Source organism: Esox lucius, chromosome 13, assembly GCF_011004845.1.
Source record: "Esox lucius isolate fEsoLuc1 chromosome 13, fEsoLuc1.pri, whole genome shotgun sequence".
Taxonomy (NCBI): Eukaryota; Metazoa; Chordata; class Actinopteri; order Esociformes; family Esocidae; genus Esox; species Esox lucius.
The window spans coordinates 18,237,891-18,382,069 of NC_047581.1; the positions used below are offsets into that span (position 1 = coordinate 18,237,891).

Below are 144,179 nucleotides of genomic sequence, written 5' to 3' on the forward strand. Positions count from 1 at the left end.
ATACACATTCCTATTGCAATGAACCTCTGGCGGTCTCTGTGGAAAGAGTGTACTACATTACTGTTAGAAGGGGATGGTTGACAATTTACATTTTCACCTGTTTACATAAAGAAAAAGAAAATAGCCAATGCAAATCTAACAACAATTCTTCTTTATCTAAATAAAATGATCGTAGTGTAAATAGGCCCAGAGACTTAAAATGAAATGAGGAGTGACCGAACCAAATCCTCTCTATGTTGATATTAAACCAATCACATGGAGACTTGGAGCATGTGTCTGTTTGTCTGTCTTGACTGTCTGTCTGTTTATTTAAGGCTGTCAAAGTTTCATATGGAGAAGTGATTTTATAACACTGCATTGTAATAAGTACTCACCTTAGGTCTGTGGAACAATCACAGCCTAAGCATTAATGAATGCTTTTAGTTGTGTGAGTTCTGATGACATATTGAGGTTTTCCCATTTTGCCAAGCTTCCTTGAGAAACAAAGGAGGGATTTCCTCTCAAACAGAACGACAGTGGCAGTGATGTAAACTGTTGTCTACTACCTGAACCAACCCAGCCATGTGATAATGATGGAAAACAGTAGTAAAAACAACTCAGCCATGTGAAATGACACCACAGAGGTGCTCAGGCAGTTTCGAACTGGGAAGACAGAACATGTTCATTTAACTGTCTGTTTATTGACACCATGCTGTCACTCCCATTTTTCATTCCAAAAAAGAAAAACTGTTTCTGAATACTACTGACATCCAAGTGTGGAATTTAGAAGCTTTTATTTAGTTCTTTGCTTGTATTTCCTATAATGCATAAACATATAGTTATAATAAATTGCCCTTTACTTTAATCAACTAATTTAAAGTACTTGTATCTCAAAAAGAAGATTCTCAATTAGATGTATCCTATATAAACCAAGGGGTTTGGTAAGGAAAGACACAAAAGAGCTTCCCTCCTCATTGACAGTGTCCTTGAAACCAAGAATAGACAGAAAGCTTTTTATGCTTTATTGAATATAAACAACAAAAGATGGAGAAGGTCCATTTACTTCATGAGTTAACTACAACAAAAGGGAAGTCAAGCCACAAAACAAGGCAAAAGGCAGGCAAAAAAGAGAAGACAACAAGACTCCTTAAATTTGTTTAGAGGATGTACTCTGATTGATGCAATATTTTGTGATCACAGAGAAACACACACACACAAACACACACATTTCAGGAATTTTTATATATTTTGAATACCCTAATCATGACCCCCCTAAATTTTATTTTGTTTTCCTGGTGGGGGCTGGTCAAATGTCCATAAGGTCAAATGTTCCTTGTTTTACTATTCTTGTAAAAAAAAATTGGTCACCAACAGGTGTGTACAATGTGATTACACAAACATGTACACATTAACACACACACTACGCACTAGGACTGTGTCACAGCTATCCATCTCCCACCCCCAACCCTCTCCTTACCAGGAAGCAAAGATAACCAGGCACAGAAGCCCACAGAAAAGTGATGGTTACACTCTGATTCTATCTTACAATAGCCCATAAAAACATTACAAGGTAATCTATGCCAAATTTCCAAACAGCAGGTTTTGAGGACTTTCTGCCCATCTGACATGATTCAGCTGGACCTTTTCTTGCATTTTAGGAACTAACATGAGACATGTGTGAGTGTGTATGTCTGTGTGGTTGTGTGTGTCTGTGTGTGTGTGAAAGAGAATGAGTGGGAGATGGAGGGCCCTGTCCATCCCATCACACAATAAACAGTTTGTTTCCCAGGAGCAACCCTCATGTTCCTGTTGTTGGCTACGTCGCTCCTCACTGGGAAATGTCCTGGCCTCTATTGTTCAGGGGTCAGAGGTCACAGGATGCTCCTAAAGGCCCAAAGGGGGAGGTGAGAGGTTGGATTTGAAGCATGACAAAGAGCTTTCTCTCTCTAGAAAAAAAGAAAACATTAAAATGTATTATTTTTATCTTTTGTCTTTTCTTTCTCTTAGTTAGAAAATAAAGTTATTTCAAGAGTTGTAAGGAAGCAGGGTTTCCAGCTACAATTGCCTGTAGTCAATTCTTCATCTGAGTAGACCACTGTCCCCTCTTTATTTTCTTTGTATGTCTTTATTAGGTCCTTTAATAAAGTGATTTCCGCCAAATGGCAACATAGCATACATGCTTTCCCACAGAAGAATGGGTATTGCATTTTACCCAATTCAATTTTGTGGTAATGCAGATCATTAAAGAGATCAAAACAACTAAGAAAGGACTACTTGTATCTTGGGTTCTCTAGCATGCAATGCTATACCCAGAGGTGGAAAGAGTAAACAAATATCAACACAAGAAGAAGAACTGATATTTTAATTACATTTTCTGAAGTAGAAGTCAAAAGAATTGGTGTAAAAAATAAATGACTCTGGGCAAAAGTAACAGGGTTTCTTAGTAAATACAAATAAAACCATTGACCTTGATAACGTGCAATTCCTTAAGTTACCTAACCATGTTTCACATGATTATTGAATTTTCCATGTAATAAATTGAAAAAGGTTTAAACCTGTCACAGTATTAACATAGATAATTTGGTTTCAGTGTAAGTCATTTGTATGTGAAAGGCATACAACATATACTCCCCTCATCCACTCACTCACCTACCGATACATAGCAAAATAAGCCATGGAACTCTGCACATACCTAATAAATTGGAGGGAACAACGGAACAGAATTAGAAATATGATGAGGAGACTAACGGAACCCCCGGAAATAAAGCAGGGTGCCTAAATGTTGCAATACAATGATGAACTACACGTACTAGCCACTATATTAGGTACAGTTGCTTGCTCACGCAAGTAGCCAAATAGTGAATAAAAACCAAACAAGTCAATCCTGGCTCGTCTTGCAGTGAATGGGCGTCCTGCATGGCTAATTTAAAAATAAATAAATCTTACTAGTGACAGAGGCACACAGGCTTTTGTTAAGATTCAGGGAGAGCTTTTTTATGTGTGGAAAGAAATGACGTAACTCCATCTTGACTCAGACAATGTGCCAATCCAGCTCCTCTGTACCATGTGGACATTCGGGCATCAGCGATGTGTAGAAATCAGAATTACTCTGTCATGCCCTCTGTCATGGTATCAAGCCAATGCTAGACCAAAGCTCTATTTAGTTTGTATTTTCCCTCTTTTTAATCATACAAGTCAAATTAGCAAGAAATTCTTATTTACCGTAATCTTTGCAATTTGAGTACTGACTAAACAACACATACACATTAAATACAGTGGGGAGAACAAGTATTTGATACACTGCAGATTTTGCAGGTTTTCCTACTTACAAAGCATATAGAGGTCTGTCATATTTATCATAGGTACACTTCAACTGTGAGAGACGGAATCTAAAACAAATATCCAGAAAATCACATTGTATGTTTTTTTGTTTATTAATTTGCATTTTATTGCATGACTTAAGTATTTGATCACCTACCAACCAGTAAGAATTCCGGCTCTCACAGACCTGTTAGTTTTTCTTTAAGAAGCCCTCCTGTTCTCTACTCATTACCTGTATTAACTGCAACTGTTTGAACTCATTACCTGTATAAAAGACACCTGTCCACACACTCAAACGGACTCCAACCTCTCCACAATGGCCAAGTCCAGAGAGCTGTGTAAGGACATCAGGGATAAAATTGTAGACCTGCACAAGGCTGGGATGGGCTAAAGGACAATAGGCAAGCAGCTTGGTGAGAAGGCAACAACTGTTGGTGCAATTATTAGAAAATGGAAGAAGTTCAAGATGATGGTCAATCTCCCTCGGTCTGGGGCTCCATGCAAGATCTCACATCGTGGGGCATCAATGATCACGAGGAAGGTGAGGGATCAGCCCAGAACTACACGACAGGACCTGGTCAATGACCTGAAGAGAGCTGGGACCACAGTCTCAAAGAAAACCATCAGAAACACACTAAGCCGTCATGGATTAAAATCCTGCAGTGCACGCAAGGTCCCCCTGCTCAATCCAGTGGAAGTCCAGGCCCGTCTGAAGTTTGCCAATGACCATCTGGATGATCCAGAGGAGGAATGGGAGAAGGTAATGTGGTCTGATGAGACAAAAATAGAGCTTTTTGGTCTAAACTCCACTCGCCGTGTTTGGAGGAAGAAGAAGGATTAGTACAACACCAAGAACACCATCCCAACCGTGAAGCATGGAGGTGGAAACATCATTCTTTGGGGATGCTTTTCTGCAAAGGGGACAGGACGACTGCACCATATTGAGGCGAGGATGGATGGGGCCATGTATCGTGAGATCTTGGCCAACAACCTCCTTCCCTCGGTAAGAGCATTGAAGATGGGTTGTGGCTTGATCTTCTAGCATGACAACGACCAGAAACACACAGCCAGGGCAACTAAGGAGTGGCTCCGTAAGAAGCATTTCAAAGTCCTGGAGTGGCCTAGCCAGTCTCCAGACCTGAACCCAGTAGAAAATCTTTGGAGGGAGCTGAAAGTCCTGAAACCTGAAGGATATTGGAGAATTGCAAACAAAGGTTTCTGTACCAAATATTAAGTTCTGCTTTTCTGATGTTTCACATACTTGTAATGCATTAAAATGCAAATTAATTACTTCAAAGATCATACAATGTGATTTTCTAGATTTTTGTTTTAGATTCCGTCACTCACAGTTGAAGAGTACCTATGATAAAAATTACAGACTTCTACATGCTTTGTAAGTGGGAAAACCTGCAAAATCGGCAGTGTATCAAACACTTGTTCTCCCCACTGTACCTGATCTGCTCATGGACTCATCTGCCCATGTGCAGAAACTTTGACATTATTATTCAGGAGAATGTAAATTTCAGGTTGGGCAGCCATTCTCTTTTGCTAAAGCCAACTGATAGTTCACTGTAGTTGTATCTTTTGGAAGGCTTATGAGTTTGACTTTCATCCAACAACAGTTTTCAGAGTGATACTTACATCTTGTATTTTGTATTTTGTATCTTGTATTTTCCTTGAGGCTCAACTCCAATCCTGCCTTGCCCTAATGATATCAGTTTGTTTTAATATCAGGATCTAGGAAATTGATCTAAGAGACATAACTGAGTAGAATTTGAATTATGACTAGAGACTTAGACCTAGCTTTTTGTTTTTACTTAAAAGTATTTGGGTACAACATCCCATTCTAAATCAGCTCATGTGGTAGATAATATTTACCATTATCATAACATCGTGCCACTAACACCAATGAGACATTTAAGAAGAAATTTGGATGTTCTTAAGTGTAGCCCACAACTACAAAATTCTAAGGTCTTGATACCTCTAAAGAATAATGTATTGAAGTGATATGATAATAATTTTGCTCAATGTAATTTCCTTGATTTAAAGATTCTCACTGGACCCCTCAAATGTATGGTTTTGAACATACATTTAGTCAATATGGACCTTTTCGCCTGGATGAATCAACATGAAACACACATTTGTATGTTAATAGCCTTCTTTGTTTATGTTCATCTAATAAAATATATTAAGTACTTTTGTTCACTCCATTGGGATTCATAATAATAGATACAGCCAACTCAAGATGTATTGTGGCCCTTCAGGAATGCGAAAAACAACAACACAAATAGTCAAATCTTGGGCTCAAACATAAGGGGAAGCTCTATACACTATAAAAGAAATTGCATTTAATTGTGCTCAATTTCATGAAGGGTAGTTTACTTACCAGTACATATGTTGCCTTGTTAAATAACAGTTGAATGAAACTGAAAAATGACCAAACCTGTATTGCTGCTTATAATTTGTTTTAGACTGATAATAAACCCAGAGGTCATCCCCATTAGTGTTTCTATCTGCTTAAAGTCTCCAGGTATGTTAGTAATGTGCTATTATCTGATCTGACTAGTCTCTGTGTGGTTTAAATACTCAGGGTGCACTTTGACCCCTGAGTATTAATTTCCTGGCCAGTTGTGTTTCTTCATCTATAACTTGGTCTGGCATTGCTTCGTTTCCCACTTCCCCAGCCCCTGTGCTTTTCCTCTTTTTACGACCAAATAAATCTGGACGGTGCCAAAGAACAAAAAACAACAACATGGGATTAAAATTCCCCTTTCTCTATGTCTTGAAGAGCCCAGCTGCATGGCGCTGTTGGTTTTTCAGAGCACAGTGCAGCTGCACAGCCAAGCATTAGAAAGTAAGTACGCCAGTGCTAAAAAATTACTTATTTTATTGGCACAAGCTGTTTCACTAAGTGATAATGGTGTTTCAGATTTAGTGGGGAAAAAACTGCTTTTTAAAGTACACAAATCATGTTTTCTATTGGCCTGTTTTTGTTATCAGCCTTTTGTTGTTTTTAATGTTTGTAATTATTATGATATACATATATATACATATTTTTACAGTGTGACTTCAACAAAATTCTGGATTCCCAGAAATCCAGGGTCCCAATTCACTGCTTCTTAATCTCTGATATATTTCAACTTGAATTTCTGGAAATCATGGGAATTCTAGGAGCTTTCCTGAATTTGCAAACCTGTTCACTGTAACTAAGCATTACAGAGTAATTGGTAATAATTGGTAGTAATCTGTTCGTCATCATAAAAAAAACAGGATGTGGTGAAATATTGGGAGGTAATTTGATGTATGTGTGATTTCTAAACACACAGAAGGAATGTGGAGCGACTGGAAGGATGTGTGTGTGCAGTGTCTTCCATGTGATTAGTGAAACGGCTCACACAGGTTGAATGTGAATGAGCATGAACGCTCAACAGGTTTATAAGTATATTAACCTCTATAGGTCACTTGACCATTTTTATGAAAATACTGATTTGCACTTAACTAAAGCAGAAAATACAAATGACAGCCCTTAAAACAGATTGAAAATGCTGTAACAGGCTTATAAAAATGTAGATAGAAGTAAATACAAAATAGACGATTTTTTCATGACATACTAATAAAACTTTGCACAAAATAAACTTCAACTGAGTCCACAGATGACTGAATAATACAATTAACATTAATGATTTGATTATTATTTAGATTTCTTAATTTATCTACACCCCGGTTTTCAAAAAAGTTGAGATGCTGCGTAAAATGCAAATAAAAACAGAATGCAATGATGTACTAATCACTTAAACCCTATATTCAATAGAAAACAGTATGAAGACAACATATCAATTGTTGAAACTGATACATTTTATTGTTTCTTGAAAAATTACAAAAATTGGCACAGAGGCAACAAAAGACTGGAAAATTTGTGTAATGCTAAAAAACAGGAATATCACACAACTAATTAGGTCAATTGGCAACAGGTCAGGAACTTGATTGGGTATTAAAAGATCATTACAGAGAGAATGGGTCTGTTAGAAATGAAGAAGGGGAAGGGTTCACTACTCTGTGAAAGAGTGCGCGGGCAAATAGTGCAATCATTTAAGAAGAACGTTTCTCAATGTAAAATTGCAAAGAGTTTGGGGATCTCATCATCTACAGTACATAATATCATTAAAAGATTCAGAGAATCTGAAAAAAAATCTTTGTATGCAAAGGACTAGGCCGTAAATCTAAATTGGATGGTTGTGTTAAACAGACAAGATGCTGTAGTAGACATCACTGCATGGGCTCAGGAACTCTTCCGAAACCATTGTCTGTGAACACAATACATCGTAGCATCCAGAAATGCAAGTTAAAATTCTACCAGGCAAAGAAGCAACCATATATAAACAAGATCCAGAACTGCCGCTGCCTTCTTCGGGCCCCAAGCTAATTTAAGATGGACTGTGGCGAAGTGGAAAACTGTCATATGGTCTGACAAATCAAAATCAGAAATTATTTTGGGGAATCATGGACGACGCGTGAAGAGACGAGGGACCATCTGGCTTGTTATCGGCGCCCATTTCAAAAGCCAGCATCCGTGATGGTATGGGGCTGCATCTTGTACATCTGTGAAGGCACCATGAATGCTGAACAATATATACAGGTTTTGGAGCAACATATGCTGCCATCCAGACAATATCTTTTTCAGGGAAGGCCTTGCTTACATCAACAAGAAAATGCCAAACCACATTCTGCACATATAACAGCAGCATGGCTCCGTAGCCAGCAGTCCAGACCTGTCACCCATTGAAAATGTTTGGCGCATTATGAAGTATAAAATAGGAAAAAGGAGACCCCAAACTTTTGAGCAGCTGCAATCCTATATCAATCAAGAATGGGAATACATTTCAGCAATTGGGCTTCTCAGTTCCCAAACACTTACAGAGTATTGTTAATAGATGAGGTGATGCAACACAGTGGTATACATGCCCCTGTCCCAACTTGTTTTGAAATGTATTGCTAGCGTCAAATTCTAAATGTATTTTTCCAAAAACAATAAATCTTTAGTTTTTGTACTATTTTCAATTAAATATAGGGATAAATTATCATTGCATTCAGTTTTTATTTGCATTTAAGGCAGCGGCCCAACTATTTGGAAACAGGGTTTTGTATCAGTGATGTAGTGGTAAGAAATATGGACATTTGAGGAAAGACAAACAACTACTTATTGAAATGAAAACAAGTGACATTTTCACCAATGTGTAGTTTGCTTCTCCTATTCATTTTGAAGGTGGCCATGGGAATGATAGTGATGATAGGCCATGGGAAGACATTCGTATTTTAAAATATATAAATTTTCAGGTTTTTCTCATGGGGCACGTTTCAATGTTTGGGAACTGGTGTGTTACTCTTTCTTTCTTTTTGCTTCCTGTCTCCTCTAAACCAGGCACGAAGATAGTGACTCCCCACAGAGGGGGTAAAATAGTTTTATAAAATAAAATGTAATAGCTGGTATGATATATCAATAAACGTTTGAATGGTGTCAATTATCACAAGGCTATCCCTTTGCCAATTAGCTAATTGATTTGTAAAAAAAAAGACTACCACACAAATATGTACCTTTGAGTATTGTTCTTTAGAATACTTGGAAAAAGTAAGCAAAATTAAATTAAATTAATCATGCCAGATCAGTATGACTTTAATTGAATTGTTATGTGCTTGAGTGTATAGAAATAATAGTTATAGTTATTGTAACTGTAACTGTCCCAATACTTATGGATGGCACTGTATGCTTAATCCTAATGTCAACTGTTTCTGGCTTTCTCTATCATATAAATTGTCTGTGTTAGGGTAAAGGAGGGCGATAAACCAGAGACAGAGCAAAGAGCAGCAGCATAATAGTGTTTGAAACAGGCAGACAGGAAAGAACTACAGGTGAGTTTGAAACAGGCAGACAGGGAAGATGTACAGGTGAGTATGAAACAGGCAGACAGGGAAGATGTACAGGTGAGTATGAAACAGGCAGACAGGGAAGATGTACAGGTGAGTTTGAAACAGGCAGGCAGGGAAGAAGTACAGGTGAGTTTGAAACAGGCAGACAGGGAAAATGTACAGGTGAGTTTGAAACAGGCAGACAGGGAAGATGTACAGGTGAGTTTGAAACAGACAGACAGAGAAGAAGTACAGGTGTGTTTGAAACAGGCAGACAGGGAAAATGTACAGGTGAGTTTGAAACAGGCAGACAGGGAAGATGTACAGGTGAGTTTGAAACAGACAGACAGAGAAGAAGTACAGGTGTGTTTGAAACAGGCAGACAGGGAAGAAGTACAGGTGAGTTTGAAACAGGCAGACAGCCAAGAAGTACAGGTGAGTTTGAAACAGGCAGACAGGGAAGATGAACAGGTCAGGTTGAAACAGGCAGACAGGGAAGAAGTACAGGTGAGTTTGAAACAGGCAGACAGGGAAGATGAACAGGTCAGGTTGAAACAGGTTACAGTATTAGGAGATGTGAACTACAGGTTCATCAAACCCAGACTCACCCTACAACATGGCTCTTTCAGATTGTTAATCAGATTGGCAACTAAAATATGTATTCATGTTTTTATTGAATAATTTGCTCTCACCAAAGCGATTATTTTTAATGATAGGTAATTTAAAAATGAACAGGACAGTTAGTGGCTGTTCATTGAAAGTCTTATCTTTAAACTTAGATTAACAATGATTTACTATAAATACTAAAAACATAAAACATAAAAAAGTAACAGCTCTTGTTACCATAAAAAGTCATATTATTACTGTAACATGTAACTTTGTTTCACTGTGGTGCGGCAGGATGGAGCAACATCCATTGTCCTGAATACATGTAGAAAAACTGCTGTGTTCGTGTATAATGGTTCAAATGATAAATTCGGTTTTAACTCATTTAATAAAAAACATTGGAACATCAAAACCTGAGGCTGGAAGCGTAGCCTTAATGAGACCACTACATTTGATGAATATTTGTCAGTCTTCTTTAACACTTGAGGCTTGAGGATAAAAGCTTTGCTGGGGCCTGTCAATACAGACATGGCCATGCCTGCCATGTACTAGTAAAATGAATAGTTTGTAGCTTGGGTGGCTGGAATAATTTCCAGGGAACTTTAACACTGAAATAGGAAAACAGGTTGTCCTTTCCAACATGATGACGCCTACGTTAAAAGAGAGCTTTCTGTATAATTCCACATCACCAGAAAATAATCCCTTAATTTATTTTTCACCAAGTGTTTTCTCTTCTAGGGAATAAAGATACGATCTCATATCAGTGTATTATTTCCTATTGCCATTTGTCTAGTTTCACAGAAGGGGGACAGAAAAGTCTAGAAATAACAAAAATGTTCCACAATTGCACTCCTTCAACGCTCAAATCACAGAGATACAAGGTTTGTTCACAGGAGGAGGAGGAAAATACCTTAGAATGTTGTGTAGTCATTTTATGGTCCAATCTTACACACTAATACATCAATTATGTCCTTCAGGCACAGTAAATTATATTAACTGTTGAAAATGATCTTATGTCATAAAGGGAAAGAAAATACAAAAAAATAAAAAAATCCATGTGACAATCAAATATTCTATTAACTAGGAATAACTTGATCTTCTATGGATTCATACTGAGAAAAACAGCTTGGACATGAAAAATGTACAAAGGACTAGTGGTGCAGTTTCCCAAGGCCAGAGAAAGGAAATAGACTGACAGTTTCTCTGTGACCTCTTTACGACCCGGCTGTAACCTCTAAACAACCCCCGCGGGGGATCCTGTCTATGTGTAAAACAGTCAAAAACCATCCAGGAAACTCCAACCCCTCAAAAAACAAGTGGACACGAGGAAGGCCAGTAAGCCTGTACATAGCATTCCATGGATAATCTGGGGCCCACACAGACCAGGCGCCCAGTTTATTCTGTGGTAGTATGGCCCTGACTTTTCCACAGCACTTCAGAGTGCCACAGTTATTGTTGTCTTTGGAAAGTAAGCAGCTGTAGTAAGGCCAGTGGTGTGAAAACAACCTCTCCACTTGAGTGTCTGACCGGACCCCTTGTGTTGACATATAGGGCAGGTGCAGCTGCTCTGTCTAACCCAAGCAGATAACCCCCCACAATACACACATACACACACACACAGTTTGGATGTCACAAGACTTGGGTTTTTGTAGACAAATCTGCCATTTTCCTAAATATCTTTGGAACAATCAGCAGGGCATTAGTGGGTTAACACTGGTCCCACAGAGAGAAAAACAATGAGTGGATTCTTCTTGGTTGAGGATGGCTATGGGAAATGGCAGGGATGCCAGTACTGATAAGTGACTGAGGGGCTCGAGTTACTTCCAGCTGTCTACAGCGATGCATGCCTTTGCTCAACGTATGGTTCATGCATAATGCAAACCATCCCATGCACGTAAAACTCATAAAATCTGGCGGACATATTAAATAAAGTCAACAGCCTCTCACTTGTATAGGGTTTACATCACAGGAAAAGACCTCCAATCCTCCAAGGATCACTGCATCCTCAGCTGAAAAAACACCAGACCTTTAAAAAAGGCGTTCCTTGTAACTGATCATGTTAACCGGATCAATGAAATGTGTGAAGGCAGAATGGGAGTGACGTATCTGGATGGGCCTGACGTTATTTTCCACAATGCACTGCAGGGGACATTTGTGGGTGGGGTACATTATGTTTTTAACAGTGATGTAGGTGAATTAAAGCAAATGTGTCAGCTGAACAAACAGCGAATAACCTGACCAGAGTGAATAGTTGATATTAATGTAACTTTACATTTTGTGCTGGATTGTACAAATTCATATTTAGCCCCAGATATTTAGTATCTTTCAGTTTAGGTGGAGACCATCCAATCACTTTTCACAGGGTAGTTAGTAAAATAATGTTGTCATTCGTGGCAATCTTCCTGCTTCATTAGAGTGTAACCAGGGTTAATCTAAAGTTGTATATAAATGATCTCAATAGGGCTTTGTACACTGCTGGCTTAGTCACTGGGGACAAACAGGGTTGTGTGGAAAAACAAGCGCTGCACTGCATTAACATCACCTCAATACCAGTGAGTGCCTCTTTTGGAAAACATAAGGACATTTTCAAGAGGCCACACACTCACAAGGAGAGTGCATTTGGCAGGCTTTGAAGTTCTCGGAATAATGCTTCTTAAAAGCATCCTCTGCATTACACAAACAAGAATTTCAATCAAAGGCCCTGTCTAGGCAGACTTGTAGGAAGCTGCATAAACCGCAAACCCAAAAATGAAGCATGCATGTTTTTTTGGTGTCTTATACAGCAGAACTGTATGATGTCTGACAGGGTTATTCAGTACGATACTTACAATGCACTCCTCAGAGCTTCAAAACTGGATAAATTGGGGTTATATTCAGTGTTATGATTTACTGAATTTATAGAATTGTTTTATCTTGAGTGTGAGCAAAACAGTGTTTGAATCAAATTAGAAATTAGTGTGGATACCATATCTTCACCACTAGGCTACCCCGCCATCTATTTCATTTTGTATCAATCTGGGCTGAATATAATCATGGCAATGTGACATCCATTAATGAATTTGGAAAATGCTTTTGTACAGCATGTACGTAACATGGGAGCACCTCAAAACGTTGTCTGTTTGGCAAGGTCTCACTTACAGTATATGTCTATGTTTGTGTGAGTATCCTCTTTACTTTCATGATAGCCATAGCATGTAGATTATAATGTATCATAGCTTAGCTTTTTTACTGAAATTTTTACTGAAGATATCTATAAAATCGAATTATCTTGGAAAATATACAGGTGCTGGTCATAAAATTAGAATATCATCAAAAAGTTGATTTATTTCAGTAATCCCAGTCAAAAAGTGAAACCTGTATATTATTTTAATTCATTCCACACAGACTGATATATTTCAAGTGTATATTTATTTTAATTGTGATGAATATAACTGACTACTAATGAAAATCCCAAATTCAGTATCTCCGAAGATTTGAATATTACTTAAGACCAATACAAAAAAATGATTTTTAGAAATGTTGGCCAACTGAAAAGTATGAACAAGAAAAGTTTGAGCATGTACAACACTCAATACTTGGTTGCGGCTCCCTTTGCCTGAATTACTGCAGCAATGCGGCGTGGCATGGAGTTGATCAGTCTGTGGCACTGCTCAGGTGTTATGAGAGCTCAGGTTGCTCTGATAGTGGCCTTCAGCTCTTCTGCATTGTTGGGTCTGATGTATCGCATCTTCCTCTTCACAATACCCCGTAGACTTTCTATAGGGTTACGGTCAGGCAAGTTTGCAGGCCAATTAAGAACAAGGATACCATGGTCCTTAAACCAGGTACTGGTAGCTTTGGCACTGTGTGCAGGTGCCAAGTCCTGTTGGAAAATGAAATCTGCATCTCCATAAAGTTGGTCAGCAGCAGGAAGCATGAAGTGCTCTAAAACTTCCTGGTAGACGGCTGCGTTGACCTTGGACCTCAGAAAACACAGTGGACCAACACCAGCAGATGACTTGGCACACCAAACCATCCCTGACTATGGAAACTTTACACTGGACTTCAAGCAACTTGGATTCTGTGCCTCTCCTCTCTTCCTCCAGACTCTGGGAACTTGATTTCCAAAGGAAATGCAAAATTTACTTTCATCAGAGAACATAACTCAGCAGCAGTCCAGTCCTTTTTGTCTTTAGCCCAGGCGAGACGCTTCTGACACTGTGTCTTGATCAAGAGTGGCTTGACACAAGGAATGCGACAGCTGAAACCCATGTCTTGCATATGTCTGTGCGTGGTGGTTCTTGAAGCACTGACTCCAGCTGCAGTCCACCCTTTGTGAATTTCCCACACATTTTTGAATGGGTTTTGTTTCACAATCCTCTCCAGGGTGCGGTTATCCCTATTGCTTGTACACTTTTTTCTACCACATCTTTTCCTTCCTTTCGCCTCTCTATTAATGTGCTTGGACACAGAGCTCTGTGAACAGCCAGCCTCTTTAACTATGACCTTTTGTGTCTTGCCCTCCTTGTGCAAGGTATCAATGGTCGTCTTTTGGACATGTCAAGTCAGCAGTCTTCCCCATGATTGTGTTGCCTACAGAATTAGACTGAGAGACCATTTAAAGGCCTTTGCAGGTGTTTTGGGTTAATTAGCTGATTAGAGTGTGGCACCAGGTGTCTTCAATATTGAACCTTTTCACAATATTAAAATTTTCTGAGATACTGAATATGGGTTTTTCATTAGTTGTCAGTTATAATAATCAAAATTAACACTTGAAATATATCAGTCTGTGTGGAATGAATGTATACATTATATAAGTTTTACTTTTCGAATGGAACTACTGAAATAAATAAACTTTTTGATGATATTCAAATTTTATGACCAGCACCTGTACATACTATACTGTATGCTGAGATATATTTCTCATAAATGGGAGTACTTTTAAAAAAAAAAAACTTTTAATTCAGCTACTTAAGTCTACTTTTCATGTAATTATGCAATTCTATATATATTTCCTTCTCCTAACTATTCCAAAGGCTCACACTATATGTTTTATTAAGGTACCTGCAATATCTGGACGTCTATTTCAGACTCTGTAACATCAATAATGGATGGTGAAACATCAAATTCCTTACACTTCCTTCTCTTAACCCTTTGACGCGTACAAAATTACGTAACAACGGTCAATGGAAACCAAAATCACCAACTGATTGAGGGCTGTATTCAGACTCACACCAAAAATCAAAGAAAACAACTGAGGTCACAAGCTGTTCCAGTTTGCGTGAATTTCACCAAGGCAACTCATAATGTGACTAAGTAGTGTGTATGGCTCCCACGTGCCTGTGTGCACTCCAACAACGTCTGGTCCTGATGAGACGGCGGATGGTATCCTTGGGGATCTCCTCCCAGACCTGGATCAGGGCATCAGTGAGCTCCAGGAAAGTCTGTGGCACTACTTGGCGGTGTCAGATGCACTGATACATAACGTCCCAGAGGTTCTCAATTGGATTCAGACCAGTCAATGGCATCAGTGCCTTCATCATCCAGGAACTGCCTACACACTCTGGCCAAATGAGGCCGGGGAATTGTCCTGCACCAGGAGGAACCCAGGGCCCACTGCTCCAGCATTAGGTCTGATGATGGGTCTGAGGATTTCATCCCGGTACTTAAAGGTCCCATGACATGCTACTTTTTGTAGGCTTTAATATAGGCCATAGTGGTCCCTAGTACTGTATCTGAAATCTTTTTTCAAAAATTCAGCCTTGCTGCAGAATTATAGCCACTACAATACAGTCACAGAATGAGCTTCCTTCAAACGGCCCGTATTGGTGTCTGTGACTTTAAATTTTAATGAGGATGAAAAAGGCGGGGCAAGGTGGTGGGTGGGCGTGGCCTTTACTATCTTGCGGCAAAGGTAACGTGCATGTTTACCGGTATGTCTGGATCATATTGCAATGGCACGAAGACACATTGAAGCATTTCAGTTTGACCCAGAATCTGATCCAGATGGAGAAGCAACGGATGAAGAAGTTGCAACTCAGCGCCTCCAGAAGGATGTTTCCGAATGGTTAGTTAAAAATATTATGTCTATATGATACTTTGTTAGGATGTCTGATTATCATGTAAGTTAAAGCTAAAGCTAATCTGCTTTTGCCTTTTCATGTTTCTCTGATTTGTGATGATTTTAAAGCTATGTTAGCATCTATATCAGTAAATATTCTAGTTTAGAGAAGAGGGTTTTTTTTAAATGTAAAAATTCTCCCTTCATATCATGAAGTCACGTTACACAAGATATATAAAGCCTATATATTTATGTGCGCGCAGGAGTAAATCATTTTGTTGTGTAACATTATGTACATAGTCGTCGGTGAAATGTTTGCCACAGACATGCAAAACTTTGGGAAGCTGTGTCGGCGCTTTTCCGGAGAAAATGAAATCATTCCACTGGTTCTTCTGTGGCATGTACGAAGGAAGTAAAAAAAAGGCTTCGTTGCTCATCTCTACATCCTATTACTGAGCAATTATTGTGTTTCCTTCGCTCAAAAGCCATGATGCCCCTCCTCGTCGCGTAGACAAATTGAAGTCGCGCTCACACACATGTGTGCCTCACACCTGGCTCTATTTAAATTATTTCTCTGGGCGGGCAAAGCAGAAAAAGGGGAGTTACCATGGGAGTTAACAATTTCTCCTTGTGACGTCACAAAGAGACGGGTCCAGATCAGCCTGTTTGATTCTCCGTTTTCTCCAAGTCAGAGAAAGATAGAAAATGCTCAATTTACACCGAATGGAATTTTTAGAAAATTTGGGACCATATATAGGCTAGGTGAACTCATATTAATGTTAAAAAACCTCACAAAATGAAAATTTCATGTCAGGGGACCTTTAACAGCCGTCAGGGTACCATTGTGTGACCCTCCAAGGATATGCCTTCCCAGACCATCACAGACCCACCCCCAAACTGGTCATGCTGAATGATGTTGCAGGCAGCATAACATTCACCACGGCGTCTCCAGACTCTTTCACGTCTGTCACGTGCTCAGTGTGAACCTTCTCTCATCTGTAAAGAGAACGGGGCGCCAATGGCCCTCACCTGCCAATTCTGGTGTTCTCTGGCGAATGCAAATTGAGCTGCATGGTGCTGGGATGTGAGCACAGGTCTGACTGAAAGATGTCGGGCCCTCATGGCACGCTCATGGAGTCTGTTTCTGACAGTTTGGTCAGAAACATGCACAGCAATATATATATATATATATATATTTTTTTTTTTAAACAGTAATTTATTTTTTAAAAGCATGGGAGCCAGAAAATGTCAGATGAAAAACAGAAAAGCACTGTCAGATGGAAAACATAGATAAACTATAAAAAGAAAACCAGTAATTATCTTTACCATATCTTTACCATATGGTCTACGGTTTTTTTTTTTTACAGTTTTTTACAGTGTATTTTTGCATCAGTTATTACTATTTTGATAAAGTCTACCAGGCACAAGTTGGCAAAAATAAGCAAGAGTCAGAGCTCTACTTTGTCAGACATCATGAAACAGTTTCTATAGCAGCAAAGAACAGCAAACAGAATTTTCTATATTTCTATGGTTGGCACACAAACACGACCATAATCCTCAAAAACATTACAAAGGTTAACACAGTACATAAATAACAAGATGGCACACAAAAAAAGCTCTGCCACCTTCTTATCAACTACAACACGCATAAACATTAACAACATGAAGAGCTGTAAAGCATGCTTGGATATTGATAATAAAAAATAAATACAGTTGGGTTTTGTAAACAACAAATCAAAGTCTAACTTTTCCAGTTATTTTACAGGACAAATATTACATGTTTTAGGTTTTAAATGTAAAATGGGCTGTACCTAAATGGGCTGTACCGCCTTATGCTGCCAGTAGTGACAAGGAAACTAGCAAAACTAGAGAATATTCAGTCAGGAAGGATAAGGAGAGAGCAACTGTCTATGGCCACTACCTGCAAACCATTCCCTTTTTGTGGGTTGTCCTGCTGTTGCCTCTCCAGTGCACCTGTTATCACTTTCATTTGCACCAGAACAGGTGTCACTGATGCTCAATGGCTTATGCTTCCTAACTGGACAGATTGATACCCCTGAAGTTTAATTGACTTGGTTTTATACTGTGATGATTACATGTTCCCTTAATTTATTTGAGCAGTGTAGTATACAATTAACTTAGAATTATGAAAATATTTTGATATAATATTTTATTCAACTGTATATAGAATGTTTTTTTCAGGGGGCCACAAAACCCGGTGTAGTGTAGATCCTGGACATTCCACCATCTTGCACCTCTGTTGAAGAGAGAATTAACATAATATCCTTAACCAAACCTTATAACCCAATAACAACCCAATCTTGCTATATTAACTGGAAGCATTACCTGTATTTCTATGCAATGCCTGTGGTATAACAATCAAGTCAACCTAAAAATCAATACAGCTGTAGAGATTTTGCATCCCTACTGTAAGACACATGATGACTTGCAAAGGGATGGGTAATTTCACCCGTAATTGGAGTCCAGCAAGAGTAACAATATGAAACATTTTAACTTGCATCCTGCATTCAGTAATGGCGAAGATGGAAAGATTGTGAGGAAACTATGTGATACAGGGTTCCATTGTTGACAAATGTATTTATTAACAAACCATTGCCCTAAATCAACCATTTTAAATATGTGGTCATGATATTATTACATACATGACACAGTGACTAGGCTGAGTTTGCGTGCCATAACATGCTCAAGATATTCTGCAGAATAGAACAAAGAGAAAGGAACACCTTTCACACCTTAGAAATAGTTGGGCAAATTCGTGACTAGGGGGCAGAAATTAGCTGCGAATTAAGCATTACTTTGATGGGAAACTGATTGAGCTAGCCTTGGCAAAAGATGAAAGAATGACCTTGAATTTGCTAAAGCAACGATGGATAGACACAGAGTATCCCTTTCCTCGCTCCCCCTCTCTCGCGCAAACACACACATGCTCGCACTCTCTTTCTCTCCACTTACTCTCTCTCGGGCACGTACGTACGACAAGCCAGAGTTGAGAGAGTAACTTCAAAGTAAGGCAGATGCAGGGACAGCACCCTCTGAATAAATTTTCTGGCCACCAGTCGATCTGCCCTGAGGCTAAGATTGTGGCTGTTCGCATGTCTTCTGACCCCTCATCAGCTCCCAGTTAAATGAATCCCTCACTAACAAGAAAGGCACAGAGAAAATTTGAGATAAATAAGATAGTGGTGGTTGTTTAGAAAAGATAAGCTGTAATGGGTTAAACAGCCTTGAATTTGTACATATTGCGAAACCACAAATGTTTTAGTCATCATGTAAAGTGAGTTTTTTTTCAAATAAATATATCGGGACATTTGGACATTTGTCCAAAATCTCTGAAAAACGTTCAAAAACTGGAATTAACATTTCGGTTTGACTATGTAGATTTGACAACAGCAATTCTATAATCTGAATTTTCTTATAATCATTTTCACTTAATCGTATAATAGTCATCTTGCAGTGTTGTTATTATATTTGAGGGTATTTCCTTTTTAATTCAACAGTAGTATGGCCATTCCTCCGTGGCACTGCTGCATGTGTGAGAAAATGGGCAGATCAAAGTGAATTCCCCTTATGATAACTCTAATGGTAGCTCTAAATACCTAACCTTAAGGGCCGCCAATGGTTCCAGATATCTTTTATTAAAACCGTTCATCAGGCAGTCAACCTCTCTCTTCACAGGCAGTGATGAGACAGACCAGGGTCCTGTCATCAGCATTTAAATTAAAGTAATTTTGGAGACAATATTTTCAATATTCTATTATTTTCTAGCTAGTTATGTACGTCAATAATAGCATACAGAAAATGTCATTTGACCTCCCAAGTCACCAATATATGACATATATATTCAAACAGTAACACATGGTCTGTTGGAGGTAACCTTGGAAGGTGATGTATAATTTAGATTTTCATCTGTTTATATTATGAAAAGATAGAAACCAAAATCTGGCAACAAGTCCTGTTAATCCTGTTAAAATACAGTAATGATGTCATGGTACGGTGAGCAGCAGCGCCACCGTGCCATACATCTTCAGTTTCCCATCATTCACGAACACATCCCGGACTGTCACGTGTTTTCAATCTTTCACACCAGGTCCCAATTGATATCGTTTGTATGTGTTTAAATGTTTCCCCTCTGCTCCCCACATTGTGGATCATTGAGGTTGTCATGTTTGGATGTCTTGTGTGTTGCTGTTCTATGTAAGTACTGTAAATCCGTTGCTTGCATTCGTTTTGCTGCTTTAGTCAGCTCTTTTCTTTCGTTGTGTTTTTTGTGCTCAGTGTTTGTTTGTTTTATTAAAAGAAATCACACTGACTACCTCTGCCTGCACCTGGTTCCTTGCTCCGCAACACTACACTCAATCGTTACAAATGATGTGTGACAAAAGGTTTTTCAGCTGCACAAATCAAGAATTGGCTATAATAAAATAGCTGACCATTTCCATTATCAAGGCAATAATTAAGAAATTTAAAGCAACTGGTGAAGTTAACCGTTGGTCTGGAAGTGGACTTTGGTCTGAATGGGGATCACTTGTGTGGCCAAAGTACCTCCAAGGATCATAACTGGAGAATTGCAGATGTCTCCAAAACCATGACCAGACGCAACCTACAAACCTACACTTTGTAAGGGTTGCCATGAAAAGAGCCTTTGCTGTTATCAAACAACAAACTCAAGTGCCTACAGTTTGCCAAACATTAATGGAACATTCAGTGGGGCTGGGTCTTATGGTCTGATGAGACCAAAATAGAGCTTTTTGGAAACAAACACCAGAAGTTGGTTTGTCGTAGAGAGAAAAATAGCTATGCAGAAAAGTACCTCATCCTGATTGTAAAGTACTATGGTGGATCTTTGATGTTATGGAGCAGTTGAACATGCTATCATGGACTCCAAGTAACAGCAGATATTAAATTAAAACCTAACTTCCTCTGCCAGGAAGCTTAAACTGGGCCGTGATTGAATTTTCTAGCAGGACAATGATCCAAACCACACCTCAAAATCAACATAAAAATCCTTCACTGACCACGGGATCAAGGTTTTGGCATGGCCATGCCCTGACCTTCCTCCTGATGGATTTGAAGAACTCTTTAGGGAGAATTGGTCTCAGATCTCTTGCCATGAGTTCCCCAACTTCATTACCCATTATAGGGGAAGACTTCGAACTGTTATCTTGACAAAGGGATGTAGCACAAAGTATTAAATGAAGGGGTGCCAATAATTGTGGCACACACACTGTATATTTCAGAAAGATATTTGTTTCATGATAAGTATTAATGTTTTCTTTCTATTGTTATACCTTCATTAAAGGTTACATTTTTGTTAATAATCTGAATGAAAGATCAAGAGGATAAACGATAAAGACATTGTTTTCAAAGCCTGTTTTGCTAATATTTATCAAGGGTACTAACATTAGTGGAGGGCACTGTACTTTATAGCCTACAATTCCCACTTAGGCAGTGTTCTGCCAATGTCATTATTTAATGGTAAGAGGGTCTTGCATGCTTGATTCTGGGGTCTCAGACCAAGAATGTCACCATCACACTGTACCACTCATACAAATTCTTCAATATTAAAAGTCTATTATAATGATCAGATAATCACTCAAATTTAAAAAGTCACTCTGACTGAAACACATGCTATTACGCTGATAAGCTCTGTCAAGTGTTCTCTGACTCCTAAAATATTTGTAGTCAGTTGGATGCAAAACAATATTCTCCCCCATAAAACATTGCAAAATGACATATTGTTTCAGTTAACTAGCTTTAGTTGTCATTATTTATATACCTTTTTTTATATCTAGTGTGTTATGACACAAAAAACATTATGATGGATTAAGTTTTTAGCTAGCTTGTTTAATTTTAGCTTGGGGTATTATTTCTATTATTCAAACTATCAATGGGTAATTACCAAATAATTTCAGCACTGTAAACTAAAGTCAGTGAAAAATGTGCTTACAAAAGTGAAATGTCTCTTTACGTATATATTGAGCAACAATTTCAACCAATTTAAAAAACATCAACTTCTCTCCTAAGTGGACCATTCAGCAGTGTAATAACATTCTCTATATGATGCCTCTGATGTTTATGTTCCTGCACTTTAACACAATTGGTAGAAGAATTTGGAGTTTTTGCAATAAGTTATGAAAATAGCCTAGATTTTTTGTTTCTCCTTATGCCAGTATGTGGAGGATGTAGTGTCTTGAGATTTTTATGTTAGGATGAAGGATCAAGGACAACATTTCCCAGCAATAACCAGTTAGAAGGCTTTTCAAATGCATTATAATCCCAGTTGTAGCATGGTAAATACCACCTTCCCACATGGTTATGAATGCAGGATAATCTATGCCATAAAAGTTATATACGTAAGCACAAACATTTTTTGTGAGTAAGTGGTTATGGTGGTTAGGTTAGGAAAATATTTTGTTTTGCACAGGGTGTTCAGTAGTGGAGGAGGACACAGACATGTAGCTATTAAGACAACCATTTACCTGTGTAATGCGTGTAAGGAACAATTTAGCTAGGGTTATTGTTTATTTTCACCATACCATTTTTTATAATTAGTAGTTATAATGTAACACAGCACAACACACACATAAGAGAGCAGGGCGACGATTGCCTTTGAGGCCATGCACGTGGTCAACAACATCAATGAGATTTTACCTCAAACAGGGAGAACGTTGTTGCTCATCATAATGCATCAGAGAAGGGATTCGTAGGTCCATAGGAGTTTCGGTCAGAGCATGAAGAGTGGAGAAAAGCAAAAGGAACGGGGACAGTAAGAAATGAATCAGACCTGGTTGTCGAAACTGTAAGTTTACTGTTACAACGCTTCTTTGAAAGTGTGATACTATACCATCATCCAATCCGGTGGCGGCTTGCCCATTGGTGGCCCTGGAGGCGGTGTCCCACTTGTGATATGTCCAAAAAATGTAAAATAAAAAGACATGACACCATAGAAGAATGCTAATTCCAACAATAATTTGTAATGAACTACTTTGGTCTCTGCTGGAGGAACCAGCTATCTAGTTCTTCTATGGGGTCACCACCCACTGTGCTTGAGGTGCATAAGAACCTATTTGAACTCCAATGATTGTTGTGACAGTTATTTTATTTAATAAATATTTACATAACACATACATAAAATGTACAATTCACACTAACAATGAGAAAGCTGCTACCTCAGAAGGTGACTTGAGACAATAACAATGTTCACCTGTTTACAGTATTAAAACAATCTGGGATGCAAACCTGGCAACTAGTCTTGTTCATTTAAGGAAAATTGTATTGTAGAGATATATTGTAAGATTGTGTTTGCAACAACTTTTAAGGATTTGAAAATACAAGAAGATACATAGGATAAAGGGGGACTGTATGTAAGAATTTGAATGCAAAGAAATACAAGTAATTTGCAATAATCTTTACTGATCTTTCAATCAGATGAAAATAGTTGAGGCCCAATTGGAATTTCTGATTGACCTTATTATAGTTTGTTGTGTGGCTGTCCTGCCCAGCTGTATGGGTGCACTAAAAGTCACTCTGGTTAACAGCAACTGCTAAATGACAAATATTTAAGAAATATAATTGTCTATTACAATCTGTATTATAGTACATGAAAACAGTTTGGAATATCCATTAAGTTTGCCTACAGATATAATGGCAATTCAAGTGATGACTGTGTTGTAAGCCCATTACAAGATTATACTTTTTAATTCCATTCTTATGACATTCGAACAGCATAAAACTATAGCAGGACATTTATATACTGGATGTTGTTGCAGAATCCTTGTGTCTTGGCTTCTTGGTGATCACTGCAGGGACAACACTCTAAAATAATTTCCTGCTAAACCAGGTGACAGTAAACAAGTAGTGGCTGAAGTTACCTCCTGGATGCCTACCAATTCTCTGTCTGCCTGGTCAAAACTGTGCTGTATGGATGCCGATTGCTCTGACAAGCACAGTACAGTCCTTACCACAGGTGGTTTCAGTAGAATGTTTTGTTGGCAGGGATTAGCAGAATGGAGGCGTGATCTCACTTACTGAAAAGACAGGGCTCAATCGCAAAAGAAGTCGGGACCTGTTTCTTAAAATCAATCAAATTCAAGGTTTTCAATAAATAGTTGCCAATGCTGTGATAGTATGCACAGTGTTTAAGTAACATTATTGATCATTTAATGCTGATCTGTTACTATTCAACAGCAAAAACTTGTTGAAGAAATCTATTAGATAGCTAGCTGTTCACCTCTACTAATGCTCACGAGTCATCAACTCAGTATCTCAACAGTATCCAGTTCAAGGCAGCAATTCATGATTGATTCATCTTAAAATTGCGGAACAACTACATGAACCAGAAATAACTTCAGACGTTTTCAGAAAAATGCGCAAGGACTCTGTTGTCGTAGCTTCAAGGACAAGCAGATTCCAACATTGGCTTTCCAGGACAGAGAAGAGATTAAACTGGGATGATCGGGAGCTGCCCATCAGTAGGGGTAAGACAACCCGGGGCCCAGAGGTGGCAGAATGCAGAGCTTGGGAAGGAACGTAGGGTTTGATCATAGTCTGAAGGTAGGGATGGGCAGTTCCTCTTGCTGCTCCATCGGTAAGCAACATGATCTTTTAGTGGATGCAAGTTTGAACTGAAAACCTGTGTGCGGAAGAGCAGGGTGACGTGGGAGAACTTTGGAATGTTGAACAACAGGCCATTTGCAGTGTTCTGGATATGCCCTGCCAACAGTCAGTTGTAAGAAGCACAGACATAAGATGACTGGGAAAACCAAGAGGATGAGGGCTTTGAGAACTAGAACTAGAATTCACAGTGGGCAGTAGTCTGGATGACCACACTGCTGTGTCCAGTGCCCAGCAGATGCTACCCCCAGTTCCATCTTGTGTGCCCAGAGACCCCCTCAGGTGGCCGAGCAGTTGTTGGTGAGCACAGTACATGTTTCTCTATTAAATCACAGTAACAGCATGGAGATAACCAGTTCAGTTTGGCCCTGAGTTAGGTACAACATCAAATCAGTAGTCCAATGCAATTGTATGTCTTCTGGACTATTTTTTCAATAGGTATCCTGCACTCATTTCAAATTGTACAATTTTTTATGCTGTGGATGAGCTGCACGGACCAGCGTAACCCTCAGTCACAAGCAGACCAAATTTTTTATTCTGTTCTATCTAGTCTAGAAAATGTACTTTTTTAATATTTGAAACTCTCATGACAGTCCGGATCTGAATTATGATTTATTTCTTCATGCCTCAAGTAACTAATTTGGGTTTAAGATGATCCTTTCCCTCTTAAGTCAGCAACATTGTCAGGCTGTGGCAGACCAGAAACATGTTTTCTTTTCCTCTGTTTAAGGAAGAGTGGATCTAAAGGTCATCTGTTTGAATCCCTCCTCAACAGGAATGATCTCTAAAAATCACTATAGTTTTAACTAGTTATTATTTACATGTCTGAATTAAAGGTTAGGTAAGTTAATAAAGACATTCTGGTAGATTAAATTAACATATATAAGAGATTTTGTGATGAGGTTGCCTTTGTATCTTTCTCATGTATTAATGATCTTAAAACAAACTATTTGCTTACAAATCACTGCTTGCATGCCGACAACTTTGTCATGGTAGGGCTAAAGGAGTAGCAAAAATTCTGAGCATGCAAAACTAACATGCGCCAGTATGCAGATTAAATTATTGCTTGAAAATATACAATGACAAGTTTGAAAAATTACATGTTTGACAATTTCTGTACAACTACAAATCAATTCTACACAATCAAAACATGACAGTATGTTAATGTTTTACCTTCATACATGGCACTCATATTTTTCTAACAATCATCTCTGTTTATGATCAAACAAGTATTACTATGACTTGAAGGTTTTGGAGTTATAACGAGGTTTGCATCAACCCAATAGCCATTTTATAGGAATGTTCACAGAACCAATTGTGGTTTGTTGGGCCTCTCTACTTAAGAAGCAAGCAATTCGGGCTGTCGCAATGTCAGTGGCTGGGGCAGAATTTAGCTTTCACTCCCTTGGGTCTGAGGCATAGCTGGGGCCCCGCTAACTGCAGATAAAATATTACTAACACTCCCTGATTTCCCACTACAAACATATACGCAGAGAATATTACTTTTTAAAACCATTTAAAGCCAATTGTTTAAGTTTAATCCAGCGTGATGGACAGACGTGTACCTGCAATTGCAAGGCCTTGGTCAGACCTAGATCATCAGTATCTTCCTGGTCAGAGGTTGAATATGGTTGGTATAGACAATACTTACTGGTCCCTAAGAAGGAAAGGAAGTTACAGCCCATTCTGGACTTAGATGCCCTCAACTGTTAGCTTAGAGCAGCCTTTCTCAAACCCATGTTTGCAGTCTAGTGCTGGTCCGTTGAGGAATGTCTCCCTGTTCATGGCATATTTCTTATGAAAAAGTCCCAGTAATCACTGATGCTCGCTATTTAGTGATTGGCACATACAGAAAATGTTTCTATTTCACAAGAAATGTGATTCTATCCTTCAAAGGGCTTAAGCTACTAGCTATTACGATCCCTGAAATGAACGGTATAACTCATTTTCTGTTTTACACTCTTAACTGTGTTGGACACGATTAAAGGGTGTGTAGCAGTGTTGCAATTTAAAGCGTATTTTTTACATTATCACAAGATTATGACATTATTGCAAGATCACTCTTAAGAATCAGAACTTTTACTATATTTGACTTGTTTCTACTGGTAAATATTATTCATTATACACACATTGGGGAGGTAATTAGGTACATTCATTCAGTCATGGTTTTGAAACAAATTGCCTCCAGAATACACTGATGTCTTCAGAGTATGGATTCAACAAGGTGTTTGAAACATTCCACAGCCATGATAGCCCATACTGACGTGGTGTCATGCAGTTGCTGTAAATTGGATGGCGTACATTGAAAAAACTAAACCCGGATAATTCAGACCAAGCAGTGTTTTTCCAGTACTCAGCTGTCCAGTGTTAGTGATTGTGTGGACCCTGGAGTGATTTCTTCTTGTTTTTAGCTTGTACTATTGCTGTGTTTGTCTGCTACAACTGCTCACCCATGACAAGGACCAAAAAGTTGTGTTTTGCAAGATGCCATTATGCACACAACTGCTGTACTGTTTGTTTTGCTGCACCATTCTTGGTAAACCCTAAACGCTGGCATGCATGAAAAGTCCAGAAGGGTGGCCATTTCTGAAATACTGGAACGTTTTTATCTAGCGTTGACGATCAAACCAAACTCCAAGTGGATTAGATCACTTGTTTCAGCCTGTTTTAAATTGTATTGAACTGAATGCCTTGATGCCTTTCAGCCATGACCAAGTGCCTCACTGTCTGTAGGAGTAAAAAAAAAATTGTGAATGGCCTGGAATATGTAATAAAGTGGCCACTGGATATTATTATATATATACAATTTGATATGTTGATGGGCGATTCCTACTCTGACAGCGCCGCCGCTACCAGAGCTGCCAACATGCTGGCTTAACAATAACAATGGCTTAAAATGGTATAAAGAGTGTCACTCTTTGCTTGCAGACAACAAATATGTTTGCTTTTAACTCCTTTAAATATTGCAGAATGATTTTGAGAGCATGTACTAAATAAAAAATCTTGGTCCGCTCATTTGGTTAAAGACCTTCAGCCTGCTAAACAGCGCTCAGAAATAAAAAAAAATTAAAAAAACATCTGACACTGGCTCCCAAATGTATTAATCCCCTTGGACTTTCTCAGATTGTCAAAACATTAAATCAAACAACACAATAAAAGTCCCTAGTGTCAAAGTGCAAAATAATAACAAAATAATCAATTGCAGATCCCCTTTAGTCAAAATCTGGTAGAGACACCTTTGGCAGCAATTACAGCCATGAATCTATTTGGATAAGTCTCAGGTTTGGGCTGTACACAGCAATTCATGCCCATTCTTCTTTGCAAAATAGCTCAACCTCCATCAAGTTGTATGGGGACCTTTAGTGAACAGCAATTTTCAAATCTTTCCACATATTGTCAATTGGCTTAAGGTTTGGGTATTAACTAGTCAACTCCAGGACACTGACCTTTGTATTTTAAAGCCACTCCAGTGTGGCTTTCGGGTGTTTGTCCCATAGGAATAGGAATCTTCTCCCAACTCCCATGGATATTGCAGACTTGAGGAAATGTTCTTCCAGGATTTGTCTGTACTTTGCTAAATCCATTTTGTTCAACATTTTCACAAGCTTTCCAGGCCCTGACTAAGAAAAGCATCCCAATAGCATGATGCTGCCACCATTAGACCATAGAATTCTCCCACATGCCCCCTGACAAACTCTTTTCATGAGTTGAAATTGCAAACTGTAACTATGTTACGTTTTTGTCATTAACGTTTTTTGACACCCTTCAATAAATGACTCTTTTGTGAAGCACCCGGCCTATTGTTGGTGGTATGCATGGTGTGTACCAGCTCTGTAGTGGAAGACTCACCTGTCTTTCTCAAAGTTTGACCAGAATTCTTCGTTGGGAATGGATATGCACCCTCATTTAAATCTTTGTGTGTTAAATAATTCATGCTGAACAGGGTTTGAATATCGGACTTGCTGTGGAACCTTGTGTCTTGTCATTGACCTGGGAAACAGTTTGCGGATGTCTGTTGTCTGTTGTGCAGGCACCCATGGTAGTTTCAGTATTTAAAGGACTGTTTTTCCCAGGCGCAGTCATCCATTCTCTAACAAGTCTCAAGGTAATTAACATTCTGTAAGCCTATGAAACACTCCACAACTAAAGATTAGCTAATATCTAGCTACATTAGTTGCAGTTGAAGCTACAATTTAGTATGACTCCTACGTGAAGAGTAGCCTAAGCAAGCTGTGAATTTTAGCTTTGGGTTATCCCCAATATATGTGGCACTCTTGAGATTATAAATAGGCCTAAATAAATGACTGTGTATTTATATGTATAATCTAATTAATGTGATAGACAAAGAAAAGTGTAGACATGGTACTCCAAATGCAAAGTCATGAAGCCACGAAGACACGATTTGATAAATGTGTCTTCATTGTATCCATTATAGGCTTGTTTTAAGCAATGCTAGGTCTACAGTGCCATTTATAATATGCTACGATCCTCACTGAAGGCAGTTGACGGATTGGAAAAAGAAAAAAGGCTACTGATTGCAGTGTTAATAACATTTCCCGTAGTTAGAGTTACTTTAAATGTGGCCTAATATACAGCATTCTAATGGATCAGCCCTGTAGATACTCATTAGTTAACTCCTAGAGCTAGGTAGTTCAAGTGGGGTACTCCTTAAAACATATTTTTATTGCAATTAAAGGAACAAATGAATATAGTGTGACATGTATACTGTTACCGTCCAAACATTTTAATATACCATGTCATCCATATTGCCCACCCTTAGCGGAGTAGACCTCATTTCAGTACCTATTTGGAAAACACATGCTATAACATAATATTTGTATAATATTTTTTATAAATAACAATTTTAGTAGCACATCTTTTTTGGACTTAGTCATCGAGCACGGCTCGATTAGACTGATCCGTTTTGATCTTCTCTGTGTATTCACCACATATTCACCACGTGAATACCCAGAGAAGAGTGCTGCGATGCAGTAGCCGCCAGAGACAAGTGGAAATCAGACAGGTGTTGCGTGGCGATATGATTGCTTGACAAAAAAAAACATCTTTGTTGAGCAACAAGGATTCAGCCCAAATTCCTGTGTTTCATAAGGCCCCTGGTGTCCACAGTGTTGGTGAGGGGCAGCGGTGCCCCACCATGGGACTGGGCCATGGTTCTGGATGACACTCTTCTCTTAGCCTTTAATGTGTGATTGTATAAATTGATCCGTGGATATTCTGGATGAGTAGAAAACTCACACCCTGTTTTTTCATCCCTAAGGGAATATATTCTACATAAATAAATGAATCTGATTTCAGTATGTTTTTGTCACCGAACCCCTGTGACAGCTATATTCATGATTCATAATAGGTGATGATAGAAGGGAGGAGGCACATTTTTATCTTAAATTAAATGTTTTTAAATTATTTAATCTTGTATCTTTGAGAACATAGCAAAAATCTTTGTAAATCAACACGTATTGCTATTTATTAAATGATCTGTAGTGAGTATGGTTTTTTACCCATATTTTACCAGGTACTGTAAATACAACTGAAAACCCTTCCTTTCTTTCACCAATGACCTGGTAGCGTTTAGTGTTTACAGCTTTGCTCAGTGGACAGAACAACTTATTTTCACCTTGCAGGCTTGGGAATCGATCTAGCAACTTTTTGGTTACTGGTCTGGTGCTCCAACCACTAAGCCATAGAGGTGCCCCTATATACATGTTGGCATCAGTCCTAATTATCAGTCCACATCACAGATGTAGATTCTTCTCCATGGTATCAGCAAAAGCTCTACAATACATCACTACAGGGCATCATTCACCCTGAGGTGGGGCTATGGCCAGGAGAGTCCTGTCTAGGTGGGAGGGCTGGGGCTGCAGCATCATGTAGTGAGAAGATCTCATTACCAAGACAAACGTAAAGCCCTGGCTGATAACAGACCCTGCTTATCCCCACGCTGCTTGGTCTTGCCTTTCCAAACGCATTGTTTCAAGAACACACACCAACACGCAGTTAGCATGGCAGTGTGTAATTAAGACTGTTTAACTGAGCCTGTCATTATCACAAAGCTTTAGGTAACATGGTTGCTGCTGCACAAAGTAAGGAAATAGCGTGTTGTTGGAGGATTAAGTATTTCTAAAGTTAGCCTGCTGTATACGCTATTATCATATTATACTATACTATATTATACCCTCCCAGACGTTCCTTAATCTGCTTGAAACTGGTTTTACTTTCTCAGTCAGACAGTGATACAGACAACATTTTCTATCAGTAAGCCCACTACAACAAACATAGAACAAATGTTAAAATATTACTAAATGTATCATATAGTTGACAAGTAGTTATGTCTACGACATTGAAATCGTCGTGGATCTTGGGAAGCATTAGTCAAAAGCATTATTTCTTACTGATGTTGAAACAACACGATACTACACACTTGCGAAAGATAACCTTGTAATGTACAGTATAAAATGATTAAACGGTTCCTTTAAGCATACCCGTCTACATGGTGAATGAAATTAAGTGTCGGTTTTCAGCGCTAACTCCTCCTCTGCATTCTGAACAAGCTGCGCTTTTTCTTCCACTTGAACAACCAGTTTTTGAGCGCATTCCCCTTCAGCGAATGTGGAGGGAAAGAGCTGTTTCGACCTATCCGAAAGGTTTTGCACCGGATATAATTTGACAGTTTAATGTAAGAACATACAAGGACAGTTATTAAAGGTAAACTTCATCAAAGTAGAATAAATTGTTTTTATCGAAACTTTTGAGTGAATGAGTGTCCTGCGAAGTTAAGCTTAAGGTCTCGTTCGATTTCCACGCTTATGTTAATACTCATCTTTTGTCTGTCGAATTTTAACTCACATGGATATTAGGATGTGAAATTGGACGTCATCCTTGCATTTTAATTGATTCGTGTCCAATTTGTTTGCCTTTGTGGAAGTCTCAGGAAGAATATCGCAATACTGTTCTTCAGCACACACAGTGGGCTACAACTAACTCACTGGGAAGAGTGAAGAAGAAACTTAGCGAAGTTGCTTTATCCGGCTATTGAAGCTGACATTTAAACAGTTGTATTTGGTGGAATATTATTGGAGAGTTAATAATGGAAAAGTGGGAGATTCTTCAATATATCAACATGGAGATGTGAAAACGTGGCATTTGTTTTCACGCTCAGTGCTGTGTTTATTTAGTGCGCGAACTGGACTAAGTTGTTTCCCTTTGCAAATAAGACAATTTATTTCGGATTGTTGGAGCCTTCGCGCATTCTTGTCAGGTTTACCAGGAAGAAACTTTTTAATCATCAAAATGCCACAACTTAATGGAGGCGGCGGCGATGATCTGGGGGCAAATGATGAAATGATATCATTCAAAGATGAAGGGGAGCAAGAGGAAAAAATATCCGAAAATGTGTCAGCCGAGAGGGATTTAGATGATCTGAAGTCTTCGTTAGTAAACGAATCAGAAAACAACAGCAGCTCGTCAGACTCCGAGGTAAGGACGTTGCACATAGCCTAAAGAAGCCTGACTATTTGCTAATCTTGATTATAGTGTTCTTTCGGTTTTAGCCACATATAAACAAGTATGTCTTGTACATCTAGCGTATTGTTGAAGTAGACAATGTGTTTTTTCCACCTTCTTCTTTTCTGTCTTTCTTAGCAAGCAGAAAGGCGCCCTCAACCAAGACCAGACTTGGACAGTTATGAGAAAACCAGGGATTACTTTAGTGAAGGTAGAAACTGTCACTTGCGAGAGTACATCGTTGCTTTACTAATGTTAAAATAATTTCATATGCATTACGCCCCTTCTCTTTTCTGATTTCTATACGTTTTCCCTACAGCACTCAGAAGACAGCAAGATGGTGGCTTTTTTAAGAGTCCCCATTACCCTGGGTATCCGTTTCTTATGATCCCAGATCTTACGAACCCCTACCTATCCAACGGGGCTCTGTCTCCCAGCGCCAGAACGGTGAGTTACCATAACAAAGTTCAGCTGAAGTCTACTCCTCATTGTTGTCGCTAATCAGCGCCTGCTGTCAACTGAGAGACATGCGTAAAAGCCCCGCTGTCCACTGAATGGCATATGCGTAAAAGTTGGTTTTGCACAACCAGACCGCCATATTCCCTTCGACTGGCCTCTGTGAGCTGGCTTAGTTCTTTGTTCTTGTAGGATTTTCCCCCTGTCAGCTTTCTGTAGGCTACTAACTGCCTATTTAAATGTTTGGTCTCTAGGCTAATTCACATGAAGTGCATATTTCTATTGGTGGCTGGCCTATGTAGAGCTGTCTATGGTTGGAATCTTAACGGAAGCTGTGGCATTGGCTTGATTGTCAGCTTACTAAGTAAATGCAACGTTAGGACCCTTACATTCCAAGCATCCAACTCTATGCATGAAGTAAAACTTTGAAATGGGGCAAATCCATTTTAATTCAATCCGTTTTTTTGTCTGCACCTCTTTTGCTTGGAACAAAACCTTCCATAGAATACCATATTCCCACTGTAGAAATACTCAGAATTGAACTTTTTGGACCTAAATGCCAAAACTTTCAACAGAATCCAAGTTTACCGGTTTTGTATACCACACCATATCGTTTGTAATCATGTCCCATTGCTGGAAAATATACAGATGAAATTGTATAATATGAAAGCTTACAAACATGGTTGTAAAATGAACTAATAATGTATGGAGAAATAGTTCATATATGTCATTATGGTTTACCATTAATAGCAATAGCAAGCTTAGATTCTTAGATCCTTGTTAACATGCTTCAGTTTCTGTGTTGTCTTGGTTGAGAAACAACATGCTGTTGAATGCAGGGTGTCATTTCAATCATAGAAATATTCAAATGAAGTTTAACTGGTATACCATTGAACGTTAAATGTAATTGACATCTTACCACAAAGGTGGTCGCCTTTCCACCAACTGTTGAATGTGAACTTGTATGGTCACGTATTCTCTATTGTCTACATTTATGTATATTTTCTATGGATGACTGACAGCATACTTTTAAACAATGTATATTTAAAAGTCAAAATTATCTTACGTTTGGACAATAATGGCAAAGTTCACTTTTTTTGGAATTATCCAAAGAACAGAATTATAATCCAGGATGTGATTTTGACGTAACATGCGTGTTTTATATTCTTTAGACATATTTTATTTAGGCATTGTTGTCAATGGCAAATGATGAGCAAAGTGTGACAACGAATGTTTTCTGTAAAAATACTTTGAGTTTTCCCTTTAATCAATCATAACATGACACCAACTTTGTATTAAAGAGTATGTCTGTCTCAATCGATGGCATACACAGCACCAAAACCCCAGATAGAAAATAGGGTCTAAGCTACAACGGGATGGCAGAGAGCCTAGTGGTCAAGCGTGTTGGGCCAAGTAAATAATCCTAAAGCCAACAAAGTAAAAAACAAATGTGTTGTTGTGCCCTTAAAGACAGCATTTAACCCTAATTGCTCCTGTAAATTGCTACTGTATGAGTGCTTAGTGACTAAAATGAAAGTGTCCACATGTAAATATGTATGAAGGAATGTAAGGAATATGTGATTGACTTTAAAGGTTTAACAACGATATAACTATTATATAATAACAATCATTAGATTGTTTATAAGATAGTCCTTGGACTCTGTTTCTAAGCTTATAAATTCTGGAAATCTCAACCGTTTATATTTTCCAGTGATGGTGTATGCAATATACCTCAGTTTTGAGCCCCTTTATTTCTTGAATGTTTTGGCATTCATGTCCTAAAGTCACATTGGGATTACTACAGTAAAAGATAATAGACTGAAGGTTTTGTTCAACTCAAAAGGTGTGCTGTCAAAAAGGGATTGAATTCAAATGGATTCACCCAATACATATGATGTGTTGGTAATAGTCTTACAGATACAGATGAACTTGGCAGCACATGTTTTGTGTTGAGAAGGATGCGGCAGGTCACAGTAGCTTCCCAAAATATCTTGCTGAATGGGTTTATTTCCAAGAGTTGATTGCCCAGTCAAAATTCATTTGAAAACCATTTTCTTTTTACCAAAACACCATGCCCATGTTTTAGAAAGTGTCAGTTGTACCTCAAGATAATGTGCACTGACCGTAATAATTGAATTAAAGCAAATATACACCAGGTTGTTTGGCATACCGTGCAGAAAAAAACCCATTGTGAGTCTTGCTTGTTCAGGCAACTAACAGGTTTCATCATAATATACAACGCTGCACATTTAATATACAGTATGCTTTTCATATAGATGATGTTCTCCATTGGATGTAATTCCCAATACATTTCTGTGCATCATTATCAACTTAAAGCAATGTGGATATGGTAAACCTTTTTGAAATTGCACCTAATGAAAAACTGTTGTTGAGAGCTTTTCCAACCCGCCAAGCATCACCCCAAAGAGGGAGTGATTTTTGGATGGGACCAGCGAAGCATTTCGGTGAAAAGCAAAGCACCCACCCCCCTTCTCTGCTTATTCCTGTCTCCTTGTCACTGTTCCAAACCAGCTTTCCCTGCCTCCCTGTACCTTCCATTCAATTAGAGAGGCGTTAGTTTACCATTGTTATTCTGAGCAGGTGCTTGATGGCTTCATTGGAGGTCTCCATTGGGGCTCATTAACTAAATGGCTACTCTCTACACACAAAGTGCATACCACTGTAGAGATCTCCTTTTGTTACTCAAACCATTTGTGGGGTTAGCCAATAAGTATAATTGTTGCATTTAGGTAGCATACCTGTGTTTTTCTTTATCTGAATCTAGTAAGACGTTTGCAGTAGTTTCTGTCATTTGGACCATGATTTAAATCAAGTATTGTTAGGTAGTTATTCACTCCCTGCTTTCATTTTGGGGATGGGTTGTTTCATGTTGCTTTTTTGCAAGCAATCAATTCTACCCTGTTACATCAAAAGATTCTAAATCTTGTGGTCAATAAAACAATATCTATTTTTATGACTCATTCTGAGTGTTTCCTTACAGCAAATGGCTTATTGAATATGGGAAATAATATGATTTTGGTTAACCCTGTCTTGACCTCATGTTGTTCATTCGTGACCCCTCACAAAGCCTTCTGGGACCCAGAGCTCCGCCTCTGCATAGTTTTGATTTGCACCAGAAAAGCAAACAAACTCCTAAACATGAAGTGAATTAGGAGGACTTCCATTTTTCTTTATAGATTTTTTTTATATGCTTTAGGGTGGGATCCAAATTCCTACTAAGCCTTTCAAATTTTCGCTACATCCCTTTTATGAAATTGAGAGGATAGAATCGGGTCAGTGTGCCCACTTTATCAGTCAGCACCACAATGGTAAAGAAACCAGTGAGACAATGGCTGGCTGGTATCCTCTAGATATTTACTGAACAAGTAGTACTAAGCTGTGTCTGCACATTTACTTGTATTGCCACATTGAGTTGAATAAAACTCATTGCCTGAGACTTAGTAAAAAATGCTCTGAATTTGAATAATCTGAATTTATAATCTTTTCAGCCTACAAGGACAGTTTTTGAATTGATATGCCAAGTTTGATATGGCTGCATTTACTCAACAATACTTGCCATTGGTCTCTACTCAAACACTGGGTTAGGAAGTTTGTTTAACTAATGAGTTCCACAGAAACATTTGCTCTGTGCATTTGGTCTGTACATACCTGCAAGGTTTCCTAATTGGTTAGTTTTCTTAAGGGCGTGACTGTGGTTTCTATAGTGAGGGCTCATATAGCACCAAATAAGACTTGTTGGTTCTGACAGCATTGCTCCAGATTGGGGCAGAGTTGTCTGTGGAGTTTTTCCTCTGTATATGAATGAAGGGCAGAAAAGTTAAGGCTCTCAAACAGAATACCTAATTGCCCTCAAGCTGCGTATTTCAAGTTTAAATTCCAAAGGGGAAAAGCAGTTTTATACGATAGTTTGGTGTTACAAATATTTTGTTTTTCGAGCTCAGTTAAAACAGAGTTTGGAATACCTCTGCGATCAGAATAAGGAATGTAAACACAAATATTGAAGCAGTGGTACATCAACAACATAGCTTTTGTTGCTTTATTTAATCCTGTTTAACAAACCAAGCAATTGAAAACAAGCATATATATATGTGTGTGTGTGTGTGTGTGTGTGTGTATATGTGTGTGTATATATGTATATGTATGTGTATGTGTGTATATATGTATATATGTATGTATGTATGTCTTTAGTATTAGATGTTTCATATTTCATAGATGAAACTGATCATGTGTTTAAGTTGGAGTTGTTCTCCTCTAAGTGCATTTTTTGTCAACTACCTCTGCTTTGGCCCAGTAACTGGATAATAATTACAAATACATTTTTAAAAAATTATTGGAAAGACATTTTATGTTTACAGACTATACAAATATATACAGACTATGATAATATATTGTCAATTTTCAATTAATGAACATACCATATTTAAAAAGTAATCTAATTTCCAGAGGAAGAAACTGCAGTAACTCTTGAATAAGCATTACTCATAGGCTTTTCTCAAGACCATCATGCAGTCTGTAGAATGTTGCTGGTTTCTATACTGGAGTCCGGGGTTTCTAGTTGTATTTAGTATAGTATGTCACATCTTTTTAGGCTCACCTTGAGATTGTGGATATGACAACTCCGTCATGAGCATTGAAAGACACTTTGGCTTTACACAACCCTCATCCCAGGGGGAGCAGCATAAGTGATTTAGGGGCTGTTCTGAGCTGAAATTCCACTGTAATCCACAGGGAGTTATTTGGAAAGATGTTTCACCAGACCATTGTCATGTGTGGAGGGCCAAGGAGCCTTTCCCCTGTGAGGCAAAATGTCTCAGAGAATGTTGTTTTTAGGCATAGCGTAGATAGATGTGATTAGGAACTCCTGGTGTAGGAGGAATAGTTTAGGACTAGAATGTTCATCAGCCCTATTTTATATTAGTCAAAATAACCTTTTTAAAGGGATTCCTTTTGAACCGTGTTATAACAATAAGCACTGAATAACCTCTTGTATGAGAGGCGTTTATCATTTAGGCTCAAGTGGCAAAAAATACAGGACTTAAATACAGCTGAAGAAAATGCATGCATGCAAGTCAATCTGCAGTTTGTTAGTGATGTAACTGTGTCTGAACATGTCAGTTACTACGATCGCATGCCTCTCTTCATTTGTCTTGTCTCGCTGATGGTTTTGGTGCTTAAAAATGTGTAAACAAAGGAAGGTCAACAGTCACATTGTCCTGTTTAATAAAAGGACCCCTCCTTGTGTAAGCAAACTGTGTGTATAGCTATCTTTTCATCAGGTGGTACACTGCCTTTTCTACTCACTCTACAATCCCAGAGGTGGAGGTGAAGTTGGGGGTGTGGTGAAGTGGTGTGGGGCGAGGAAAGGAGGGAGTGCAGCAGTTCAGGTTCTGTGGGTGATTTGCTACAGAGGGAGCTGTGTCCAGGGCTCTCACTCTGACAAGCCTCAATGTTGTATGCGACTGCTGAAAGTAATCTCAATGTTAGCTTGCAAATATTTTTTTCAACCACTGACTATGGAAACAGAGCTAACATTTTTGACTAGGTTCATGTTTTGAAACATTTTCTTCAAAGGAAAACAAATCCATGTCAATATAGTAGCAGCCTTTTGATAAAAAAAGGATTGCCCTCAAGAACATCAAGGCCAATGTCTCTCATATGAAATTATTTCATTGTCATAAATTGGGTTATTTTTTGCAATTAAATGAAGTCAGAGTTATTTGGCAGAACTTAAGTTATGATATGTTTTATAGACCATAAAAAAAAAAAATACAATACAGACCTCTTCTATTTGAATGAAGAGATTATAAGCACTTTTGAATTTGGTATAAACATGTCTACAGATTTCTTCATTCACTGAAGTTGCTACTTAGGTCACTGCTCTAGAATCTCGGCCCACCTCTCTGTGTCTCAGGGAGGAGGGATATTTCTCTGTATTTCATCTTTCAGACTCGGGATTGTTCATGTTTGGTTCATAACAGCACTTGTATTGAAGTGCATGAAATGGTGCTAGTCCTGGTCCCTCCCTCTTTGGTCTCAGTGGAAAGCATGAGCTGGCGTCAATTTCTCCTGCCACCCCTTGCCTGCTAGCTCACCACCTACCCAACCGCCCACTCACCCACCCTCCCGCCTGCCATTACCAATTCTGTTTATAGCACTCGCTGGCTTCTCAAGAGCAGGGCCCATCAGGAGCATCTCGACACCCTTTGAGGAAAGATAACCACCCCTCCCCCTTCAGCCGCATGCTCCCTACGTTCTGTGACATCAATGAATCCCTTTGAAGTGCCAAGATGAATATTTGTGCAAATTAGTTTTTATCAACTTATTTATCCCAGATATGTGTTTTTCACATTGGTTTCGGTCTGACCAGAACTCTACTGCAAAGTTTGATATGTGCTACAGCGCTCATTGGCACTACTTCCAACTTGATATTTTGCCAGCCGGGCCATGAACACCCTTTCAAATCAACTTTAAAAGCATGTATTTACCTTGTTACGGCAGGTAAACATTGTATTGCATTTACATTTGAAGCATTCAGAAGACACTCTGGTCCTTGTTGTTTGTGAAACGAGTAATTTTACCTAATTTCTCAGGTGTTAGAAGTAGGCTGGAAAGCACTGCAGTGAGGAGGTGTTCATCATTTGTAAACGTTTAGATGAGTCAATGGCAGGATACAGTGCAATGTTACGCAACATCTAATCTCAGCTGCAGATTTCAGGGCACCCCACAAGAAGATCATATTTAAGCAATAAGGCACGCGGGGTGTGGTATATGGCCAATATATCATGACTACGGGCAGTAAGCGCAAACGCAACATGGAATCCCTGAATACAGCCTATAGCCGTGGTATATTGGCCGTATATCAAAAAACCCTCAGGTACTTTTATTGCTGTTATGAACCCTGTAGATGTATTTATTAACGTGGTGGCTTAGACACTGAATGCTGATTGGCCCGGAGTGTTAGAGACTGAATACCACAGGTATGACAAAAAATACTTTTTACTGTTCTAACTGCTATATATAATTACTTAATGTCTTGAGGGTCTGTGGTACATTGCCAATATACTAAAGTTTGTATCCAGGCACTCCGTGTTGCGTCATGCTTAACAACAGCCATTAATTAGCCATATACCACAACCACTCATGCCTTATTACTTAAGTATATCCCTCATTAAACCAAAAATATCTTCAGCACTGTTACTAGGAAGGCAGTTTTCTGAGCCCTGTAGTGCCTAAAGAAAAAAAAAACTCTGCTGAGCACAGGCTGAGTGGTGAACATGGAGGTGCTGATATTTGCAGCCCTCTGTTAGCAGATGCTCTTATTTTTCTAGTGTCTGTGGGATGGGCGGTCATGGTGCTCAGAAAGTCAGATGAGCTAAGGTAGTAATAATGCACTTTGAGTCTTGGAGACAAACCCGTTCAGTAAGAAGGTAAGGGCAAAGCCCTGACACCGCGAGTATGACCAGAGGAATTGTCCTCCTAAAAACAGTACTTACTGTGTCCGTTTTTTGGGAATGTGTGTTGTATCTCAACAAACCACAGCACAGCAGAACCACATAAATGCATAAATAAATCACAAGCAATCATTTAAGTAGACAACACATGGAACTGCTGCAGCTGTCAATTGTATTGAAAATACTGTAGAAAGGTTGTTGTGACATGAGCAGGAGGTTGGTTGGCGCTGGATCGTATATCATTTCTCATACTCCCTAATATTTATATGTTCTCTGGTATTGGGAGACTCTGTTTTGGATATTTTGCCTTCCTGGTTTTATCCCTGGGTTTGGGTAATCAGTCGGTCTCTGTGGTGATTGGGCCAATGGCGGATTGATGGGAACAGAGGCATAATCATGGCACCATTCCTCATTGCTTTGGGAATCATTTGTACATTGCCCATTGTGGAGCCCCTTTTATATCCCATTAACCAACATTAACGCTGTTAAAGTGAAAAACTAAATTCCTCACTGCGTGCATGCTAATAAAACCCGATCGTATGTTAAGGAACAAAAAAAACACTAAACAGGGTTTCATCAGTCTGGTATTCCAGACAGCTGTTTTCCGTTTGTGCTGTGCAGCAGAGGGAGAGAAGGAAAGGGAGCAGAAAAGGGAAGAGGAGAGAATGTTGATGAGATGTGGTAGTGGGAGCATAAACTGGGGAAGACATGGGCCTGGCTATTCCTTCGCTTGTTATCCCGAGGTCGGCTAGCATCCAGGCATTGGGCTGTCTCTTATCGGAGGGATTCTCTCCCCAACAGAGCTGTGCTACTCTGCTCTGGATTCGAAGGCCCGTCCCTTACAGGCCAGTCGGAGAGCGGTCGGATACATTCAGATCATACAGATCTGGATTTCCTGGTACTCCAATATTCATCTGGTCTCACTTAAGTTCAAATAAAGGCAAATGGAAATGCTGTCTCAAGGCACTTTTTGCAACCTTCACTTCCAAGTATGCAGGATACACTAACTACTAAAAGGGTAATCCACCCAAAACCACACATTACTATGATTTACATTGTTATGTAATGTGAGTATATCGTGAGGTTATATGTCGTAATATCTTTCAGAATTTCATAATAAATTTTTACCTCAGTGACTAGTTCATTAGAAAATGTATCACTATCAGCATCTGAAGTTAAAATTGCTTAAACAATCTCCAATTTAGGAGTTTGAAACTTCTAACTCATTATTGGTTTATCTGGATGCTATGCAAGACTGAAACAGATATGAAACATAGTAATGAAATGCGATGAGTGGAAGACCTTATAACTCTCCCGCACACCTGATGGTTGACTCATTGCATTCCGCTTGTTGTTAAGAATATATATGGTTCAGTTAAAAGTGTGTTCTTTAAGGTGTTATTAGATGTAGTTGGACAGATGGGTTCCGGACATATATAAAATGTGCTGTGTTCACCCCCTCTCCAGTCACAAGAATATATATTTAACTGTGATGTGCTACTCCACTGAAGTCACGATGAAAAAGTTGCTTTACTCACTAATGGAACATACGGCTACGGATGTTTCTTAAGAGTCTACTGGCATGGCCGGAGTACACTGTCCAACCTGTTCTATATAAAGAAATGGATGGATGTGTTTCCAGGATGAGTTTAGTTGTCAATGAGCAGAGCAGCTGTTCTTCTTGAAGTTGTAAATCAGCATGCCTCCTTCCAGAAAAGCAGATCCCTATGACTGTGCAGTGGCTTTGCACTGCTCATCCCGCTTCAGTCACCTGTAGATGGGATGAACAACCAGCACTTTGCACCTGCAATCATTCTTCAGGAAACCTTTAGATACTGCAGTAATGCGGTTAGATGAAGTCATGATCATGGATTTTTGGAATAAGTGTCTCTCAGTCGTGGCCCTGTGAATGCCGACGAGGTTTTTTAGGACATTCTTGGGACGTTGCGTCCTGGTGCCCTGGAGGCTTTGTTAGTTCCTGCTTTTTCCGGCGGATTTACCTGGGACGTTTTATCATGGCCCCCTGGGGATTTCTAGTTCCTGGTTTGTCCTGCATATGTCCCCTGGGATGTTTTATCATGGTCCGTTAGTTTTTGCCATGTGATGGTCTCAGGCCATTACAAGTATGTACACTGTATGCTTTTACAATTATTTTTAGCAAACAGGTATGTTTGTTGTTCACTTATTCCTGACTTTTTAATATAACCCCAGGACCAAACTAGAATATCATGTCAGGAGACCATGACAAAACAATGTGGGAACATTTTGTGAGTTCCACAGGATGTCTGAATTACTTCTCATGGTTTGCTAGTCTCTCAGCTGTTTGATGTGGATTTCGTCTTAACACTGAATTCCCCATGAAGTCTCTGGGTGCCCTTATCTGCCTGCAAATAGCCCCTGGAAAACAATTGTGCTTGTAAAGGAGTCACATTGTTGCATGGAGCATCAACTTTGATTAAACAAAGACACAAATCATCTGAAGTGTATCTTTGCTGTTTCTATCGAGACTTGTGGATGTAGTAAGTCAGACTAGATGAAAAAATGCCACATCCCTACATTATTTTATTTGTTGTTTTTAATGGCCTTTCGTGGCATATTTCAAACAATTGTGCTTGATTACCCATGAGTAATGCTCACTAATGAATTCCAGCTGAGATCCTAGAGTCGTGGTTTCCAGTGCCATTGGTATACCCCCTTCTGCTGCCTTGGATTGTTCTTGTGATTTGTTCAATTGATGCTTGTCCTTATTTGGCTTATTGATGTTTTGCAAAGATTGAATCATTCCCTTAGTGTGATTGATCAATAGTATGTTTGAGTGATATTATGATACCATTGTCTGTCGTCAATGATTGACAGCCAGAGTCAATGGTGAGTCAAATTTAGATTTTGGGGCTCTGTTTGGGGCCCCTCCAATGTCCAGGGGCCCCAATGACAATCTTGATGTCGAATTTAGCAAAATATATGTCTTGGTCAGGTGGTATGAATGTATGTAGGTCTTTTATTGTTTTTTAAATGTATTTTTATTGTTTTAAGGTATGTAGATTTCCTTGCTTTCTTGTTTAATGCATGGGCTTTAAATCTAGTCAATATGTTTTTGTCATGGATACTAGCAATGCATTGGAGGGACTTGAGCCACTGACAGAGTAAAATAGTGTTCCTATTTTTCGTTCCTACTAATGTTTATTGCTTTGAATCAACGCTCTTAGATGTTGCAGAATAGTACCCACGCAACTATGTATCATTAATTGTTTGATTGGGAGAAAGCCCTGTATATTATGATCAAAGGATTACCTAAATCCTAAGGTTTTAGCCCACAGAGAGCTAATTATATCAATAGCCTATAGAATAATGTAATGTTTTTGGTAAAGCTGAAGCATATTTTAAACCTCCTTGTTTTATCACCTTGTTTCTAATTGGCTTATACACCCACGTGTATGCTGTTATATCTCATATCTCAAAACAATAATGTATGCAATTAACATTGTAGGTTAATCTTTCTGAATAAGTGTTGTTTAAATGACTAAAATATAGTTGTGATCCATGTTTGCTGGGAAACTTGATGCAAGGTTAAAATGAAAACCACAGCATCTTACAATATAAGTTTGAATAGAATATAAGCCAATTTAAAAAAAGTTATAATTAATTATAAAAATAATGAATGTCTATGCCCTAAGCCTATTCCTAGAATATCATTCACTGCTTTATGAAAAGACAATATTATTTATTTACTATTATGAGTCAAAATAAAGCAGTTGTTATCTAGTTCACAACCAAAAGACACCCTCTTCCTAATCAGACTGTCATGGCCTTAAACAGCGAGGGCCACACACAGACACACACACCCCAGGGTTTCTGATAGCTTGTAATTCCTGTCCGAATTAAACAAATCGAGAGATGATGAATGGAATTTTTGCCAGGCGGATTGCTCTGGGCTGCCTATCACAGGCCCGTTTTTTTGTGGTTTAGCACCATCCTCCCACTCCTTATGTGGTATCTTAAGTGCATGGGCCTGCTGCTCCTGAAGAGAGCGAGAGTGAGTGAAAGAGAAGCTACTACTGTCGATTGCAAAGATGCTGGCCTTGTGCTGTTTGGTGCAACTCGCCTGTTAGACTCAATTAAGTCTGGTGCTGTGGCAGCACAGTGTTGGCAGCTAACAGACATGCTGGTTCACTAGTAATCGGCCGACAGAATCGGCGGTCAACGCAGATTTATTATTAGGCTATCTGTAATTCATGAAACAGGTGGGATTTGGTCAAAGGCAACAGAGTAAAGAATGTGTTCCTTCAGAAAAACCGCACTCTGGTCAGATTGAAGGGTGTGATTGTCACAGTCTCACACTATCCCTTAAAGTGTGTGTAACTTGTGTTACAACACCATTGGCAAGTATCATGTCTGAAATAAAATAGGGGGATGATACCATTGTATATCCCAGTGTTTTATAGGAATGCAATCACAACCCTAAACATAGGATTAAAATGTCATAGGTTTCAACTTATCCAGAATATAAAATGCTCTCGCAATATGGTGAATATTTAAATTGATTAAAGATGCAAACTCTTCCGCTGGCGTAATGCCTCATCCGTCTATGTAGTTTGATACAAAATCTGTGCAAATGGGAATGACTTATTTTCTGCACATTTAGACCAGTTAGTTACATTAAAAAGCTCTAATCAAGCCTATATGACATGGAGTAGGCCAAGGATTCCTTTTGTTTGATTTGTACATGGGCTGGAAAGGCCTGCTATTGGAAATCCCTGAAGCAGGCTTTGGGGGCAGGTCTGATTCTCGTGTGAAATGGGGAGGCTCTATGGCTGTGGGCTGAGTTGACTGGGGCTGTATGGGTGTGTTGGCAGGGGGAGCGCTGGTCATGAATAGGGTCTTTGACTACCTCAGACTTGCCCTGAAAGGCAGGACAAAGACCTCAGGGCAACGGCTTAGAGCCTCACAGCTGAGCTACAGAATGCTGCCTTCGCCCTGTCTTCCTCCCTCCTTGCCTGATTTAAATACTACAGCTTTCTGGAGACCAAGGCTCGTATACACTTTTATCCGCCATATTTGCCATCAGCTTCCTCCAGTTTTTGGTTTGTTTACAACATACTATGCTGCTAGGCTACTTTCATGAGCGGTTGTGTTGTCTTTGGAAGAGTGCTGAAAATGCCTCCGTCGGTTATTTAACAGACTACTGATTATTAGTTTAATCTTTATTGTATTTTTCTGTAATGTGTTTTCCGATGTCCCTCCGTTTTCTCTCCTCCATCTTTGCTATAACTCTATTAACAAAGCCCCTCATTAAACACGTATCAACACTAGCTCCATGAAACCCCCCTTCTCTCTCTCTCTTGTTGTTGGTAATCACAGCTATGCTTGGCGTCAGGCGGGTGAAGTCGTTCATTAGGGAACAATTTTGTTTGCTCTTGGATATTATGGAGGTGTTGGCAAATGAATGAGATTAAATAAGATGAAGACTTTGACCTCAAATTAGTTGCTTGCTTCGTTATTTTGATTGAGCTGTGTGCTACCCCATGGTTTAAGATGCATAAAAGAAAAATGGACACTAAATCTTATTGAGTTAATGGGTCAGTTGAGCCCTGTCCAGACTCTCTCTCCCCATAGGGTCTCCTGTTTCAGATGTCACTCAAAGCTTTGTTTGCCCCCTAGGGTGAAGGGTGAGAGGTCAAGGTTCAGGGCCAGTTGGCTGAGTGGGCACTAAAGCCCTGGGTTCACTGAGCACATCCGTTCCTTTTTTCACACCAGCCCTAAGCTACAAAAAGTGAGGGGGAAAACCACACTATTCTTGTTTTATTCTGCTATTACAATGACCTATCTACAATTCAGTTTTAGTTTCACAATAATTCACTGATGTGATTATGGTAGCTAAATACTTTCACATGGTTGTAATGACATTAGCTTAGCACTTATGCTTCAGCTATGGATATGTCATCTTATTGCAGGCGAGGCTAGTGCCATTGTATAACTTTAATTTGTTCAGAGGAGATTAGTAGTTTTGATGGAGGCCTACTTTGTTGATCTCTTTAAATAATGACTTTTCACAGTAATAGAGACTGGCATTTTGATTTATTGAGCTTTTCATAAATGTCTGACTTATTATTTGAATGTTAAAAGTCATATTATGTGGTTTGCGTAAGGACACTCTGTCCATAACATCTATCACGGTCAACAATCATGTTTTGCACCTCAGCTAAACTTCACACCAAACATATACAAAACTCCTAGCCTTTTTGTCCAAAACACCTACTGAGTTTGTGAGCCAAAGACCTCACCCTCATCAGCCCCCACCAACAACTTCTCTCCGCCCCACCAAATTTACTCCAGTCAGGTTTATTATGCCGTTTCACGCAGACCAAAATTGCAGCTGCATGGAGAGCAATCTGGATCACATTAGACCAGGCGCTGTGATTTATAAATTGTTTCTCAGGCCATAAATCCCTGCTGTAATTGTGCACAAGTTCCCTGCTCTCTTCTCTCTCTCTCTTTCCCCATTCTTTTCTCCATCAGCTAATTTCTCTCTCTCCATTTTCTCTCAGAAACACACAGCTTACAGTACTCCAGTTCATCACTAACTGTTTGCAGGAGTTACCACTTTGGATTTGGAAGACGTTTCTTGCATTGGGACAGATTTAGGTTTTTAAAATGGGACAGATTTAGGTTTTTAAAATGGGACAGATTTAGGTTTTTAAAATGGGACAGATTTAGGTTTATAAAATGGGACAGATTTAGGTTTTTAAAATGGGACAGATTTAGGTTTTGTAAAATGGGACAGATTTAGGTTTTTAAAATGGGACAGATTTAGGTTTGTAAAATGGGACAGATTTAGGTTTGTCAAATGGGACAGATTTAGGTTTTTAAAACGGGACAGATTTAGTTTTGTAAAATGGGACAGATTTAGGTCTGTAAAATGGGACAGATTTAGGTTTGTAAAATGGGACAGATTTAGGTTTTTAGGGAAGAAGAATGTATCCAAATAAGACACTATTTTCCTCAGGCCTCCCCTAACAAACCTGCAATGCAAGCTGAAAAGTGTGAATGCGTTTCCATGGCCAGGGGTGATTTTAGAGAGAGGTCTGTGTTCAGCTCTGTGGCAGCGTGGTCTTGACTCTACATTCCTGAACGCTCTCAGTGTAATTGGTAGGGGCCTCTTATAAGCACTATCCTGGCCTGTGAGTCTGATATTTGCTGCAGTCCCTGATCACAATCTACTCTTTACCTGATCAAAATCACCATTCTCATTAGAATGTAAATTGAAGATTGAATGATAATATAGTGATGAAAAATGTAAAGGTTTACCTTTAGTTAATTTTGTTGTACAGTAATAATACCATCCTTATGAATATAATTGTCTTCACATTGGCATTTAGTTTAAGGTTTTCCATTGCATCTATGAAAATGTGACTTCTTGGTCAGGGATTTAACACCCCATCTCTAAATTTAGATCACAAGAGGAACAATCAAACTTTACTTTAATGACTTTTAACGTTTTATTCCTTCTGTATTTGAAAAATTAATTAATGGAATATTCTGGAACATATTTTCAAATGAGAATGTATGCAACTTCTGAAAATCAACACCTCAATTATAAGGATGTTACATTTGATAACGTAAGCAGTGTATGTATATACATATGTACCATTGTAATCTATGTAGAGCCACTCATTTAGATTTGTATATACTTCTCTTGACACATTTGTTGAGTTATGTAAAAGAGCATGGCAATAACAGCAATGGATAAGTCATAGTATAGATAGCTTAGGTAGTCTTTAGCAGAGAGTGCATTTTTAGTGGTTTACCCCCCATTCCACTCAGTTCCACACCTTTGTATTATTTTGTCATTACGATAACCATAAATGTTTTCTTTATTTTAAGGCAAAATAAATATTTCTTAATATTAGACTAGATTATATTCAACATTGTCATTGATCAAGTACAGTACAACGGAATGCAGTTAGCATCTAAGTGCAAATAGAAGAGTTTCTTAATATGAGTGTATTGTTAGAGAACATTATATAAACAATAGAATTCCTGAAGTCCCATGAATTTCTTGTCTATGTCAGTACAATATTGCTGTAATTTAGTCAATATCTGATGGTTTTGTTAAAAATCTGAACGTTTGGAATGTCTTTCATCTTTTGTCCAACATTTGAATTTCATCAATTATTATCATATTATTATTATAATTATATAAAGATAATATTTCTCTAAGCTAAATAAATTGTATCAATTTCCTCTTTCCATCCAAATCTCTGAAAAGCAGGCTACTTGCTCATGTTTTATTGACAGAGACTAAAGAGGTGAATGTGTTGTTAGAAAGGTGAAATTTCCTTGCATAAGTTTATTACGCTGTTGTTTTCCTCTCAGGCTACTTGGTGAACCTTGAAGAGGTAGATGACCTTCTAACCCTATCTCGTTTTGCTCTTTGTCCCACCCAAAGACGGATGTTTCTGGAATTAGGGTGCTAACAGGCAGGAGGATAGTCTCACTGCTTGGGTTTCAATTCAACTAAACTTAAAAAAAAATCTCAGATCTATGTCTTTGTCTCTGTGGGCAGTTTGAAGAAAGTCAAAGGTAGCATATTTTTTTATAAACGCCTATTTAGACTACATAATTTGTTATGAAAACAATGTAATTTCAATCAAATTAATTTTTAAAATATGTAAATACATTTTTCTATTCACACTAGCAGCGCGAAACTCTTGCTACACTGTAAGTTGTAACACATGGATGCGCAGCACTTTAGCCAGACCACTGACTTGGAAGGCTTATAAACTCACTGACAATGTTGTTTACCTGGTAACTAACAGGGCACTCTCTGTCGAACAAGTGCTGTTGCTGGTGATGATAGAATTGTTTTGCTGTCACTGTGAGATGTTTTTAGTTGATTTCCAAAGACAACTTTTGTTCTGGTTCTGTTTATGGAGCTGGAAGGACCTACATAAGCAGACCTAATACTAGACATTTTCTTTAGACCTCAGTAGTCACAAGGAGTAACTCCAATGCAAATATGGCAACAAGTCTTGTTCATCTAAATAAAACTATTGTAGTGTAAAAACAGTTTTAGAGCAGTTGCTAAAAGTCTCCAACTGCTTGCCATCTCATCTGAAAAACATGTATTTTTGGAGGAGCAGGCTAGTAGTTCCTGTAGACTTGCAGCAACTGGGTTTATGTAGCCGGTGTGAAATGGCTTGGCAGTCTAGTGGTGTGCGCTGGTAGCATTTCAATGGGTGACATTACTTGCTCCGAGGTCTTGAAGTAGATGTTTTCCTTCCTTTGCAAGGGCCACAGCTTTGATGGGGCAAATGGTGATGGTGCCTTGTGGGTGATTGTTCGATGTCTTCAGTGGATCGCTGATTCAAGCCCAGTATGGTGCACATGAGACAGTAGAGGAAGCAATATTGTTTAATGAATGCTGTTGACCCAGATCACTCAGTTGAGCTCTTTTCATCTACCGGGGTTGCTGATGAGAAGGTTGAAGTCAAACGGGGGGGGTGTAGCTGGTGTGAAACGGCTAGCCAGTTAGTGATGCGTGCTGGTAGCATTTCATTGACGTCCCTTGCTCTGAAACTTCTGTTTACCCTGCTTCTATGGGGCCATGGTTTTTGTGAGGTAACAGTAGTGCTGAGTGACTGTTGTCATTGATGTGTTCAGAGGGTCCCTGGTTTGAGACCTACTTGTGGCAGAGAGAGGGGCAGATGAAGTGCTTTTGCACTTAGGTAGTCATTTTCCACTTTCTGCAAACGGCTCGACATAGGCATGAAAATGGCATCTACGACTTGGTCTGATTGTAGGCAAGAAGAACTCAAGTCAGATGTTACGGGTTGTAGTACAGCAATAACAGCTTAGTGTTCAGGCATACATACTCGCGGTGTATGTGTGTGTCTTGGCAGTGGGTTGAGAGGGATGTCAGGCAGTAAAACTGAGATGAGGCAGGGCTGAGACTTAGGGCCCTGAAATTTGTGCCTGCTCACAGTGCAAACACAGGAGGCATCTGCAGGCAGCTGTGTGTGTGGGGGGGAGTGGGTGCTTGGGTTGGGAGTGGGGGGGGTGGCTTGGGGCTGGTTGAGGGGGCTTGGTGGCGGTGGGGGGTGGCTCCAGAGTGAACACAATCAGTCCTCTGTTTTCATAAGACTTGTGGTATGTGAGAGCAGAAACAAATGTGTTTAATTTAGGCCCTTTTCTTTCTCCCTCCTCCCCATCACCCCACCCACCGACCCCACTTTTTCAAACTGACATTTTCTAAAAGATGCTTCATGGCCTCCTGCCTCTGTAAGCTGCTCTGAGAAAATGTGTATATTCTAGAAAAAAAGGGCTTATATTAAATGTACGTCAGTACATCATCAGTACAGATCACATTCTAAAAATAAAAAAGTTTTAAAAAGTTAGTTTGTATATTTTTACCTCCTTCTAGAACAAGTTTATGATGTCTGTGTAGAGGTATTTACCCTGTTGTGTACGCTGGACTTATTACCTGTAAACTTTCTTGAGAGGAATCCCACACTCCATTATGTTGGCAACCAATGCTGATCAGTTTATTGGTCAGTTCAATCATGAAAAAGGCAGGTTTCAATGGTCGTTTGTAAAGATGTTGCACTTTTAGCTACCACCTTTGCTTTCTCACCCTCATTCCCCAACCTTACACACACATGCACATGCATGCACTTAGTTAATTTGATTTCCCTGTTGAGCTTTATAGTAAACATCCTGCCAACCACTGCTAACCACCAAATGTTCTGGAGTTAATTACAAAGAAGTTTACGGCTGTGCATTTCAATATGAGTAGGCTGCTCCCCAAACAATAAAATGTTGTGTTCCTGCACCACTGGACAAACAACGTCAGGGGACATGATGTGAAAGACAGACATCTTCTCCGTTACTGATGTAGCAAGGCTTGACATTGGACTGTATTGACACTGAGTTTACCAGACTTGCCTATCACAATTGAAACCAGATACACCAGGTATGGAAAACCATGTTAACTGAGTTCTTATAATTGAGTGCAACAGCATGGCAGCCTCCCTTCTCTCTCGCTCTCTCTCTATCTCTCTTTCTCTCTCTCTAAGTCTCTCTCTCTTTCTCTCTCTGCCAGTGAAAAAGCAAGCCTCCTGCCAAATGAATGATTATTTTCTTATGGCTTTAAGTATACGTTCAGATTCATTTGACCTGCCTGATGTTGTGTTCTGTAACAATTGCTCACTTATTCCAAACTTTCACCCCAACAAGGCCTTGCAAAGTGCTTCTTTTCCTTAACCACATCTGACTGAGATTACCTCAAACTAAATAAAATGGATTTTAAAAAAATCCTGTACTTCGTTTAAAAAGATATTCACTCTGCTGCTGTAGCAACACTCTTTAAGCTCTGGTTACAGGAAGCAATAATTCAGCATCACTTCAAGCCTTCCAAATGTATTAGTGGGACTTTGCAAATGGCCTAAATGGCCTAAATACTCAAAATGTTTCAGTATATGCGTAAGCTAGTAATACTCTCATTGTGTTCAATGAATTCGGAAAGGGTGTGTTTGTGTAATATTTAGAAGTTCTTACAAAATAATCTAATGTATGTTTAGAAGAACACCAGCTGTCTTTTTTACTGTTGAGTATCACAAGCCCAGAAGAAAAGTTTGGATTGCATGTTATTTTTTTTGCTGGGTCTTAAACCTCAAGCTAAGCGACAATGGCATGGATGCAAGTAATCTTGAAGGCTACCATGGTAGTGATATCAGGTCCTTATTGGACCAAGACTGATAGTTTTAAGAAAGCATGGATGTGTGTTATTTTGGATTTATGTTGGACTTTTTGACACAATGTGTATTGTAACTGCTTGAGAATCTTGGAAAAGCCCCTGTGCTGTTTTCTAGACCTCCCTCACACTGCCTTCCCTCTTCACTCTCCTTTCTCCCTCTTTGCGCTAATAGTTCTTTTGTGTACAAGAGCATGTTAAGAGGCCAATGAGTCTGGCCTTAATAGGCCATGTTGCCATAGAAACCAGTGCACTCTGGATGGCTGACCTTTGACCCATTTTCCCCCGGCTGTGAATAAGAGAGCAGGGGGACCAACCAGGTCACAATACAGGCCCAAAGAGCTATGGGAGTGCCCCTGTCACAGTCACTTAACTTTACTCCTTTACTTGCTAATGGACACTTCAAATGTGCTAGCCATTAGCGGGATGCTAGTGACACTGCTGGAGACAGCAACCTTCTCAGGGTTAATCCCATGCATAAACTGGGAGTCTGCTCTAGCTTGGGGGGCATTGATGAATATTCCCCTGCTATTCATAAATCCACCCTACCACACACATCTATGTTGTTTATATTGTTCTCACATTCAGAATAGCTGTCATTGTATACATTTTATTGCATTGGCAGTGTATTTGGCACACATTTTTATTTCCATAAATTATATAGTCGCAATAATATTTTCCCCATGTTTTATTTGTCTGGGTAAATTCCTTAGTTTTCCTAAGGATTGTTTTCACTGACAACTTCCTGCTAAGGTAATCCACTTTACTGCAGTCAGACTGGATAATGGGCTGTTTTTCCACTAGCAGCTATTTTTGTGGCCAGTAGCAGCCAAGCTGACCAGCAGAACAGCTCGTCATTTCCCCATCAATTAACCACTAATTAGCACAATGCGGGCTGGAGTTTGCTTAAGAATTGTCTCTGTAATTGCCTGTAATGTCTGCAAACAATGGGTCTTAATTCAAACTCAGAGACAAGGCGGGACTACTTACAGTAATTGTCTTTGTTCTGCAAGCTTATAATGGTATGTCATGCATAGATCAAGTAGAGGTGTGAATGGCTCACATAAGCAGGTGATATAAGTGAAGAGAATTGGGAGGGACTGTGGTGTAAGGATGGACAAGACCATTGTGTGGAGCTGCTCTTCTTATGGGTAGAGGATCATTAACACCTCTCTCTATAACAGCAAGCTGTGTGGCCCATTTGTTTTCTGTTGGGGGCGGGGGGGGGGGGTGCGAAGGAAAACAATGGGGAGGGGGCTCTGCACACAGTAGGTGATTGACATTATCTGCTGGAGCAATCCTTGGAAGCATTCCTGTGGCGGTGCAGTATGGAGTAGAGAGGGCCGGGGTGGGGGGTTTGATGTCACAACGCCAGGCGAGCTGGAGTGGTAGTGTCAATTAATTGGTTAGAATAGACATGGTTTTTGTAGCAAACATGTAACAACATTAATAGGGCCTAGAGCAGGGACTTGTAGTCAACGTGTCCGTTCAACACTGCAGGCACCACAGGCACATTGTTGTCGTTGGTTGTTTCATTACAGAACAAAAGATCCTGTGCACGCATCCCTCCGTTGACATTAACCGCCGATAAATGCAACTTTTTTTTGTAAACACACTCCGGTCGGGAAAATAGTTAGTGAATAAAGTTTGAAGAGTTTGTCTTTCTGGCAGTGTCTGATTAACTATGACAACAAATGTCCAGACATCTGCCTCTCCTCTCTTCCATGCGCTGATGGCACCACACACTTCAGAGATGACAAAGAAACTTGGCTGTGTTTTTCCTCTGCACTGTGAGAGAGAAATGTAACAATTAGAACCCAACTCTGGCATACAGCATGCCCCAGAGCATATGTTGCATTCTCTCTGTTCGAAAAACCAAAGGACTTAATCTTGGCTTTTTGGAAATTTTCAGTGGCAACTTTGCCAAATGTGTTGCATCTGGGTCCCAGTCAAGTAGCGAAGTATTCTGATGTCTATTCTGAGTTCTGGAGACAGAGTGAAGCTGGACGGCAATTAGAGAGGCATGGAAATGGATCACATAGCTGCAGAAACTGACTTTATTTGCACAGCTTTCACAGCTTTCTATCTGACATTCTTCCCCATAAGCGTCTTTACAGTAACCAGTGTCTCAATAGAGGCCAACAATAGGCCTGTTGAAATTGTGTTTCTAATGAAGTTAAGGGCATCTGCAAAGCATTACACGACTGCCTGAAGTTTATTGTAAAATGTAATTGCCGATTTTTGTTTATAAGTGGGTTCAGTCTTTTACTGAGGATTCAGCCATGGGAACCTCCCTTTCAATAGTATTTTAATAGTATCTTCCTATTTGCTTTCAAGTGGCATTTGAAGTACCTTTCCACGAGACTGAGTACATTGAATTTATCAAATCTTAAACAAAAGCTGCTTACTGAATGTAGGGGCTTTTATTTTTTTACCGATGTTTTCCTCTTTTGGAGAGAGAATATTCTATTCCCATTTTGATTTGGTACTTTTCAAAATGGCTAGTGTCTGTATAGCTTTCCCTAAATGAGGAACACTAACGTTTACCAATATACGTAAGAGTGTGTGAGGACAGGCTTATGTTGTGCCCTGGGCTTGCCTGGCTTGTGTCTCCCCTACCACAGCCTGCTGGACCCTTCCACTCTCTCCTTCTCACATTAGGGATTGGTGTGCTGCAGTGATGGGGAGTCATAGCAATTGGCTGTGAGGTAGAGTACTGGATGTATTTGCAAGGAGGGTAGTGGAAGATAGTTTGAGGGTTGTCTTGGTCTAACCAGCTGCAATATAGAGTACAGTAGCAATTATATAAAAGAGCCTGCCTCTTCCTAAATGCAAAAGTGCCTCGGGGCATGTTCCCCTGTCCTGGCAGTAGCTGTCAAATAAGGGAAGGAGGGGGCGTGGGAGCTGGGGGTGGGCCTGGTCAGGGTAGAGCAAACGCTCACAATAGAGTTTGTTTCATTTGTGGAGGGACTTGTGATTGACATAGATTAGACAGTGAAAACTGTATTGTTTTGGTTTTCCCTCCAGAAAGCAGCATTCATTAGGCAGCATGCACAGAGCAGAGTAACGTTTCAATAGGGAGCTAGTGGCTTCTATAAGCAAGGGCCTCCTGACAGTTGTATGGACTTGGGCCCATTAGTTGTAACCTGCGATTCAGCCTTGAGCAGTGTGGTGAAAATGAAGAGGACTGATGTCAACTTCAAGAATTGTCCCCCTTTCGGATTGGAATAAGAGTCCCCTTCCCTTTTCCCTCAGTGGTCTATTGGACCCCAGCTGTCAGGACACAATACCCTCTGCCTGCTCCGACAAACTCACTCATTTTTCCCCCCCTCCCGCTCTCCCTTTCCCCCGCCCGCTATAATGTATTTTCCATTTTTAACCCACAGTCATCCAAGCTTCCTTCCTCCCTACAAACCCCGGAGTGATGAATGAAGCTTTAAAAATCGAATCCGGCCCATCACTTTTTAAAGACCCTCCCCCTTCCCCCAGCCAACTCAGGGTTCATGCAACCAGAAGGAATCTTGCTTTGTCTTCTACATTTTTTGTTTATTTGATTCCACGTTATGGAGTTTTAAAAATGTAAAAATCTGGATACAATGGGGTGTCGATAAAAGACTGTGCAAGTGGGACAGAGTGTGCAGGAGAGTGTTTAAGTACTGAAGAAGTAAGCCCCTGAAACAGCAGAGCTGTTACAAAGGTCCTAAACCTTTCAGACCTGTGCAGTCAAATAGTCAAAGGTGGCCTGACAACACCCAAACCCAAGTGGCGGAAGCTGGTTACTCTGAGATAAACATCATCCTTTCTTTACATTCTGCAGCTGACTAGGCCATTCTCAACATGCTTTTATCTGTTTAGTAATGTGCAAATCCTCTTGAAAAAAGTGGATACATTACAAAACAGCCATTATGTTACATTACAACACAGACAAGCAGAAGCTATGAAATCATGTTTGTATTCCCTGGCCAAAAGGCAATTTAGATTAACTGTGATACCACATTTTTTGTGCTTGTACAAATGCACCGTAAGCTGAAATTAAAACCCTTTTAATTAATTTGATCTTGTTGGATACCATGGAGAAAATCCACATGCATGACAATCTGCTGTATCCGGTATTTAAATTGATTCACAAACCAGATGGTGGAGCTCTGCATCGGTCAGCGCACCAGCTCCACGAAAGCTCAGGCACCGCACACAGTACAAAATGTATGGAAACATATATTTTAACCCTGTTGCTCTTGGGAGGAGGTAAAACAACTCCTCAAACGACCACTCGACATGAATATGTCCCATGGTATGGACACGTCTGGGGTGGACACATGGGCTGGTGTGGACATGTTTGGGGTGGACACATGGGCTGGTGTGGACATCTTTGGGGTGGACACATGGGCTGGTGTGGACACGTCTGAGGTGGACACATGGGCGGGTGTGGACACGTCTGAGGTGGACACATGGGCTGGTGTGGACATGTTTGGGGTGGACACATGGGCTGGTGTGGACACGTCTGAGGTGGACACATGGGCTGGTGTGGACATGTTTGGGGTGGACACATGGGCTGGTGTGGACATGTTTGGGGTGGACACATGGGCTGGTGTGGACACGTCTGAGGTGGACACATGGGCTGGTGTGGACATGTTTGGGGTGGACACATGGGCGGGTGTGGACACGTCTGAGGTGGACACATGGGCTGGTGTGGACATGTTTGGGGTGGACACATGGGCTGGTGTGGACATGTTTGGGGTGGACACATGGGCTGGTGTGGACACGTCTGAGGTGGACACATGGGCTGGTGTGGACATGTTTGGGGTGGACACATGGGCTGGTGTGGACACGTCTGAGGTGGACACATGGGCTGGTGTGGACATGTTTGGGGTGGACACATGGGCGGGTGTGGACACGTCTGAGGTGGACACATGGGCTGGTGTGGACATGTTTGGGGTGGACACATCTGAGGTGGACACATGGGCTGGTGTGGACACATCGGGGGTGGACACATGGGCGGGTGTGGACATGTGGGTTGGGGTGGACACGTGGGCTGGTGTGGACAGGTCTGGTGTGGACACGTGGGCTGGTGTGGACAGGTCTGGTGTGGACACATGGGCTGGTGTGGACACGTGGGCTGGGGCTGCCGTAAAAATAACAGCCGTGTTAAAACGCCAAAATAGACGAAAAGAAAACACTACTGCTCCAGCTAATCAGCGCTATGATAACACAACAACAAAAAAATGAACAATGAAAGTGGATTGGTTTGGTTGGGTCAAAAGGCCAGAACAGTACACCAGGATGCCATAGGCTTAGTGCTGGGACCGAACCCCTGGCTCTACCTCCGCTCCTGATGAAGCTTCCTTCCAGCTGTCCTTTCCCACCCGCTAGTGGATGGGCGCCCACAGCTGGACTCATGTTTTTCCCTGACAAACGGCAATTTCACAGTCCCCCTCTAGTCCTCTGTGTTCACATCCCTCTCCCCCTATTGCCAAAAGCCTGTGTCTGACTCCAACAGCTTGAGTCTCATACAGGTGCCTGTCAGGGTTATGGCTCTCTGCTGTCTCCCATGACATTTATTACACTGTAGTCTGCTGGAATTGCTAAACCATATTTCATGCAATTCTGTCTCCACAAATATTATTGAGTCTCAACAGGCTAGATAATGGCATATGGTGTAAATTGGGATGTGGGATTGGTAGCTCATTGAATGTGCACTAAGCAGATTTCTTATTGTTGTGTTGGAAATGCGTTCCTTTTCATTTTTATTTATCCCAGCCATGCTACTGTACTTGGTTTGTATCATACATTTTTAGTCCACCTCTAATCTTTTTGCGTGCATATATATTATTATTTTACTGTCCAGACTGTTTATTTCTTGTTACTTGTTCTTGACCCCACAGTACCTTCAGATGAAATGGCCCCTGCTGGATGTCCCTGGAGCTGCTGGACTCAAAGACTCACGCTCTCCCACCCCAGGGCATCTAGTGAGTAGACCATACCATGACCTCGATCTAGTACCTGTTCCACCAACTAGGCTACATTATTAGAACAGTCCTTCAGCCATTCTCTATATGAAAATGTGACCTTGTATCAGTGTGAGAAGACCAATTTTTCTACGTTGCTCCTCTGGACTATTCAGGCATTTGGGCCTAAGTGTCTCAGAACAAGATTATTGTTCATATGCCTTCTGGAACAAACTGTTGATTCTTATTTACCAGAGCACCCTGCGTTGCACTGCTGGCTAGCCTCTGAAGCTAAGCAGGGTTGGTAAAACACTGGAACTTAGACCAGATGCTGCTCGAAGTGTTGTTGGAGGGCCAGTAGAGTGTACCCTCCCCCCCGGTCTTGAGATGAATTCCCAGGACAGTTAAGGGGACACGTTTGTATGGTGCCGTCTTTCAGATGGGGATTTAAGATGGGTGTTGTGTGGTCACAAAAATGTATCCATCCTCACCTCATCAACACATAGCCAATGTGTGGTGGGTGCCCTGGCACAAATTGTTTGTTCTGCAGCCAGGGAAGTGATGGAGTAGGTGCATTTCTCCTCGGCTATGTAAAACCCTTTGAGTACCATAATCTGTAGAAAGACGCTATACAAATCCGTGACATTATAATTAAATGTCGGGATTCCAGGAGGTTATTATATTTTGCCATAGCTTTTGACTCTGACATTCTGACCGAGAATAAACTCAAAGGTACAGTTGGTTCTGTTACGCCCCATGTGGGTGCGTGCGAGGGATAACAAAAGATAGCCACGTAAGGATCAACTTACCATGAAGTGCGGAGAGAAAATAGAACAGTGTATCTTGCCTCTTATCATATCCGAGGGATCTAGGGTGAGGGAAGTGATGTGTAGTCATGCCCAGAGAGCCACCCTCAGTCACTGTGAGTAAATAACCACAATGACTCAGCCTGTGACCTCTGTGATCCTGGCTAGACGGGTCTGTTTAGTTTGTGGTGCGTTTGTCGGATCTCATAAACGCAATGATGCACTTGACAAAGTCCTCATTGAGTGGCGTCAATGGAAGCTGTTGTCAGTGCGAGCATTTCTAGCCTTGCCCTGGGGAATCCAGAGCTGCTCTGTGGCTGACTTCACTCTCAATTGGAAGCCAATTAAAGATATTTTATTACAATAAGTGCTGACCTGTCAGTGACTCTGTGAACATGGCTCGTTTGTCTGCGGGACACAGTGTATTTGTTTGACTCCAGCCAATGGATTTTATTTTATTTACTTAATATATGACATTATGAAATGCATGGGCCAGCATCTGAATGAGAGGCACACTAATCACAATTGAATTAGGAAGAAATGAAAGGGGCTATTGAAGACTTGTTGTGGACACTGAGGACTTTGGCTTGGTTCCAGTTGCCTTTCCTTGGCTGAAGACATAAGACCCACATGAAAATAATTCCCCAGTTTTGCGGTGAGCCTTCTATCTGTACGACCTTCATCTTTATTGAACGTCTGTGGAACCAGGAACATCAATAGAGACTTATAGTGGATAAGGATCAGGACTTTGCCAATCAGACTTAAGGAATTGAGCAAATTTTTAAAAATGTCTTTATATATTTCATTGTCTTACTTTCGATTTGTGTATAGGACAGTCTCCCCACTCGCTCCTGTGTATCAGGTTTAGCCTTCCCGGCAATTGAGTATTGTACAGTGGTCTTGTGAAGTAGCCATGCTAGATCAGGTGATCTGAGACTAAAGGTCGTCAGTCGTGTGAGCAGAAGCATTCTCTAATCCAGAGGCAGCAGAGACTCGTAGCCCAGGCAACTGTGGATTCAGCCTGAAACACCCCACTGTGCCCTTACACCCACCGCATGCCCCTCTGGTGGGAGGCTGCCAGGGAGCCCGGCTGATTATGTGCTCATTACCCCAGCAGCAAAAAGGGGGACCAGGGGGGACCAGGAAGCAGGCTCCAGCAGGGCCCAGCGCTACGCTAATGAGAGCAGGGTTAGAGGATGGGAGCATGCATGGGTCCGGGGATTACTGCCCAGGGGCCAGGGCCAAACCCAGCCAGAGAGGGACCTGAGGAGTGCGGAAGGAGCCAGGGGACAGCAGCACAGCATCCGTCAACCAGCGTCTTTATGTATTCCTGCTTTCTTCTGCCAGCAGTCATTACATGTCGTGATTGTATATTCATGATGGCTAGCGTGGAGACGGCTTTTGTCTGATATTGATTGTGGAAGTTCTGGGGTCGACCCTTAAGTACACATATGCATTTACCTTCTGATTCATCCACTGGTCATGCACATACGGCCCTTTATTGGTATGGTTTACCTACCTTATAATTTGTAGGGATGCCTATTCTCCCTTAGTGACTCTGCTGATTAATTTGTCATTTAGCAAGCAGGCAAGTTTTTTTTTATATAGTACAATTCATACATTGAAGCAATTCAATGTGCTTTGCAAAGAATAAAAAAATGAAATAAAAATAGAAACATATACTAGAATAAAAACATATACATGAAATAGAATAACAAAACACGTTTAACTTAAAATTTACTTTTATGTTCACTTTTGATAAATAGCCAATAGTACCAGAATGTTTATTATATATGCTATTCGAACAGACAATAATACTGTATTTTCTAAACACACGCAGTTCACTTGTCTTCACACAGTGGAAACAGTATACATACACTCACCTAAAGTATTATTAGGAACACCACACTAAGACTGTGTTTGACCCCCTTTCGCCTTCAGAACTGCCTTAATTCTATGTGGCATTGATTCAACAAGGTGCTGAAAGAATTCTTTAGAAATGTTGGCCCATATTGATAGGATAGCATCTTGCAGTTGATGGAGATTTGTGGGATGCACATCCAGGGCACGAAGCTCCCGTTCCACCACATCCCAAAGATGCTCTATTGGGTTGAGATCTGGTGACTGTGGGGGCCATTTCAGTACAGTGAACTCATTGTCATGTTCAAGAAACCAATTTGAAATGATTTGAGCTTTGTGACATGGTGCATTACCCTGCTGGAAGTAGCCATCAGAGGATGGGTACATGGACATGGTCAGAAACAATGCTCAGGTAGGCCGTGGCATTTAATGATGCCCAATTGGCACTAAGGGGCCTAAAGTGTGCCAAGAAAACATCCCCCACACCATTACACCACCACCACCAGCCTGCACAGTGGTAACAAGGCATGATGGATCCATGTTCTCATTCTGTTTACGCCAAATTCTGACTCTACCATCTGAATGTCTCAACAGAAATCGAGACTCATCAGACCAGGCAACATTCTTCCAGTCTTCAACTGTCCAATTTTGGTGAGCTCGTGCAAATTGTAGCCTCTTTTCCTATTTGTGGAGATGAGTGGTACCCGGTGGGGTCTTCTGCTGTTGTAGCCCATCCGCCTCAAGGTTGTGCATGTTGTGGCTTCACAAATGCTTTGCTGCATACCTCGGTTGTAACGAGTGGTTATTTCAGTCAAAGTTGCTCTTCTATCAGCTTGAATCAGTCGGCCCATTCTCCTCTGACCTCTAGCATCAACAAGGCATTTTCGCATCAACAAGGCATACTGCCGCATACTGGATGTTTTTCCCTTTTCACACCATTCTTTGTAAACCCTAGAAATGGTTGTCCGTGAAAATCCCAGTAAATGAGCAGATTGTGAAATACCAGCCCATCTGGCACCAACAACCATGCCACGCTCAAAATTGCTTAAATCTCCTTTCTTTCCCATTCTGACATTCAGTTTGGAGTTCAGGAGATTGTCTTGACCAGGAACACACCCCTAAATGCATTAAAGCAACTGCCATGTGATTGGTTGATTAGATAATTGCATTAATGAGAAATTGAACAGGTGTTCCTAATAATCCTTTAGGTGAGTGTATATCTCAGAAATATATGTAACACCTCTGAAAATACAAGTCATGTAATACTCTCAAGGTTTACATACAAGTCATGTAATACTCTCGAGGTTTACATACAAGTCATGTAATACTCTCGAAGTTTACGTACAAGTCATGTAATACTCTTGAGGTTTACATATAAGTCATGTAATACTCTCGAGGTTTACATACAAGTCATGTACAATCAGTACATGCCTGACATATCACTCTGGAGGGTTACCTACATCAGATACACGTTTTTGAAATAGTTACACAATTTCTCCCACAAATCTGTGTATGTTGTTATAACAAAATGCACACTGTTCCGTGTATGGCATTTGTATGCATCTTTGCTGAAATCAGTATTGATATTACCAAATTCATAAATAGAAGCAATTCAGTGTGCTTTATAATTAATACAAAAACATGGAAAGTTTAAGAGGTCAGTCATAGGCACATGAAAAGAGAAGTGTATTTAACCTGGATTTAAATATTGATATGTTTGGGGCACATCTAAAAACTTCTGGTAGTTTATTCAGTTTTATACAGCATAACTGCTAAATGCAGCTTCGCCATATTTAGTTTGGACTATGGGCTCTACTAGCTGACCTGAGTCCATGGATCTAAGAGCCCTACTTGGTTTATAATCTGTTAGCATATCAGAAATGTATTCGGGGCCTAAACCATTTAGCACCAGGTCGTCAGCAGTAATGAGATGATGATGCCATTGCTCATGATCAGATTCCTGACGCATCAGATCATTCCTCAGCGTAGACGACGACGTACATTGTAATGAATGATGGAGCTGGCCTCTCATGGACTTCTCCATCTGAGTTAGAGGGAAGAGACTGTGAAATTAAACCTTCTGTGTATATGAGCAGCCCGGGGAACTGGAAGGCTGTCTGTCCTGTCACTGCTGTACAGATTGGGTCCATAAGGCTTGTATGCTAATAAGCGACAGCTCCGGCCGAGATCCTCAATTATTCACGAGACAGGTTTAGCATTCAGTTGGTATTGCTTTTGGTAGTATGGGGGGCAGACGGAGGATAAGGGAACGGGCTTGTCTGTGAATAACCCCCCACCGCCCCCATATCACACCCTGTGTTCAGAGGGTTGCCTCTTCATGCATTATACATCAAAGGCGATGCAGGGACCAGGTGATGCATTCTGGGGGACAGCCTCAGTCCTGTTTTTCCACCAGTAGTGGTAGGAGTATGGTACTGGACAGGGCATTTGCCTGCAGTAACACACATCAAAGTAGACTAACTCTAGACTTACTAGACTAATGTTCACCAGGTGATCAAGCTATGTCAATATTACAAACGAATGCTCCTTCAGGTCTTTCTACCATTTCCACTAATCTGCCCATGTTCAACCTCCATGGAGTCCCCAGAAAATGGAGACATTCCTTTTTCAAGAATTCTGTCATCTTCAACCTAGCTTCCAATTTCCCCTGAAATCAGGTGCTGTAAGATCGTTCAGGCATTTCTTCTACCCCTGCTAAGTTAGGTTAGTCCATGTTATACTGAATATTACAAGTGACTCACTGCTAAGCAAGTTTACAAAGGAATGTTTTAACAAGGTCTGCTCCAGTCATTAGAACATCAGTACTCACAGCTCAGTCTGACCTCCTGCTCTGAACTTGACAAAGACAGAAGAATTCTATTCTCTGTGTTTCAATATCCCTTTACAAGGCAATCAAAATGACAGTAGGAGAGCTGGTCTTTACAGGGATTTAACACTACGGTAGTTTTATTTAGGTGAACTTCTTCAACAGAAAGTGCCATGTTGGTTACCATGTAAACCACATTGTCAGTGAGTGTATATGCCGTCCTGGTCAGTGCTCTGGCGAAACCATTGCACACACATGAGTTTCTCGTTGCCAGTGTGAATCAAACATGTTATTGGTTGTAGACTAAATAAACCCTTAGTGCTTGTGTGTCAGTAGCATTTCATAAGTCAGTGCAATATGGAGGTAAACATATTGGTTGTTAAAAACATTATCATTGACAATGGATTTGCATTCCAAAGATAGCATGTCCATTCAATTGCCTTTTGTTTTTATTGTATTTCTCCTATTAGGGATTACAGGCATTATATTCAAAATCATATAGTTTATTATTACAGTAAACATTTGAGATCCTATAGCCCTTTTCAGCACACTAGACTGTGAACACATTTTTGTAAAGATGTTGATCCAGAATGGTACAGATTGGTTTTGGCAATGGTAGTTTCTGCTAGCTCCTGGTCAAAAATAGTTCGACAGACCTTTGGCTTGATGTCCTTTGAGATTTGCCAGTGTTGCATTACGCGTTGAACAACCCGAGTCCATCAAGAAATCAAAGGCTTTGGGAGGCTTGAACAGAATACTGATGGAAAGGCGGCAGTCCCAATATGCTCTGCAGAAAACTGCTTTTATAGACACAGTAGCAGGTGAGGTACACAGCCACTAATACACATGAAGGGACACTTAAAAACTAAGTTTTATGAAAAAGGTATCAATGATATATCAAAAGGTCAGTAGTGATATATTTTTGGTTTATATGCCATGTTAATGATTATCACTGATGAGAGTTAGTAAATAATTGTTCTCTGCTTCCTAACAAATAAGATGTTTTGTCCATGCTTGCCCTTTAGCTTGGCCTATCTGTTCTTTGTTTGACCTTGATGAAACACGAAATGACCTATTGGTGACTGCAGGGTAATATTGCAATTTTCTTACATTAAGCATTATATACGTTTACCCCTTTAGAGGAGATGATTGGCCAGATGAAAAGTGACGTAGCTTGTCTGGGACTGCTAGTGTAGTTGTTGGCGGGTTTGTTTTTTAAAGGACACAGTCAGTCCACACTCTCTTCCTGTTGGCGTTGACAAACAAGGCTTGGATTTCTCTGCATGCCATGCATTCTTTTCACTCTTTCTTTCCTAGAGTTTTGAAAGGCCTCTGAGCCTCCCACCCAGAAGTGATCTCGTAGCAGAAAGGCACACAAAGCTCTGGGGTTATTCAGTTTGTTCTGAGCTCTCTTCCCCATCAGCTATTTGCCTAGTAATTCAATTCAGATGTGCAGGATCCAAAAACATGTTTGCTTGAATGAAATCCACCCCTCCACCCACATTAACCAAGGACGGTGCTTTTCTTAGCTGCGTTCCAAGTTTAACGGCTCGGTGAGGTACTGCCACCTCGCCCTCTTTCGCCTCAAACCGCTAAACAGACAGCCACCTTGTTTCTGAACTGGCTCAGCAACTTTTTGCTATTTTTCATCTTCCTGTTATCATGTCGACTCAAATTTTATATAATTCCTTAGCGTTGCCACACGCCAGTTGTGAAGGCTTTGTTCTTTGTTGCAGTGGATTGGCGATTTTTCAACAAGAAGTCAGGTTTATAAAGAGCATGATGTCTGTGTGGCAGAGCAGTTCCCATCTGGTCCTAGATTGCTCTTTCTCTGTGCTGGCCGTCACATAGATGTTGTTTATATTTAAAACACAGCTCGTGTTCCATGTGGTTTCCTTATTACACCTGGCCCATGGGTCATGAAACCAAGCATGTGAAGCCGTTATGGATAGGAGGGTTATTAGAGGCTTAATGGTGGTTTAATGGGCTGAAGAGTTATTTCTTACCTATTTAGAACCATGATGAAGTAACTTTAATCAATGGTCTTTGTTGTTGTTGTCTTGAGAACGAAGTGTTATGTTTGCTAACTGGGAACTACTGTTGAACTACTTCATATCAATGAAAATTGTATGTGACAGAATGACAAAGTCTAATACAATTACTGTTGTTATAAAAACATTGTTTTTGGAGTCATTCACAATATCCTGATCCAGAGGGAGGGACTTGCTTGTTGCTGTTCAGTTAATACCTAATAACCCAGTAGAAAGTGATGAGGTAATCATCCTTTACCCTCTAGCTAGACCACAGAGGGACTTCACCTCTGGAGATGGGTTAAGCAGGTAGGCCGCTGTCCAAAATGGTTTTGCATGCGACAGCCTACACCTACATATTTATATTTTGAACATTTCATTTTGGCTGGCTTTCCTCAAATGCAAAGTCTGTTGGCGTCCATGTTGAAACTGACACTGTTAAAAAAAATAACACACACATTCTAAGAAAACACATCATTGGTGTTTGCCAAATTATGAATTATTAATGCTGATCATTTTGCAATTCTCACTGAAGTGCTTCCCAAAATGTGTTGGCACTCAGGTCTAGAGGTCTCAAACAGCATCCACAACATAGGGAACATTCACTCACACTGAACATGAAGTAGAACAGCAAAGTATAGCTTAAAGTATACATAACATTTGGGCGCTGGATTTTTTACAATGTGTAGATAAAGTATTTATGCCAACATTATATCATATATAAACAGTATCATGTTGTTTTTTGTTTATTTAAACCTAATTTGCACATTTAAATAAATGTACTTTTCCATTACAGTCTTAAAACAATTTCTCTTAGTCCTGTTTGCATCTGTAAATATTATCCTCATCACAACTGGCATTTTTTAAATCAAAGCAGGCTTTGGAAACAGGAGAAACAAGTTTGCTTTGACTTAAAGAGGCAGAAAGATTGGAACTGCTTAAAAAAGAGGCAAAAAAGCATGCCTGAGATCTGGAACAATTCTAAGCAGCGTGAAGTAAGAGGGCGTACAGCCGTGTCAATGCGAACCTTGTTCCTTCCTGGACCTCGTTGGTTAGTGGAGAGGTTGAGAAGGGGGTGGGGAGGGATACTGAAAGAAGGAGAGGTTGGAGGAACAAGACTCCTTTCTCCCCCCCACCGGCTAGCTCTCCCATGTGACGACTTGGGCCAACAAGCGTTCCATTGAGCGGGGCAGCTAGGGGAAATGACTGGGAGGCTGAACGCCGCCTAATGAAAGTAGAGACGCTGGTTATTATTATTATCATCATCATCATAATCCTCCTCCTCCTCCTTCTGGCGGTGCGCCAGGTCTGCCAGCTCATTGGTTTTCAATTCTGGTACTGGGGACCCGAGGGGTACACATTTTCGTTGTTACTTAAAGTAAAAACAAATCTTAGGTTGATCATTGTAATCAGTTGTTTAATGCTAGGGCAAATACAAAAATGTGGAACCTTTCTGGCCCCTGAGGACTAGCGTTTAGAATCGCTGTGCTAGCTAGCTGCACAATGGTAGCTATATTCAGGTAATTCTTTAACATCTTAGGTTCATCATATTGTGATTGATGATAAATTGTGAGTGCTTTCAGTGTATACAATTGTATTTCCATCGGTCAGACTGATAAGTGCTTCCAGTGCAGAGAAATCAAACCAGATCAGTTTGACAGCCCCCAAATTATGTGACAGGGTAACGTCATACAGGCTTTGATCAGTAGAGGGAGGATCAGTGTGGGCTGCCTTAGTCATGTGAAATAAAGCCATGTGTATGTGTTATGAGATACCTAGAGTATTGGGAGCTTGTGTTGGTGTGACTTTTGGATCTCGGGCCCTGTTGTTTTGCCTGTTGGGCTGAACAAACAGTTCTCGCCACTAAATGGCCGTAATGGTGTTGGCATGCACTCGCATGCTTTCACTGTGTCTTGGTGGGGATCCAGATTGCATCATCAGGCCCATCACATTCACAGCCACATCCTGCGTTGTTTAACAGAGAGGAAGGCTGGCCGACAAGCAGGCACAGATTTACATGACTCAGTGACTTCCAACAACATACATGACTCAGTGATTACCAACAACATACATGACTCAGTGACTTCCAACAACATACATGACTCAGTGATTACCAACAACATACATGACTCAGTGATTACCAACAACATACATGACTCAGTGATTACCAACAACATACATGACTCAGTGATTACCAACAACATACATGACTCAGTGATTTACAACAACATACATGACTCAGTGATTACCAACAACAAACATGACTCAGTGATTTACAACAACATACATGACTCAGTGATTACCAACAACATACATGACTCAGTGATTTACAACAACATACATGACTCAGTGATTACCAACAACAAACATGACTCAGTGATTTACAACAACATACATGATTCAGTGATTGCCAACAGAATACATGACTCAGTGATTACCAACAACATGACTCAGTGACTACAAACAACATACATGACTCAGTGACTACAAACAACATACATGACTCAGTGACTACAAACAACATACATGACTCAGTGACTACCAACAACAGTGATTACCAACAACGTACATGACTCAGTGACTACCAACAACATACATGACTCAGTGATTACAAACAACATACATGACTCAGTGATTACAAACAACATACATGACTCAGTGATTACAAACAACGTACATGACTCAGTGATTACCAACAACGTACATGACTCAGTGATTACCAACAATGTACATGACTCAGTGATTACTTTCATGTTAACTGACATAAAACGATCATGTCAAACCACACATGTCAAGGACATTGCATGGCATGTTACACATTTCGTGTTATCTTCAGTGAGCCTTTGGAGAACCTGGTCTAACTCATCCACTTTCTCCGGTGTGTAAAACCCCTCTGTTTTTTCCTCTTGTCTCTCCGGCAGTCCAACAAAGTCCCAGTAGTGCAGCATGCTCACCATGTACACCCGCTGACCCCCCTCATCACCTACAGCAATGAACACTTCTCACCCGGAACCCCTCCCTCACACCTCTCCCCAGAGATCCTTGACCCAAAGACAGGTACACACATGCACTCACAAACCTTATGGAGAATCATGTTGCCTGATATTATCTGATGCAAAACATGACATGGAGTGCTTTAAATGTTAATGTTAGGATGTCAGACTTGAATTACAAGACAAAATGACCTTGGCCCGTGACAAGCAAAATGACCCAAATGCTTAAACTGTCCCTTGTGTGTTCTTTAGGCATTCCTAGGACGCCCCACCCATCAGAGCTGTCTCCATACTACCCCCTGTCTCCTGGTGCCGTGGGACAGATCCCCCACCCTCTGGGCTGGCTGGTGCCACAGTGAGTAAAACACCGCTGGAGATAATACTGTTTAGATCTCATTGTGCACTCTCACGTGCTTCTTTTACACCTCACATGGATTTCTTTTTGATACCAAAACACTGGATTATTTGCAATATGATTTCCTGCTATTATATGGGTTTTGCTATGGGTCTTGGAATCAATTGAAATGTCGCTTTTCTGCATCCAGTGAATTGCAGTTAATAAGGGCCAGATTAGTGCTGGTGAGTTCCAAGTCAGCTGTGTCTGATCCCCTTCTCTTTTCATTCTCAGACAGGGCCAGCACATGTACTCCATCCCCCCGGGGGGGTTCCGCCACCCGTATCCTGCCCTCGCAATGAATGCATCCATGTCCAGGTGAGTGTTTTTTTTATGGTTGGGTCCCTGCCCTCTTTATGGTTGGGTCCCTGCCCTCTTTATGGTTGGGTCCCTGCCCTCTTTATGGTTGGTTCCCTGCCCTCTTTATGGTTGGGTCTCTGCCCTCTTTATGGTTGGGTCTCTGCCCTCTTTATGGTTGGGTCTCTGCCCTCTTTATGATTGGGTCTCTGCCCTCTTTATGGTTGGGTCTCTGCCCTCTTTATGGTTGGGTCTCTGCCCTTTTTATGGTTGGGCCTCTGCCCTTTGTCACTCACTTTCAGCGATCCCTGTCAACTCTTCTGAAAATATATTCAGTATCCTGTGGTTATATCACAGACTATAGTTCTGTTTAGCACAGGATTAGTACAGGGGTATCCAGCCATGATCACCTAGTGGGGTAGAGACTACAAAGGAATTTCTGGGCTAAGTCTTGTATATAAGAGCCCTTATAAAAAGAGCTTACAATCAGTGCAGTGTAACTACATTATCTTGCAATTACTTTGTACGATATGTCACTGTTACTTTGTACGATATGTCACTGCAGTCTTTTTTTTAAGGTCTAGCCCTTAAAAAGCACTGTATTCTCTCTATGAACTAGCATGGCCAGACCAATGTTATGTGCTCCTCTGTTACACACACACACACACACACACAAAGATGAAAGGGTTCAAGAATCGATTAGGATAAATCAAAGCTTATCTGAACCGACAACTCCCAACTGATTTAACTCTCTGCCCCACTATCGAAACTGGAAAGATTTCTAGCAAGCCTTCCGGTGCTGGAATGGGATGAAATATTCATCAGGGTCTCAGTTTGATCAATAGTACTCTCAGGTTCACAGTGGTACAAAGTTTTTCTTACCATCCGTCCCCACTGAACTTGACATTCGTGTCATAAATTCTGTAAACCGTAATATGGTATATACGGTACCTAAATGTTTGATTGATTTTAGGTGATAGTAATGGTTCAAGAGGCCCCTCTTTTACATGTGAGAGGATTGTTTAAGAATTGTAGAGTTTAGATTGTCCTTATATTTCCTGTATAAGCGTGTCCTAATTTGGACTTTAATAGCAAGGATAACATCTTCGCACACTTGAAAAATTACTACACAGGCTAGAATCTATTTTGGACTTTTATGTACCATATCTGCCTGTAAAATGTTATGAGAATTTGGTCATACTGACTTTTATGAAGCATTTAAGAATTTTCCTTTCAATCATGTATTTAACAAGAATGTGTTGCAGAGGAGCATGGACCTTAATTTTGCCCTTTGTTCAGTTACAATGTACCATTGTGTTAGCTCTCGGATAATGAATGCTGTTATCTGAAGGTGTTCTGTTCTGTTAGCAGTGGAAGGCCCGCCATGGTTTGGAACATGGGGAGGAAAGTGGTTTCAGGTGTCAGGTCCCCTCGGTCACCATGGTTACCACACACTCCAGTTTTCTCCAAGTATAGGAGGATAAAGAGGCTTTTGAAAAAGTCTTTATTTGAACAAAAAAATAAATATGCAGCTCATTGTGGACATCCATTTAGTCTAGACCCCAGACAGACGGCCGAACCTGTTGAAGTCGACTTGACAGATCAGACAGAAAGAGTCTGTGAAAAGTTTGTTGAGAGTTTGTCAAACATTTGTGTTGGTTTTCTTGGTTGTTTCCAGTTTGGTGTCTAGCCGATTCTCCCCCCACATGGTACCCCACCATCCCCATGGCTTGCACCAGACCGGCATCCCGCATCCTGCCATCGTTTCCCCGGCCGTCAAGCAGGAGCCCAACAGCCATGACAACATGAGTCCCTCTATGCATTCGTAAGGACCATTAAAGCCCCATGCAGCCCTTTTATATTTCATCTGTAACATACGTATATAGCAATTTTTATTTGGAATGTATTTTCCCTTGGCCCTTGAAATGCTCAGTTGGATTGTGTGGGTTTTAAGAAACCAATTTGGAGATTTCTTCAGTAAACAGACCTGACTGACTTTACTGAGCTGCACTTTGGTCACTGGTTTACTATAATCAAATTAGCCTTGTCAAATCATGCAACTGGTCAAAAATACAATTCCAGATATTTCCAAAAACATCTGACTAGACTGGGCTTTTAACTAACTTTTTTCCTTCACTTAAACTCAGTCTTATATAATATGATCTTTGTATCCAGTCTACGAATAATTTTATTTAGAGGGCCATGATTCAAGAATAGCTTGTTTCTGTTTAAAGGGTCAGCCAGGAGTTCTGAAGGAAACCCGACCTCACACACAAGGACTACTGTTTTAAGTGTAATTTGCAATGTGTGTGTTTGTTGTATCAGCAGGAAGTCTCCTGGCCTGGCAAAGAAGGAGGAGGATAAAAAGCCTCACATCAAGAAGCCTCTAAATGCCTTCATGCTTTACATGAAGGAGATGAGGGCCAAGGTGGTGGCAGAGTGCACGCTGAAGGAGAGCGCTGCCATCAACCAGATCCTGGGACGAAGGGTGAGCACAGCACAGCTCACTGCCTGACCACAGCAACACAACAGTTTATGAATGCTTTGACAATTTCTGGCTTTTTGTCTTGTTTGCGGTCACAGTGGCACTCACTATCAAGAGAAGAGCAGGCCAAATACTATGAGTTGGCAAGAAAAGAGAGGCAACTCCACTCCCAACTCTATCCAGGCTGGTCAGCACGAGATAACTATGTAAGTAGATCCCATGGATCTTTCAGAAATGGGGGAAATGGGGGCTTTGTAATAGGGTATCCACAGGTCCTTAAAAATGTATTTGTCTAAATAAAAAGCCTTTAAAAGTCTTAAATGTAACTTGCTGAAATCTGCAGACACCCTGTGTAAGCACCCACTCATTACCAGTTGGTTACAAAATGATTCCGTGAACAGTGCCAAGTGGAAGTCAATGTTGTATTTTAACATTTATATTTATTTTGACTAATCTCTGTAGGACCTGCCAATGACAATCATACATAAAACATGACACTAGAAGCACAATAATTCAAAATAAAGTTAGTTAATCTGTGTTATGTGGTATTGGATTTAGACTTCGATTGACATTGATAATGGTGTCTGAGAGCTTGCACAATGCCCTTGAGGCCATCTCTATTTTGAAGATGTTCTGTTTATGTTTTATAAGTATAATTAATTAACTTTTTTAACACATGGTCCTTCTAACTTTAATCCAGTAATGTGGAGTTTATACAGTGTTGTTGATTCCTATGTATTTTTAAATATTGTGGTGGCAGCATCATGTTATGGGTATACTTTTCACCTGTAGGGATTAGGACCAGGCCTCTGTTATAGGAAAACCTGGAATAGGTTTACTGGGATATGTTTTTTGCAGGACAGTTACACACAAATTAATCTATATAGGTGCACTACATTGTCTCAATTGATTGTAATCCCTTTTTACATTACATTACATAACATTAACTTCCACTAGCAACTCCATACCATGTCTATAATGATAACTGTTGTTCTTATTCTGAATTTGTATGAGGTAGTGTTAAAGTGTGCTGCTTAGTTACCCTTTTTTCTAAAGACATTGTTTTCTTTATCTGTGCAGGGAAAGCGGAAAAAGAGGAAGAGAGATAATAAGCCAGACTCAACACCAGAGGGTAAGGGGCTCGGTTCTATATGTCATTCTATTGGACATTTGTTCTCTATTTAGGACAAAAATGACTCCATCTATAGGCCTGTGTGAAATAGTGCTTCAAGCTCCCCTTGACTTGTCTTGTACACGTGACTTGACTGAGCTCCCGTACAACAAGCAATATGCAGAATAACACCATTTTATGCTTTGAGAGCTTTTTTTCTTTTTGACTAACTCCTCTTTTTTCTCTTCACACTTTAACAAGCAGCATATGAGGTTCAGTGCTGATAGTGGCTCTGTGGCAGGTATGTCTGCTGTAATGAATCAGACAGGCTGAAGTACTGAAGGCCACTCTTTGCCATTCTACCCGCATGCCACAGTGGTCTGGTCTGTTGCATCACAGCACTCAAACTCATTTAGATTCAGGAATTTTAACGTGTCACCGACTTTCTTTATACGATCACATACATTTTCTCTCCCACCCAGTTGCTTTTGTTTCTAAAACACAACCCATTTTGTTTTGCAGTTCATACCTTATGGGAAGTGCTGAGTGATTAGTAGATCCTTTATGATTGGGTTTGGTTTCAGTTTGATAATAACTGGGATTTTCAGTTAGTCAAGATTATTCTGTTTTTGTTTACATTGAACGTATTATAAAATAAAGACACATTTCAGTTTAGCACACACAGCATATTTCTAGTTTTCCTTTGCAGAAATCTCTTATGATGCTGGCAGGAATCTTTCTTTGAACTCTCTGCTCCTCTACTAGTCGCTCCTCCCATTAGCCATCACATACTGTCACCTGCCCATTTCCTTACAGTTGGTTCCTTACAGTGCTTTAACAACATAGACCATAGGCTAATTACTGGGGTGCTTGTTTATAAAAAAGAAAGTACTTGATTTTTTCTTAAGTCGTAATTATCTCATTAGCAGTAGCAGACAGCCCACCACAAGCAGCCATGTTATCTCAGCCTGTTCCCATCTTAGCTAGGCTAGTAGCTGCAAGCTGATTAGCTATGATAACTAGCTCCCTAATCATACTGCAGAGCTGTCTGACAAAATCACATTAGCAAGTTCAGTTATGATGACGTTGATTTCAGGATTACTTTCAGGATTCTTAATAATTACTATCACTGTCAGTTGGGCTACACTTTTCTCTTACCATAATTCTGAGGATCATTGTGACTGACTGACCGATTTACAAATACATATTGGTAGTTATTTATGATGCAAAATGATTTGTAGATCAGTCTACGGTCGCCTGCAGTCCTTTTGACCCTCTGGATCAGCCTATCACTCTTTTCACTAACTCAGTGTGTCTAGTGTCCACTGTTTTCTCTCAGTCTATGTAGCCAGGCGCAATAGATTATGGTCATTGTTGTTAATTATAAAATATTTCTGTGCTAAACTAGGTTATGTATTTTGACTAATGAAACTCCTGAAAGCACAGCATCTCACAGCTTGTCCGAGTCTTGACCTAAATTATTAAATGGAGCGTTGAATTAGTTGAATTAGTTTATTTAATAATAGAACATATAACATTTGGGATAATCACTAAGCACTAGAGTTCTATTTAAAAACAATACATAATCTGGAATTAATTTACTGTGTTTTTCATGTTCTGTACATTGTCTGAATATTTGTCCAGCTATTATTGTATGCAAGAAACGGGCACTGTTGAAAGACTTGTAACCTATTGACAAAACCCCACTGCTTGTTTGCCTAGACTTTTCAATCAGGAACAAGAAGCAGTGTGTGCAGTACCTGCCATCGGAGAAGATGTGTGACAGCCCTGGCTCGTCTCATGGTAGCATGCTGGATTCTCCAGCCACACCCTCTGCCGCTCTGGCCTCCCCAGCTGCGCCAGCTGCCACCCACTCAGAGCAGGCCCAGCCCCTGTCCCTCACCACCAAACCAGAGGGACGCCTGCACCACCACTTCCTAACTGGCAAGCCCTCTGGATCCGCTTCGTCTTCATCCTCTTCATCCTCTTCCTCTTCCTCCACTTCTCACCCAAGCATCTCTATCCCAATTGGTTCTTCAGGCAGCCACTCCAGCCACTCTGCTGCCATTCTCTCTCGGCCAATCCCCTTCAGCTCCCTGCACCATTCGATGCTCTCCCCGCCCTCTCCTTTCCATCAAGCAGCCCTGCATTCACATCATGCCCTGTTCCAGTCGCAGCCCCTCTCCTTGGTAACCAAATCGTCTGACTAAATCTACAAAAGCAATTATTTTCTGCTTTTATTCTGCTGTATATTGCTTTGACTCAAAAAATAATAGATATTAGAACACCTTTTTATGATGAAAAAGGAAGATGTTGGTCAATATTTGATCCCCTCCTTTTCTACTCCTCTCAATGAAACAAAATGTATTTTTTGTAAAGTTTACTGCAGAACTGGTTTCTTTTTTATGCATTTATCCAGTGATCTAATTGTATAAAAGTTTCTTTAAGAAAAAAAAACGATTAAAAGAAACAAAAAAACACTTCCTTTTAGCCAAAACTTGATAAATGTTAGTACTGAGTTTAATTAATAGTTCTGCCCAATAATTTCAGTCCTTTCAACTACCCTTTTCATTTCCCAAGTGTGTGACACCCCCTTTGACATGTTAAATAAACATTTGAGGTTGTTTCTTAGCAATGACTGGTTCTCCTTTCTTCCAAGCTCTCTGCAAGATGACTATCACTTTCATCACTCACTGAGCATGTACATTAATTGGAAAATAAATGAATTACAGTGGGGAGAACAAGTATTTGATACACTGACAATTTTTGCAGGTTTTCCCACTTACAAAGCATGTAGAAGTCTGTAATTTGTATCATAGGTACTCTTCAACTGTGAGTGACGGAATCTAAAACAAAAATCCAGAAAATCACATTGTATGATTTTTAAGTAATTAATTAGCATTGTATTGCATGACATAAGTATTTAAGACATCAGAAAAGCAGAACTTAATATTTGGTACAGAAACGTTTGTTTGCTATTACAGAGATCATACATTTCCTGTAGTTCTTGACCAGTTCTTGCACACACTGCAGCAGGGATTTTGGCCCACTCCTCCATACAGACCTTCTCCAGATCCTTCAGGTTTCGGGGCTGTCGCTGGGCAATACAGACTTTCAGCTCCCTCCAAAGATTTTCTATTGGGTTCAGGTCTGGAGACTGGCTAGGCCACTCCAGGACCTTGAGATGCTTCTTACGGAGCCACTCCTTAGTTGCCCTGGCTGTGTGTTTCGGGTCGTTGTCATGCTGACCCAGCCATGACCCATCTTCAATGCTCTTACTGAGGGAAGGAGGTTGTTGACTAAGATCTCGTGATACATGGCCCCATCCATCCTCCCCTCAATACGGTGCAGTCATCCTGTCCCCTTTGCAGAAAAGCATCCCCAAAGAATGATGTTTCCACCTCCATGCTGCACGGTTGGGATGGGTTGTACTAATCCTTCTTCTTCCTCCAAACATGGCACGTGGAGTTTAGAGCAAAAAACTATATTTTTGTCTCATCAAACCACATGACCTTCTCCCATTCCTCCTCTGGATCATCCAGATGTTCATAGGCAAATTCAGTCGGGCCTGGACATGCGCTGGCTTGAGCAGGGGGACCTTGCGTGCACTGCAGGATTTTAATCCATGGCGGCGTAGTGTGTTACTAATGGTTTTCTTTGAGACTGTGGTCCCAGCTCTCTTCAGCTCTCTTGCATGGAGCCCCAGACCGAGGGAGATTGACTGTCATCTTGAACTTCTTCCATTTTCTAATAATTGCGCCAACAGTTGTTGTCTTCTCACCAAGCTGCTTGCCTATTGTCCTGTAGCCCATCCCAGCCTTGTGCAGGTCTACAATTTCATCCCTGATGTCCTTACACAGGTCTCTGTTCTTGGCCATTGTGGAGAGGTTAGAGTCTGTTTGATTGAGTGTGTGGATAGGTGTTATTTATACAGGTAACAAGTTCAAACAGGTGCAGTTAATACAGGTAATGAGTGGAGAACAGGAGGGCTTCTTAAAAAAAAAGTAACAGGTCTGTGAGAGCCAGAATTCTTACTGGTTGGTAGGTGATCAAATACTTAAGTCATGCAATAAAATGCAAATTAATTATTAAAAAATCATACAATGTGATTTTCTGGATTTTTGATAACAATTACAGACTTCTACACATAGGCGCCGATATCGTGGGTGCTCCGGGGCTCGAGCACCCACGGAAAATAGCGAGCACCCACGAAAATATATATATATATAAATGGCGTGCGCCTATGAGCACCCACAGAGGAAAACATAAATCGGCGCCTATACTTCTACATGCTTTGTAAGTAGGAAAACCTGCAGAATCGGCAGTGTATCAAATACTTGTTCTCCCCACTGTATATCATTGTCACATAATATGAATGTAAAACCCTTAGTTGGAAGGAATCTATTTACTGGGAGTTTTATAACCTATCAACAGTTGATTGAGGTACTATGAAGTTCTTTAAGAAAAATATTGGAAGTGTTTATTCATCTGTGATATATTGTATTTTAGGTGCTTTAGTTGTTGTAATAAATATGACGGTGGTTGGGGAACTATCCCCATTTAATCTTTAATAGGGTGAATTTAGGCTAACCACACTGGAAAATGAGAGGCTGTGCCAAGGTAATGAAATGTAAAGCCAGAAATAAATACAAATAAATAAAGAAATAGACATCTGTTCCTTCCTGGAATGTAAAGTCCCATAACAACGACAAAAAAGCAGGTCAGCCACCTCCCCAGCACACCAAACCCTGTTTGCTCTCCCTGTTCCTCACAGTTTTACTGCATCTTTATTCACAATTTGGCACAGTGCTCAGGCTTTAATTAACTCAGAGGTAATGGGATGTAGCCCATGGGACCTCATTAGGCAATTCAGTTAGTGAAAAATACACAAGGTAGGTTACAGTTTTTGGTGGCTTTGGAGAAGAGGAGCAGTGCCAGGGATGGACCAGTTAGCCTCTAGCTGGCAGACTGGACTGGAACAGCACAGTGAAATTACTACACCCTGTGACACTTACTTCATCCTATATGTATATATATATACACCTTACCCATATCTTTCAAAAAGAAGGGAAAGAGCAGAGTAAGATTGTCACTGAGGTTATTGGTAGTTTGGCTAGTTAATCAAATAGAAGAATAAATCGTATTCCTGCAACATCCAGATAGTAGGAAATGTACTTACCTACTGTCTCCTAACCTACTCCCCTGTTGGTTCCTCATGGCCCAGGGTTACCCTTCCTGAATGTAAAAGTTCAATTTAATCAAAACCATATTGCAGTACCATAGCTATGAATTCACATATTGGTCTTGGGTACTATAGAAAAATATTTTACCGAGGCAACCCCCTGCACAGGTATGGTGTCACTTGTCACAATTGGTGTCTGAGCATTAAATAAATATGGTTAATGAAGACACTGTAAAATATTTCTATTGTTTGATTACAATGTTCATTATCATCAGCTTGAGTTACGTCGCTGGGCCTATTTTAGTCAATATATCAGTCAATAGATTTTCTCTGTGATTTCTTTTTTTCGTCAACCTTTCCATCACATTTACATTTAGAATCATTTTCATTTGGCAGAGTTCGGTTGAGTTTGATGCCTTGAACGTAACTCGCTCATCTGAAGCGAGCTGTCTTCTGAGAATAGTTCCCAACGTTTCTAGTGGTCGGAGAAGTGAATCCTCTCAAGTTCAAAATGTAATAGCACTGGAAAGCAAAGGTACGTTTTGCTAATCAATATAACCTCAGCCAGCCCACCACAATTTTCTATAGAAATGTTGGATGTTAAAAACATTTTTTGAGATCTTATATGGAAATTGTTAAGACGTTGCAGTTCGTGAAATTCGACTTGAGCGACAGACCAGACGTCATGTAATAAGTGATCAGTCTTTCTTTTCTTTGCCAGAAGGCAAGAAAGCCAGCTACAACTTTCTAGTAGGCACTTCAGAGAAGACTAAGATATGTCATTTGTAATACAAATACAAATAAATTATAATGCAATTCAACAAACTAGTAAGGTGGTCAATAATTGGGGACGGTGGCCGATAATAGGAGGGCGTATTTCTTTGCGACAAAACTAACCAACTACTGAAACTAATAATTTCCCATTAATGACAGGCTAGCTAATGTTTGTAATTCACAAATAATAATCAGAAACACAGTTGCAAAACTGTGCTTGTTTCACAGATTCATGTTGGTTTGGGTTTGAAGTTAACATATTGCAGCGTATTCTGTACAGAGAAAGGGAGATAGGGTTATTAAATGTTTCTTTTTAAAATTATGATAATTTTTTTATGACTTTATTCCGAGATGAATGGGCTATTTACTAAATCTGTTTTTGAAATTATTCAGAATGATCCAGAGAAATCTCGCTTATAAACAGAATATATTGTATGTAGATGTTCATGAACTATAGTTGACAAAAGTATTTTTGGTTACATAGTACCATTTTAGTGACTTAAGTTGGTGTTGGATGGATGAATACTGAGTGGAGTTTAATTTCTATTTAGATAGAATTTAAGTCATATTAGATCAGTGTCTAACACAAACTATGAGACAGGTATATTTTTTTGCCAACCTTAACCAGCAATAACCTTATTTTGATAGATTTTACACTAATTCTTACTCTAAAATACACTATTAAAAGATGTTTTGGGGAGTATGCCCAGACCCCCCAAAACGAGGCTTGATTTTCCATTATTTTCTTGTGACGTCCCTGATCAGCTTTAACACATGATACATTATGATGGAAAATTGACAAAAGACAAAAGTTTCATTCTAATTTGATATGCATGCTACCAATACCAACAATTGTCTTCATTAGTATTTTTCATTATCCATAACTTCAAACGTTTCCCCAACACAGCTGTCGAACAATGCCCTCAGGACAAGGGTGTCCCTCGCCTTCAGATGGCGTTCTTTATGGCTTGAACTGTGAGCGACTGACAGACCTGTGCACACAGAGGATTTGTTTCCCTTTTTGCCCTGCGGTGAGATTCTGAGCTGTCAGTCTGCCGGCAATGTTTTAACCAATCAGTAGCTATAATAAGTCTCTGCTTGTTTGCCTCTCTGTCTTACATCATCCCAGGCTGCGGTCTCCTGGGCCATGCCTGGCTGGCCTCAGCTACTTGTACATTCCCTCACTGAAATGACAGGTAATGAGTTGCCTGTACAGCCTGTTATACTGGCTTCTCAAAGCCCAGCATGTATTGTGAAGTTTCCATTCTCCATCTGTCTTTAACCCGTGTAATAACCGTCAATAAAATGTTAAATGTGCCTTCCTATGTGAAAATTATCAGTAGACTGTGTACCAAAGACAAGAGGGGAAAATTAAGGCTATTCCTCTCCTCTGAAACTGGAAGAACCTAAGATGGCTTGCTTAACCACAACAGACCTCCCTGAAGATTTAAGAAAGACTGTATATGATAATCCACAAAGTTTAAAAGCCCAGGGAAGTAAAAAAAAAGAGATTTTCCTGTGTTAATATGTACAGCATGTTTCCACACTGTGAGGCTGGAATAATTATTGTACTGAAATTTAAATCACCAGGTGGTAAAACAATTAACCAAACAATAAGAGAACCTCTCAGCCAAGTTTAGTTTTCTTTTACTCAACCTAGATATTCCTACAGTCAAATATTTTTGATTTTATCATATCCCTTTTTTCTCCCTTTACAATCAAATTCAGGAGAGTTAAAGCCTTATTCCAGACCATAACGCCATAATCCATTTAGCTTTTTCCACACGGGAAGTTGTGAGGGTTAATGTGTACGAAGGCACTCTCAGTTGATTATGTCAGGTAACTTGCAAGTGCGCAAGCTATCGAAGGGAGTCACAAGAGAGCGATGAGACCAGGACATCTTAGCTGATGATGCCTCCCTCATTCCCAGGCGATGCTGGCCAATTTGCATTGCTCTCTGGGCCCCCCAGACACTCATCAGACTGCAGCACAGTCAAGCCTCAGTCCTGGTCAGTTTGGTGTCACCAAAGAGTGCTTAAGACAACTCCTCCACCTTGGAGGGCCCTGTCCTACTGAAAATATTGCTTAATAAATCACTTATCCCAACACATCATGTTTATGATCCAATGGAGTGACCATTATGGATAAATACATACTGGTCATTTAACAAAATATCTCTATTGATTTCTGCATTAAAACTGTTACCTGCTTATTATTCACAATCTCTTTGATAATCGTCTAGCCAACCATGTTCTCGCCTTTTTTGTCCTTGACTATCACATAAGGTTATCTGTCAGGTTTTTGTTATTTTAAAGCTGTGAGATGATTAAAGTAGTGAATTAGGACAAATAATTAACCTTTTTTAATTTGCTAAACTTTGTCTAAATAAAGATTTCTCTATTTAAAAACAGTGCTTTGAGTATCAAGCATTTGATTATTTTCACTGTAGAGGGAGTAAACTAAATAATCTGTATTAAGACGTATTATTGGCATTTACTCAAAACAACACAAAAACCACTGTAACATTCTGCTGCTCCTAATGTTTAAGTAGGCCAGCTCCCTCTTGTCAATGTTCTTGTACTTGTTGTACACTGAATCATGAAAGTGTACCATGGTTACCTTTAATTTGGTACAACATACTATGGGGTATGCAGTCTTATCACATTCACACCTGAATCAAGGATGGTTGAGGTCATTGTGAGCAAGACAATTCCTAGTTCCTGGGTTTAGTTCCTGGGTATAGTTCCTGGGTATAGTTCCTGGGTATAGTTCCTGGGTATAGTTCCTGGGTACAGTTCCTGGGTATAGTTCCTGGGTATAGTTCCTGGGTATAGTTCCTGGGTACAGTTCCTGGGTATAGTTCCTGGGTACAGTTCCTGGGTATAGTTCCTGGGTATAGTTCCTGGGTACAGTTCCTGGGTACAGTTCCTGGGTATAGTTCCTGGGTATAGTTCCTGGGTATAGTTCCTGGGTATAGTTCCTGGGTATAGTTCCTGGGGTGGAGACGTGGCTTTGGAGAGTTGATCAGAGAGAGTGCACTTAGATGTTTGGGGAAGGAAAGACAAAAGGGGTATCGTCTGTAGTTTTTAACATCAAAGAGGTCAAGTGTTGGTTTTGTGAGAAGGGGCGCGGCTCCGGCCATCTTCAAGTCAGACAGGACACAACCAGTGGAAAGGGTTGATGATGAGGGAAGTAATGGGAGGAGTTCTTTAGAGATTTTCTGGAAAAGGGAGATATTGGGAGGAGGTGTTCAGAGATTTTTTGGAAAGGGGAGGAGGTCAAGGGGGCAAGTTGTTGGGTGACCGACATCCCTAGCTGCAGGGTTTCATCTGGAGAGAGCCAGGGAAAGCCAGTTAATGCATAGTCAGATCGGTCTGCATTGGAGCCCTATAGACTGAGTAAATGAGGTAAGGATATCATCAACCTTGTTTTCAGTTTGTGGTTGACAAAGTCATAAAAAGAGAGGAAATCTGAAGTGGGGAGGAGTGCGCGGTGGTGAACAGTATGGATTGGGGTGGGGTCGGAAGGGGTCTAAGCAGCAGAGAGAAGAAGGAAAGGTAGCGAGGAGAGAGTGAACAGATGCTAGGACGTTGGGAGGTTTTCCTCCAGTTATGCCCACTTCTGCCCTCTTCTTTTAACTTGCAATGAGTGACTAACCACGAAGGAGTTAGGTCTGGAAATATTAGGACATTGACACACGTTTTGTTATTTTGCCCGTTTACCAGAATATATTTAGGTTACAGTTAAATAATAAATATGGGCTTAAAGTGCAGCTCTGCAACACAGAAAGGCCTGGACATCCACGGAAGACAACAGTGGTGAATGATCGTGGGATGCTGTTGATTGTAGGATAAACACGATCATCGTAGGATCCTGTTCACCACAAGGTACAAACCATTCATAAGCCACAAGAATAGAAAGGCCAGATTAGACTTTGACAAAAAACATCTAAAAAAGCCAGCCGAGTTCTGGAACAGCATTCTTAGGACTGATGAAACTAAGATCAACCTGTACCAGAATGATGGGAAGAAAATGTTTGGAGAAGGCTTGGAACAGCTTATGATCCGAAGCATATCACATCATCTGTAAAACATGGTGGAGGCAGTGTGATGGCATGGGCATGCATGGCTTCCAATGGCACTGGGTCACAAGTGTTTATTGATGATGTGACAGAAGACTGAAGCAGCTGGATCAATTCTGAATTGTAAAGGGATATATTGTCTGCTCAGATTCAGCCAAATTCAGCAAAGTTGATTGGACAGCGCTTCACTTTACAGATGGACAATGACCCAAAACACATTGTGAAAACAACCCAGGAGTTATAAAAGGCAAAGAAGTGGAATATTCTGCGATGGTGGAGTCAATTACCTGATATCAACCCAATCAAGCAAGCATTTCACTTGCTGAAGAAAAAACGTAAAGCAGAAAGACTCACAAATAACAACTGAAGACAGCGGCAGTAAAGGCCTGGCAAAGCATCACAAAGGAGGAAACCCAGCGTTTGGTAATGTCCATGTGTTCCAGACTTCAAGCAGTAATTCCTTGCAAATGATTCTCTACGTCTAAGTATTAAAAATGAAAATGTTATTTATGATTGTGTTCATTTGTGCAATTACATTTGAGCTCCTGAAATAAGGGTTTATGAAAATGGTTGCAATTCCTCAATGTTTCATACAATATTTTTGTTCAACCCCTTGAATTAAACCTGAAAGTAGGGGTTGTAGTGAGATTAATCGACAGACAGCCTCTAGTAAAGACAAGGTCACGCACACAGGGAAATTAAGTCAAAACTGTAGATATGGATGTTTTGCAGTTTTTACCCTTATTGACAATCCTGTACCTTAGATTAACCATGACATAACTACCAGACTTATTAGAAGGCTAACTAATGTGTTAATGGGTAGCTTTAATTAGTTCTGGGCTCATGTCAACAAGATGAAGAGGCTGTTATTCTTGTTTGCAAAAAGCATAACTACAAACATTATTAAACAAAACTTTCGGAAATCTTACAAAGGTTGTTTGCACTATATGGGCATTGTGGTGGCAACACTGTTGGCATAGGGCACATTTGGTTGACCCTGCAAGCAATGGAAAGGCGGAGCTTCTATCTCTTCCCCAAAGTAAGACACTGTTGTCGAAAGTGGGAAAGAAATGGAAAAAATTGACTTGCCGGAATTTTAACAAAAGATTGTACTGAATGTGTTTTATGTTGTTAAAACAATTGCAAGAATAAAAACAATACAAAAAAATATGAAAACAAAAGACAAAACAGAGAACATACCCAATCACCCCCTTCGCCAGCTAGACATTTACTTTCTCCCTGCCCTGTATAAGATCCTTGGTAATTAGTTTTTTGGAATATTGTGACGTGTAAGATCTTAAACAGTCTAAGATAATGTGAGGTGTGGATTGAACAGGTCTGAATATATTTCAAGGTTTCTGCCCAGTCTGCTGTGGAGATTTTGGTGACTAGGTCCTGCTCCCGCATCACGCTGATGGCATCTGTTAAGGGTGGTTTAGCAGGTAGGAATGCATCATACAAGATAAACGTTTTGTGGGAAACATTTTGATGCACCCATCAAACAGAAAAGGTCAAGCATTTTCAAAGACATAAAGGGGTTTTATCTCTTATCTGTCATCTTAAAAAAGATATTTCTGGACTGTTTCCCTCAGCAAGTCAAAGGAGAAAAAGACTTGTGCTGTGTAAATCCCCTATGACTACAGGTGGTGCTGCCCATCTCAATACTCCTTTCTCATTTTCACTGTTGGTCCTGTACTTCCCAACATACCACCAATGTCACCTTAATACCTTAATACACAATATTTGTGTTTGAGTTTCTGTGTTTTAAAATTAACAAACAGAAAAACATTTAAAAGTACCTTTTCTAAATCAGTAATATGAGAGAACTGGTCAGGGGTTTGAAATGTTTTGCCAGGCACTATATATTAGATAATTTAACAGTGTTGTTGGTAAATGAAAGATATTTTCCAAAGTGACTTAACTTGTATACTGCATATCTGCCAAATGTTTGGACTTTAAATACATATGTACATTCTGTGACAGTATATTTATTATTTGATGCCATGCCTGCTGGCAGACGGACCAAATAATTAACAGTGTATTCCATTGCGGTAGGGCATCAACTTTTGTGGCATTATTTTACAGTGGCATTTGTGGCATTATTTTACAGTCCATTTCTTCATTTAGAATTGAGGATACTTCAAATAGGGACCCTTTTTCAACACAGAAAATGCTTGGTTTCAATCAGCATAACGGCAAATCATCTTAAACAATGCCTGCCTCTTCTTAATAGAATTCCTCATCATATTGTTGTTGTGTTCAGTCATTTTTAAGAGTCATTAGGGCATAGTAATCTTCCAGGAATTACAACAGTCCCTCACAGTTGCAGTTGAATGGAAGGCAGCAACATTGTTGAAAGTAGAACACATTTGCTATTTTCCAAAAGACCTTTTAAAACCCTAGTGGTAGTATGATGTCTACATACAAAGTGAGAAATAATGGAAAGCCCTGCATCAGCACTACTGATATCTCAGTCAGTCATGGCTATGGTCAGTATTTTTTGTGAGCAATTAGGATAGTAAATTAGCATGAGCATACATATTTAGAGACTACACAAATTTGTTATTAAGGTGTGTTGAAGTTCATAGGTTAATGAATTCTTAATGCAATAAAATACATTTAGATTAATTATTTTCACATTTAATTAAGTTGACATGCCCTTCGATTGAAGAATTTGGGTCTATCAATGATTCTTCCCCCCCCCCACTGGTCCAAGAAACCATGGATGCCATCCACTTGTTGGCAATAATCCGTGGAACCCTTGACCTATGGGAATATTCCATCTCTTGTTGAGGGGCTTGCCTTCAAATGCTGTTGCAACTATTCATCTAGGATGGACAATCTATTGAGAACATTTTACAATTATAACAATATATCAGACTGTTCCTGGTGCAGAGTCAGGGATTTGAATTAAGTTTAACTTAAATTTCAGATGTACATACAGTGCTGTCCATAATGTATTTGGAGAGTGACATTAGTTTTGTTATTTTGGATCTGAACTACAGCAATTTGAATATGAATATGAATGATATAATGATACTGGGGTTAAAGCACAGACTGACATCTTTAGTTTGAGGGTATTTTCATTCATGCTGCAAGTTGTGTACTTAGTCTATTTAAGGGTAACAAAATTATTTGGACAATTGGTGTCACAAATGTGTCCTATTAGGCAGGTGTGATTGTTGTCTCATTAGTGCATGCACAAGAGAGCTGTCAATGTCTAGTCTTGATTCTAGGCTTTACATTTGCATTTGGAGTCTGACTAAAGTGCCAACGCAAGTCAAGATGACCATCATGATGGAGATAGTTAAGAATGAATCAATCAGAGACATAGCCAACACATTAGTTGTTTCAAGATCAACTGTTTTGTATGTTAAGACCATGTTTGTGTTTCACATAGCAGGCCTCTCCGGTCCATCTGAATGTATATATGCCTGTAATTAAAGAGGTTAGTTTAATGTCTCAATTCTGCATCAACCTCTACTTATTGATGTCCATCCATTTAAAGAGTAGGTGTTGTGTTGGGTTGCCTCTACTAGACATCTGCCTTGTAATCATAAGGTCAATGTTAATACATGTTAATTTGCTCATTAAATTATTGCAGTCTCTTGCCAAAGTTCTTTTTTGGGCTCTCCTTTGATCTTGAATTCATTACAGGTTAACCCTTTGATCTTTCAAATGCATGACGTGGACACATTGCATAGACACATGTGGAGACCCAATTAAGTCCCACATGAGACAGTGGAGTTGGTATGATTCTTCTCAGTTTCAAATATTAGTTGTTAATTCACTTTTAGATAAATCAATGCAATATCCTTCAATTATGTTTCAGGGTAGCTATCAAAACTATATACAATCCTAAAAACAACCAATTGACTGAGGATTATAATTGAGGTAGGCCACACACAAATGTGTGATTCTATATATACATTATGGAAATTAAAAGCTAGGACATATTTCTCCTCAACAGGTAAGCTATACTTTACATCAATGAAGTAACAAGCTGGCTACCTAGTAATCTGCCTATCTCTCTGTCTATCTCACCACTAGCCGAGGAGACATTTATACAAAAAATATTTGTTCATTCAATTATAGTTACAACTTGAGCAGGATAGGCTATAAAAATAGAAATTCTAAATGATAATGCATAATTTTATAATTTTGAGAAAACTCTAAACAAGATTATTGTAGTGACATTGGTTGAATGCTGGGAGATATAGTGGGGAGAACAAGTATTTGATACACTGCCGATTTTGCAGGTTTACCTACTTACAAAGCATGTAGAGGTCTGTAATTTTTATCATAGGTATTCTTCAACTGTGAGAGACGGAATCTAAAACAAAAATCCAGAAAATCACATTATATGATTTTTAAATAATTAATTTGCATTTTATTGCATGACATAAGTATTTGATCACCTACCAACCAGTAAGAATTCCGTCTCTCACAGACCTGTTAGATTTTCTTTAAGAAGTCCTCTTGTTCTCCACTCATTACCTGTATTAACTGCACCTGTTTGAACTTGTTACCTGTATAAAAGACACCTGTCCACACACTCAGGAATGGGAGAAGGTCATGTGGTCTGATGAGACAAAAATAGAGCTTTTTGGTCTAAACGCCACTTGCCATGTTTGGAGGAAGAAGAAGGATGAGTACAACCCCAAGAACACCATCCCCACCGTGAAGCATGGAGGTGGAAACATCATTCTTTGGGGATGCTTTTCTGCAAAGGGGACAGGATGACTGCACCGTATTGAGGGGAGGATGGATGGGGCCATGTATCGCAAGATTTTGGCCAACAACCTCCTTCCCTCAGTAATAGCATTGAAGATGGGTCATGGCTGGGTCTTCCAGCATGACAACGACCCGAAACACACAGCCAGGGCAACTAAGGAGTGGCTCCGTAAGAAGCATCTCAAGGTCCAGGAGTGGTCTAGCCAGTCTCCAGACCTGAACCCAATAGAAAATCTTTAGAGGGAGCTGAAAGTCCGTATTGCCCAGCGACAGCCCTGAAACCTGAAGGATCTGGAGAAGGTCTGTATGGAGGAGTGGGCCAAAATCCCTGCTGCAGTGTGTGCAAACCAGGTCAAGAACTACAGGAAATGTATGATCTCTGTAATTGCAAACAAAGGTTTCTGTACCAAATATTAAGTTCTGCTTTTCTGATGTATCAAATACTTATGTCATGCAATAAAATGCTAATTATTTATTTTAAAATCATACAATGTGATTTTCTGGATTTCTGTTTTAGATTCCGTCACTCACAGTTGAAGAGTACCTATGATGACAATTACAGATTTCTACATGCTTTGTAAGTGGGAAAACCTGCAAAATCGCCAGTGTATCAAATACTTGTTCTCCCCACTGTATTTATAAGAAATATATTGCTTGCATAAATATTTAATTGCCAAAAAGCAAAATGTGGTAAAGCCACTTTAAGCTGCACTTTCAGCTTTAATTCAATTGGTAAGTAAGTACCAGATTTGCACATAGTCCACAGTGCTTTGGGCCCATTTGTTTTGGCAGATTCGCTCAAGGTTGATCAAGTTGGTCAGAAAAAGCTAGTGGAACTCTATTGAAAAAAGATTCTTAATGGCATTAGGATGGGGACACTGATTGGGGTGGGACAATAGTTGGGACAAGTTTTCAAACTGTTTTTGGTAGGTAAAATGATCTGCAGCTTACTATGGGGTAATCTAGCTCAGACGAGCAAATAGTTGAGACATGTCATGTCATCATCATGTCATGTCATCTTCTTCCGCTTATCCGGGGCCGGGTCGCGGGGGCAGCAGTCTAAGCAGGGATGCCCAGACTTCCCTCTCCCCAGACACTTCCTCTAGCTCTTCCGGGGGGACACCGAGGCGTTCCCAGCCCAGCCGGGAGACATAGTCCCTCCAGCGAGTCCTAGGTCTTCCCCGGGGTCTCCTCCCGGTGGGACGGGACCGGAACACCTTCCCAGGAAGGCGTTCCGGAGGCATCCGAAAAAGATGCCCAAGCCACCTCAGCTGACCCCTCTCGATGTGGAGGAGCAGCGGCTCTACTCTGAGCTCCTCCCGGGTGACCGAGCTTCTCACCCTATCTCTAAGGGATCGCCCGGCCACCCTGCGGAGAAAGCTCATTTAGTTGAGACATTCTAACCAAAAATGTTGTTTACAAAAAGATTTACTCCTCCCTCTTTTTTCTAACTTGAGTTTGCTATCTGATCATGGTGATTCAGAGAGAAGCCAGTGAGATGCAGGTTAATTTTCACATTTAATCGTGACTCTAAAGTATAGAATATTACAGCTTCATGTCTTGCTGATAAGCTAGTTGAGAGCATCACATGTTAAATTAATTGATTGGCCACTTGCCACTATTAGATGATAACAGGGTGTTAATTCCCAGAAGTACTTCTTCTGAAAATGGTGAAAACATTTTATACAAAAAAGTAAGCAAAAGGATAAAAAATATCCAACAAGAGCCAGCAAGATGTCTGCTTTCCATTACAGAGAAATATTGATATACCTAGCTAGCCAATTTCCTCTGACACACAATAAAGGTACATTCCAAGATTATTGGCCACTAGTTGAAAAGTTGCGCTGTTGAGACAAATAGGGCCTGAAAATTGTGTATTATGTCATGCATGAGCCAATATGTATCCCATGCCATCAAAACCACTTGCTTTCAAACTTGGAATTTCATGGCTTTGTAACTGATGCACATTATAAGCAACATATTAAACATCCAACTCAAAATCTGAGGTTTAAGAGAAAAGTACTTAATGAAAAAAAAGAAAAGATTACTGGTTAAAAACATAGCAAACCAAAAAGCTTGACTTGAAATCCTAATTGGTTGCTCAAAATAAAGATCTAATAATTCTATCATAGTGACGTTCAGTGGACCCAAACCACACAGTAGGCTGCACCAATGCAGGCTGCTCATCCCGCTCTCACCCTTTTCTCTACTTAAAGGTGCTACTCATGAGATTTGTCCCATTTATAGTTGAAACATTATGCTCCATTCAAAACAAGTCCCGCTCCATGGGGCCTAGTGCTTGACCTTTTAATTTCAGTCACCAGCTTAATCATTTAAAACAATTATTTCCTCCATAATTTAGTTATCCTCACATTAACTCAAATTCAGCGATTTTGTGTTGGTATTTAGCTACCAGAAAATGTCTATTATTTCTGTACCTGTAAATTTTTTATAAAATGTTCCTCAGTTTTGTCTTGAGCATGAAATATGCTAGCATTTGATAGATTATAGCTTATAATTTGTAGTCTCTGGTCTTTCACTATAAGGCTATATAATAGAAAAATGTGGCTGCAAAAAGAGGTACTCAAGGTCATTTTGTTAAAGATAAATTTCATCTTTTGGAGCTTTTTATTAAATTTTTTAGGATATTAGTACAGTAATAACCTAGAAGAAATAACGTTTGTTTTTTTATTGAACACAGGCATGCTGCCCCCCCACCCAAGAAGAAATATAGAAGCAAAATGTGTATTACCGGGAATTTGCTTAGAAATAGAAACAAAACCTAAAAGGAATAATTTGTAGCATATAATACATGTTAAATATTTGGATTTCCTGTTAGAAAGAGTAATATGCATAGAATTAATGGAACTGACTAATTGTTTACTTTTTTTGAAGCCGCATGTGATCGACTGATCCATCACAAAATTAGAATAGGCCTGTACTGACCTCTGCAGGTTCCTTACAAATATTGCAATATCGTGATTAATGAAGATTTTGGAGCTCCGTGTACATGTTCCCTCAGTCATATGCACTACAGATAGTTTTTGAAGATCGATTCTGGCGTCAATAGGATCGATATCTGTTTCAGTTTCTCTTATAGGTTGCACCCATTTCATCAAAGAGTAGAACTGTCACTCTGTGCAAACAACGTTCCGCTGTCGTTTACACGTTATTTATTCTCCAGCTCCACTGCCGTTGCTTGTGATTGTGAACTCAAACAACGAACGTACACGTCGCGCACGCCAGCGCGCCGCGGCGTGCACCATGACTACCGGGCACCGACCGCCAATCCGACCCATATGCCAACATTCATTGCATGCATGAATGTCATAGCTGAACGAAAGAGGAGCATCGTGTGGAGCTATTTTGCAGATTTAAAACGATGCGATGTATGTAGGAAGGTTTTTCGCTACTGTGGCTACACCACCAATTTGTTTAAACAAACGAGCAAGAGAACTCAGTGTTGCAACAGAAAAGAGGAGGGAAATGCCTCAGACAGACCCTTACACAGAGTCGGAGTTCACTGGCAGTCATTTTAGAGGCAAGGAATATCCAGGTATATATAGTAGTGAAATTAATATTTTAGTCAAATCAGATCATCAGCATTGGTTAATGTTACGTTAATGTAAAAAACTGAAAATTATCACATTTCCTCCAAATTACTGATTATCATCAGTATTGATATACTGTTGCTTTTATACAACAGCCCTTCAAAAATAATAATCAAATATTTGCATCTGTGGCAACATGACAAAAAGAACTAAGAACCACAAAAAACATTATTGAAATATGTTGGTAGTGTTTTATAAATGCAATAACGCATGTAGTGCTGTATCCTGATTGCAGTCACTGCTGCCTCTTGTGACCTATTGTATACACCTTGTAGAGTCATATATTAATCTCTATGCTGTGAAAGGAGTAGGAATTTTTCATCAATAGATGGGATTGGAAAGAGGTCTATCTTTGTATCCATGCCGTTAATATGTATTTTCTCGCATGCACTGATCCATTGAGGCCATCGCCATATTGAATTAGTCATTTTAAAAAGCTGATCCCTCCTAATAATCCGGTTGGAATTAGGATCACATGACCAACTGTGTCAACAGGAGGGATCATCCAATGGACAACAGGATAATCAGGAGGGATCAGCCAATGAAGTTAGAAACTACACCTATGTGACGAAGTACGCATTCAGCGGACATGTTCATGCAAAACGCCTTTACGCCCAGGTCCTCTAATTTTCTCTATGCATCACGATGCATCGTCACCTAGCTAGCTACTATACTGTACAACTCGATCCAGGGATTTACGGACAAGCTTTTCTGTAATTTATGTTTATGTCAGTATAGTTTGATTTGTGTTGCCGCAAAGCCACAATGCGAAAAATATTTCTGCTGTTCATCGTGCAGGCTTATTTGTCTGGTGGTGTCAGAGGTGAGTTCAGTTTTGTAATGATGAATAGCTATTTTAGCTGGCTAGCTACCTCTGTCATTGTATTAATCCGAACCAGGCATGGATCTGGTTAATCAAAAGCATTAAGGTTTAAAGCTAATTTCATAGTTACAAGCCTTGTGAGAGCATTGTAAATGCCATCGACCTCTTTCCCAAAATTCATCGTTTCTAAAGTAGTACCAGACTTCCTCAAACCACTCGTTAAACAACTGTATGTACTGTAGCTAACCCTGTTACAAATTAATACGCTTTCCGGTTCACCCACACAGATCTCTCGTATTTCTCATGACATTAGTTACATTGTTTTTTCGTTTCTGCGTGCGCAATAAAAAACATTCTAGTTGAATAGTAAAAGACAATAGTAAAAAAAAAAAAATTTAATGACGTTATAAACGAAGATATTTGAGAATTGAATTAATATGCTGAATACTGACTGTCAGCCTCTTCTTGAGCAATAGAGGGCAGCTGTATTGTTATGATTTTATACTGCCCTCTGTCGCTCGATAGAACCAGGGTCATCATCCACCCCAATAATGAAAGGGGGCAAATCAACATTCGTTTTGGTAAATGTAGTCTTAAGGAATTATTTGTACACTTCTGTAAGTAAGATCATGTTACAATTTTCACACACCCGAAAAGCTGCAACCGGAGATTTGGTCTTGCCAAATTATACATCCAAATATTATCTCTATCTGTAAAGTGTTTCCAAAAATAATTCATTTTCTTTTCAATTCTGATGATCATTGATGTTTCTTTCCCTGAGACATTTTTAATAAATCACAGCCTACTAACCACAAACCAATAACTGAAAGGTATTTGGATTGTATCTCATAATTTGATTAATTAGTTAACAAACATAGCCTACCTCCTGCAAGTTATGCCCATCCCATTTACAGCAGAACTCAAATAAATTAATCAGATAATGTTCCTTTGTTAATCTGCATCAAAGATGGTTGTCACTCAGTTAACAATTTTTTTTAACCAACTCAGTTAACTACTCAGTTAATGTAAAAAAAACATAATAGGCCACTGTGAAGCTTCTAAAAAGATGGGGAATTAGTTAATTTGAAAATTATGCAAATGTAATTATATTAATGTAAAATATGAATTACCTTATTTGAGTCCCTTGAAGAAAATATAGTTTACTTTAGCCATTTACCACAGAAAATGTTCATTTTGGTCTACAATGCGATGGAAGCAGGGTATCTCCTTAGCTCATTGATTTACAGTGACAAATGGTGTGTCCAACTGGTGGCATCTCTAGTTTACTCTTCTGTAGTTGGCCTAAGGGTTTGTTAATTCCCTCGTCAATGTCTGTATTCACCCTCTGAGTGTTGTCATCTACATGTATGTAAGTTTTGTAGGACCTTGGGTTAGTTTTATTTCACTAGGTGGTAATCCAGCAATGTTTTTCATAGCTGTTAAACACTAAACATGTTTTTGTGATCTGTTTAATCTACAGGCAGTTTAAATATTCCAGGTCCCACCTCTGTAAAGGATGCGCCCACTGAACATGAAACGCTATCTGGTACAAAAGTAATCACACCCCCAGAACCTGTTGTAAAGAAAACAATACCTGAAAAATCTGTTAAAACTACAGTGGCACCAGTAGAATCTGCTGGAAAGGAATCTGTGCAAATAGAATCTAAAGAAAATGGAAAAAAACAAGTAGAATCTGATAAAAATGAAGAAGCAACTGGGAAGGAACCAGCAATAGATGCTGAAACTTCTAAGGTGGACCAAGAGGAGTCCGATGATAACGCTGACTTCCACAGCCCACGTGAAGACGCAAAAAGCGGTCACTTCTTTGTTTACCTTGTGTGTACTGCGGTGCTGGTGGCCGTGCTCTATATTAGCTACCACAACAAGCGGAAGGTAATTGGTTCCTAACATTGGTTTACAAATTGCAGCTTTTGATTGTTGTTCATAAACTAGGTACAAAGATACGCATAAAAAATAAGCATATTCAAGAAACTTATATCATAAATGTGGTAAAAAAAAAATATATATACATTAATTAAAATAATGATCAAAGAAACACATTTTGTCTATTTTAGATTATTGCCTATTGTGTTGAGGGGAAGAGGTCAAGATCGGCGCGTCGGCCCAAAACCACAGAGTACATGAAGGTGGAACAGAATGTAAGTTAGATTATTATTCTTTTTTTAAATGGTGTCCATTTAATCCCTTTAAAATTCATGTATTGCTCTTTCCATACTTGGAGGTTTGATACATGATGCTCCCAATGTGTAACGCTAGGTTTAAAAAGCATATTGGTTGTTTTTTCCCTGTCTAATGCTCTATTGTTGACTTTTTTTCTTTTCAGTTGTGAAGTGGCATCACTGTCATGAAGGTATTGCCAGAATAAGGGATAAAGGTGTGAATATGAAATAAGGCACCAAACTGAGTGAAAGAACACCTGCTTGGTTTAATCAATATTGATGTCTTGGATGGATATTATGTAATATATTTTTGTCTTTGTATGATTGTTGCATGTCTATGCAGAGAACACTGTTGCCTTATTAGGAAATATGTAATGCTGACAATGATAAACATGCCTGTGTTTGCACTCTTTTGTGATTTTGTTTCTGTGGAGCATTCTTTGTGTTCTCTGTCAGGCAGTCTGACTGATATGCAGCATATACACTCTGTGGCCATTTTATTAAGAACACCTCCCTGTTCCCTGTTTACATACATAAATCCTCCAATAGGTATATCAGATGGCTGTGGCTTGCTATGTAAAGCAGGCCTTAATGTTAATGTTCAGTAGAATGATAGAATGGGTTTCCAGCGTGTATGACCATTGGTGCCAGGTCTGGCAGTTATAGAATCACTTGTGGGCTTTTTACCAGCAACAGTGTCGAGGGTTTATTGAGAATGGTGTGACGAACGACACATCTGGTCAGCTGCAGTTCTGTGAGAGAAAATAGCTTGTTGTTGACAAACAACAAACCAAAAAAATAAAGGCACAATACATCGGCGGTGTGCAAAATGCTGTCTCAAAGCTCACTGTGTGCTGTTCCTCGTGATAGGTGGGTTATTGTAGGAGACAACTATACTGGGTTACTTCCCTGACTGAGGATTGTCGAAAAAAACACCAGTCTCAGAATAAGTGGCCTGCACAGTCCCCAAATCTCAAAGCTATTGAACCTCTTTGGGATGAGAAGGAACTGGCTGTTTGCAGCATTTATGTATTGCTTATCCAGCCAGCTGCAAAAGAGCATTTTAAGCACCTCCATAGAATTCATGAATCCCTGAAGAATTCAGGCTGTTCTGTAGGCAAAGGGGTGGTAGACGGGTGTACCTTTATAAACTATCCACAGAGTGAATATACATGTACTGCCTGAGGAGAATATTTGTTTAAATTGTTTTATTTTCCTTCCGGTCCTCAGTTTTTTGCAGGTTTTTCTTCAAATAAAGGTTTTGACAGAAGACTCAACAGTGAGATTGTTCACCTGCCAGGGTTGAGCATTAACCTATACTCCCAAATGTACTGTAGGACAGAAGTTCAACACAAGCTACCACATCATGTTGGCCAGATGAATGTAAATGTACTTTGTATGTGTTTTGTTGTCTGTTAGCTGAAATCCCTTCTGAGATGGCAAAGGAAGTTGACTTTTAGTTGCTATGTCTATGTTTTCAATTGGCTGTGGGTGTGGAGGAGCGGAAGTGTAAGCGGTAGGCCTACATCATTGGGTGTGACTGATAATGCAAGTGGATGATTAATTTGGTTTCCAAGGGAATTACTGAAGTTAAGTGTTTGAATTTAGGCCTATACTGCTAATTTGATTAGAGTGGGGGTAGGCAATCCTGGCCCACTGGTGGTGCAGGCATGTCTTTGATTTAACCAACCTGGAAGACCACGGGTGTTGAATTCAGACTATCACTGAACAGATTAATTAGCTCAATTTGGGTGTGCTGGCAAGGTTGGGACAAAATCTTGCAGTACCTACAGCAAATCAGAAGAATGGTTGTGTACCCCCTGGGTTAGAGCCATCTAGCACCTGGAAAGGGACATCACGTAATTCATTTTATTTCAGCTAATTGGACCTAAAAGGATAATATTGATAGCTGGCCTGCGCAAACCTTTTCATTTTCTCAGTGACACTAAATTAGGTCTAAATTAGGTAGACATTGCCAAAATTAAGACTATAGATGGAAATTCTGAAGACCGTAGAGACTTGAAGAATGTGATGAACATGTGATTTCTGTTTTTGTTATCTGTTAGGACTTAGAGGTTTAGCTGATTGAACACTATGGACCTCCACTTCAACATGGTGATGGCCTCAATGGCACTACTAAGCGCACTGACCACCATTTGTCATCAGCTCTGAGCCAGGCATTTACAGGAGCTTAATTTGGGTTTTCACAAAAGAACAATGCAGACAATTTTCTTGTTTGTCCAGCTGGCTTCTTGGTTCGGTAGTGTCACTGGTAAATCCAGTTTGTCAGTTTTAGCTATGTCAATCTGCTAATCATAACAAGACAAGGCGGATGCCATACAGACACACTAAATTCATCTCAGACACCACAAAACAATACTAATTTAGTTTCTGAGGGAACTACAGAAGTGAACTACTACAAATTAAATGCTAGATACAGTAGCTCTTAGGTATCTAAACGTCTAAGATAACAGGAATAACTGACCAGTGCCAAATTTATCATGGTCTTTGATCACTTTTGGTAAGCATTTTTTAACAAAATGAAAACAATTACTAAAGATTTTGAGTATGTAGAGGAGGATTGAAGAATATGTATTGGATAAATATTCTCGTGGCATCAAACCAGTGTATATTTATCACCCTTGCCTGCTTTGTAAATAACTATTTCTACCCAGGATCTTGTTCCACAGAAGTGTCCATACATATTGCTTTGAAGTATTATATAGCTATGTATTTGATAAATTGAAGTACACCTTTTACAGATATCCTTTTTGAATAATGGACTAATTTAAGAATAGAAAGTGTCCAAAACACAAAATGCCCATGTTATTTTGAGAGTTTATTAAAATATATTTAACAATATTAATAGCCATTTTAATGACCATGTGATTCTAAATGTGTTTATTTAAATGTTTTCTACTTGGCACACACTGGTTTTTAGTTGGAATGAGCCAAATGCATGGGAAATCTTTGGGCACACTGTGACCCCACAGAGTCAAGGTGTCCATAATATTTGTGCTGTGTTTTGAATACGTTGTTTGTATGTTGAGGCTTGAAGCCTCAGACCGATCAGGACATGCTCCATAGCTTATAATGTGGTTTCTATATGTGTAATTAGTCTTTCATGTTTTCCCTTGGAATCATTCCAATTAAATTTTTTGTCAATTATAGTTAAGTTTACAGAGACAAAATTAGAACATGTATACCTATCCTATCTTTGCTGAATTATTTTCTAAATACTTGAACCTTTTTGCAGTCCACATTGCTCTAAATAGTTCAATGGCTTCAAATGAAAATATACATAGCATTCACACTGATTGGGGCTTGGCTTACTTACAAATTGCATGATAGCTGAGCATAGACATGCAATAGGGTATCAATAAGCAAGACTAAATTAGTTAAGGCCTAAAAAGAGAGAATAATTGTAATCAAATGTAAAGTAAAATCTGTTATGTAAATACACGTTCCATGAAATCAAGTCGGTGAATCATCCTAATAAATGTGGTTTCAATTTAATGGGGAAAACATCCTTGTGTACGATCCATAGAACTTCGAGCTAGAAACGCCCTATGATGACACCCAAGAATGGACTTTATGCACAATACACATAAAACATAATGCTATATTTATAATGAGAGAGATCCAGGGATTTATGTATTAGTGATGTTCCTTAGAACTGATATAATCATGTGAAACAAATAATATTGTAGAGGCAAGAATAGAATGAGGAACTTATAGTCAAGTAGAAGACCAAGCAGGAGATTAGCCATAATAAACTTACTATCTTGACCTGAAGGCTGTGACGTTTTCTTAGATGACCTGGGTTCTATATTGTTGTGAAGATGGATTCAGGCAAATAAAGAAAAATGTCAACTGGATCTTCGCAAAACAAATAAGGGTCATGTTCACAAACATTTGTTAAGAGCCAGTAATTTACCAGTAATATAATGATGTGTCTAAACAGTTTATATACTTGAAGTTATTTTTCTGTCTATGTATGTACATGTATGTAACCTGTTGGGTTAACTTTCACTGTAAAAGTTGTGCTTTGAACTTTGTGTTTTCCTTGATTCACTACAACTTATCCCTGTTTAACAAAAATACATGCATGTAAAATATGATATTATAACTTCAGCAGGATTACATAGACATGGCATGTTAAACCAGGTTTTATTATACAGTAGCAGCTGGAAAACAACTTCACTTCAGAAAAGAAATGCTGTCTTAGTTGAACCACTTATTAGAGAAACAATGCTCAACAATACACATACAATGTCTTGGCGTTAGGTTCTGTGCCTTTTGAGTAACTCACCACGATGGTGCATACAATACTACTAAATACCAATCACCCCTCTGAAGGAAACAGAACCAACAGGTGGAGGCTGGGGTGGTGGATGGGTTTAGCAACCACATGCAGAACACGAAGCAGAAAGAGTGAATACCCTGACCGACTTAAATAGACTGCCATATTAGATTAGGAAAGCTTGAGACTGGTAGGTGTTTACACATTTTAGCAAATTATCCATGTCAAAGTGGAAACATCTCTCGGGTTTCCTCTTCATAAATGTCTGGTATTTCACCAATTGGGGAAGTTATCATTGTGACTGTAGCACAACCATAAAGCTTGTTCTCATACTGGATAAGTTGTTTCCAAAATCCACTATTTGGCCTGATTATAGGTCGACAAGACTTGACCCATTTATGTGCCTCCAAAAGTGTCATTCCATGGTGCTTCATTAGATACACCAAGCAAAGCGTTGCTGAGCGACTCACACCAGCATTGCAATGAACCAATGTGTGTCCATACTGCTCTCCAGTGAGTTTGATTTTATCAGCTACCTCATCAAAGTAATCACTCAGAAGAGAAGATGGAGAGTCTGTAACAGGTATGTTTACATATTCCAATTCTGCAGTAGACATTTTTGTGTTGTCTTGTGTTGCGTTTATGATGCAAGTGATGTTGAAACGAGATACGTTTGCCTTGTCATTTGCAGCTCGGCCATTGCTGAGGAAAAGGTGTTCAGTGACTTGACACAAACCTGCAAGTCTCTGTGTACCAGATTGATGCATGGAAACGGGTTAGTCAAAGGAATTATGAAGTCAGCGATGATCACGATGGCACTGTAAAAATAGATGGGACAAAGACACTGCTTTTAGGCAAACAATACACTACATTTGCATGTGCCTATTAACAGAATTATGTGGCTACATTTATACACATCTGCCGTCTCGGATGATCATACTGCTTTCCAAATAATTTCTGAGTCTTCCTGAAACGCGTAATTTTTCACAACCATACTTCCAACAGATCTAAAATACATTTAATTTTTTTTGTGAATTGTTTTTATATCTATGAAGGGAAAATATCAATACGGATCAATTAGCTAGCTAGCGAGATTGTTCAGATGCAGCTAATCCTTAATTTCATTGTTTTTAATTCAGTGAAACATCTTCGACATATGCGCTTCAGCTATAATCACTGAAAATAAGAAAATAACCTAAATTCGTTGAGCGAGCTCAAAGAATTTCCAGGAAGTGGACAAGGAGAAAAAGAATGGAATCAGAAAAGGCTTACGTCTTGTGAGCAGGATAAAAAAAGCATTTCCGTCAATCTTCCGGGTAACGGAAATGTGGCATAATTCAAAATAAACGTGCCCAACGACTTAGGAAAGTGTAACACACATAATCTATTAAGACAATATACTTATCGAAAAATTATTCATATTTGTTAATATTTAAAATACATTTCCATAAAATGTGGGTTTTGAAACATGTTCCAAGGTAAAAAATTCATGCAAATCACTGACTCCGGAATACATAATGTGATATTCCTGAGTATTTACCACAATACATTCACTGTGGCGTGTATATTTTTGCTGTTTAGGGCAATATGTATTTCATATATATTGAAGTGTGGCCAACAGTGTGAAGTGTATTACTGTGTTTTGCAATGGGGGGGGGGGGGGGGTAATAGTGTGGCTAGATCTAGCACACAGTGCCCATTTAAAACTGTTGAGCACCCGAAAATTAACCAGAATGATATCATCAAAGTAAGGATTTCATAATTTTATTTTTTACATTTCTATGTCAATTTACATGATCTCTAACCGTTTGTCAATGTGCTCCACTTTATCTTTATATTATTCATTGTATCATTTCAATAGTATTTCTCTTTAGTTAATATTTTTTTCACATGTAGATATATATTTTTGTAATAATAATATATATTTTTACAACATACACTATGCAAAGCTGCAAATACGAATTTCTTATCCTACAAATCGGGTTTCAACTCAGACTTTTACTTTGAAGGCAAATCATAAAAAATGTAACTCTTATTGTTGCTGCGGCATCGCTAATGTTGCCAGCATGACTCTAATTGTCTTGTCCAATGACGGTCTTGTAAGCGACACAAAAAAGTACTTCCTGGTCAATGCATTTCGGAAGAAATGACCCACATTATTATAGCAAATAGTTTCCATACAGTACATTACCCGTATTTATTACCTGCAAATATTAAAATGAAATGTCCATTTAATTTTGACTCAAAATTATTTTTGACAATTCGTAATGTTAGGGTCAAAATGACCCGGGGTGGGGAATGGATGAAAAATGTTTGTTGAAAATCCTGCTAAGCACCGATGTAAAGTAGAAACTGCCTCACTGCACCTCAAAACACACACGCACACACAAACAGTCAGTGTTTCAGTACTTCTTTACCAGGTCATATGAGGTGAAAAACTGTCAAATGTTAGAGAAATTTCACTCACTGAGACCCTTTGTAATATGTAACATCACACACTAAAAGTAAAATCACCCCTCACATCACCTTTCACAAATACAAGATTTTATTATCGTTTTTATTATTGGAACTGAACTCTTCTCAGGGCTTTTGTTGAGTAGTATGTGGGAGGGTCCAGGAGGTTCTGTTTATAACTATTCAGAGGTGATATTACTTTTAGGGCTAGATAAGGACCGTGTTCATATTTTACTTTGCAGACTGCAAACCCAAAAATGAATCAGTGGTGAGCTTGTGGGATACAGAGATAGGCCTGAGATGTATTCTGTGCAACCATGTCACTTGAGCGATTTCATATATTCTCCAGAGTTGTTTTCTTTTATAACTGTGACACAAGCCCGGCACGTGGTGTGAGAGACAAACTTGCTGCCATTCGAGATGTGTGGGACAAGTGAGTGGAGCGCTTGCCATTTCTCTACAGTCCTGGACCTGAAGCCACTGTTGACGAACGGCAAGACCCTTTCAGGGGTCGTTGTCCTTGTATGCCTAACAAGCCTTCTAAATAAGAAATACAAATATGTGTGGCATGTGCAGTTATGCTTAGAAGATGCAGGTCTACATTGGAAAGCAAGCTGGTGTTAGCTCTGAGAAGAACCAGGGCATGAGGGTAGTGCTAGACAATTGAAGTCCGGCCTTTAGTCTGGTTCTGCAATGCGCTGGACATACAATGTCTGCATACAATGCATTTGTGCTCTGGTCTGAGATCAGCCCCAGATGGGACATGGGAAAATGTTTCAGGAGAAGTTAATTTATTTTATTAGTGGGGGAATTCTCTAGTAACGCCCATATTCACAGAAACCTGGCCTCTGTGAACATTATCATGGCTTATTGTGCCCAGATAACCTGTCCTGATCCATCTGATTCACTAACTTGGATTTCTTTTAACCCCAAACATAGAAGTTGTCACAATGATCATAATATTTAGACATATTATTAAGCAAAACAAGCAGATGAAGATGAGATGAGATTAAGCAAAACATTTATACATTAAAAAGTATTGGTTAATTTTGTGCATCATAGCAAATATAGATACATTTTGGTTTTTGGGATGAAAACCGAATGTTGAACATGTGGTCTAAATGATCTACATTGTAACAAAAAACAAGTACAATTTATGATTTATATGAGCAATTAGTTGGTTATGGATGTCAAAAACAGTGTTCGGGATATCAATAGTGAGTATTGAGTTGTGATTTACCATGCCAGGTCAATTTGACCCGCTAACATAATGAGTGTAACCAAAATGTTTACATAACACAAGCGTTAAGTATTAGTGTACCACTGAAATACTTTGAGTTGAGTTACGGAATTCCACCTAAAAATTCCTCCACTTTACAGCGTTTTTGGTTTAGGTATTATGTATTAGGATTTGTTGCTAGTTTAAGTTTAGGAATAAAGTTATTGAGGATAAGTCTCAATGTTTGGGTTAAGATTAGGGCTAGGATTTATTTGGGGTTTCAGCTCCGCAGTAGAATAGAAAATCTATTGTGTGTGTATTTATTTTACAATATTTGTGTTATCTGTCATTTTCACAGGGATAGTGAATTGTGATCATTTCTCAGTCCTCACAAACAAAATAAAGCTATTTTAGGTTTAAGGTTAGGGTAAAGGTTAAGTGTTATGGGGTAGGATTAGGAGTTAGGGTTAGGTTTAGATTTAGGGTTTTGGGCGTGAGGGTCAAGGTTAGGTGTTGGGGAAAAAGTTGTTTTGTAATGTAATCAATTTATGTCCCAAAGAGTTGAGTGTGTGAGCAACGGTGTAGTGATGCCTGGAGAAGTGGCTATACTGTAATCAGGGGTGTAGAATTAGGGGGGACAGGGGGGTCATGACCCCCCCCTCCCCCAATATTACAGACAGGTCAATGTGACCCTCCTGGAAAAAAGACAAAATCCTGGGACTTTGCTAATGACTCATAATTGTATCCTAATTTAGTTACTTGTTTGGTAATGAAGGGCCTACTTTGCATCAGCTACACTGACTCAATGACAAAAAAAGTCATTCATAAGAATACAACTGATGGCACCTTTATTCATAACAACTAGTTTCTAAGTAATAAATTATTTGATTGTTATTCGTAAATATAATAATAATGTATGTCAGGCAGTCATTCATGCAATGGTATGCAAAATCATGATCCTATTAAACGGCTACTTTTATTGAGATGCAGAATATAGGTATAGAGGACATACACATTAATAGTGTAGTAAGAACATTTACTTAAACTCCAATAGAGAATAGTACAATAAAGAATACTACAATCCAGGTATTCCAAAACAGTTCAAAGGTTCTACCAAAAACGGTCAAACTTATGCATGAGTGTGGGTGAGAAAGTAAGCATATGATTTAGTGAGTGTGTGTATTGAATGAGAGTGTGTGTGCCCTGTGGCCTACACTGCAGAGGTGTCTTTAGCTACTGATGCCTTTAAGCACAACTCATTTTTCAAAAAGTGTGGCATTTAGATTTTGTTGATGGGGCCGGTTGATCAGTCCAGCAAAAGAAAATAAACGCTCTACTGGAGCTGAGGATGGGATGGGGGATACTGCTCCAAAGATGCCAAGTACCCGTTTTTCACCTTGACCTTCAGGTATGGATGCCTTTTCTGTTCTGATCTCAACAAGTCTTTGCAAATTACTGAGTAGGCACCAATCAGAGGCAGCATTTTTATGATGTCATTATTTAGACTTTTCACACACTATTTTGCAGTATTTTTAAGCTACAAAATACTAAAGTATTTTGATACAAAATATGAAGCCATTTTCATCAAATACAAATGACAAAATTCTAATTTGTATTTGAAATACATGCATCATAAATACTGCCCATCCCAACACCATGTAGATACATTGGAAACCAACTAATGAGGTTACTCATTACAGATATCTTTAAATCAGTTGCAGATATCCGCAATGTCTATTGTTGATATCTTCCACTGAATTATGACTAGTTGTAATTACAGTTCCGGATATCTATAATTTAATTCTCAGTAGTCATGATTCCAGTTCAAGATATCTTAAATCCCCCTCAATTTAAGATATAATTAAGATTTTGCGATATCTTAAATGACGTTTTAACTCATAAATCAGTTGTGGATATCTGAAACTGGAATTACAGCCAGTCATAATGTAATTGTAGATGTCTATTATCAAGTTATAGATATCTTCGAATTCATTTTGATTGGAGGTATCTCAGATTGGAGATATCTTTAACTTTCATTCTGCCTAGTCAAAATGTAATTACAGATATCTTGAATTGGGGTTTTAGTTAGGCACAATTACGTTGCGGATATCTGTAGTTACATGTAGGAGTCTGGAGCGGGAGTTAGTGGCTTGCTTGTATTCAAACACGTTACTACTCTTCCAAAGTATGGCGAGCATTAACCGTCATGTCAGACCTGCGTGAGACCGAAGTTCTAGTTTTTTACAGAATGTTTAAGGCTGCAGGCACTTTTAGCAAGAAAACACAGAAGATTTACTTTCTTTGAAAAGTCGATTATAAAAATTCCAAAAATTCTTGTTCGCCTCAAAATCCCCGATTTCATGACATTTTTTATTCTATCCACAACTGAAACCGCAATTCTTGCTAACACCGAAATGCGTTTCTGGGCCAATATGATCTGATGCCTCGCATGAGAAACGTCATACAAACAATTCGAAATAGTCATAATCACGTTTGAGATATCTGCAACTATTATTGTGACTATTCAAAACTAAATTACAGATATCTTCAATTTCCATTTGGGATGTGTAACGATCGAGTCGAGTGTCGTTTTCTGCGAGGTCATTGCTGATATCTGTAATTCACTTCTGAGTAGTCAAAACTGATTTACAGATCTTTAACTGTAGTTTTGACTAGTCAGAATGACGTTACATATATCTTTAATCAAAATTATCACTAAACACAATGTTGATATCTGTCATGTTAATTCCAGATAGTCAAGTATAGCGAATAAATGTTAAAACGTCTTGCCATAGGTACCAAGTCCTTACCATGGAGGATCCGGTTGCTTTCAAAATCTGGAAGTGCACCAGCAGAGCTGGCAGTTTTGTCTGCTGCTCGACTACGTTTATTTGTTTGGACAAATGATAAAGTTGTTTGATTAGTTCGTTTCATTATGTATTTCGGAAGTAACGTTAATTATTTTCCCACTGGGGAAGAAAACGGAATATTCTGGCAGTCAAAAATATTTGACTGAAGGTACATGAGGTTCTAAATATCAAACCAATCAGAGCTATGTCATACGTCGGTCTCTGGCACATTATTTATTGATCGTTTTTTAAATGTTGCGTTTGTAATAATATTATTCGACTGGGTTTTGTATGCTACTACCACAAAAATAATGTATTTTGCATATACGTTCACTGTACTAGATTCATACTCAGTAAAGAAGTCAGTATACGCTATGCCCGCTGACAAAACAAATAGGTAGAAAGCGTATACCTGCGCATACCCTCAACTAAACCACTGGTAAGAAGTAAGTGTACGCAATGGCAGCTGACGAAAATGTGGGTATACGGCGTATACCTGCATACCCTCCACTACACCATGAGTGTGAGTGTGTGTGAGGGGCGCGGGGGTCTTTATGCAATTCATGTATCTGTTATTAACTTGGATGACAGGATAGCGGTGGATATTGAATATACAAAACAATGAATATTACAGCATTATACAACTGTGGCTTCTGTTTAAGATAGGGCTCTTATTCGGATTACGATGTAGGGGTCACGCCGAATGTTCGTATATATATTACATTATGCTGGTTGGGCAGGCGTATAATTTGATCATGTTGTTAGCAAACGGGAAACTATAGGCTAATGGGAAATGTTTACGTTATCCCCATTTAGACTTTGCCTCATGTTATTCGATTCTGGCTTACCACTGCAGGTTATTTACACTGCCTAGTCGCCTACAGCCATATTTAGGGTTACCGAGGAAACGCGCAGATGGTGGAGGGGACGGGGCAAGGAGGGGCATTTTGTCATCAGCTTGCATTACAATAGGTTGTAGAAAGAGACCTGTGGCAGCTGGAGTCCGACATGTGTCTACTGGTTAATTCCCCGTACCAACCAAACTCTCCTTTGTTCCGGCTTTCGTCATTGTTTAAACACAGGCAGCTGTTAGGCACTAGGGTACCAGACAGACCTCTCCGCTCATTGCAAGCAGACGCACTTCATCGGGTGGCCCCATTACACGAAATCAAGGCAGGGGTATGTTTGAAATAAGCTGCTGGGCGCTGCACATATAAAAAAGATGATTAGCTTCAAATCTGGAATAGGCCTATCAATGTGTTTATTCTATCCATCTTATTCCATAATGCGTTTTTGACACAGCTCGAGACGAGCTCTTCATGGAGCTATGCTTGGTGATACAGCAGCTGCGAGACCGGTGCATTTTGGATCTATGGCCAAAGGTAGGCGAATAAAGGCATTCTGCTGACTGATTTTCTATAATGTTCTAACGATGTGTTAGATAAAAGTCCCTTAATTGCCTGATTTCATTCGTGGGGAGAATACAATGTTGGTATTAGGAGTGGCTTTAGGCACAACATTATGCGCAGGAGAACAGAGAACAAGAACATTGTCTGATCAAGGATTTAGAAAATCCACATTTAGGCTATATAGGTTAAATCGTTCAAAATAGGTTTGAAAAATCCTCTTCGAGAGATGATTTTGAAATTATGTTTGCATGGTTTTATCATTATTAATCGCTATTTAGAACGATTGACGCACTTATGAGAACTAAACGCCCTTTCAAAACCCAATTTCAATTAGGTTTAAAGGCAAACCAAGGTACCTACCTTCATACAAACACTGGGATCCGCCAGGCTTATTCATTGTTTTGAAATTCGAATGCGCCAGTAACCCAATGAGTCATCCACTATTTCCGTAACTTTTCGTTTAAGCAATAGATTCGGTTCCATTGTTTAGTTGAATAATTCTTATTTTTTGTATAGACAGACGTTTATGTTTTTTGCATAGATCACGCAGGGCCAGTGTGCATCAATGTAGTTTTGTTATTACTAGCAACTATCTATCGTGTTCAAATCCATCGCTATTTTAACAAATGCGTTATTTGCTGTTATTCAATGTCCACAGTGGCCAAACCCGCACCCCTGCTGGCACGTCCCCATGATGACTGTGGTTCCATGGGGTCTTTGATGGATAGACAGAAGGATGTAGGAGTAAGGGGTATGTGTGCAATATATCCACTCCCGTGGTCCCGTTTTCCCATTTTTTTGTGATTGAATGTTTTTGGAATTAGCTGCCTTAACAAGGGAATACATTTATTTTGGAAAAACATGATACATCTGCTGATATATATATATATATAAAAGCTACTTTAGTAAACCTCACATCCCACATCACAGGATATATTTCAGCAGTCCGAAAGGCCAATGGTACAGCACACCCTTGTAGGGTTTTTGGGGGCAAGTGCTCCAGGGGGTTGTGTTCCACTTCCTGCTGCTCCCTGCTCTGTGTTCCTTTCCAGATATGCTGAGGAGGATACTGGAAAGATGAGCCAGCCTACAGAGAGATGAGTAAAGCTTAGTTAAAAGCATGTCCTGACTGACTTCTTGACTCACAGGACTATCTACAAATATGTTTTAGAAAAAGGTAACACCTTTTCACAAGCTAATGTACTTTACAATGCCATTCAAGTCATTTATTGAGAAAGCCCAATTTGTTGCTAAATTATATTGTTATACACTAATGTGAACTGCTTTCTCTGGCCTCATGATAGGCATTTAAGCAATGTCCTGAGGAACCTAATTTTGTTTGGTATAATTTATATCAGAAATACATATAGCAATTATATTAGACATGGTAATAACAGTCCCACATTTGTCATTGTTTGTCTCAGACCCAATATTCATATGTCAATAATTGTATTTGGCTTAATTGCTATATAAAATGCAAACCCATTTACAAAGAACTTGGGATGCTGCATAAAATGCAAATACAAAGAGAATGCAATGACATGCAAATCATTTCCCCCTGTATTTAATTGAAAATAGTACAAAGACAACATATCAAATGTTGAAATGTTATTGTTTTTGAAAAAAATTACAAAAAAAACGTTGGGACAGGGGCATGTTTACCACTGTGTTGCATCACCTCTTCTTTTACCAATATTCTGAAAGTGTTTGGGAACTGAGGAGACCATTTACTGTAGTATTGAAAGTGATATAGGATATCAGCTGCTCAACAGTTTGGGGTCTCCTTTGTTGTATTTTTCATTTCATATTGCACCACATTTTTTCAATGGGTGACGCGTCTGGATGGCGGCATATGTTACTCCAAATCCTGTTTATATTGTTCAGCATTTATGGTGCCTTCACAGATGTGCATGTCACCCATGCCATGTGCACTAATGCACCCCCATACCATCACAGATGCTGCCTTTTGAACTGTGAACTTAACATTTGATATGTTGTCTTTGTACTATTAGCTAATGAATATGGGGTTTAAATGATTTGCACACCAATGCCTACTGTTTTTATTCACATTTTACGTAGCGTCCCGCACTTTTTGGGATTTATGGTTTGTAAATGTAGATGTAAACAATGCAATAATATTGGGTAACAACATTCTCACTTCTAGTCATTCAAAATAATTCTGCATTGTTTATAGTACCCTTAATGACGAATATTATAAAGCTCAATTGTTTGAGACCACAAAATCTGAAGTTCTACATTGAAAATACTGTGATTGAAGATTGCATATACACATAATTATATTAGTTTCTATATTACCCATAATTTACCCCAGTTTTCTACCCTCCCATTTTCCTGAGGTCCAATTTGTGATTATTGCTCTCCCTTCTTGCACCTGCTCTGTAGCAGGTATGGGATCGTTGAACATCTTGCCAAGTTATTCTATTTCTTACTGCATCCCATTGCTCACTCACCCAGGAAATGTTTTTTGGTACGTTTGTGCTTGAGGATAATACCTTTCCTAACCCACAACCACGTGACGAAGTTGTACTGCAAGACAGTAACTAGACCACTGCACCACTCAATTAGGTAAGTGTTATGTTCTTTATCATTTCGACGCACTTTCCTTTACCTGTCATTAGTTCTGTAAATTCACACTGAAGTGTTCAAAATGTATGTTCATATAATGATAATGACACAAATCAACATATTTTTACTCTGACACCTTTATCATTAACAAACAACATTTTGCATCATGAACAACCAGTCCAGAATCACTGATCAGAATCAGAATCACTGAGAGAAAGGGAATATAAAATGAGGGGTGAGATGGAAAGCAAGGGATTAGTGTGGGATTTAGTGTGTTTATTATTTATAATCCACTACAGTGCTGTCCCCCTATACTTCCAGAGAGGAAAGGCTGAGGGATAAACAACCTGAAATTAGAACCTTGACTTAATCCAACTAGCCTAATCTAGTTTCATGGCTGATGATGAACTTTTATATCCGACATATGCCAGATCAGCCTATGAAATGTGTTTGTTTGGTTGGGTCATCCCAGAGCTAGAGAAATAGAGGAAAATCATTGGCGCCGTCTTCCCCTATGTGCTGAAAAATTTGCTTCAACTCACAGAATGTTTCAGAGATAATAAGGTACTGGACACATTTAATAAAAAAGTGCAGTCAAATTCAACCATAATATGCACCTCTGGTGCTTGCCCTGTTTTGTCATGCCATGGTTTAGTCAGGAAACCTTGACGCGTTACTTAGTTTGCGACTGAAATCAGATATAGTATTTACACCATGCCAAACATATCAATGTGTGAAAACCACCTTATTACCAGAATCAGTATTTTTCTCTACCTGTCAAACTGTCTACTACTCAGTTCATCAGTTTCTCACTGTTGCTCAGTTTTCTACACATCTTTCTGCATTATGTACAACTGAAAACCTTCTCTTTGGGACTATATTACCATTACCCTTGCAGTTGTCCATGCGGTAAATCGTTACCCAGCCTGAACTAGGACCGGGACCAATGGCTTTCGCCCCCTGACTGATGGGCTGCACTTCATGGCTGCTGCTGGGGCACAGTCAAACCTCCATCTGAAATCTTTTTCTGTTAGAAAAATTGTATTTCTATTTCAATGATGTGCCTCACCTTGCTCTGATTACGTAGATATTTTACTTGACCTGCCTCAAATGCAAGTACAGTTGATTGCAAGTACAGTTGTTGGTGTGTCTGAAATTGTAGTGTGCTTCATGCCATGTTGTTCAGGCCTTTGTTTGATAGGACTATGCCATAAGAAGGACTCATTAGAGTGGAGTTTTAGTCATGGCTGTGGGAAGATGATTTGATCAAGGGGTGCTGGCAATGGCCGAGCGTGAGTCTGTGTGCATCAGATTAGAACGGAGCATGCCCATCTGCAGTATTAACACGTCAACATAAGGGCAATGAATGCCAATGATGAATGAACGGATGATGTGCGCCAATGGGCATACAAACCACACACAGATTGTTAGTGCTCAAACGTAATTTTTTTTTGGGAAACTCGTCGGGGGTGTTGAGAATGTGACACCCCAGCACCCCTACTTCCCATGGCTATGATTAGTGGTGTCTGATGCTTTGGTGTTTTGCATTTCCTTCCCTGGAATATACTCTTTCCTTTTGGTTATCTGTCCTTCTGTAATATAACTCTTAACACATTCTAAATCACTTCTACACTAACACTGCAGTCAACTAAATCCCGGTCCAGATACATAAAATGACACAAGACATGATCAGATGAGATTCAACTTGCTAGTTTTAGAATGTTGGATACCACAACACCTGAAGACAGTTGGCAAAATTTTAAGAAGACAATATGTGAGAGCGTTTCCACTGTAACTTAAAAACAAAGTGGGAGCTGCGTGTTGAACTGTAGCCATCAGGTGTCATAATGTACCAGAACAGAGTACACTAGCTATGTAGAAATAGCTAGCTAGTTATCTGGTTGGCTAGCTAGTTGCTTGACTGAACACAGGATACAAATATTTTCTGACTAAGTGGATGTGTCTCATCACAATAAAAAAACAAGTTGGTTTTTGGAAAGACCGTCATGTCTTATGCAACTGAACTGGGCTTAAGACTGCTTTTCCTGACGTGGTCAGCACGGACCTTGCTCTTCTTCACCATACTCACTTCCTCATTCCTTTGACATCTAACATGACTAACCAAATCTAGTCTGCTGTGATGGCCTTCCTGCTAATTTCAATGAAATGCTTCTAACCAAGCCAACAGGCTGCATAGTGATAACAAGTCTGTGCTGCTGGAGTGTATTATTTGTCAGCTTTAACATTATTGCTGTGTTGTGAGGATGTTACAGTAGTGTCTGTATATCTGTGTAGCTTTGTTTGTTTTGGGTATCTCACAGTCTCATCACTTTTGTTAAGGTGGTTTCCGGAGGCTTGGTTTGTCTTGTAAAGCATGTACTCGTAACTCTCAATAACTGTACCTGGAGTACTGAACTATCTAAGACTGGGACAATTCTGGTTTGTTAACCTAGACTAACAGTGTAAAAATCACTAACTTTTCCGGCTTTGCCTGATTACAAGCATCCTTAAACTAATAGCCTGTGTTTGTGCCTGTAGGTGTGCTGTGCGTTAATTCATTTGGAGATTTGTAAGGCCATTACAAAGTTACAGTTATATGTATATATTATACATATAACACATATAACTGTAACTTTGTATATATATATATAGAATGTTGTCATTACTTCCCCTTTAGTCTAAATAAGGAACTATATGCTGCTCGCCGTTGTTTTACCAATTTCCAGGGCCCTTCTGCCCACTGTTGCTTGTACTAAAAAGAGCTGGGCATTTTGTGACGTAAAACACTGCTTTATTATTCTGCCACGCTCCTTCGGCTCTGTTTATTTTATCTCTGTAGTGGCCTTTAGTCATGATTTCTACCCCAATAGCAGAAATGATTTGGTTGGTTGATTAGATGATGAGGACAGAGGTTACCTCCCAACTCTGACACCTGCTTCGTTGACATTTTTTAATGGTTAAGGTAAGGGTTAGGGTATGGTTTAGGGGCGGGAAAATAACTAAACCTTAAATTCCCTCCAAGAGCATGCAGCCCTTTTTAATATTCAAGCTCTGCCCTCACCGTTGAGGTAACCAATAAAGTTACGTCTACCTTTGGGGAAGGGCTGCTTCCAGAACAATATTCATGGAGAAAAACACCACCGTGCAATAATCTTCCCTGCCCCTATAAAACCAAACTCTCAACTGTGAAGAGATTTTTGGGCATTCCTTGATATATATGCACTAACAATAACCCTCTAATAAACTCTAACAGTACTAATGTCTGCTAACACACCTGTTGTTAATTTTACTAACCTGTACAATTGATGTTGGCTGGCTTGTCATTTTCTAACTCACAACTAACCTCTTGCTTTGTAAGAAACAATCCTCTCCCATTTCCTGAAATCCTTCTCTTACCAGACAAGGATCACCCTACGCTGTAACAAAAATGTGTTTATCTATTTGTTATATTCTTAAGGAAAATTATGCTGAAATGTTACTTTTGGCCCCCTGAAGTACAAGCTTGTTTCCAAAAATGTTGGTACGCTGCATAAAATGTATATAACAACAGAATGCAATTCCCAAACGCTTACAGGCTGTGGTTAAAAGAAGAGTTGATACAACACAGTGGTAAAGATGACCATGTCCCAATTTATTTGACACGTGTTGTTGGCATCTAATTCGAAATGTGGCTATTTTGTTCGATGACAAAAGAAAAATTCAGTTTCAACATTTGCTATGTTGTCGTGGTGCTCCATTCTATTGCATATGGTTTTACATGACTTGCACGTCATTGCATTCTGTTGTTATTTACATTTTACACAGCGTCCCAACTTTTTTGTAAATGGGGTTGTATATCGGTGAGAATGATTCCAGGATCTGGGATGAGAAGTAGAAAAATCAATAGATTTAAAGATGTCCGATTAGCTCATTGGGTTGATCATACACTAGTCCCCTGGGGGACAACTGAAAACAATCTATATGTAAATCCTACACCAGTTTAAGTATGTTAAAAAAAAAAATCTTACTTAATAATAATTAGTGACAAATGTGTGTCCCCCTGTCCGTTGTGTGGTCAACCTGTAAAAGGTGTTGAAACCAAGTGCTTGGTTTCCGTCCTGCATTTCCTTTGTCCCAAGGCCATTGTGCACATGGGAAGTGTGTGGTAACAAGATTAAGCCTGCATAAACATTTACCTGTATTCTCTTATTAGATCAAACCTGCCTAATACATGAGTGGTGACTGATGGTGTTAACATCTTCTAACAAAAGTTATGAGTCCTCTTTGGCCGTTGATGCCTTGTTCTTACTAATATCCTGTATCTTTTCTTAGACCTGATGTGAGTTCATTTGAACCATTCTAACCATGCTGCTGCCACTTATCTAACCCTCACTCCAGTCTGCCCTTTGGTAAGATCTAACAGCATCTGAAGCCATGCAGTAGTTTTTCTTTCTGAGTCACCAAGAGGACAGACATCCCTGTGTTTTCACTTTAATAACCTTCTCCTGAAATGGAGTGATAAAACACTAACTATTGGGGCATGATAGCTCCAAACAAACTAACACACTAACACACTAACTAATTAAAGATGCACTCAGGAGGTTTTGTATAATTTCCGCCAGCAGTAAAAGTGGTTCTCATGAGCCAAAACAGGTCCCTGTTTTTTGTTGTACTGCATTATCCAATTATGTACCAGATGAACCTTTTGTTACAAATGTTTTTTTGTTTTGTTTCATTTGTACATATCCAATTTAGTAACATAGAATTTGAATTTGGTATGCTTGAGATCCTGGAATGCATCTTTAATTATCTAACAAACTAACTGAAATGACTAATCATTTGTGCTGAGAGTTATACAGTTCTTAGATTTTGGTTCATTGTGTGTGTGTGTGTGTGTGTGTGCATGTGTTGGTGAGCTTGTGTTCATTGATCCTTAAACCGTGTGCATGAACTGCGTGCGTGGGGATGTTTGTTTGTATCTGAGCACGTTTTCTACTGAGTAATATTATGGCATTAGAAATGTTGTCCTCATCTCAGTTTAGAACAAATTTATGCCAAAAATGAGACCACATATTACCACATAAAAAAACAATTGAAGTATTTTTGTGTCTAAATTAGCATTTGTCCTGAGTTAACAATAACATCAGTGTAGAAAAGGTCTGGCTTAGATCCTCTATGTCTTACTGGCGTAACTGAATTAAAAAGATAAAATAAAACATTGTTCTTGAAGAAAGTGAAAATACCCATATTATATTTTATTTCTGTTTTCTGTACTGCGTTCATTAACATGATTTCATATTATTTTTACTTTGGAATAAACTGCTTTGAAAAGGGTCTCTTTGTGTTAATTTACTGTATATGCAGTATGTCTACAAAGTATATATACAAATATATGCATATGTGCTGTGTGTGTGTATATATATATATATATATATATATATATATATATATATATATATATATCCCTGTTTCCAAAAAAGTTGGGATGCTGCATAAAATAAAATGTGAACAAATTATTATTATTATAATTTATTATTAATTGAAAATAGTACAAAGACAAAATGTTAAAAGTGTATTGTTTTTGCAAAAATACATGCCCGTTTTGAATTTGATGCCAGCAACACCTTTCAAAATGTTGGGACAGGGGCATGTTAACCACTGTGTTGCATCACCTCTTCTTTTAACAATACTCTGTAAGCGTTTGGGAACATTTCAAAAGTGAAATGTTGTATAGGATTGCATCTGCTCAACAGTTCAGGGTTTCCTTTGTCATATTTGTTGTTTCATAATGCGCCAAATGATTTCAGTGGGGGACAGGTCTGGACTGCAGGCAGGCCAGTTTAGCACCCGGACTCTTTTTCTACAGAGACTGTAATATGTGCCGAATGTGGTTTGGCATTGTCCAGCTGAAAGAAGCAAGGCCTTCCCTGGAAAATATGTCATCTTGATGGCAGCACATGTTGCTCCAAAACCAGAAATGCAAGTCACACATGCTATGTGCATTAATGCATCCCGATACCATCACAGATGCTGGCTTTTGAACTGTGTGCTGATAAGAACCAGGACGGTCCCTCAACTTTTATCCGGCAGGACGCGACATCCGTGATTCCCAAATCAAAAATGTTGATTAGTCAGACCACAGGACAGTTTTTCACTTCGCCTCAGTCCATCTAAAATGAGATTGTGCCCAGAGAAGGAGCCAGCGTTTCTGGATGTTGTTTATACGTTTTCTTCTTTGGATGGTAGAACACATACTGTGTTCACAAACATTGGTTTGATTGTATCCTGAGTCCATGCAGTGATGTTCACTACAGAATCGTTTCTGTTTTTAATGCAGTGCTGCCTGAGGGCCCGAAAATCACAGCCATTCAATATTGGTTTTCGCCCTTGTCCCTTGCGTATTGAGATTCTTCCAGATTCGCTGAATCTTATAATGCTATTGTGTACCATAGATGATGAGATTCCCAAATGTTTTTCAATTTTACGTTGTGATACATTATTCTTGAATTGTGGCATTATTTGCCCGTGCATTCTTTCACTGCGTGGCAAACCCCTGCTCATCCTCACTTCTGACAAGCCTATCCTCTCTGCAATGATCTTTTAATACTGAATCATGTTACTGACCTGTTGCCAATTGACCTACTTAGTTGTGTGATATTCCACCAAGTTTAGTTTTTAGCATTACACAACCTTTCCAGTTTTTTGTTGCCTTTGTTCCAACTTTTTTTTTTAAATGTGTTGCTTTCTATTGAATATAGGGTTTAAATGATTTGGACATCATTGCATTCTAAATTTCTTTACATTTTACACAACTATTTTGGAAACAGGTTTGTATATACACTGATCAGCCATAGCATTATGTTAGTGAATAACACTGATAATCTTATTATCATGGCACCTGTCAGTGGGTGGGATATATTAGGCAGCAAGTGAACATTCTGTCCTCAAAATGTATGTGTAAGAAGCAGGAAAAACGGGCAAGCATAAGGATCTGAGCGACTTTAACAAGGGCTAAATTGTGATGGATAGACAACTGGTTCAGAGCATCTCCAAAACTGCAGCCCTTGTTGGGTGTTCCCATTCTGCAGTGGTCAGTACCTATCAAAAATGGTCCAAAGAAAGAAAAGTGATGAACAAGTGACAGGGTCATGGGCAGCCAAAGCTCATTGATTCACGTGGGGACTGAAGGCTGGTCCCTGTGTTCCGATCCAACAGACAAGCTACAACAGCTCAAATTGCTGAAAAAGTTAATGCTAGTAGTGATAGAAAGGTGTCAGAACACACAGTGCATCACAGTTTGTTACGTATGGGTGCCCACGTTAGGGTGGCTGACCCCTGTCCACTGCCAAAAGCGCCTACAGTGGGCATGTGAGCATCAGATCTGGACCACAGAACAATGGAAGAAGGTAACCTGGTCTGATGATTCATGTTTCCTTTTACATCACGTGGATGGCTGGATGTGTGTGTGTCGCTTACCTGGAGAACACCAGGATGCACTATGGGAAGAAGGCAAGCCGGCAGAGGCAGTGTGATGCTTTGGCCAATGTTCTGCTGGGAAACTTTGCGTCCTGCCATTCATGTGGATGTTACTTTGACATGTACCACCTACCTAAGCATTGTTGCAGACCATGTGCACACTTTCATGGAAACAGTTTTCCCTGATGGCACTGGCCTCTTTCAGCAGGATATTGCACCCTGCCACAAAGCAAAAATGGTTCAGGAATGATTTGAGGAACACAACAACAAGTTCAAGGTGTTGGCCTCCAAATTCCCCAGATATCAATCCAATCAAGCATCTGTGGGATGTGCTGGACAAACAGGTCCAATCCATGGAGGCCCTACCTCGCAACTTACAGGGCTTAAAGGAATCTACTGCTAACTTCTTAGTGCCAGATACCACAGCACACCTTCAGAGGTCTAGTGGAGTCCATGCCTCGAAGGTGCCGGATAATGATATGGCTGATCGGTGTGTACACTGCTCAAAAAAATAAAGGGGACATGTAATCATCACAGTAAAACACCAAGTCAATTAAACTTCAGGGATATCAATCTATCCAGTTAGGAAGCTTAAGCAAGTGTGAATCAATGTCACCGGTTTTGGTGCAAATGAAACGTGCACCGGAGAGGCAAAAGCAAGACAACCCCCAAAAGGGAATGGTTTAGCAGGTGGTAGCCACAGACAATTGCTCTCTCCTTGTCGTTCCTGACTTATTCTTCTCAAATTTTGTGTTTTGCTAGTGTCACTATTGGTAGCATGAGTCTCCCAGTACACTCTCAAGAGCTTGGTGGAGGTACCAGGAGACAGGCCATTGCACGAGGAGAGCTGGACAGGGCCGTAATAGGGCTACAACCCAACAGCAGGACCCGTGTCTACTCCTTTGTGGAAGGAGGAACAGGAGGAGCACTGCCAGAGCTGTACAAAATGACCTCCAGTGGGCTACTGCTGTGCATGTTTCTGACCAAACTGTAAGAATTTGGTAGGTCCGCCAAATTTGCGCACTGTTACCCTTCATAGAGCAGGTTCACACTGACCACATATGACAGACGTGAAAGAATCTGGAGACGCCATGGTGAACGTTAAGCTTCCTGCAACATCATTCAGCATGAACGGTTTGATGGTGGGTCAGTGATGGTTAGGGGAGGCATATCCTAGGAGGGTCAACCAGACCTCCACGTGCTAGCCAACGGTACCCTGACTGCTGTTGGTTACCGGGATTAAATCCTCAGACCCATCGTCAGAACTTACACTGATGCAGTGGGCTCTGGGTTCCTCCTGGTACAGGACAATGCCCTGCCTCATGTGGCCTGAGTTTGTAGGCAGTTCCTACCGTGGGGAGATTTTGCAGGTTTTCCAACTTACAAAGCATGTAGAAGTCTGTAATTTTTATCATAGGTACTCTTCAACTGTGAGTGACGGAATCTAAAACAAAAATCCAGAAAATCACATTGTATGATTTTTAAGGAATTAATTTGCATTTAATTGCATGACATAAGTATTTGATACATCAGAAAAGCAGAACTTAATATTTGGTACAGAAACCTTTGTATGGAATTACAGAGATCATACGTTTCCTGTATTTCTTGACCAGGTTTGCACACACTGCAGCAGGGATTTTGTCCCACTCCTCCATACAGACCTTCAAAGATTGGGTTCAGGTCTGGAGACTGGCTAGGCCACTCCAGGACCTTAAGATGCTTCTAACGGGGCCATTCCTTAGTTGCCCTGACTGTGTGTTTTGGGTCATTGTCATGCTGAAAGACCCAGCCATGACCCATCTTCAATGCTCTTACTGAGGGAAGGAGGTTGTTGGCCAAGATCTCGCGATACATGGCCCCATCCATCCTCCCCTCAATACGGTGCAGTCGTCCTTTCCCCTTTGCAGAAAAGCATCCCCAAAGAATGATGTTTCCCCCTCCATGCTTCACGGTGGGGATGGTGTTCTTGGGGTTTTACTCATTCTTCTTCTTCCAAACACGGCGAGTGGAGTTCAGACCAAAAAGCTCTATTTTGGTCTCATCAGGCCACATGACCTTCTCCCATTCCTCCTCTGGATCATCCAGATGGTCATTGGCAAACTTCAGACAGGCCTGGACATGCACTGGCTTGAGCAGGGGGACCTTGCATGCACTGCAGGATTTTAATCCATGATGGCGTAGTGTGTTACTAATGGTTTTCTTTGAGACTGTGGTCCCAACTCTCTTCAGGTCATTGACCAGGTCCTGCCGTGTAGTGTGCTGATCCCTCATGATCACTGATGCCCCACGAGGTGAGATCTTGCATGGGGCCCCAGACCGAGGGAGATGGACCGTCATCTTGAACTTCTTCCATTTTCTAATAATTGCGCCAACAGTTGTTGCCTTCTCACCAAGCTGCTTGCCTATTGTCCTCTAGCCCATCTCAGCGTTGTGCAGATCTACAATTTTATCCCTGATGTCCTTACACAGCTCTCTGTTCTTGGCCATTGTGGAGAGGTTGGAGTCTGTTTGATTTAGTGTGTGGACAGGTGTCTTTTTTACAGGTAACGAGTTCAAACAGGTGCAGTTAATACAGGTAATGAGTGGAGGAGAACACGAGGGCTTCTTAAAGAAAAACTAACAGGTCTGTGAGAGCTGGAATTCTTACTGGTTGGTAGGTGATCAAATACTTATGTCATGCAATAAAATGCAAATTAATTATTTAAAAATCATACAATGTGATTTTCTGGATTTTTTTTTTAGATTCCATCTCTCACAGTTGAAGTGTACCTATGATAAAAATTTGAAACTTCCAAATGTTTTGTAAGTAGGAAAACCTGCATAATCGGCAGTGAATCAAATACATGTTCTCACCACTGTATATATATTGTGGCAAGCCCAAGGGTGTGGGCTTCCACATCACCAGTTCAATAACACAAGCCGGCACTAGGAGTACAGTTGAACACAGTTGGAAAGTTTATTAAGGATAATTCACTGCTTCACGGTCCATAATCCGTTCTCATCGTCTTCTATCCACAGGTAGTCCACAGGTAATCCACAAACAGGTCCTCATCCAAAACAGTTCGGTACACAGGGGGTTAGTCAGCCAGTCCAAGTCACACCACTTAGTCACACAGTTTAGTTCAATATTCTCTTCACTACTCTCCACACGCTGTCCCACTCCGTCTTCTCTCCTCTTCTCCCGTTCTCTGTCCTCTCTCTCCCTTCAAAACCACCTGCTTCCCTTTTTCCCTCCAATACCTAATCACCCAATTAATCCCAGCCTCTCTGTGTTGGAAGAGGAAGTCCATATAAGGCTCGGGGGTGGAGCCAACAAGCCGCAAGATACCTTCCTTCAATTACCACTCCCCTCACCTCTCCCTGCAATCTACCACAATATATGTACACTCACCAAAAGTATTATTAGGAACACCATACTAATACTGTGTTTGACACCCTTTCGCCTTCAGAACTGCCTTTATTCTAGGTGGCATTGATTCAACAAGGTGCTGAAAGCATTCTTTAGAAATGTTGGCCCATATTGATAGGGTAGCATCTTGCAGTTGATGGAGATTTGTGGGATGCACATCCAGGGCACGAAGCTCCCGTTCCACCACATCCCAAAGATGCTCTATTGGGATGAGATCTGGTGACTGTGGGGGCCATTTCAGTACAGTGAACTCATTGTCATGTTCAAGAAACCAATTTGAAATGATTCGAGCTTTGTGACATGGTGCATTATCCTGCTGGAAGTAGCCATCAGAGGATGGGTACATGGTGGTCATAAAGGGATGGACATGGTCAGAAACAATGTAGGCCGTGGCATTTAAACGATGCCCAATTGGCACTAAGGGGCCTAAAGTGTGCCAAGAAAACATCCCCCACACCATTACACCACCACCACCAGCCTGCACAGTGGTAACAAGGCATGATGGATCCATGTTCTCATTCTGTTTACGCCAAAATCTGACTCTACCATCTGAATGTCAGAAATGAACAGAAATCGAGACTCATCAGACCAGGCAACATTCTTCCAGTGTTCAACTGTCCAATTTTGGTGAGCTCGTGCAAATTGTAGCCTCTTTTTCCTATTTGTAGTGGAGATGAGTGGTACCCGGTTGGGTCTTCTGCTGTTGTAGCCCATCCGCCTCAAGGTTGTGCGTGTTGTGGCTTCACAAATGCTTTGCTGCATACCTCGGTTGTAACGAGTGGTTATTTCAAAATTGCTCTTCTATCAGCTTGAATCAGTCGGCCCATTCTCCTCTGCCCATTCTCCATTTTCGCCCACAGGACTGCCGCATACTGGATGTTTTTCCCTTTTCACACCATTCTTTGTAAACCCTAGAAATGTTGTGCATGAAAATCCCAGTAACTGAGCAGATTGTGAAATACTCAGACCGGCCCGTCCGGCACCAACAACCATGCCACACTCAAAATTGCTTAAATCACCTTTCTTTCCCATTCTGACATTCAGTTAGGAGTTCAGGAGATTGTCTTGACCAGGACCACACCCCTAAATGCATTGAAGCAACTGCCATGTGATTGGTTGATTAGATAATTGCATTAATGAGAAATTTAACAGGTGTTCCTAATAATCCTTTATGTGAGTGTATATATATATATATATATATATATAAGGGGTGTAGAAAGTCACCACCCCCTTTCAATATTTTTACATTTTGTTGCCTTACAACCTGAAATTAAAACATTTAAATTTACACCTGTGATATTGTGATCACATGCACACATTGACCAGTCTTTGCCATAAAGGCCTGATGCTCCATCAAAGACATCACTAGCTTCTTGGTATCTGATCAGTCTCCTCGGTCATCCAAATTGGAGGGACCGCCTGATCTATGCAGCGTCTGGGTGATGCAATACGCATTTTTCCCTGATCTAATCAAAGTCACAGCACTTGATCACAGATGGAAGCCAATTATCTTTATTTGTGATCTGGAAGGTGATTGGTTATACCTCAGCAAGTTTGCAATTGCAATTTGAATACATTTTTATATAGATTTTTTGCTTGGATGTTGTGGGTTACTGTGTGTAAATAAAGTAGTCAGATTTTATATGTTATAATTTCAGGTTGTAAGGCAACAAAGACTGAACATTTTGAAAGGACGTGGTGACTTTGTATACCCACAGTATACATATGTATACAGCCTGTTGTTTTCATTCCAAGAATGATCTATTTTAAGTCCAAGAATGATATGTATTTCCCTTTGGAAACAGCAGGTAGCCACTCAACCATACTGTACTCCAGTGTGTGAAAGGCTTCCATGGAGACTGTCATTCTGTCTGCAGGAAGCAGCTTTCACACAGACACATCCAGCCAACCACTGCTACTCCATGCCGCCCACCAGGTGTGCCTCTGTAGAGTGACAGACAGGTGGCGGGGGCTATGTCTTTGGTCTCCTGATTACATTAATCATGCCGTAGTGTGATTTCTACAACTGTTTCTATTAATATTCACAATGCTGAAAAACACAGGCTATAACAGCAATCCTCAAACTGTGGAAGGCACGTATTTAGGTAGATTAGATTCAACTTTATTGTCATTGAACAAGTACAAGTACAGTACAACAAAATGCAGTTAGCATCTAACCAGAAGTGCAAATAGAAGAGGGCAGAAAATGGACAAGTATTATAATGTATTTTACAAGTGGGATGAATAGATGTGCATTGAGTACAAATGACAAGTACAATTGACAATTCTAAATCAGTGCAATCGAGGCAAATTGAAGGTGCAAGGTAGCATGTGCAACTGAAATGCAGGGATAGCAGCAATGAGGTTCCCGAGGTAGACATGTACATGTAACAACTGAAAAATGCAAGTATAAATGTAAGGATATTCTCATCGCTGTTGAGAGTGGTTGGTCATCCTTAGCTGTTTGGCAACACAACGCTGTTTGGAGATCATATCACTGATATATTTGGGGTTATAGGGAAATTTTGTGACTGCTTCCTTATAATGTGTGTGCATATCTGCCAGGCAAATTTAAACTATTGCCTGCTCTCATATTACTGTGTTTTGCTGAGTGTGCCTAAAGCCTTATTTAGAGAGCTGAGGAAAAGGCATTATACTTTTTGACTTAGCTCACAACAAGCTTAGAATAAGCTTTAAAAAATCCTGAAACAACAGTAGGTTGTCCATTTAAATGTGCTTAAGGCTAGGTGGCACAGTGATGGAACATGTGGGTCTGTCAATATTTTGATTCATAGTTGCACAATATTTCAAAGTTATCGTGCTTCTCAGTGTCTACCTGGAGGTTATTAAATTGTAGTGCATTGTGTTTTGTGTAACTTTACTGCTATTTTTGGCCAATCTCTCTCGTAGAAGACATCGTTCTTGTCATTGATGCCAACCTTTTAAAATAAAGTTAAAGAACAACATTCATATATGAATAGCAGATTATTCTTTAGAATATTCTTAATGTTTCCAATACATCTACCCACTCCATCCCTTGTCATGTTTTTTTGTTAAGTTCCAACAGCAGGGGGCAGTCATGCCCCAGGTAAGACAGCAATGCTGCTGGCAGCAAATGATAAGGACACTTCACCCAAAATACAAAATAATATAACTGTCCTTACCCCATAAGTAGTCTCTGGACATGGTTTGACAGCAATCCATGTTTCCCTTGTCTTTCCTAATGCACAAATCCCATCAATCAGTGTTGGTCCCTTATCAGATTTTTTAGGACTCATATCCATTACATCTGAATCTCAATCTCAAGTCACTATATAATACACTCTATGGACACCCGACCATCACACCTATATGACATTGTTGGACATCCCGTTGCAAAACTATGGGCATTAATGTGGAGTTGGCCCCGCCCACTCTTCTGCGGAGCCTTTCCACAAGAGTTTGGAGTGTCTCTGTGGCCATTGTGCCCATTCAGCCAAAAGAGCATTTGAGAGGTCAGGCACTGATGTTGGACGAAGAGGCCTGGCTCACTGTTGTCATGGCTCTGTGCAGGCCACTTGAGTTCCTCCACATCAAACTCGACAACCTTGTCTTTATGGACCCCGCTTCGTGCACAGGGGCACAGTCATGCTGGAACAGAAAAGTGCCTCCCCAAACTGCTGCCACAAAGTTGTAAGCACCCAGTTTTCTAAAATGTCTTTGTATTCTGTAGCATTAAGATTACTTTTCACTGGGGCCCAGGCCAAACCCTGAAGCACATCTCAGCCCATTATGGGCATTATTCTTCTGCCTTTATTAATCCTTTAAGGATGTTTTAGCCATTGAATGTCTTTATTTTTATGCTTTTATTTCTCTTATTTTTTCCTAACGTAAAGCACTTCCTAAAATGCAAGGCCATATCTACACTTGAGGAGGAATTCACCTTTCAGCAGGACAATAAACACAAAACACAAGGTCAAATCGGCACTGGAGCTGTTTACTAAGATGACATTGAATGGTCTGCAGTGGCCTTGTTAGTGATGGCAAGACTTGAAAATGTCTGTCTGGCAAAAATCAACATTGCCAGAAAAGGTTGTCTGAAAACAGGTTCTCATTTTCAGCAATGGCCTAGGTTTAAAACACAAATAATAAAGAATTATTGATAATACAATAAACATACAGAGTTATAATAAAAATGTAAAAGCAAACATATTCTTCAATGACAGGGTCACTTCACAAAGATTTGAATATTTCTGGAAGCACCAGAATGCCAGGGGCAGTGACTTCAGCAAATCATTCTAAACACGAGGAGCCTAAAAACAAAATGCTAATTTCCCTAATTGCGTGGTACTGAAGGGTACCTATGAAGGGTACCTATAGCATTAGCCGTCTCTGTGAATAGGAAATGTCTCATGTGATTTGAGTCAGTGGATTGAACACTAATGTAAAGAATATGTATTAGTGGATTCATGTGTGATTTTTAGAGCTATGTTTTTATTACAATTCCACCAAACATATTATTGTGTGCCTACTGTTGAAAAAATAACATAAATCATTTTGAATCCCTATTATGAAACAAAAAAATTAAAAAAAACATAAAGTTGAGGGTGTTGAATTCTTTTCAAGTAATAATTGCAGGAACCATGCAAGGACACACTTTAGTCAGCGCAGTCCAGAGCAGCATGTATTCCCTTCAGCCTGAGGCCAGTCAGTCTATACTAATCAGAGCTCCACTTTGGTTGCACAGGTCATTGAGGTCTGGCAAGGCCGACACGACTCCTAAAAGCCTGTGTTTTCTATTGGTCTTCCACCTGAAGTCCAGGAAGTAGTCCCAAGTGTCCTTGGGCAGTGGAACTTTAAGAGAGAGAATATGGCAAACTCAAATGGCCCTGTTCAAAAGTTTACATACCCTTGAATGTTTGGGCTTGTTACAGACACACAAGGTGACATGGCAATTAAAAGGGGAATTAAAGGTGAATTTCCCATACCTGTGGCTTTAAAAATGCAATTAATGTCTGTGTATAAATAGTCAATGAGTTTGTTCGCTCTCGTGAATGCACTAGAGCAGGCTAGATACTGAGCCATGGGGAGCAGAAAAGAACTGTCAAAAGGCAATGGAACTTAATAAAGATGGAAAAGGATATAAAAAATATCCAAAGCCTTGCAAATGTCAGTCAGTACTGTTCAATCACTCATTAAGATGTGGAAAATTCTGGGATATCTTGATATCAAGTCAAGGTTAGGTAGACCAAGAACAATTTCAGCCAAAACTGCCAGAAGAATTGTTCGGGATACAAAGAAAAACCCACAGGTAACCTCAGGAGAAATACAGGCTGCTCTGGAAAAAGACAGTCAAGGAGCACAATACAACAATACTTGAACAAAAATGAGCTGCATGGTCGAGTTGCCAGAAAGAAGCCTTTATTGCACCAATGCCACAAAAAAGTCTGGTTAGAATATGCCTGACAACCCCTTGACATGCCTCTGACATACTGTAATTTGGAGTGACAAGACCGAAATTGAGATGCATGGTCAAAACAATAAGCGTTATATTTAGAGAGGTATCAACAAGGCCTATAGTGAAAAGAATACCATCCCCACTGTGAAAACCTAATTTTTCAATGAATGTGAATGTTTTTACAGTCAGACTTTTCTGGTGACTGGTAATAATACACCTTGTGAGAAAATGTACACAAAACAGAGATTTTGGAACACAACCTGTCTTACATCCTTGCTGTTATGGATACCGTGTTCAAAGGTCAGCTGTCTGCATTTGGAAAAAAGTCTGAATTTCTCACTAATGACAAAGATAACCAACCACCATGTACAGTGGGGAGAACAAGTATTTGATACACTGCCGATTTTGCAGAATGTCCTACTTACAAAGCATGTAGAGGTCTGTAATTTTTATCATAGGTACACTTCAACAAAAATCCAGAAAACATTGTATGATTTTTAAATAATTAATTTGCATTTTATTGCATGACATAAGTATTTGATCACCTACCACCCAGTAAGAATTCCAGCTCTCACAGACCTGTATTACCTGTATTAACTGCACCTGTTTGAACTCGTTACCTGTAAAAAAGTCACCTGTCCACACACTCAATCAAACAAACAGACTCTCCACAATGGCCAAGACCAGAGAGCTGTGTAAGGACATCAGGGATAAAATTGTAGACCTGCACATGGCTGGTATGGGCTACAGGACAATAGGCATGCAGCTTGGTGAGAAGGCAACAACTGTTGGCGGAATTATTAGAAAATGGAAGAAGTTCAAGATGACGGTCAATCTCCCTCGTTCTGGGGCTCCATGCAAGATTTCACTTCGTGGGGCATCAATGATCATGAGGAAGGTGAGGGATCAGCCCAGAACTACACGGCAGGACATTGTCAATGATCTAAAGAGAGCTGGGACCACAGTCTCAAAGAAAACCATTAGTAACACACTACGCCGTCATGGATTAAAATCCTGCAGTGCACGCAAGGTCCCCCTGCTCAAGCCAGCGCGTGTCCAGGCCTGTCTGAAGTTTGCCACTGACCATCTGGATGATCCAGAGGAGGAATTGGAGAAGTTTATGTGGTCTGATGAGACAAAAATAGAGCTTTTTGGTCTAAACTCCACACAACGTGTTTGGAGGAAGAAGAAGGATGAGTGCAACCCCAAGAACACCATCCCAAGCTTGAAGCATGGAGGTGGAAACATCATTCTTTGGGGATGCTTTTCTGCAAAGGAGACAGAACGACTGCACTGTATTGAGGGGAGGATGGATGGGGCCATGTATCGTGAGATCTTTGCCAACAACCCCCTTCCCTCAGTAAGAGCATTGAAGATGGGTCGTGGCTGGGTCTTCCAGCATGACAGTGACCCGAAACACACAGCCAGGGCAACTAAGGAGTGGCTCCGTAAGAAGCATCTCAAGGTCCGGGAGTGGCCTAGCCAGTCTCCAGACCTAAACCCAATAGAAAAACTTTTCGAGGGAGCTAAAAGTCTGTATTGCCCAGCGACAGCCCCAAAACCTGAAGGATCTGGAGAAGGTCTGTATGGAGGAGTGGGCCAAAATCCCTGCTGCAGTGTGTGCAAACCTGGTCAATAACTACATGAAACATATGATCTCTGTAATTGCAAACAAAGGTTTCTGTACCAAATATTAAGTTCTGCTTTTCTGATGTATCAAATACTTATGTCATGCAATAAAATGCAAATTAATTACTTGGATTGGATTTTTGTTTTAGATTCCCTTACTCACAGTAAGCATTCTACATGCTTTGTAAGTAGGAAAACCTGCAAAATCAAATAATTGTTCTCCCGACTGTATAAGTAAATATATAAATATCTATATGTATTTGTCAAATATATAAATATTTGACAAATAGGTACATGCCTAAATTACAGACTTCTATATGCTTTGTAAGTGGGAAAACCTGCAACATCGCCAGTGTATCAAATACTTGTTCTCCCCACTGTATGTGTGCAATATAAATGTACCCACTTCAAAAAAAAATATTGGTCATTTCTTTGCGTTCAGGAATGAGAACTTTGGGAATTTCAGACACTGACTGAGTTTAAGGACACGCCTGTCTCTCATTCTCCATTCTGAGAATGTGACCTGAAAATGTGTGCACATTTGTGTGTGCAGGCTGCAAGTGTGTGTGACAACAGGCGAGGTATTGTATTTCACACTGACACAAATAGAAACAGGCTTGAGTAAACACCCCAGTGCCCCCCACCCTGTTCCCTCCCGGTAGACCCCTACCCTCACCTCCCCTCTACCTGTTCTGCTCTCCATTTGAGCCCAATACGATTCAGATGGGGGGGGGGTGGAGGGGTGGGCTCCAGGGTCTTTATGGGTTACCTCTAATTAACCACTGATATATCTCAATCAACACACACATAGAGCCCACACAGAAACAGGACAGAAAATAATTTGCGCATTTTGAAGACCCCTTTTTTTTTGTATAATATGTAAAAGTAGAATTTACAAAGTAGAATTTGGGGCTAGTCTTTTTCACATTTATCTTTTATTTTTATTACTATTTTACCACCCCTCAACCCCCCCATGCTGAGGACAAAAATATATTTGTTTTACATCTTCAAAGCTATATTGTTGAGATTTAATTAGCTTTGACTAAACAATCTCATATGTTACAGTTTTCTCATCACTCTCCTTGTCTGCTTCTGTCCTCTTTAACACAGAAGCAATACATTTCTTGGAATGACTAAGAATGTGTTCGCATGAGTTTGTTTGTGTGTGTGTGTTTGTGTATGTCTGTTCGTGTATTTGTTTAACTCCATCTTTGTGTTTGTAGTGCAGGAGCAATGCTCTGTAGCCAGAGACTTCTTCACCGATAGGTTGGCAGTCTCCTGGAATAACAGCAGATCATCTCAAATGGAATTTGTCTTCAAGCTGTAAAAGATGGGAAGGGAGAAGAGCGAAACTTTTTCCCCTAACCATTGTTGCAATGTCTGGTACTGCACATTTTTAAACAGCGAAACCTTCTCAATGGTATTTGAAGGGGTGAATAGTGATAGCTCTGCCTTAATCTGTTTGGTATGCATGCCAAGCTGTGTACAATTGATAATAGTAACTTGAAATGAGGTTTAACACTTCGTCAGGATTTCAAATATGTATCCGTCTCAGCTTTATATTGTTATCTTCTCCTGTACCAGCTTTGGGCCAACGCCCTGGGGGGCACCACCTGGCCCGGAGCTGCAAAAGGGGGCCCTTGAATGCAGCCAAGTCATTTTCCCTAAACGCAGCTTGTCTGCCACCACTTGACGAGGCACACCTGCCCCTAATCAGGCCTCGTCAGGGTGAGAATTGCTCTTCTCTCTCCTTTGGGTGTTTTCCGTTTTGGTTATGAAATACCCTCCAGGGCCCAGAAGACTGGAACTGTGACTGTTCACAATGTCTCTCCCTGTTGAAATATATCATGATGTGCAGCTAGGTGTGTCTAGTCAATATTTGATAACTCATGAGACAATATCTTAGTTGTAAACAAACATATTCTATAATCTGCATGTTTATCAATCTATCATCTTAGGTTAACCAGGAAACCCACAATGCCAGTCTGTCCAGTATTCCATATTTTTGGACTGCCTAGTATGCCACTTGGCACATGTGCACAATCAAAACAACTGCATCATGAAGCTATGAACAAGTTATTCATTGTCTTGGGCCACAGAGGTATTCAATAATAACAATATCGATATTATTGCGTAACAGACATTTTATTACCTGTATAGATTGGAAAAATGTATGTCAATGTACAGGGGATATAAAAAGTCTACACACCCCTGTTAAAACGCCTTGTTATTGTAATATTGTAATAAAAGCTTATTATAAGTTTTTTCTTTTTCCCCTTCAAAGATTTCAGTTTGTTTTTCAATTGAATTGTTCACGTTATAGATCACATTAAAGGTGGAAAAAGTTCTGACATTATTTATCTTTGTCTCATTCTTCCAGAACCTGGCATTTTAATAGGGGTGTGTAGACTTTTTATATTCACTGTAGTTGGAATTGTTTGTAAATGTTTCATCCAAAAACTACATTAACAAATAACATTAGTGTTACCCCCGTAATTAACGTAATCTGAATTTCTGGTTTGTTTTTACATGCAACAGGGCCATTATGGTGAACATGCAATTCTTTATCCTATATTTGCAAAGGATTTTTTATTTTACTGAGGTACGTCAGTTTTTTTATGTGCACAAGCACAAATCACCTTATTTTTTATGTTAATCTCATCTGTATCTGTGATGCAAATCATTTTTATTTAGTGGGACAGGTATTCTAATTGTACAAGACCCATCTGAAATGACGTGTTTTGAGACAAATGTCAAGAGTTTGACATTTGCTATTCACGGTTTGAGCAAGAAAGCAATCATGAAAAATTAACGAGTTTTGTTCCAGTTAATAACATAACATACCAAATGCAGCATTAGAAATATTGCTCCAACTGAAATAAATCTCAAATGCAATTGCATGTATGTAGTTTTGAAGGCTCCATTGACCTAAAAGAGACAGATTAGTTGAAAGTCAATTTGTTGAAATTGCTTAAAAAAAACAACCAGAAACAATTCAATAAATGTAACATTTACAATGTAAAGCCTCAACATGTTAAGTACCTCAGTTCCATTATGTCAGATCATGAAATGCACAATCCAGTGACAATTTTTTATCTTGCCTCATTATTAAGGGTGATTGAGGTAGAGGAATAAAATGGCGTTTTACCTACTGTTATTATTCGCCTTTGTGTAGCATATTATATCTATACGGACAACCTAATGTAGCCTATGAATGTCCGAAATGTGATGTTGTTTAGTCCAACCAATCAGCATGTGTTGCAGGAGTAACTTTTTCAACAAAGATTCTTCAGGGAGTCAGATACGTGTTACTGGCTCACAGATTAGGGTGGGCTGAGTCAGTTGATTACCAATCTTGTGTGCTAGTGGGAATTACACGCTTCAAATATATTTTTTAAAATCCTAGTAACTAACTCCCTGGAGTTAGGAACAGACCTGGGGCATGATGGCTGGGAAAACCTTGGAGTAATCTTTTCCATGCTAACGAATTTCACTGTGTGTTGGAATACGTTTTGTTTATCCATGAAAATGTGTGTCTCCATTCATCAGGCATTGTGCAAGAAAAAAAAAGGGTTAATGGGGTTGGTTTGATATTCCAAATTAAATATAGCCCCAATTCACCTCTTGGGAGAGGGAGTGCAAAACACTCCACATTATACAAAACCCTCCTTTGCGCATTCCCAAAACCAAACTAAATAGCTACTCTGTGCTCTAAAAAAGCCAGTAAACACACCATATTCATGTATTTGTTTCTGTGCCAAGGCTGTATAATGAAACATGTTACATTACAGGTTGTAACTTTCCTTTAAATCCCAGGAGTCTACTAAGGTTCAAAAGGGTCTACGGTTTAATGCCCTGGGATTAATACCACAGCAAAATGTTGTTAAAAGTAATGACCTTACCCCAGTGTTATTGATAAGTCACTCTGAGAGACTGGAAAATGTGCACATACAGTGGCTTTGGAAAGGATTCAGACCACTTCATTTCCTCCACATTTTGTTGTTCAACCATCTTTGCAGAGAAACTCTGAAGCTCTTTTACAGTGGCCATAGTATGCTTGGTCACCTCCACACAACCAGCTCTAGGAATAATATAGTTCCAAACTTTTTCCCTTTCACAATGATGGAGGCCACTGTGTCCCTGTGAACTTTAAATGCTGAAGAACTATATTAGAACCTTCCCAGATTTATGCCTGAACACAGTTCAGAGGTCTACAGAGAATTCCTTGGACTTCATAGCTTGGTTTTTGCTCTTGCTTGCACAGTGAAGTGTTGGACCTTATAAAGACAGGCACGTGCCTTCATAAATCATATTCGATCAGTTGAAAATGCCTCAAGTGCCTTGAACAAGTAAAAACATCTCCAGGATGATCAAAGGAAAAGGATGTGTCTCAGCTCAATATGGAGCATAACAAAGCATCTGAATACATATGAACATGATGTTTCAGTTTGTTTTATTTTCCATAAATTAGCAAAGCCAGTTGAGCCCGGACAACCAAGTGGTAATTGGCCAGTGATATATCAGACTGCTCCTATTACATCTGATTTTGTACCTGTCTATTTAATCGTCAGGTTACTAACACACTCCACTCAACCCCCCCTGCCGCCACCTGTTTGATTCTATTTCCTTTTGCAGGGCTATCAGTACTGCATACCGTGCTCATTGCCTATGGGGATTGTTATTAATAATATTTCGGTGACGCTATTTTTTGTAGGATCAGCTCCAGGATCATGTGATGGCATTGAGTTAACCCGAAGGAGCAGAACCTAGTGCCAAGACATTGTATGTCCATTACTGTGCTCAGTTCTCCAATAGGTGGGTAAATTAATAGGTGATGTTCTGTCTGAAATTGGCAAACATAAAAAAAAAAATTTGAGGGGTATTTTAACAAAACATAACCTCACAGTACCCCTCCCCCCCACACCCCCCAAGGTGCGGACTCCCGGACGCACCAACAAAAGTCCAAAGAGGAGGGAGGGCGGGGCTCTGATGTAGGTGGCGGCTCCATACCTGATGGAAGTTCCTGCGCCAGAGAAGAGCAGAACATCAGCGCTGGTGGGCACTCTGCTCCCAGGGCATGACTAGGGATGCAGGACCAGGTCGGCACAGCCGGGATCCCGGACTTCAGCCCTGCCGGGCTTCACCGGCACAGGGGTGCCCAGGACGCCTCACATCACCCCTCATTAGAAGGCGAAGACGTTGTTCTTCCTCTTCCCAGCCCCCTGGAAGCACGGTAGGATCTCCTCGTCGGAGCAAAATGGGTGACTAGCAACCCCTGTAGGGAGACTTTGGCCCTCAGGACGAACAGGGTCAGCTCGTTTAGACGCCTCTCCTGGTCTTCCAGTTCTCGGATTAACTCTTTTAATCAATTTTTCGGGTCGAGTTATTCTGTAATGATTTGAGGAACAGGATTGCCAGGCGCAGAGATAAAGGACAGATTTTCTGTCTTAACTAAGACAAGCGAAAAACAACAAAATGGCTGGCTGGCTGGCTGGCTGATACATGACAGCAGAAAAGACACACAATAACTCATCAAAGGGCTGAACAGAACTGGGCAGATTAAATAGGGAGCTAACAGGTATAAACAATAATGGCAAAAGGAAAGGCTACATTCAAAAACAAAGGCAAAACCCAAACAGAACAAAACAGAACCTCATAATACTGAAAGGAAGGAGATGCACTAGCTAACACTCAAAACAATTTGGATAATCTTTCTCTGCTAGTTCTCTACTGAAAATTAGATTGAGTTAAGGTGAAAAAGTCTTAATCGGAATTCTCTGGAGAGCTAGGCATTCAAATTGATCATATAGCAGATATATAGTTTATATATAGCAGATATAAGCAGATTAATAATTGAAATGTATTGTTTTACATAGATAAACAATAAACCATAAGAAACTAACTACTTTTTCAGAATAACCAGTAAAAACAAACAAACAATCAACAGTGTTGGCAGTTTTTGAATTCATGAATGCATGGCAACATCACCCCTCTTTTCTGTCCCTCTGAGTCACTCAATCTCACTTGACACAGCAAAACACAAGTCTATAAATCAACTCTGATTAATTAATTTGGATGCTTTATATTTGACACTGTGAATTGCTACAACAAAGTTCTCTTAGGATGGAGAGATTGGATTTGCAGTCAAGAGCTCTATGTGCTGTGTTATCATACATGTGACCAGAATGAAAGCTGTGTGTAACTGCAGACATGTAATTTGCAGTATTCTCCCAATATCAAGTGTGATTACAAATGAATTCCAATCCCATGACATTGACAAGAGAACAGTTTTATTAACCGCAAGAGTACTCTTTTTACTTCGCACACTTGTAATAATAAATCCAAATGAGGCAAAATATTGTTTTTCCTTTAATTATTATTATTTGTCTTATTGCTAGGTAATCTACTCCTTATTGTGTCATAAGTGTAGCCAAAGTAATCTTCTGCTTATTAGGTTTCTAATGGATAGAGACAGAATTTTGAGCCAGTAGCCAGTGATCATTATTATGTTGGGCTATAAGTCAAGATGTTTTGGGGAGGATGAATGAGGGGTGAGGGGTTATAATTGGGTAAGGATTTGGCAGCTTTTTGGAACTACAATAAGGGATTTTACATCTGGCCAGTAGTATAGGAAAGTGAGAGTGAGAAAGGGAGACAGATCTGCTATACTAAAGTTAGGTCAGGCTATCTGTCTGTGTTTGTCTGGTTGACACTGAAAGTCAGATATGTGTGTGTGTTTGTGTGTGTCTATATGCACAAATCTATTTGGATGACATTGTTCTCTGCTTTTAATTAAACAGAACCTGTACAATTTGAAGTTTGTTCTGAATTCTTCTAAAACCCAATGCACAATAATTACTACCCTGGATGGACTTCCTATGGAGTCACAACATACACATAACTGAGCATTTGGTAGGATGAGAAGTTGAGCTTCACTGCTCATGTTGAGAGCCTTGTCTGGTAACTCAAGCAGCATATTGGATCTTATTACCGGAACAAAATGTGTTTACTTCACCGCCCGTGTTTTTCTTTCCTGTCTGTGTTGAACTATGGTTATACAATATATCGTGCAGTCCTTAAGTATTGGACAAATGGTAATAATAAACTATTTACAGTATGTTTAAGCCTCAAGCCCTACATGGAAGGCTTTTGACTTTGTGTATCACAAAGCACTGTGTGATATCAACAATTAGATATGTCTAACTTACCATTGTAATATTTACAGTGCTTTCGGGTGGACAGCAACATGTAGCACTAGTATATTCTTTTTTATGAAAAATAGCTGTGGGATCTGTCCTCTCTTCTAGCTTGAAATGCAAACACATACTATCTCAGTTTACAAGCTTGTTTATTGCTAACACCCCCACAAACATTCTTAAACAGAGCTTGCATTTTTTCTAACTCCGCCCATTTCTCAATTCCCTCGTAATTCCCTCATAAGGCAACCAAAAACTCCAAGACCTAGTGTCCCTAGAGGGGTTCAAAGGTCAAATGGATGAACAGTTTGCTGAAACATTTTAGTTGTCATCCAGTCTCATCAGTTGTGTTATGTAAGAAAATGACTACACACTGATACACACACACACACACACACACACACTACACACATGCCTGCCGCCAAATGGACACATCCACTGTTTGTTTGTTGTTGTATTTGTGCTGTTGCCAGTGTCATCTGTCTCTGTTATCTGTTTTGTACATTTTTATTATCATTTTCTCACCCCAGACACTTCCCCACATTAGGTCTTGCGCCTCTTACTGAACTGCCATTGGGAATAATAATTTATTCTTAATGCACTTCCCTGGTTTAATAAAGCTTAATAACAGTACAAATTCTAACATTAATATTGACAATATGAATAGATGTATGATGTACCTTGGATGTGACTTTCAATTCGTTTTCAATTGACTGGAAAATATGTTTAACTGTCATCCACTGCCTACAGTGAACTTCCTGGAATATACAACACTTCCTGTGGTAGAGATGGTTCTCCAGGGCTATCTTTCTCACATGACCCTTCCCCTTTCCTTATCACTCTCTCTCCTCACATCCTCCATTATACAACTTGACACAATCTGTCTTGTTTCCTTTTAAATGTTCTCCCTCCCAATCCCCCTTCACCCCTCTGTCTCATTTCTCACCACCCCAAAGTCCTGTGTAAAAATTGTGATATTAAGTCAGTGACCCGATGCATTTTAAACACTTGCCTTGGCCCCCGCCTCCAGCCAACATAGCGAGACTAGATAAGCGGACAGGCATGGAAGCCCAATCTATCAGGCATGGTGCTGAATGATGGACATTAATTAAAAGTTAGCTAATAACCTCTTCACACCTGACATTTCAACAGGGAGGTCCTGGACACCATTATCTACATATAGATTAAAATATGTAATTGGCATGGAGATAGGGTTAGGAGGATCGCGAAAGGAAGAGAAAAAAATCCCTGGCCATCACCTAACCATTAAGTGTTATATCTGAGTGACACTGTGATTTTGCTTCTCTGGCTAATGCGACAGGAATTGAGCTGAACTAAAATGCTAAATGAATGAAGCCTATCTCACTGCCGTTATTACCGGGGCAAACACTGGCCACGGAAAATAACTTTAATTTCATAGTAATTGCTAAATGGACGTGACTCATTAGAGACACCATGTTCAGAGTGAAAAGAGAGGGGGGACTCTGGAAAAACTATTCTATGAAACAGATTATGTATTTTTGTGTCTTGTGGGAATAGTCAAGCAAACTTTTTACTGATAGGCTGTGTGTGTGTTTGTTTGTGTGTCTGTGAGCACATTGCATTTTGGGATTTGCAGTCTGACAGTGTGACAGGAGCAACCTGTGTTGCCCTAGGAAATACCCTAGTAGATGCCCTAGTAGATGCCCAAGGAGATGCCTTAGTAGATGCCTAAGGAGATGCTTGAGTAGATGCCCAAGGAGATGCCCAATGAGATGCCCGAGTAGATGCCCAAGGAGATGCCCAAGAAGATGCCCGAGTAGATGCCCAAGGAGATGCCTTAGTAGATGCCTAAGGAGATGCTTGAGTAAATGCCCAAGGAGATGCCCAATGAGATGCCCGAGTAGATGCCCAAGGAGATGCCCAAGGAGATGCCCTAGTAGATGCCCTAGTAGATGCCCAAGGAGATGCCTTATTAGATGCCCTAGTAGATGCCCAAGGAGATGCCATAGTAGATGCCCAATGAGATGCCCTAGTAGTTGTCCAAGGAGATGGCCTAGTAGATGGCCTAGTAGATGCCCTAGTAGATGCCCAAGGAGATGCCTTAGTAGATGCCTAAGGAGATGCTTGAGTAGATGCCCAAGGAGATGCCCAATGAGATGCCCGAGTAGATGCCCAAGGAGATGCCCAAGGAGATGCCCTAGTAGATGCCCTAGTAGATGCCCAAGGAGATGCCTTAGTAGATGCCCTAGTAGATGCCCAAGGAGATGCCCTAGTAGATGCCCTAGTAGATGCCCAAGTAGATGCCATAGTAGATGCCCAATGAGATGCCCTAGTAGATGCCCAAGGAGATGGCCTAGTAGATGCCCTAGTAGATGTCTAATGGAAGACCAGTGGATGCATATGCATAATTTCACACCTTCATACTATCCATATTCAAAAATGGCTTCCTTGGTGATTGGGAGTTTCAGATTTTACTTGAGGTGTACATGCTTCTACATGGGAAAACGGTAGAGTTGTTGAGGATTTCATACTGGTTTTAAAACAGCTGTTGATCTGGCAACCTGTCGGTTACTGCTCAGATGTGTTAACTGCTAGACGTCTTGCCGGTCCTGTTTGCTGGCCTTTCTTTACAAAACAGATTTCCTTGTCAAATTACAGTTATGCCAAGGAAGTAGGAACCTGTGCCTGGAATGTATTTAATGAGACACTTGTCCTAATTAGTGCCTTGCGACTTGGACTTTTAATATTATGGTGGAATCTTAACCAACTGCCTAATCAACCAAATCTTCCTCTCACATTAGTTACATCCAGATGTTTCAGGATTTATAACAGCGTAGTATCATATAAGCTAGCTAGCTAATGTAGGGTAGCGCTAGCTAGCTAGGCACTATATCTACAACCAACCAACACACCATTCTTGGTTTTGACAGCCAGCCAAAGTGGAAACTAGTGTCTTTTAGATATAACTGCAATCCATATATCCTATATTTTCTATTTGCTGAGCGAACATTGCCCAGAACAGATTATTTATATAATTATAATCCAAACCCAAGATCCATTCACTTTGTGATGCACTCAGGTCAAAATGCCATTTGAAAAGCAGGGTATTTGCTTTTCCAGTTCAGTCGAATTGTTTATTCATTATAATGTTTATGCAGTCACCAATCAAATGCAGAAACTCTTCAGCTGGCAGGTGAATAAATCTGGGGTTTCATATCTCTTTCTATAGGTTCATATCTTACGCTTCAGTTGGGAGTTGACATACATTTGACGTAAAGCATTCATAACTCCAGGACTAATTCCAACAACTCTGTGTGTACAGATGAGGCTCACATTAAAGTAATCACTCAGTGCATATTTGGCTCCTCTAAATTCTAAGTGCTAACACATTCCTTGATTTTCAGTCACGAGGGCCCAGTTCAGCCAGGGTAGAAGAACATTCTACAATACCTTCCAGCAGCATATTTACACTGATCTCTATCACATGTCTGAAGTAGATCTGCCTGGATTTTTATAAAACTACTATAACACACTTGAGTCTATTGTGGTGAACTGAACCGTCATTGAAATGAACCTGCTCTGTAACAGTGACACTGTCTTGCACAGCGTACGAGTTAAGTTGGTTGGCATTGTATTCAACAAGTATTTTGGTATTCATTTCTTAAATGCTAATGTGGCTGTGATGCATGGGACCAAGAGTCATTGCCAAAGAGGTAACTGTAGCCTCAGGCTTCTTAAAAGGTTCATTATCCAGGACCAGGCTGAAGTTTTTCTGTTTCTTTCCTACCCCATTCTCTACTCACATTCTAGATGGTCTTGCATGCTCCTGACTCCACCATTAGATGTCCCTGTTGCCTCAGTGTTAAACATTGAGCGTGCTATTGTGGTGATCTGTGTTGTGGCGGCATCCTGCCCATATGTCCATGACCTGTCTCCCTAGAGCCCGAGCTCATCCATCATGTCTAGAGGTGCAAGTCCCTCCAACACCCAAATCAGAAGAAAACACAGAGCTATTTTTCTCATTTTTCCCTCTTTCTCAGATAAAGGGATCACTTTACTGTTTACACTGCAGGACTGGTGTTGTTAACAGGTGTAGGGTAATGGGATCTCTACTGGCAGCCAGGCACTGAGAGGGTCATTCTCACTCTGCTCCACCTCCCTCCTCTACACACACACACACACACACACACACATATGTCTGATGGATTACACCCACCATTCATCTAAATTATGTCACTGGCAATAAGCAATCTGCTTAATCTGGCCTAAACGAAGCACAGGGTTTGTTACTGTTGACACATCCTCAGCACTCACTTCTCCTGATTACTGTCAAGCCCTGTAGGAGTGATGGCTGGGCCCCCCACACAGCCAACCACACAGCCCCCCACACAGCCAACCTCACAGCCACCCACACAGCCAACCACACAGCCCCCCACACAGCCCCCCACACAGCCAACTACACAGCCCCCAACACAGCCACCTACACAGCCCCCAACACAGCCAACCAGTGCTGTGACTTCCTAAGTAGCCAGCTTGAAAACCCAGCCTGGCTACAATGCTCTGCACCTGTAGGTGCACCAAGACTAGGCCTAATTCCCATTCGAAACAGACAGAGGACAGGGCAGAGCACTGGAGGGCAATCATGACTGGCATCAAGTATTCAACCTATCAGACTTGAGCAAGTAAATAATCTAGTTTTCTTGCTCCTCCTGCCATTTTGTTTCAGTTCTGCCATTTTGGCTGCTCAGCCTCTCTTTTCTCCCACCCTTCCTTCGAAGTACCCCTCCCCTTTACATATGTTTAATTCCTCTCTCCCGAAAATCATCCCAGCTGCAAGGCAGATGTTCAAACTTTCTTTTACTTTTTTTCTTTCTGTATCAGTGCCACTCTCCCTCTTTGCCCCTCAGACCTCGTTCATTGAAAGGACAGGAAGGCAGTTTACGACAACTGACTTCCAGAGTAAGATATCTTTTTTTTACATAAACTCCTAACATAAAATATATGAGTCTATATGTTTATTGAGTGGCATATCAATACAAAGGTACAAACATATGAGTACATAATAACTTAAATCAACACCATATTCCTGTTTTTTACTTTTATTTTGACATTATGGTTCTTCGACCAGAGGATAATGAGTGAGGTAATATCAATGTAAAAGGTGCAGTATGTGTAAGCGCCAACAGCTTTGACCCTTTGACCCCAAGTTAATGAGGGAAATAGATATTGTCCTTGTGAATCTCTCAGGGGCCCACTAGGGGAGTAATAAGACTTCCCTTATCAGGTTTGCTGGGCCTGGAGAACTTTACCAGAGGCTTAATTGCGAGAATATGATGTGTAAGTAATTGCTGAGCAAAGTACTTGTGAATGTGCATGAAAAGCTAAAGTGACCTTTGACCTTTTCCAGGCCCAGAATCAAAACACCTTGTCCCATTCATAGTAACACACAAAACAGCTTGTATCCTGGTTTTGAGAAACCTGGAAATGTCCTGTGTAGCACATTTGGTAGAGCATGGCTTAGCTGGCATGTAAAAATCTCATCCTGTTTCATGTTGCTGTTCACTATCTCGTACAGTTTTACATAGTATCACAGGGTTTGGTGTGATGACATTTTAATCTGATTGTCAACTAATCAACATTAAAAGGGTAGAATAGCCTACCTGCACACCTTTGATACACTGTCATTATTCTGCTAGCATACGATATCAGTTTATGTTATATTCATCCAATCCTTTAGATTTAATATAATACAATATTGGTTGTATTGCATTTAACCCACATTGATTTGACTGTATTTTCATTTATATCGGTTCAACCATTTAGGCATTAGAGCACATTTTGTACACAGTTCCTCCATTTTAGGGTACAATGTTTTTTTTAGGCATTTGACTGAATTATAATATCACAGACAACCCATTACACGCAGTTCGTACACTTAACAGTACATTGTGCATTCTTATGTTCTCAAAAGACTGAAAGAAAAAAACATGTTTCTCAACTTCTGTTACCAGAATAAAAATAACATCTGGCGTATTGTTTTAGTCAAAGATATTCAGAATTATTTCGTGAATTTTGTTTCAGGCTATCGGTTGGAGAACTACTGTCAATAATTTTTATATTATGTTGTTCATTGTTAAAAGGGACACTCAGACAGGAACGTCCCCATATTGTCTGTCCTCTGTTGCTGTTTCATGCTACCCTGCGCAATTGGACCGAAGCATGTGCCGTTGAAACAGGGTGCCCATTGGCTAGTTGAGCTAGTTTCATTCACACCTTCCCAGCTGTTAAGGTTGGCCTTAAAAACCCCTCGGGTTGACCAAAACACCCCCCCCCAAAAAAACACCCCGCCTCCTGAGAAGGATATCGTAGATTCATGTTATATTATTCTGCAAAAGATCTTAACAGGGATAGGATTTATTATCCGGGATAGTGTTCTCATGAAAACGTGGTCACTGACCTCATATAATGCTGACCACACAAATACATCAGTAATGGCAGGCAGCAGCAGAATACTGATCTCTATAATTGCCATAAGGCAAAGCCGAACATACAGTGTAATCAATCTGTTGGACACAAGCCAACCAAATAACTCAGGACCAAGAAGGTTGAAACATAATCTCACTTTTGAAAATCCCCCCCATAAAAAAAAAATTCAGGATTGTAAATTATTTCACAAAATAATGAAATTGTCCAATTTGTCTTGGGTATCTTTTATTACCCCAGTCTATGTTCTTGGCAGGGACAGCTTGCAATAGGGGACCTTGGTAAAAAGGGGGGAAGAAGTGTTTATCAACATGTAGAGTCAATTAATCTCTGTTTATGGCTTTGTCTCAGAGTGTAAACGATGAACAATCCAGCCCTGATGCAAAGGCCCGCCAACCATCCTCCTTTACCCCCTGACCTCCCATTCTCTCTCTCACACTCAGTGTCTCCTTCCTGCTTTCTTCTCTTACCAAAATCACTCTGGCTATTAAATCCGTCCCCAGGATACACTAAGATGAATTGGCCAAATGACAAATGCTGATTATTTGAGAATGATTCTAATGTTGTTCCCTTCGCCACCGCGATACTTGCTAATATGAGATACCATTTTTGACCAAACTGGAAAACCCATTCTGATGTCGGCTTAAAACCTAGAGGGAGGGGACAGGAAAATGCAGCTTTGTTTATATGAGCCTCGAACTTCTACAAGTATCCTGAATTCCTTCAGTTTACCTGTCAATTTTCCTTCAGTGTACCACACCATATGCTTTCCTGTTTCCTCACTTTTATTATTGCAGTGGAAAATGCTTTGTCTCAGGGGGACAAATGGAATCAATTCTCTGTAAAGACTTGTAATCATGTCAGATCTACAACAATCATTGCTTTTTCATTGGGAAGATGTATGGACTTCTCACGCAAAACAAGAAGCTACACAGTACTGTGATTATTAATAGAAGTAATGATCAATACTGGGTTTATTTCAAATCTCCAAGACAAGTCCACACAGATTTTAATACAGTATATATATTTTAAATCCAGACGCCTGACAGTTATTTTGTTCATCGAACATCCTGCTGAAAGCCATTTCACAACATTTGCATCATTCCTTTTATGTCTAGACATTATATGGTTATTTTTTTTCTATTCCTACTACGACAAAAAAAAAAGAAATACATCTGACGGTCTAGTATGTCATATCCTAAGAGAGGAGTACTTGACTGAAGTCACAATGTAGACAGTACAAAGCATGTTCATTGGCCCTTATTCATGAAGGTGCAGCTATTACTGACACATTTCCTTATAGGAACAAATCACCAGAAGGGAAAGGAGGAGGATCTACGTATGGTGGTGTCTGAAGCTTTGTGCTACAGTACTGCATTCATCTGGTCTGAGATTACAGCTGTGTGATATTCAAATCCTGGGGGGCTGGACAGTTTTCATGTCCCCACTGAGAATCCTAAAGATCTAGAAACAACGTTGTTTCCCCTACCTCATGCAGGTGGTCACTAGGGAATTGGTGAGGCATGGAGATTGCTGTCCTACTGAAACTATTACTTACATCTATATCCAGCAGGATGTATGCGAGAAGCGAGAGCATAAAAACACCCCAAACTTTAGAACAACAGTGACATATTAAGCAGAGAGAGAAATACAGGGAGAGAGAGGGAGAACGAGGGAGAGAGAGCATCTGTTTTTCTTGTGCACTCAGCAGTCTGGTTTGGCTTTCAGTCTTCCTGGCGATAGATAGTGTTGTGATGTCTGGAGCTGATGAAGTATTTCTGGGACAGTTTAATTTGTCAATTTATGGCTTGTGCCTTCACGGTGTACCCTCCTCTCCAGACGTCTAGGCTGTAAGAGCCCATACACGGCTCCCAATCCACACACCATAGGCCTTAACAACCTGCAACGCTAATTTACAGTTCTTTCTCTGCTGGTTGGAACGTGCTTTTGTTTGTATCATGGTTTGGTTAGACTATAATGCCCTATTATGTGCTCTGTCATTACAGATCTCTGCTCTCCATGCCATTATGTCACCTCCGGTTGGACAGGACTGAGCAAACAGAGGTGTCTCGCAAGGAAGTGACGTTAGCTACAAGTTGACAAGCTGACGCACAACACTGCCAGAGGTTATGTAGGTGGGGCGCTGTGCGTGCGCACGTGTGTGTGGAGTGTTTCAGCGCTCTGTAGCTAATCTTGTGTATTCCTCCACTGCCTTATTAGGACGGATTTACAGCACAGCCAGGTTAGTAGGCAGGCAGGAACACAGACACACACACACACACACACACACACACACGGATGGAAGCATGTGCGCACACCCACACACACACACACACACACACTGCCCTGACTTTCTACCTTTCTCCTTTACTCCCTCTCCCTCTCATTCTCCTGCCGTGCACAGACAATGGAGCCCTGGAGAATACCGGCTTGTGCTGAATTATTCAAATCAGCAGTGGCAGCAAGCAAAGGAGGGAGCCAAGGAGGGAGAGGAGAGACAGGAAAGGTAGAGGGAGTGAAGGTAGAGAGGTAGAGCAAGCAAGAGAGAGTCAGAAAGAATAAGCAGAGGGAGAGAGAGAATATGATAATGTGGGTAGTGAGAGAAAGAATTTTAAACGAAAGAGAAAAAGAGCGTGAGAGAGTGCGAGAGGAGGTAAAAAGGAATGGGTGGAGGTGGTGAATTCTATTGTCTTACTACATGCAAATAGCATCCTGCTTTCTTTTCACCTTCCCAATGTAACTTTGGCTCATCCTCCTCCCCTCTATCTCCCTGTGAGTCACCCTATGCCCTTCACCACTTCATTAATACACATCTGTGCCCCAGCCCTCCCCACCATCATACCACCATACTCCCCGTGCTAACAGTAAGGAGCAAGGGAGAGGGGAGGGGAAGATGATGCTGGAAGGGGATGGACGCTCGACAGTCGCACGCTGTTGGCATGAGGAGAATGTACCGGTAATTAGCCAGCACCGCTACAGACAAAAACCCCAAGAAGAAGAAGAAAGAAGAAATCTGTGCGCTTTGAAAAAACAAGGCTCCAGCCAGCCTGTGTTCCCTGGAGGAGAGACCTGGGAATGATGGTGTGGTACACTGTGGTCTGTAGCCCTGGAACAAAGGGAGAAAAGGAGAGCTTGTGTGTGCGTGAGGGCTAATATGCGTACGTGCCAGTTTGTGTCTGTGCGTGTGTACATGGTGTGTGTGTGTGCATTCACACTATAATCACAAGACTTGTCATATGTGGTGGAGCCTACATCATTCACACACAGTAAAGGTGCATTGAGATCAAGTGCTATTTCAAAAGGTGAAATGTTAATTCTGGACTCTTTCTTCTTCCTTTAAAAATAGTTTTTTTTCTGGTAGGATGGCCACTATTAACTTGCCTAGGGGATAAGGTTAGGGTTTAATGGTAAGTTGCATTTAATATTTAACATATCACATGCAACATATTGATTTGCAATAGTATACAAATCAAAATTCACAATGCAAAGCTATATCCAATGAGGAGTGTGAGTAGAGCTTGAAGAGAGCACACACGCAGCCAGCCAATTCCCTACAATGTAAATAAAAGTCTTCAAATGTACACATTGTTGTGCCATAAACAATGGTTTCAATATACATCTTTGCCAAAGTACAAGCAAATACTTATGAATTTACTGTAACAAATAAGATTGTGAATCAACTAGCCTGCTAGCTGAGCCATTTAAAATACCACTGCATGACTCAGTAAGTGGCTTTCAACACATAGTTAACCAGCTTAATAATTCACAGCTGCATAAATGATTTGAGCCAAAAGTGAACCGTAATTCCTGTAATAGCTTGCATAACATCAGTCTGCATTTTATACAAAAAATATATAAATGCAATCATCTTAGCCAGCCAGTAGGTTAGTGAGCCAGGTAATGTAATTTATGTATATAACAAAACACCTTGATTTAAAAAACCTAACAACCTT

General features: G+C 40.0%; 3 protein-coding genes and 1 long non-coding RNA gene across 14 annotated transcripts; 3 read left to right on the top strand and 1 right to left on the bottom strand.

Moving 5' to 3' along the window:
• Nucleotides 1–31,096: 31,096 nt before the first annotated feature.
• tcf7l1b (transcription factor 7 like 1b) lies at nt 31,097–75,061 on the top strand. Of its 3 annotated transcripts, none has more exons than XM_010876374.4 (12): nt 31,097–31,978; nt 32,144–32,216; nt 32,325–32,452; nt 57,565–57,648; nt 68,072–68,207; nt 68,396–68,498; nt 68,772–68,855; nt 70,513–70,659; nt 71,160–71,322; nt 71,418–71,525; nt 72,400–72,451; nt 74,153–75,061. In XM_010876374.4, exons 1-12 carry the CDS (start codon nt 31,793–31,795, stop codon nt 74,638–74,640), a joined length of 1,752 nt encoding a protein of 583 aa, XP_010874676.1. In that variant the 5' UTR covers nt 31,097–31,792; the 3' UTR covers nt 74,641–75,061. The 3 variants fall into 3 exon arrangements, with proteins under 3 accessions (XP_010874676.1, XP_010874677.1, XP_019908551.1); XM_010876375.4 differs by having other exon boundaries at nt 71,163–71,322; XM_020052992.3 differs by lacking the exon at nt 74,153–75,061 and adding an exon at nt 72,695–74,109.
• A 15,453-nt stretch (nt 75,062–90,514) lies between these two features.
• On the top strand, nt 90,515–97,331 carry tgoln2 (trans-golgi network protein 2). 4 transcript variants are annotated; one of them, XM_020052786.3, is made up of 5 exons: nt 90,515–90,757; nt 93,116–93,528; nt 93,711–93,794; nt 93,980–94,030; nt 95,046–97,331. In XM_020052786.3, exons 1-4 carry the CDS (start codon nt 90,589–90,591, stop codon nt 93,983–93,985), a joined length of 672 nt encoding a protein of 223 aa, XP_019908345.2. In that variant the 5' UTR covers nt 90,515–90,588; the 3' UTR covers nt 93,986–94,030; nt 95,046–97,331. The 4 variants fall into 4 exon arrangements, with proteins under 4 accessions (XP_019908345.2, XP_010874671.2, XP_019908347.2 ...); XM_010876369.5 differs by having other exon boundaries at nt 95,882–97,331; XM_020052788.3 differs by lacking the exon at nt 90,515–90,757 and adding an exon at nt 91,365–91,635 and having other exon boundaries at nt 93,134–93,528; nt 93,980–97,331.
• A 638-nt stretch (nt 97,332–97,969) lies between these two features.
• Nucleotides 97,970–99,469, bottom strand: zgc:153044 (dual specificity protein phosphatase family protein). Of its 2 annotated transcripts, none has more exons than XM_010876372.4 (2): nt 99,391–99,469; nt 97,970–98,936 (listed from the first exon to the last, which is right to left on the bottom strand). In XM_010876372.4, exon 2 carries the CDS (start codon nt 98,883–98,885, stop codon nt 98,343–98,345), a length of 543 nt encoding a protein of 180 aa, XP_010874674.1. In that variant the 5' UTR covers nt 98,886–98,936; nt 99,391–99,469; the 3' UTR covers nt 97,970–98,342. The 2 variants fall into 2 exon arrangements, with proteins under 2 accessions (XP_010874674.1, XP_010874675.1); XM_010876373.4 differs by having other exon boundaries at nt 99,314–99,393.
• On the top strand, nt 98,617–113,948 carry LOC105014238. 5 transcript variants are annotated; one of them, XR_004576705.1, is made up of 6 exons: nt 98,617–98,701; nt 105,723–105,819; nt 105,943–106,022; nt 106,708–107,226; nt 108,525–108,635; nt 109,534–113,948. It is a non-coding gene; the product is annotated as an uncharacterized LOC105014238 (long non-coding RNA). The 5 variants fall into 5 exon arrangements; XR_004576706.1 differs by lacking the exon at nt 98,617–98,701 and adding an exon at nt 104,681–104,809; XR_828293.5 differs by lacking the exon at nt 98,617–98,701 and having other exon boundaries at nt 105,403–105,819; nt 106,708–106,800; nt 107,102–107,226.
• The last annotated feature ends 30,231 nt before the right edge of the window (nt 113,949–144,179 follow it).

What these genes read in the sequence shown, in the direction of transcription:
- tcf7l1b (XM_010876374.4), top strand. Translation starts at nt 31,793, where the DNA reads ATGCCACAACTTAATGGAGGCGGCGGCGATGATCTGGGGGCAAATGAT. An exon ending in GCAGCTCGTCAGACTCCGAG is followed by an intron (nt 31,979 to 32,143) that starts GTAAGGACGTTG and finishes TGTCTTTCTTAG; the next exon opens with CAAGCAGAAAGGCGCCCTCA. An exon ending in TGTCTCCCAGCGCCAGAACG is followed by an intron (nt 32,453 to 57,564) that starts GTGAGTTACCAT and finishes TTGACCCCACAG; the next exon opens with TACCTTCAGATGAAATGGCC.
- tgoln2 (XM_020052786.3), top strand. Translation starts at nt 90,589, where the DNA reads ATGTATGTAGGAAGGTTTTTCGCTACTGTGGCTACACCACCAATTTGT. An exon ending in TAGAGGCAAGGAATATCCAG is followed by an intron (nt 90,758 to 93,115) that starts GTATATATAGTA and finishes TTTAATCTACAG; the next exon opens with GCAGTTTAAATATTCCAGGT. An exon ending in GCTACCACAACAAGCGGAAG is followed by an intron (nt 93,529 to 93,710) that starts GTAATTGGTTCC and finishes TGTCTATTTTAG; the next exon opens with ATTATTGCCTATTGTGTTGA.
- zgc:153044 (XM_010876372.4), bottom strand. Translation starts at nt 98,885, where the DNA reads ATGCATCAATCTGGTACACAGAGACTTGCAGGTTTGTGTCAAGTCACT.